The 144,179-nt window shown below is 30.9% G+C and overlaps 10 protein-coding genes and 1 long non-coding RNA gene across 29 annotated transcripts; 8 read left to right on the top strand and 3 right to left on the bottom strand.

The window, feature by feature from the left end:
• The first annotated feature begins 1,546 nt into the window (after nt 1-1,546).
• Nucleotides 1,547-7,521, top strand: LOC129315078 (serine carboxypeptidase-like 27). 8 transcript variants are annotated; one of them, XM_054958601.1, is made up of 10 exons: nt 1,567-2,337; nt 2,485-2,580; nt 2,720-2,812; nt 2,908-2,993; nt 3,109-3,369; nt 4,261-4,388; nt 4,480-4,575; nt 6,166-6,271; nt 6,755-6,861; nt 7,228-7,521. In XM_054958601.1, the coding sequence occupies exons 1-10, from the start codon at nt 1,965-1,967 to the stop codon at nt 7,298-7,300; spliced, it is 1,419 nt and encodes a 472-aa protein (XP_054814576.1). In that variant the 5' UTR covers nt 1,567-1,964; the 3' UTR covers nt 7,301-7,521. The 8 variants fall into 8 exon arrangements, 6 of the variants coding, with proteins under 6 accessions (XP_054814598.1, XP_054814621.1, XP_054814608.1 ...); XM_054958617.1 differs by having other exon boundaries at nt 1,569-2,337; nt 7,158-7,521; XR_008594379.1 differs by lacking the exon at nt 6,166-6,271 and having other exon boundaries at nt 1,562-2,337.
• Nucleotides 7,522-9,405: 1,884 nt separating this feature from the next.
• LOC129305713 (tetraspanin-6-like) lies at nt 9,406-13,530 on the top strand. Its single transcript, XM_054945726.1, is given in 4 exon segments — nt 9,406-10,094; nt 12,657-12,792; nt 12,795-12,978; nt 13,325-13,530. Coding segments are annotated over 4 exon segments (852 nt in total). The 5' UTR covers nt 9,406-9,602; the 3' UTR covers nt 13,365-13,530.
• A 12,809-nt stretch (nt 13,531-26,339) lies between these two features.
• On the top strand, nt 26,340-35,839 carry LOC129305151 (MLO-like protein 2). Its single transcript, XM_054945115.1, has 15 exons — nt 26,340-26,712; nt 26,832-26,889; nt 28,002-28,219; nt 28,696-28,812; nt 28,932-28,992; nt 30,983-31,071; nt 31,259-31,333; nt 31,451-31,545; nt 31,676-31,725; nt 31,995-32,035; nt 33,372-33,545; nt 33,864-33,899; nt 34,010-34,077; nt 34,176-34,236; nt 35,160-35,839. Exons 1-15 carry the CDS (start codon nt 26,587-26,589, stop codon nt 35,619-35,621), a joined length of 1,731 nt encoding a protein of 576 aa, XP_054801090.1. The 5' UTR covers nt 26,340-26,586; the 3' UTR covers nt 35,622-35,839.
• Nucleotides 35,840-37,797: 1,958 nt separating this feature from the next.
• LOC129287078 (MLO-like protein 12) lies at nt 37,798-52,865 on the top strand. The gene is made up of 15 exons (XM_054923237.1): nt 37,798-38,166; nt 38,272-38,329; nt 42,955-43,172; nt 44,270-44,386; nt 44,586-44,646; nt 45,445-45,533; nt 46,589-46,663; nt 46,754-46,848; nt 46,953-47,002; nt 47,362-47,402; nt 48,429-48,602; nt 48,712-48,747; nt 51,470-51,537; nt 51,656-51,716; nt 52,258-52,865. Exons 1-15 carry the CDS (start codon nt 38,035-38,037, stop codon nt 52,618-52,620), a joined length of 1,638 nt encoding a protein of 545 aa, XP_054779212.1. The 5' UTR covers nt 37,798-38,034; the 3' UTR covers nt 52,621-52,865.
• A 2,196-nt stretch (nt 52,866-55,061) lies between these two features.
• LOC129305160 (uncharacterized) lies at nt 55,062-58,257 on the top strand. Of its 2 annotated transcripts, XM_054945126.1 has the most exons (6): nt 55,062-55,412; nt 55,832-55,859; nt 56,729-56,959; nt 57,135-57,198; nt 57,279-57,338; nt 57,974-58,257. In XM_054945126.1, exons 1-6 carry the CDS (start codon nt 55,273-55,275, stop codon nt 58,027-58,029), a joined length of 579 nt encoding a protein of 192 aa, XP_054801101.1. In that variant the 5' UTR covers nt 55,062-55,272; the 3' UTR covers nt 58,030-58,257. The 2 variants fall into 2 exon arrangements, with proteins under 2 accessions (XP_054801101.1, XP_054801108.1); XM_054945133.1 differs by lacking the exon at nt 55,062-55,412 and having other exon boundaries at nt 55,846-55,959.
• A 1,595-nt stretch (nt 58,258-59,852) lies between these two features.
• On the bottom strand, nt 59,853-63,244 carry LOC129307029 (uncharacterized). The gene is made up of 3 exons (XR_008592299.1): nt 63,136-63,244; nt 62,645-62,729; nt 59,853-60,096 (listed from the first exon to the last, which is right to left on the bottom strand). It is a non-coding gene; the product is annotated as an uncharacterized LOC129307029 (long non-coding RNA).
• Nucleotides 63,245-67,761: 4,517 nt separating this feature from the next.
• On the bottom strand, nt 67,762-71,750 carry LOC129308057 (rhomboid-like protein 19). 2 transcript variants are annotated; one of them, XM_054949039.1, is made up of 8 exons: nt 71,590-71,750; nt 71,321-71,490; nt 70,055-70,115; nt 69,798-69,964; nt 69,328-69,433; nt 69,029-69,231; nt 68,710-68,847; nt 67,762-68,131 (listed from the first exon to the last, which is right to left on the bottom strand). In XM_054949039.1, the coding sequence occupies exons 1-8, from the start codon at nt 71,611-71,613 to the stop codon at nt 68,029-68,031; spliced, it is 972 nt and encodes a 323-aa protein (XP_054805014.1). In that variant the 5' UTR covers nt 71,614-71,750; the 3' UTR covers nt 67,762-68,028. The 2 variants fall into 2 exon arrangements, with proteins under 2 accessions (XP_054805014.1, XP_054805024.1); XM_054949049.1 differs by having other exon boundaries at nt 71,321-71,445.
• LOC129322077 (protein WHAT'S THIS FACTOR 1 homolog, chloroplastic) lies at nt 71,612-75,206 on the top strand. Its single transcript, XM_054968116.1, is given in 12 exon segments — nt 71,612-71,626; nt 72,665-72,794; nt 73,493-73,555; nt 73,898-73,969; nt 73,972-74,111; nt 74,113-74,383; nt 74,386-74,418; nt 74,421-74,477; nt 74,480-74,527; nt 74,530-74,688; nt 74,691-74,717; nt 74,720-75,206. Coding segments are annotated over 12 exon segments (1,389 nt in total). The 3' UTR covers nt 75,094-75,206.
• Nucleotides 75,207-75,460: 254 nt separating this feature from the next.
• Nucleotides 75,461-85,984, bottom strand: LOC129320238 (uncharacterized). Its single transcript, XM_054965579.1, is given in 22 exon segments — nt 75,461-76,114; nt 76,117-76,222; nt 76,677-76,757; nt 76,760-76,829; nt 77,805-77,875; nt 78,317-78,429; nt 78,624-78,717; nt 79,681-79,746; nt 79,855-80,017; nt 80,115-80,221; nt 82,136-82,267; nt 82,269-82,337; nt 82,856-82,875; nt 82,878-82,980; nt 83,066-83,170; nt 83,268-83,411; nt 84,104-84,158; nt 84,338-84,501; nt 85,165-85,340; nt 85,502-85,525; nt 85,528-85,722; nt 85,725-85,984. Coding segments are annotated over 22 exon segments (2,472 nt in total). The 5' UTR covers nt 85,819-85,984; the 3' UTR covers nt 75,461-75,794.
• Nucleotides 85,985-93,544: 7,560 nt separating this feature from the next.
• On the top strand, nt 93,545-95,320 carry LOC129291355 (chlorophyll a-b binding protein 6, chloroplastic). Its single transcript, XM_054928651.1, has 4 exons — nt 93,545-93,826; nt 94,025-94,127; nt 94,582-94,870; nt 94,974-95,320. The coding sequence occupies exons 1-4, from the start codon at nt 93,624-93,626 to the stop codon at nt 95,123-95,125; spliced, it is 747 nt and encodes a 248-aa protein (XP_054784626.1). The 5' UTR covers nt 93,545-93,623; the 3' UTR covers nt 95,126-95,320.
• Nucleotides 95,321-103,175: 7,855 nt separating this feature from the next.
• On the top strand, nt 103,176-111,149 carry LOC129312841 (pentatricopeptide repeat-containing protein At3g24000, mitochondrial-like). 10 transcript variants are annotated; one of them, XM_054955612.1, is made up of 4 exons: nt 103,191-103,319; nt 103,940-104,039; nt 104,204-107,285; nt 107,373-109,865. In XM_054955612.1, exon 3 carries the CDS (start codon nt 104,226-104,228, stop codon nt 107,154-107,156), a length of 2,931 nt encoding a protein of 976 aa, XP_054811587.1. In that variant the 5' UTR covers nt 103,191-103,319; nt 103,940-104,039; nt 104,204-104,225; the 3' UTR covers nt 107,157-107,285; nt 107,373-109,865. The 10 variants fall into 10 exon arrangements, with proteins under 10 accessions (XP_054811602.1, XP_054811587.1, XP_054811594.1 ...); XM_054955619.1 differs by lacking the exon at nt 103,191-103,319 and adding an exon at nt 103,476-103,710; XM_054955604.1 differs by lacking the exon at nt 103,191-103,319 and adding an exon at nt 103,476-103,855.
• The last annotated feature ends 33,030 nt before the right edge of the window (nt 111,150-144,179 follow it).

Raw genomic sequence — 144,179 nt, 5'->3', positions numbered from 1 at the left:
ACCCCACTCAAGTTTTTTTTTTTTTTGGGCTTAAGACCCAACTCAAGTTTGATGGCCACACTAGTCAACTGGTGGATCGGTATAGTCAAGAGTATTGAAGAAAGAAATCACATCTAATAATTAAAAAATATATTTAAAATATACAAAATTAGAAATATGAGTAATGACTTTAGATAGATTTGATGAAATAGATTATCCTCAAACACACTTATATAAAAACTTGATATAGAATCAAGAGTCGTTCAAAATGAGACAAAATAATGATATGAAAACAGAAATGAAGAAAATAAGGCAATGGCAGGAGGAAAAAAAATGAAAGATGAAAAGCTAAAAATACGAAATTAAAAAAAAAAGAAAGATATAGAGGGAATAAGTGAAATATTAGAGAAAGAAGCCCCAGTAATATATAAAGTCGGAATATGCATCACCAATTTGCTTAAATTATTTTACTAAAGCAGACAATTCTCTAGCAGGCTTGATGTAAAAAAAAAAAAAAAAATCTGACAAAGGGTTTTAGAAGGGTTGATCTTGACCAGATTGGATCAAGCAATGTCGTTTTAAGTTGAAAAAAAATAATACCAGCAGTTCTTTATCTTTGTGCTTTGACAAACCTGCTTTATTGGATTACGTGTGGTTTATATATTAATATTTTATTTACTTGTGATTTTTTATTTAATATTATTCTTTTCAGAATTATATATTAATATTTTTATATATTTTAATAACGATGATTGTGTTACTTTTAAATAGATAACTTACCCTTAAATTAGTGTGTCGACTGATTTGATGAGAAGTCTTTTCATTATTTCAAGCAATAGTTATTATTAATATGACTCACTTAGCACACACATTGTTTATTAATGGACCCATTACAAGGTGCTCACATCATTTATATAAAAACCATGTATGCGATCAAGTGGGTGTGGCAGATGATAATATTGTCTAGAAGAGCATAATATGAACAACTTGAAAAAAAAAAAAAAAACCACCTTCATGTGGTTTAGTTGATATTTGTTCATCAATTGTTAATTTTATTTATTTATAAATAAATTTTTATTAAATTTTGAATACAAAATTCAGCAAATATTTGTCATCATTTCTTCAAACAACCTCCGTTCTTGTATATTAGGTGTTTTTTAAAAGTACAATTTGATCTACTTTATAAATTATTAACTGATATGATTGTTTTGTTTTAAATTAAAATTTTTAAACTATTTTTAAAAAATAAGAGAAAGGGAGACAAAAAAATAATATTATGTGATTTCTCATTTTTTGTTTGAAGATTATATTTAAAATTTTACTTATTTTTATTTTTTATATTTTTATTATAATGATATTGAGGATGAGGTTGGCGGAAGTGCACTGTAATATGTAACATTGTGATAGTCCATGATGACCAAAAAACACTGTCACAATTGACTACGTTAGCCATAAAGATTGACCGCGAGGACTCGCCCCATGTGCTGCCAGCACCCATGCCCTTGCCCTTCAGAATTTCGAAGACACATTTCAAAGATTAGATCATAGTTGACGAGAAAATGCATGGCGTTGAATGGTTACCACTTGCTACTCATTTTATCTTTTCACGATCATCAGGATTGGGTATTAAATACGAACATTTTAATGCACGTCTCTGTCACTCTCTGTCTCTGCTTCCACATCTGTCTCTGTGTCTTTGCTTCCACACCCGTCTTATCATTTTGGTAAATGCACATAGTTTGGTTGATCTGCCATTTGCTTTGAATCTCTGGCACTAAAATTAAGATCCAGTCGGGGAAACCTGAGACTGTTTTGGCATTTACGTTTCTTGGAAGCATTTCCCGCGAATTCCCATGTGAATTACTCATCTCCCCTTATTTTCTATTTCTACCTGGTTTTCTTCAAGATTTTCCAAGCAAGCAGCCGAAAGGCTAGAAAACCCCGAAATTTTTGGTTACTCTTTCTGGGCTTTTTCTCATAGATTCATGGGTTATTCTCTATTATTTGTTCTCTTACTTTTATCAATTTTCATTAAACTTTGTTTAGCCATCTCTCTACCCCCTATCGAAGAACAAGAGAGAGATAAGATAACCCATTTACCAGGACAGCCAAAAAATGTAGGATTTGCTCAGTACTCTGGTTATGTGACTGTGAATGAGCAAGCAGGGAGAGCATTATTTTATTGGTTGATCGAGTCGCCTGCAAGTCGTGGACCCGAGTCCAGGCCACTTGTTTTATGGCTTAATGGTGGTCCTGGATGCTCATCCATTGCTTATGGTGCGACTGAAGAGATTGGCCCTTTTCGAATTAGTTCTGATGGGAAGTCACTTTACTTGAATCCTTATGCTTGGAACAATTGTAAGTGTAAATTCCCGCACTCTTTACTGTTGGCTTTAAGTTTTTCTGATTGAAATAAGATGTGGATGTACTCTTTTGAAATCCTTGCCCAGTGCTGAGCTTCTCCCTGCAATATATAATTAGTGCTTGTATGTTTGGGCATTGCAGTGGCAAATATACTTTTCCTTGAGTCTCCTGCTGGTGTGGGTTTTTCATATTCCAATGAAACATCAGATCTGTACACGGCGGGTGACCAGAGAACAGGTAGTTTTGTTGTAACATTTGTAAGAGTGACGCTTATGGAGGGTGAATAATTCGTGCGTGTTTTTCCTGTTTTGGTCAGTCCTAGGTATTATTTGACATATATTGTGAGATTTGTAATCTGGCTCTTTTGACTTTGCAGCTGAAGATGCTTATACATTTCTTGTTAACTGGTTTGAAAGATTTCCTCAATACAAGTATAGAGATTTTTACATTGCTGGAGAAAGTTATGCAGGTCCTTCTTCAATTCATATATCAGTTTTTTTTCCCTCCAAATGATTTTTTTCGTAGAATTAATTATCAAATATTTTGTTTTTACAATTCTGTCAGGTCACTATGTCCCTCAGTTGGCCCAACTTGTTTACCAAAAAAACAAGGGAGTCCAGAAGCCAACTATAAATTTAAAGGGATTTATGGTAAGATTGTGAGATACATGAAAACAGTGATAATTTTATGTTATCTTGTATTTATGGAGAGGCCGCTATTTTGTTTAATAATCATCTGATGAGTTTCAATTTTTACCTATTTAAGGTTGGAAACGCTGTTACTGATGATTACAATGATTATGTTGGCACGTTTGAGTACTGGTGGACCCATGGTTTGATTTCAGATTCCTCATATAAGATGCTGCAAATGGCCTGTAACTTTGGATCCTCCCAACATCCATCAATGCAGTGCAAGGAGGCTCTAAGAGATGCAGTTTTAGAGCAGGGAAACATTGACCCATATAGCATTTATACGCGGCCATGCAATGATACTGCTTCACTCAAGCACAGCTTGGGTGGTCGCTATGTAAGCTCTTCTATCAACTCATTCAGTTTTCTTGAAAACGCAGGATATGTCTACTTGTAAACCCTTACATGCTGTTGAACTTGTAGAGGGGGAATCAGAGATGTCCTATCTTACAAGCAGGAAAATAGCTTCTTACTTTTGTTTTTGCAATCAAGAAGTTTCTACAAATGAAACTCTCTAAATGAAACTTCCTCCAGAGTATTTTTTTGGTAGTCAGAAGGTTTTTGACTTTCTGCCTGTGGTGGAAGCTCTTGGAACTAAAACTAGTGGGGAATGTTATGGAAATTTGGGATTTCTATTAGAATCTTCAGTTTGCAGGAGTATTAAAGGTGAGGATGGTCTATGGTGGGGCTCTACACCTGAGAGACCCAACAGAAAACGTGCTACATATGTTGTATTTCCTAAATGTTGCAATGTATAGGTTTTCAATCCTAAATCCAAGCAAGCATTCTTCAATTCTTTTTAACTGTAGAGACATATGGACTTGGGATTTTAAAGTCGTTCTCCTTGGTTCTAATTATCCAGTCTTCAAATTTTGTTTATTCCTGTGATGCCATTCTCCTACCATAAATCTCTCCGTTTATCTATAAACTTCACTTGTGATTCTGAAGATAATATATCATAATTCCAGAACATGCCCTCACTTAGACAAAATCAGCCCTAACAAAGGGAAATAAAGGAACAGAATGAACAACGAAGTAATATTTTTAGAACAGATATCTTTTGCAGGAAGCAAGTTCGGAAATGTTCCACCTAGTCATGTAATTTTAATGCAACTGATTTGATCTATCCTTTAACATTCAAATTATTTGTAATGTAAAGATATGGCATTGACTATTCAAACGATTTATTTATCTTTTCTTAATGCTTGCCATTGACTTCTGAACCCAGCCATGGATGTCTCGAGCTTATGACCCTTGTACTGAGAGGTATTCAGCCTCGTACTTCAATCATCCTGAGGTTCAGAAGGCACTCCATGCCAATGTAACTAACATCCCATATTCATGGAAAACATGCAGGTTTACTAATACAAACTAATGTAAGATTTGAGATATCCCAAGAGATCAATTCTATTGGAATTTTGACTTTAGATTTTTTTTTTTTTAACAGTGGCATTGTTGGAGACAACTGGGCGGATTCTCCACTATCCATGCTTCCAATATATCAAGAACTCATTGGTGCTGGTCTAAAGATTTGGGTATACAGGTAAGCTTACCCGTGTTTTGTCAATTCTGTAACTCTAGTGCTACTGCTAATAATGGGTTTTGGAATTGCCTAACTTTAGTAGGAAATCATTCTAGTTTATAGACAAAAAAAAAATAAAAATAAAAATAAAAAACATTGTTAAAATATCTGACAGAGCTGGTCTAAGCTTACTGTTCCAGAGGACTTTAGCTTGTGTTCCATCGAACTCCCTCCGAAGATAGAAAGAATAAAAATGGGATGAATGGAAATAATCCTGCAGGGTTCTATGGACCATATGCCTAGTTTCTTTGTATTCCTATGGACTCAGGGCACGCTAAATCAATGTCCATAGGTGGTTATGAGGTTGCATTTGCCTAAAGCTACAATTGACCTGCCTAAGCCTATAAAGTCCTTACTGGAGTTTATAAATGCATTAGTAGCATCTGCAAGTTTGCAGACTAAAATGTGGAATTTGTCCAACACAGCCCCTAGTCTCATAATTATTTCTCTCGGATCAAGCATAGTGAGATTCAGGTGGACCTTAATTGGTCCGCCTTCTCCACACAAAGCTCTCCTATATTGTGCTTAGGAGACTTAGCTGATTAGCTGTTTCAATATTATCAGAACATTCTGAATATGTTTAGGCTTGCAATGTTCAACATTTAATTTAGCTTATTGGGCAACATTTTTTGTTGCATACCTTTTTATTCAGACCAGTCTTTGGGTTCCGGGATAGAAAACTAAATGACACAAGGTAGATATAGAACAATTCTAAAAGTTGATTGCCAAGTAGAACTTGTCTGCTCAATCTTCTATGTTTCATCAATCTAGGATCTTACTGATCTTGTCTACACCTTCAAGCTTGATTGAGAATATATGAATGACATGATCTATGAATTCCACCTAACCAGATGCAGTGAAATTATTCTAATCCTTCATGAGCATCTGTCTATTACATAGCTTTCTGATAAAAACTAGTTAGGTTTGTCCTGATGTTGGTGTTCTTTTTTTAATGAAAAATTTATATATGTGATGTTTTCTTTTCTTGAGGCCAATGATATGTGATTCTGAAGATCATTTACTTTGAATTCGTCAAAAACAAAAATGTTTCAGTTACTTCAGTCTAGGTTTTCTGTCAATATCGTTTCCAGCTACGCCTTCACTGGTTATTGACTTGCAATAAACACTTGGCCTCTTTGAATCCCTTTTCTCAAGTTCTGACCATTCAACAATTTGTCTTGTTTTACAACTGCACATCTTATATCTTATAATTGTCATCTTGTCTTATTTTTTGGATGAAGTGAAATATCTTTATTTCTGGACCATCTTTCCAAGTGTTACCAATCATTATCCCATTCAGGGTCATTGCCTTTATTTTATTTGTACATTATTCCTGTAATATTATCCATTTTGGTTTATCAAGAATTTTAGGGCAGTGCCGTAGTCTCCGACATTGCTCTTTTATGTGAAAAATGCAGATTATTTGTGTTTTTTTTTTTTGGCCGACAGATTATTTGTGTTGTTACCAATATATATTTGCTGTTTGAAACTGAAATATAGTATTTTCATAATTTTGGTTCAATTTATAACTGGGTTGATTCCTTATCGAAGTGGAGACACTGACTCCGTGGTTCCAGTAACTGCCACGCGATATTCTATTGACGCATTGAAACTTCCCACTATCACCAATTGGTACCCTTGGTATGACAATGGCAAGGTTGGTCCTCATTACTTACAGTATAATCATGTCAATTTGAGTCTTCCGGAGTGATAAAAAATAACTGTAGATAATAGATTGGGAGATAAAGAGAACAGAGATGAGTATAAAGAAAAAAAGTAAATCCCATGTATAGCCACACTCTTTTATTCACTGTCTTCGAGAATGAATTCTTGCATATTTGTAAAAAATTCTAATTTGCAACTCTATCCTTGTTTGCTTGCAGTTTTGGAAAAAAAGTAATTAAAAAATCTATTTATGATGCAATTGGGATAAAGTTTTATTATATGATATGATTCGAAAGTTTTATCTTCAAACTTAAACTCCCCTATGGATAAATAATTACTTCAAGTATTAACATGTATAAATAAATTGAACCTTGAGAACTTTCAGAAAATTTTGTTAGTTTCTAAAAGCTGGAAACCTGGAATCTAAAAAGGCCTTGTACTACTATCTGCTGAAATTTTCTAGTTTTTGGTGAAGGTTGGTGGATGGAGCCAAGTTTATGAAGGGCTTACGTTGGTTACAGTAACAGGAGCTGGACATGAAGTTCCACTTCATCGACCTCGCCAAGCATTCATTCTTTTCAGGTCATTCTTGGAGAACAAGCCCATGCCAAGTTAAACTGAACTGTGTTCATTTCAAGCTGATAGATTACAAACCTTCACAGTATACATCAATAAATTTCTTTCATATTCATTAGGAAAATAAGATTGAAATAACAATTTGGTCACAGCTTTATGAAACTTGTTTTAGTTTTTGAAAATTAGTGAGTATATAAGTTATTAATGCTTGAAAATAATAGGCTTGTCGTGTGCCACTCCTTTTGGGATTCTTGATCTGCTTGACAAAAGGACTAATTATCCGATGGGTTTATTATTTTCAGTTATTGACTTCTCTGTATTCATTGATTTGTGGAGGCTCTTAATAATTTATGGACCAAATTGTTAGTTCAGTCAAAAGCTCAAAATCATTCATATACATGGAGTGGGAAGCAACGCTATAAAGAACGCATTCCTCATGAGTTGACTGGAAGGTCAAGGAGTTTTATCCAAGGCACTTTTCCTTTGGTAAAAGGTGGCATGTGGCTGTATTTATTCTTTGTAATCATAAGATTATTCTCTCTGTGACTCTCTGTCCTCTTCATTGCAGTTGAGGAATGGGAACTTGAAATTTTTTTTTTCCTTTTTAAGTTTTGCAGATACACATTAAAAAAGAGAGTAATAAAAAGGTTGAAACTGTTCCTGAGATTTATTTCTTATCTTAATTCTCATTTATTTTATTGTTTTAAATCTCTTTTTGATTCTGCTATTTACATTCAATTCGTGAATGCAAAAGGTCTAGACTTTTTGAGAAGGATGAATAGTTTGCAGGTTCTAAATTTCCTGTCGTTAATTGTGCCACGAAAGATTACTGGCTTTCTGCTGCTATATCTTAGCTTGCATGATCACTGCTCTTATTCAAAACCATTCCCTCATCTTCTAAATTCACATGGCACATTATTGGGTTGTGAATGTGCACTTGTAAAATCTTTAAGCTTCCAGAAGACTTTTCGTGCATGGGTGAGATTTCTGAGAAAGAAATGTAGAATGATGATCCTGAAAGAAAGTTTGTTCTCAAATAACGAGAAGCTGCATTTGCTTGCCATTTCAAAACCTGAAAAGATTAAATTGCTGATATAATATATTTATGATGGACGTATTAATTTGTTTTTCTTTTAATATTATAATTTCTATTGTTCGTGGGTCTTTGTAGAAACTTGAAAAAGCATAACTGATGTAGCATTGACAGGATGCTAGCAATTTGTGCATTATTCTAGTCAGAATGGAATATTTTGCACAATCTCAAAAGCTGAATATATTGAACTTGTTGATGCAACAATATAGTATAGTGTAGAAAAAATGCCATGGAAAAAAAATTTAGTACTTACAACTACTTGGAGTTAGGTTTAATGAAAATGATTAATTCTTCATAATATATCGAATTAAAATTTAAATTTCTACCTAAAGAGTTGTCTATATTTAATGTATATTTGGAAATTGATTGCCTTTAAATCCGATAGGAAGACAATTGTGAAAATGAGACAAGTGTATGGGTATTAAAGCATTAATATTTGTGATGGACGATTAAGGAGGTTACTGTAGAATATTGACAAGCACTCTAAAATAGGAATTATGGTTTAGTGGATCCAGAGAGAACACTGGACGAATAAGAAGATATCAGAAGATAAGAAAGTAGCTCGCTAGGGCATCTTATATATTCAATATACACGCGCATAGTGTATACCCAATCCTGGTCCATAATATAAATATAAATCTTTGCTTCTTGACTAAGTTCCAAGGGGTCCATCACTCTAGAGAATCATCTTCTGCAATTACGATAAAGGTCATTAATTTTTTTTTTGGGTGAAAAGAAAGGTAATTAATTTACTTTTTTTTAAATTAATAGTAACAACTGCAAATAAAAGTCATACAGGAAAATGAAAAACAACAGATAAAGAGTTGCAATTATTTAAACTTTTCCACAATTGCTTCCAATTGCTTGTGCATTTTTCTAACCAATGACTTTTGAAGAGATTTAGTAGATGATTCAAATCAGTTTTGAGCATCAAAATCTCAGGATCTGAATTTCTTCCATCAAGAATACTTTTAATTGTCTTTGAATTATTGAAAGCAAGAATAATTTTAATTAATTTACTTATACTGATATCTCAATGCATGTTAGGTCCTTTTTATCTCATATTGTTTATATGTGTTTGTAACATGATAAATATACAATTATTGTACTGCACATTGATGTGATTATTACTTGTTTTTTGTAATTTATGCATTTTAAAAAAAATGAATTTCTATTCAAATGTAGAGGATTTTTGAGTTAGTTTTAATTTTCAAAAATACATAAAAAGGACATCCATGTCTTCTTCTCTTGTGCATCTAAGGTAGCTATAATTAAGGAGGGCCTCCAAGAATAAACAATTCCCTGATCATTGTATAATCTGGGATTAATTAAACTCCCGGTGATTATAATATTATAAATGGCATCTAAAAGGGCAATTTGGTCACTCTGAACACACCCACACACTTGTTTATTATAATATCATCCGGTACAAAAATTCTGAGTCGTTTTCACATGCTTGCTTTATCTAAAGTTTCAGATCACCACCCTATAATTATGCAGACAAAGAAAGCATGCCGATCATCAATATCAAAAGACAGACAGTAGACAAGAAAAGAGAAAACTCGAAATTCTCGAACCCAGACAGACCGCATATATACGATCAAAGCCCAGAAGCGTCGTCGTCGTCGTCGTCGTTTAGAGAAAGAAGAAGACGATGTATCGATTCAGCAACACGGTGATAGGGTTCCTAAACCTGTTCACTCTGCTAGCATCGATCCCCATAATAGGAGCAGGACTGTGGATGGCGAGGAGCAGTACAACGTGCGAGAACTTCTTACAGACACCACTTCTGGTCATAGGTTTCGTGGTTCTGGTGATATCTCTGGCGGGCTTCATCGGAGCATGCTTCCACGTGGCGTGCGCTCTGTGGCTGTACCTGGTGGTGATGCTGCTTCTGATAGTGACTCTGATTGGCCTGACGCTGTTCGGGTTCGCCGTGACGAGCCAGGGCGGCGGTGTGGAGGTTCCCGGCAGGGCCTATAAGGAGTTCCGGCTGGAGGGTTACTCGCCGTGGCTGAGGAACAGAATTAAGGACCCCAGGTATTGGAACACGATCAGAACATGTATTCTGGGTTCCAGGACTTGTGCTAAGCTTGCTTCTTGGACTCCTCTTGATTATATGCAGAGAGATATGTCTCCGATTCAGGTACGTTCATGTAAACACACACACATACACACACGTTATGATCTCATTCCTCCTCCTCCTCCTCTTCAATCACATCCATGGTTTTATTATTTCGTGAATCATACTGTGTTTGAGTGCTAGTCAAGTTTGTAACAAGTGGTTAATCAATTCAAATCTCGTCGGTGCATGTTGTGCAGTTTTATAGACTTGCTTGTTACTTTAATCAGATTCAGAGTACAGAGTAACAAAAATTAATTATGTTGAGCTAAATAATATATAATATATAGTCTGCTTTTCCAATTTTATTTTCTAGTAATAAAAGTAATATTTGGAGTGAAATTAGTGTTTATAGAGTGGGAGTCTGTGTTGTGTTTTATATGGAACATGAGATGGGAAGAATTGTATATGGCTGAGGATTTATAAATAGTATTCTTCATCCACTCTTAATTATAAAGTAAAGTTAACTAATTTCATGATGTTTTTTTAAAGTATGGTTGATATCTTAAGAAAATGTGACTTTTCAGTTTTACTCTTTATTAAAATTAATGATTATAATACATTGTTGTATAGAAATTAAAAGTATGTCGACAAAGTATTTCAATTAAAAGGGGCAAGATTATTGGAAAAAAAAATTTAACCACAATAATTTTACCTTATATTTAGGACTAATAAGTTTCAAATTTTTGTATAGGACTGGTGGAGAATATATATGCATATATAGATTTATATTTTTTTTATTAAATCACCTATGACTATAATTAATTCATAACTAGTCTCTATATTAGATTATGCTACCTGATCACAAATGAAGAAATAACGTTTTCTTTTTATTTAATCAAGAACATGACTTTGACGCATCTTCGTGCATGCTGAGTCATGATGACACTCTTTTTGATGTCTTTTAAAAAAAGCAGAGATATGATATGAATGCATATGCATATGTAACTCAACCTTGGTTCAATCCCTGAAGACCATATACACCAAAGAAGGCTAAAGGCAGAAAAGCATCTTTTATAATGAAATAGCGGATATTAGCCTATGAATTGCTGATCTAAAGTGACTTGGATTGTTTATAACTTTATCAAGATCAGTGGTAGAGTGTGTTTCTCATGGCTTATATATATCCATAATACACACACACACACATAGTATATGAGTTTGACCGCTTAAGAATGAAGCGACTAACATGCATATTTATCTATTTAAAACAGATAAGTTTGCATCTTCTCCAAAACTTGGATATGGTTTAAATGGACCACATAGCCTAATAAACTTTTAGAATTGTGTACTGTAGATGTAGATATTTTGTAGGGTGTGAAAAGGAAGAAACACAGAATATGGACAAGTGTGTGCTGAAAGAATCTGAATCTCTAACTCTATTGGGAAATTTTTACAGGACAAAAACATAAAAAAAAGGTTGATGCTCATTTTTTTTTTAAAGATTAGTCTTTTACTTCACAGTTTTGGCAATCTTGTTCCTGAAATTTGTTTGTAGTGCAACTAAATATATCTATCAAGTTTTTGTTATTTAATTACTAGTATATAATATAATTATCTTTAATAAAAAGATACATATATGTAATAAAAAATAATTTATAAATTTTAAAAAAAATTAATGATTTGGTCCTTATAGTTTTGACTTAATTGTAACTTAGTCCCTGAACTTTTACTCGTTATAACTCAGTCTCTGAAGTTTTGATTTGATGGTAAGAACTTTATTTTTTGTAATTTAGTCCCTGAAATTTCAATCTCTTAAATATTAGTTCCTATATTTTAAAAAATCAAAATTATAAAGATTAAAAATATTTTAAAATTTATTACTAATATTTTAAGTTATTAAATCCTTTTAATATTTATAAATATTATAAATATTAAAAGTTTAAAAACAATTAATCTTTATAATTTTATTTTTTTAAAATATAAAAACCACTATTTAAGAGGTTGAAACTTCAGAGATTAAATTGCAAGAGAAAAAAAATTTAAGGACTGATTTATAAGTGACTCAAAACTTCAAAAAGCGCGTTATAACAAGTCAAGGTTCAGGAATTAAATTATAACTAAATTAAAATTATAAGAATTAAATGATTAATTTTTTTAAATTTTAATTTAGCAAAACTCAGCCCCTTTATTAGCCTCTACACTTTCTCAGAATTACTAATCTCTGGGATTGTCATCAAGTAGACCAAAAAATTAAATGATTCGAATTTGACAATTGAGAGTTAAATCAAGGACGCAGCCTTTATTTTAGGAAATACTAATATCTGCGGCATAAATTTGAGTATTTTACAATTAAACCCTTGATATTTTAAATTGCATGTATCTTTGAATTTTAATGCCTGACACCCCTGCCCCCTTGGCTTCAAATATTTAGCCACCGACCCACGGCTCCTGACTTCACCAATGACTAGTGAGTACTGACTGCGTTGGCTGATCTTAAATAAAACATTATATTAACATGTTTAATATAATTTTTTTTAAAAAAAATAATGATCAATCTACTTTATAATATTGAATTTTTAAATATTTTAAGAATTATTAATTTTAAAAATAAAAAATCTTGCCTTGGTGATTGTGGGAGTGCAGTCAGGGTGCTGTAAGCCACCAACGGCATGTAACTACAACGAAGGGGAAGCAATGATGGAAAGCGAAGATGCAGACTGTTACAGGTGGAACAACTCGCCGAGTTTGCTGTGTTACGAGTGCGACTCGTGCAAGGCAGGGTGCTGGAGAGCATAAGGAGGGACTGGCACAAAGTGTCTGTGCTGAGCGTGGTCATGTTAGTGTTGCTCATCGGCATCTACTCTATCGGCTGCTGCGCCTTCCACAACACCCGACGTGCTCTCACCGATTACCCTTACGGCGAGAATCGCATGTCCAAAGTCAAACCCCGTTGGGACTATTACTGGTCCGTCTCTCTTCTCTCTCTCCTCATCCTCTTTTTATGCGCTTCAACGTTTATTTTTAATTTAATTTTAAAATATTTTTATTATTATATTATTAAAATAAAATTTTCTGAAAATTTTAAAAAAATTAATGCAAAGTATATTTAGATAATTATTTATAAAAATTATAATATTAAATTGAATCACTTAAATTATATATATACTGTTAAAATATTATAAAAAATTTTAAGATTAAATTAGATAGATATTACTTAAATTGATGATGAATTGATTTATTAAATTTTTTATTTTGATAGTAAGGGTATAAAAGCTGCTAACGAAAGCTTATATTGGTTGGGTTGGATGCAGGTGGAGATGGTGGCATGCCCGCAAAGAGCAGCTTTATTAGCACCAACCACACAAACACACCCACAGCCTCTTACCCTCTCTTCTCTCTCTTTCACTATTATCTTCTATGTAATTTTATCATCTACTTCTCTCTACCTTTCTCTTCTTTTTTAAGTACATTAACTTATGAGGGACTTGGAGTTTTTAATATATCTCCTTCTATATGATATGATTTGTAATTTCTCGCCTTTTCAATTTCATTTTTATTTTTTCTTTTGATTATTAATTTCTATATAAAATGTCACATATTTTGGTATATTGCAGTAAGAAAATGGTGCTTTTTTTTTTGCATTTTTAGATTTCTTAAAGATATCAAAATTATACAATCTTATAACATTTTTCTTTGAAATTTTAAAAAATACACTGTTTTTAATGATAAAAAAGAAAATACTAAATTAAATAGGTGAGATTTATAAATAACGTTAGAGGGAGATACCTTAGAGACTCTATACCCACTCTTGTACACAGAAACTTAATTTTAACTTTTTTTATATGCACCAGTTGCTTAGCTTTTAAAATCTGTGTGGATGGGAAGGATGAAGGAATAACGCATCTCCCAAATTGCTTTGCTTTATGGAATGAAAACCCAATACCACTCCACTATATTATTGCCTTTCATTTAACAAACACGAATCTTAGGCTTTAATGTTTTTAGAGGGTTTTAGCATTTTTTATTACGCACGTGTATTCTCATATTAAATGTAACTTTGTTTGGGATAGGTTGGATATTAAATATGGGTACATCTAATAAGATTAATGAATCAAATTTTGATTCATCAAGTTGTTAAAAATTCGTTTCTTCTACTAAATTCAATGCTTGTCATTAGAAGACTTTAATATCTGAGAAACAACGGGTAAGAATTTTTCATGAAATAAATATCATGGTTCTATCAATGAAAGTTGGGTTTAGTAGAAATTATTAGTCTATTACAATATGATAAATTAAAATTTAAATTTTTATTATAAAAAATATTCATATTTAATGTTTGATTGTATTTGAAGGGTAACATGTAAGCACTTGTATTTTGACTCTATCTGAATATCCTCAATTATCATACCTACAATCTATGATCCAAAATACAACACCTAATCACAAAAAGAACAATAGTGCAGGTAAGACAAAATATACACCCCCACGTTGGCAATCTCAAATTTAAATACATATAATAAATCAAGATAACGGAGGCCTAAAGTTAGGAATTAATATTCCCAAACCTTCGACACTTTCTCTTTATCCTGACTTAAGTTAGCTCATGTAAATATTAAAAAGAGAGGAATAAATATAATTACTTAATAATCAAAATTAATTTAACTTGTACACATGCAAGTCAATTAATTATAAGGATGTAAGTGACATAACAATAATTTTAGAAGTTTGTATTATTTCAAATATTATTCGTAGCCACGATACTAACAATCATGTGGTCGAGTATAATGACAAATTATATTTCACATTAGTAACAATCATGTGGATTAAACATCACATGATGCAAGAGGCACAATACTAATAACTATGTGCCCTTAAAAATGATATGTATAATCAACTCCATCTTTATAGTCTCCTGATACCTCCGATATGAAATCGTGGGCTATTTACTTTGAGGGGTTCGTTCATGTGATTCGATTATTCAAGTCTTCCATTTATGAGGAACTACTTGTCTAAGACTATTACACTCATTTATGGTTCATGATTTTCTCCAAATTGCATGCTATAGGGTGTCTTGCTCCTCAGCTAGCATCATCATTGAACAAGTAAAAATTAGTTAAGTTTAAGTTCCTTTTTAAACCATAGGACAACTCCTTATAGAATAAGTAAGACAATATATAAAAATGCAAGCCATCAAACTCTAAATGGCAGCATCATCATTAAACTCTCATCTCATATAATCAAGTAATGCCACACATACTTATAGCATATGCATTTACTCATCAAATTTTCAAGTATTGAATTCAAACATTTCTCAAGCCTCAAACTTTTTTCACGTTAAATTCTACACTTAGCGTCATGCACTTTTTGCAATCACATACACTGTTATTAATTTCATTCACATCACATCATTATAACTCTTTTCTCATGGTCATGCCCAAACAAGGCATCCATCAAAATTTGACATACAAGATCATTTTACTAATATTATTTGAACCATCAATTCATGCCACAATTACATTTTAGTACATGTTCAAAGTATACTCTTCTTTTTTTTTTAAAAAAAATAAGTTATAAATATCTATAACTAATTAACAAAACAATGCACAAATTAAATTTTTTTAGATTATCTCAAACTTTTGAGAGGTCAAAGGTTTATCCCTCAATAACAAACACTTCTAAAATTCTATCAAGCTCAAATGATGCCGAAAATAATTAATCTCCTTATTTATCTGTTTTTTCAACCTCCTTGCTGGTCTATATAAGCATTTCAACAATGCTTGAAGACTTCAATTTCAAAGAATTCAAATCCTAAAAGTCCCAAAAGGATCATAGGTGTTCAAGGTTCGAACTGTGAGGGAGAAAATTGAATGAAATGACCTCCAAACTAAGCCTGCATGTCTCAACAATCAACTGACTAAGGAAAATATGGAAACAATCAAAACACACTATTTTCTGTAATGTTGATGAATAATTCCAAGAGGCTTCATTTACTTGTTCAATCATGGAAGACTTCCAGATTCCTTCTTACTCTTTTTGAACTATTTATAGGACAGAAAGAAAAAAAATTAATTCTATTTATAAAATATTTATCAATTTTAATATTTCTCTTTATATTTTTATTTTTATTAAATACTGTGAATAAATATATTAATAATAAAATTTAAAAATATTTATTAGGAGTAAAAGTAAAAATTTATTAAATTTTAAAGTAAAATTAGTGAGATTTAAAATTTTTTTAATTTTAATAAAATATATTAAAATAATTTATAAATAAAATAAGAGGGAATATCTTTAAAGCCCCAATTGTCCAAATTCTTCCTTTGATTTCATTTCATAGCCAGCCAACCAAAAATTAAACTTCTTCAACGCAATAAATGCTTCCCACCTGCTCAGGGCATTAGATATGGACTCTGCTGTTTGTGAATGGATGTTTTGCTTATCTGAGAACTTATTTTTATAATGCACTTTACATTCTTTTTAAACAATTTATTTTTTAAATATATAAACATGATCTGAGTTTATAATTAAAAACATATTTTTTTATGTATTAATATGTTACATCTTAAAATAATAAATTAAAATAGAAATGTTTATACTGTTTAAATATAAGAATTTTTTTTAATTTTTTCATGAATAACAAGACTATTTTGAGTAATAATTATTTTATTTTTTTGACAATTTGAAAAAAATAAATTGAGTAAAAAAATAGGAACATGACAAATATTTAAATGGAAAATTCACAAATTAAAGTCTTCTTTTTTTAATACTACAGGATCAAATGTAAAACAACTAAGAAATATTTTGACATTAAAATGGGAGTATTAAATATGATTTACAGTAGTAATTAAATTTTAAACGTGATTAAGGCAATTATCAAGTAATTAAATTATTTGTAACGGAAAAGTGCATAGCTTCATACCTAAGAATTCGAATTATTGTTCGACAAAAAAAAAAAATCTGAATTATTGGTAGGGTTGACTGACAGCCAACTAGCACCCAATTGCCCAAAAGGATTTAGTGTCAATATTAATTGTATAAAGAGAGAGAAGACTAGTAGCCAAACTAGTGCCCAATAGCCCAATAGCATTCAGTGCAAAACCGCAAATATCAAGTGTATAAAGAGAGAGAAATGCTGCCCTTTTTCCTTGTTCTAATTTCATTGATTATTTTGACCTTGACAACTTACAGTGAGAAAAATTATACAAGCTGTTTTGTTCTTCTATGTGAATACTTGAATATATACCCATCTCCATATACTCAAAAGAATACAAGGGGTTAATAGTTAGTTGTCCTAGTAACAATATATCATTTTTTTTTTTACTTGGAAAAAGTTATGAATTTAAACCTAGCATTGACATAAGTATGTGCATGCGTTGGTGCATATATCTACCTTTTCTATGAAAAAGGACAAGGTTAGGGATATAATTTTTTTAAAAAAAATAAAGTATTTTATTTTAAAAATAAAAATATTTAATTAAAAATATGCCACCCCCAATTTTAATATATAAGTCATCTCTTTTGATGAAAAAAATTGATAGTTCTTTTTATAAGTAACGTTGCATAATAAAACTAACAAGAAAGTAACTCAACTAGTAAGAGTATGGCTAATTTAATCAGTGGTCTTAACTTCTTGAATTTAAGTCTTAGGTATGCAGCCATGTTAAATGCTCATTGGAAGAGCTTTGCCGCTAATATAATCCTACTTGACTCAACCCATGAATAATGGGTAATAGTATATAAAAAATTTTGTATAATAAAAAAAGTGGATCATTTATTATTATTTTTTATTTTACTTTTTTTCACTTTTAGAAAAAAAAGTTACTACATGAGATAAAAAAACATTTTTAAAGATCATACATTTAATAAGGATAAAAAAAATCTTTCTTTTCCTAACACTATCAATAATTTAATCACTTCTCATTGATTCTAGTAAGATAGTTGGAAGTGACTCACTTCTTCAGTTCAATATTATAAAACACTTTTAACCAAATTACATTCTCAATGAGTTAGTTAATTATCTTTAGAATTACACTCTTTTTATGTTTACCCTTATTTAATAGGCGTTTTGATCATAAAATCTTATCAATTACACCCCTTATGTAACATTCTTAAAAATTATCCACTAATAATCAACTTAATTATAGGTAATTAAGTAGGATTTATATGGTGTGTAGTCAAAGAGAACTAATAAATGTTTTTGGTTGTGTTTTCAGTCATTAATTTGGTCCTGAAGTGAAATTGGTCACTTAGGCATCAAAAGTCGAGAAAAACAAGGAGAGAAGCCTCTAGCCATATGCTATAGCGAGTTCAGCTTGTGTCATAGTGCATAGAGTCGAAAAAACTCAAACTAGCCTTCTCTATGCCACATGCCACAACGTGTGTGATGTGTGCTATGATACATGGCCCATTTTCTAAAGAAAAGAGACGTGAACAAACGTAAAAACAAAAAGAGGAAATAAGAGAAAATGAGATAGGTAGAAGAAGAGGGCATGGCTCTGCCAGGGTATGACATTGTGAAGGATTTGAGAAGGTTAAGTTCCCAATCACTAAGGTAAGCCTTTCCTATCTTTCTCCTTCCTCTCTATACTAGTTGAAGCTAAGGTTTGCAATGTAGAGTTAATTTTTAATCCATAGAGGTTATAAGTCCGAACTTATTAATTTAAATAAATTTAATGAGAGCTATTTAAGTTGTTAAAACCATTAATGAAGAGCTTTGTGCATTTGTGGTGGAGGTTGGCCACAAATGTTCAAAAATATCTAAAAATGTGGGATTTGAGGTGGTTGAAAGCCATTAATGGTGAGTTAAGTATTTAATGAAACTATTGTGAGCTAAATGGAGCTAATATACTCAATGGGTTAGCCTAAATGTAAGAAATAAGGGTTTTGGGTATTTTAGAAATGAAAATTAGTGTTAGAAGTGTATTTGGCAATGTTGATGAATTTCTTGATTAATTATAGATTAGTTGTTCGGGCACTATATTTGGTTGGGAAAGCAAGCTTCAAATCAAAATTATTGAGAGGTAAATCTTTGACTTCTCAAAGATCTAAGCTAATTGGGTAAAACTTACCTTGAGTTGTTGTTTGTTAATTGAGTTGCAATGCTAAAATGCATTTATTGCATGCCAAATTTATATGAAGTTTATTAATCTTACTTTGATTAAATGTGGAGTTGAAATTAAAAAGATGTGTAAACTTACAGTAACATGTTGAAAATGAGGAGTATATGGTATGCGATGTGATGAATGTATATTGGAAAGAAGTTGTGCTTCAGTAAAGTGGAAATTGTATGTGATGGTAATAATTGATGATGTGCCACATGTGTTAATTGATAAAATGATTTTAAAACAATAAGCTTATTATAATGTATTACAAGCATGTGTAAATGTGTGTGTGAGCATAAGACATTGCATGATTTTTTGTATGAGTTTGCCTAGGAAGAAGAGTAGATAAAATCCATATGGTACTTATGATCGCCTTCCAGTGCATGAAGTCTAGCCTTATCCCACTGTTTGTGGAAGGACTGTTCTATAATTTATCGAGAGACTTAAACCTAGCTATCTCCACCTGTTTGTCAAGGAGACTAACTTAGAATATACGACACCCCAGAGATTTGGGAATAAGGGAAACCTGTGGTCTAAGAGTGGGTACAGTGATCTTTGCTTGGATCACTCCTCACTATTAGTGAGTTTGGGTAATTTAGTCACACGGATGGAGCCTTGATTGATATTATAGCCTATGATTTTAGTCGGAAAAATAATGACAATATAAGGAGGAATTGATCATGCATATATTTATTTGACGTGTCACATGGTTATTAAGTTTATGGCAAGTTGTGATAATCAATTGTGCCATTGTCATATGGTTGTTTGTATTGTGGCAATATGCATCATTATTGTTGATCAAGTTGTTGTAACATGGTTGCTATATTGTGGCAACATGTCTCGTGATATGATTATGTGATATATGATAATAAGTTAAATTGTGAAAGTACAACTTGTGTTATATGAAATCTTAAATTTTTGAATATTCTACTCTCATTTATATGTTTTAAATCAATTGATATACAACTGTATATGATAGGCATACTGTAGTTATTAAGTAGTTGTACTGATCATTCTCTTTCAATATTTTACAGGCCTTAGTTTCGGTACGGAAATGAAAAAGGCTCCAGAGGCTTAGGAATTTAGGATTCCTAATGTAAAGCCTATTAGGTTCATTTATTTTGTGTAATAGTTAATATATTGCCAATTAAGATATATTTTGTATACACTTACACTTTACTATTATTTATTATTTCGGAATGTATTTTGGGCCTTAAAATGTGTATGTAAGTTTGAGTGTTAATAGGATTAAAATACCAATGTAAGTGTAAGAATATTGATTTGATCATAATTATAAAAAATTAATTGTCTTATACAATGCCAAAACATCTCCCTTTTGTTTTTGGTATTCAAGGGTTTAAAGAGTGAAAGTTTGTAATTGTTGAGTTTATGTGTATGTGTTGTGTTGTGTTGTACAAATAGTCATAAGTCCATTGAATGTGTTATGGGTATTAGTTGTCAATTCTATCTACCCTAGTTTTCAACTATCGATTATTCCTCATAAAAATTGCTACTTACATAAATTGTTTTGGGGAGCTTCTTATTAACAATTATGTTTCTTTGCTTAAGGAGATATATGCCCTTTCTCTTTCTTCTTTTGCAATCCTACCATACTCACTCATCTCTTCGTTAGACATATTCTTCCAGGCTTTCCTTGCACATTTGTTTGCCTCTACCATTCCCTTAAACATCCGTTTACTTTTCTTGTCCACTTAAAAATCCAATTTAAGCTTGTACAAACTATCCCCTTAGACTTTCCTTTGTCTAGTTCTTTCCCCTTCACCATTATTACTTCAATAAAAACTAACAGAACTTACTGCATTTGAAATAATAGAACAAATGTCACTAAGAAATTCAAACAACAATGAGATTATTTGAATAAATGGTGCAAAGTTAGCAACTTTCCGACGCAACACTCTAAGGTGGTCCTTCAATGCTGTCGTTAATGCATTGTGACACTCACTTAAATACTCCTTAACTTCATCGGCAATGACCACCACTTCCACTATCATCGACCAGAATGTAATGACCTTCTATGGATATGCAAACAATTACATGCCTGAGAAAAGCTTTGCATGTGTTTTTTTTCCAAATGTAATGAGGGCAAAATGGTCATCATGCACATCTAATTTAATGCTAGAGAAAGACCATGTTTTAGAAATTGTCCTAAGTCCTTATCAATAAATAAAATCCTAGTGACATTTTTTTGGGCAATTTTCTCTATTAAAAAAATATAAGATCTCTTGAGTCTTTTAAGGTATGATTAATATCATTTTTTAAAGGGAAAAACACTTATATACCCCTACTTTATATATTTAAGACAAGTGAATTTTTTATAATTATTTATTCTACAATAAATTCTTTTTATTAATACTATTAACACATTAAAATCATCATGTCTTGATTTAATTAGATAAAAATATATTAAGTATATAAGACTTAGTATATAAGTCTTGCTCTTTTTAAAAATACCCATAATTAAGGTGTAACATCACTCTTACTTAATTATAATAAAGTTCAAAATCTAAGGCAATCAATGGACTAATCTAATAGATTACTAAGTTTGTAATTTGTAGAAATGGGATCCCAAGTTTTTCATAATTTAAATTATTTAAATATCATTTAATAAAACTCAAATAACAGTAAAATTTTTTTTTTGAAAGTATAAGATGCCTCTTAGGAGTCAAAGGACTTAAAATTAGTTGAAAAATAACAAGTGATAAAAAACAGAGTGCTGCGACATATGCACCTGCATCGTAGCTGTCCTTCTCTGTGTTATACGCTACGGCATGTTGCACGTATCAGATAGCATTTTGCTATCAAATGACAGCAGCCTGGGTTGACTTTTACTCACCTTATTTTTTTTGTCCGACATTTGAATGAGGTGATCTAGGTGTCTACAAAAAGCTCTTTTCATAAACTAGCTAATGGCATAGATTTTACTTCTAAATTATTTCACACAAAGAAAATAAACACTCAAATATATTTTCATAACTCAAGAGTATCCAAAATCCCACATATGTGGTTTGGGAAGATTCTAGATATTAGGTGCACCAAATTATGCCATGCTCTATGCGCTGAAGTTATTAGAGCGATTGACCCAACAACTTTATCAATATTCATTAGAAATGTGAGGTTAGTGATAGATAAGATGTTAGTTGATATTTTAATGGGATTTGTAAGGTTTCCCTTATTAATCTTTGTTTAACTCCAAAATCAAGATAATCAAGAGATCAACTCCAAAAGGATTACCAAGTTTGTAAGTTTTACAAATTGAGGATCTCAAGTTTTTAAAATTTAAACACTTCAATATATCTTTGTAGGTCAAAAATCAAAGTTGAAGATATATGTAAAAGCGTGGGATCTTAAACAAATCAAAACATTTACAATAAAGTTGAAAACAAAAAATAGTGTAGTAAAAAATAGGTGCATCACGGCTTGTTTCACATGCACAACAACACATATGCCTCTGTGCTATACACCATGGTGTATTACACTTTTTTGATAACATTGTTGCTGTCATTTGATAACAATTGTGGTAGATTTCCAACGTGCCCAATTTTTCCGTCCGACATTCGGTTGAGGCGATTTAGGTGTCTACGGAGAGCTTTCTCTTAACTCTAACTAATGGCATTAATTTCATAATCAAATTATTTCCTAGTCAAAAATTAAAATTCATTTCTCAACTCACTTCTTTTCACAGTTTAAACACAACTTGAGTATCCCAATTTCATTCGAAATGCCAAAAGCCCAAAACACACCTAGACTACACTTAATATACTATAACAGAGTTGTACAATACACCACATCACAAGTCTAACACATTCAATACATTTCAATGTTCAACCCCTTAAACACAAAAATAGAAGGGAGAGCCTCAATAGCATAAATCATTCTTTAATAATCATCAATCACATGAAATACTCATCTCTCACTTGCATTAGTATTTTGGCCTTTATTTAAACTTCACAATTAATACATACACAACTTAGGGCCTAAAATATGCATTGTAACCATAACAAACACATAATGCAAGTAAGTGTGCATGTAAACTCCTAGTTAGCAATATTATCATTAATTATACATATATATTACTCAAAATAAAATAGGCTTGCAGTTTGAGGACCAAAATCCTAAGCCTCAGTCTATTTTCTTAAGTCTTGTCTTGATAAGTTAACTCCTGTAATATTGAAGAGAGAGTGATGAGTATAACTACTCAGTAACTAAGGTATATCTAATTTATACTAATGCATGTCAATCAATTTAAATGTAAGTAACAATCTATATATACTTATATCATTTTAGCATGTTTTAAAACACATATATGCATTTCACATTCATAATAGCATATATTCATGAGATAATGGCATGATAACTCAATTTCACATTGATATAAGGCTAATCACATGATTTTCATCACTAGGGTCCAATACAAACAACCATATGTCATTTTTTACAATATACATAATTATACTTCTCTTATATCCTCTTTATGCCTGTGACATGAAACTGTTGGCTATTTCATACTGGGATTGACCATGTGATGAGACTATCCTAATCATTCATGCATGAGAAGCTACCCAATCAAGATTGCTTAACTTACTTGTGGGTCATGGTTTATTCTAAATCTCATACTATAGAGTGTCATTCTTCCTAAACTGGCTGCCTCATCGAACAAGTGAAAATTAAAGTAGGTTCAAGTCCCTTATTACATAATGGGATAGTTCTTCATCGAACAAGTGGAACAATAATAATAGTAAATTCAAAAAAACTATTGAGCTCTAATGGTAGCCTTATCACATGAATTTTTAAACTCACTATTCCTCTTTATAGGTGAACTCCTACCTCTCATGATCATGCAATGTATAAAATGTAATATTCCTTGGCATGTAAATTACTCAATTTATAGGTATGCTCAATATTATCATTGTACTCATATCACACACGATTATCACATAACCGCATAACAACAAATCATTGAACTCCATATCATATCACTTCATTGTACTCCACATACAACAACATCTCATTGAACTTTGCTTATAAATATTCATTGAACTCCACAAACATTATTTCATTAACTCCACACAAATCATGTCATTATACTCTATAAACATTATTTCATTAAACTCTACACAAATCATGTCATAGAACTCCATAAAACATAATATTTGATTTTCAAATATTTTATGCCACACTTGCATTACAAATAATTTCACACAATTCAATCATAATGTATAAATTAATAGATCAATTAACACACAAAAGTATAAGAGAGATTTCTCCCAGTTACCTCAAACCTTTGAAAGGTTGTTCATCCCTTAATTACTCACTTCCAAAGCTTTCACAAAACTTGAATGGTGTCAATAGGTAATTAGTTTACAATAAATGATATCACAATTGTCAATATCCTTTTTTAGGATTATTTCCAACACCTACTCAACAATTGTAAATTTTTTCAACTCAATCTCCTCATATACAAGAGTACTCATAGAACTTATTAGCTTCCTCTAACTCACATTAACTTAAGTGAACTCCCAATTAGCTTTTAATGGCTTCACATTGCTCTAACCACATCATTTATGGTGGAATTTCAAGTATTTTTTACTCCCTAACTACTAAAACTCATAATGCCATAAATTTTAGGTTTAAATAACCTAAACAACTCTCATTAACTCTATTCAAGTTAATGAGTTTGGACCTATAGCCTTTATGGACCGAAAATTATCTCTCTCAAACAATCCTTAACTCCCAATATTAAGAAAATGCAAGAGAAAGATAGATTTAAGCTTAGAAAATTTACATCTAGTATTTAGAAGTTTCAAAATATTCCCAAAGCTTTTAAATTGTAAGCCATAGCAAAGATTTCCATGAGCTCCTTGTTTCCTCTTTTTGTTTCTCTCCTATTTTTTGTCTGTTTCGTGTTCTTATTTCTATAAAAATGTGAACATGCATCACAGCATGTGGTTGGTACAAATAATGCTTCCTCATTTTCTAGTAGCTCATGTGCTGTGGCATGCCATGCACATGTCACGACATATAGCACAGAGTCATTTCTTCTTGTTTTTCTTCATTTTCAAAGTTTAGGTAGCCCAACAAAAGCGGCAGGTGTACTTTGAATTAAACATGAAAGTTCTTAACTTCCCTTACTTGACAAGGATCCAATAACAAATAATTCAAATGAGGTTTTTATACAATCTAACCCTTTTGAATTCAGTATAGGTTCAATTTCATTTCTACACTCAATTACACATTCAATTATATAAACATGTGCAGACTTTTTTTTATTAAATTCAATTAATTGTTGAAATCTTTCATCATCTTTCAAGTCTACAACAATAGTTTCATCTAATTCCTGCAGTGTATATTTTAGTTTCAATCCTTTAAGTTCACACCCTAAATATGAACATATTTTTCTTCTTAACCTATCAATTGATATTAAAGTATTATTATTCTTCCATTTACTCTACCATCAACATATTACACCCTCCCTTTGTTAATAATAATATTTCCCTCATGTGAAAGAAACATAATATTTTTTTTTTCAGTTCCTTACTTATAAGAATGTTATATACATCTACAATTTTCAACGTGGAAGGGAAAAAGAAAATTATAACATTATTCTATCAAATTTTATATTAAGTATTACTAACTTCTGAAATGTGAGCCAATACACTTATGGAATGAGCAAGTGACAAAGCAAATACTTCGTTCAAACTCTTTCAACAATAATCTAAAACTCAAATAACCAAACTCCACTATCTCCAAACGAAAACAAAAAACCAAACAGTACCTTACCTTCGTCATTAAATACTCAATGACTTGATCTAACAAAGTCGTGAACTTGATTGTTGGATGCAAAGCTTCATCAAATAGAATCAAACGTGAGTTTGCAGATGATCACACGCTTGAGGAGAAGAGCTTCGCGTGCATTTTTTTTTTAATGTAATAAAGGCAAAATGAGCATCATGCAGTTTGATTTAATGTTAAAGGAGGACCATGTTTTAGAAATTATCTCAAGTTCTTATCAGCAAATAAAATCTTAGTGAGATATTTTGAATAATTTTTTTAATATGATACTCTAAAAAAATATTTTATAATATTAAATGGAGGGAGGATATAAAGATTAGGTTGAGTGTATTTTAATTTAAAAAAATATTTATTTATTTGGCTTGGGTAGGAGACTTCTTCCGTATTCATTAATTCATTACTGACCCAGACTTCGAATTGTCAATCTTCGTTCTCTCTCTCACTGTCATTCATTTTCCTCCTTTTATTTAAACACATAAACACATATAGATAAAGTCTCCCAAGCCCCCTTTCCTATCCGTTAAACCAATCATTTTCTCCTTCTCCTTCTCCTTCTCCTTCTTCATTTAGCTTCTCAAATTCTGAGTTGTGTGCGTAACATATATAAGTAGCTTGTAAGACAGTGTGTGAGCAAGCAGAGATCAGAACAGAGGCTTTGAAAAATGGATTCAGAAAAAGAGTACGAAAGAGAGTTGCAGGAAACAGCGACGTGGGCAGTGGCGGTGGTGTGCTTTGTGTTGCTGGCTATTTCAATCTTAATCGAACATATCATTCACGCTATTGGAAAAGTAATTATCAAGTTCCTTCACGATATGATCTGATCTGTGTAGTCATGATTATAGTATTGATCGAGTAAGTTCAAGTTCATTCATGTTCTGCAACTTATGAAGAATCTGTATACTTGCAGTGGTTAGAGAAGAAGAACAAGCATGCTCTTTATGAAGCCCTTGAAAAGGTCAAAGAAGGTACACTACAATACACCCTCGTCTCGTTAATTAACTAACTCCATCTCCTCTCTTGCTTCCTCTGTTTCTGGAGATCCAGGAAAAAATAAAAAAACTCTGTTCGAATCCTGTTCTGTTGAGTTGCAGCTGATATGAGATTAAATTAAATTTCCTATTATTCGTCCATTTGTTCCCCTCTCTCTTGTGTTCTTATATTCTTACACTCTAACTGTGGCGTGGTTTTAGATATGATATTTGAATATTGTATATCTAGGTAAGGCGCTGTTTGTTTTCAAGGATAACTTGTTCGGCGGATTTTCAAGGATAACTTGATTGGTTGATTACCTTTTTATTTTTAAAAAAATTGTAAATTTGATTTTGTTTTTGAGGGATTCGGTTATTTTTTTTTTTTGAAGAAAAAAACTCCATATGTTATTTTTAACCCGATGTATTTAATTATTTGACACAACACAAAAAATTAATCTTTCTTTTTTAAAATTATCTTATTTTTCGTGAATATTTTTCATTTAACACTATTCCCTCCTTTCTCTATTAATTAATCAGAAATACTCTTTTTAAGGAATGTCTTCAAAAAGTATATATTAATTATAGTTTAGACTTTACAAAATATCTTATTATAATAAAGTAATTGGGAGTACTTGAGTTGACAACATCGCCATTTACTATGCAGGGATCATTTAATATATGAGGTGGGCCCTCGTCAATATTGATGTATATATAACTCTTTACAAATTATTTTTATCAATCTTATTAATATTAATTAAAAAAATAAAGATGTGTAAATTTTAAATATATTTTTATATAAAAAATTTAAAAAATAATTTTTTATTTTTTTTATAAAAGAATAATTTTAAAAATATTTTTTAAATATTACTTAACAAATTATTTCATAATTTATAAATAAGATTAAATAAATATTTTAAAATGTGTTTTATAAATAAAATTAAAGGGAGCAGGGTTTTATAAATTTTATATTTTATATTAAATACGCAATGATGATATATAGGGACCGAAAACATATATTTTAGGTTCACAAGATTTTTTTTATATTTATTTATACCGTGTGGAATTAATAACTGTTGAAATTAAAATGTGGTGTTGAATGATGATAGAGCTGATGTTGCTGGGATTCATATCGTTTTTGCTAACGGTGCTGCAATATCCCATTTCGGGTCGTATGTGCATTTCAAGAGAAGTAGCCGACACGTGGAGGCCTTGTGCCGGCTCTTCTTATGACAGCAAGGGCAAATATGTCAAATCACTCAAATTCTCCTCCGATTCCACCCCTCGCCGTTCCCTCGCCGCTAAGGGTCCAAACGAATGCGGAAAGGCAATTCCCCTTGCCCTTTCCCCTTTAATTTTACTTCCTTCTCCCTCATTTCTACCACTAATAATAATAATAATAATAATTCATTTTTATTGATTTTCAAATTTACTCATTTCTTCGTAAAGTACTAATGCTCATAAAAAATCATGAGACACATACTATACTTGTATCATACTATCATTGTCCTTTCCCCCAAAAATGGTACAACCAGTGCTCAAAAATTAATGAGAAGCTTAATTTTTTATATCACTTTTAAAATAATTTTTCAAACTTCAAACTTTTTTCTTATTAAAAATACATGTATCTTTCATACCCATATCCAAAAATTTAAAAATATCTTATTCGATGTATTGTATAATGATACCAATGCTTATATATCTATATGCGTTATATCTCATTTTCATTTGATTTATGTTGCGTATGATATTTTATTTATTTATTATTAATTATGTTAGGTTTATATGAACATGTTTTTGCAGGGTAGAGTTGGATTTGTGTCTGCATACGCCATCCATCAGCTACACATTTTCATATTTGTGCTCGCAATATTTCACATTCTTCAGTGCATTATTACCTTGGCTTTTGGCAGATACAAGGTCCTTTAATTTTCCTTCCCCTTCTTTTTATTTTTTATTTTTTATTTTTTTTCCATATTTTTCATTTCCAAGTTCTTTAATTTGTTTGATTCATTGGATATAAAATATATTGTATGTAGATGAGAACTTGGAAGAAGTGGGAGGATGAGACCAAATCTTCTGATTATCAATTCCATAATGGTAAGCTTTCTATTTATCTAATATGTTTTATACTTCCTTCACTTTTATTTATAAATCACTTCTAACATATTTTATTAAAATAAAAAATATATTAAAACTCATTAATCTTGTTTAAAAATTTGATAAGGTTTTAATTTTATCTCTTTTAAATATAAATAGACACACCTTTTAATAACAAATTTTCTCTCACTAATATTTAATGAGAGATAAAAAGGAAAAACTCATGATAAAAAATTAGAAAATATAATTTTGGGTTCTTGTATTTTTTTAATGTTTTAAGTCTCTACACTTTTATTTTTAATTATTTTAGATCCCTCTATAAATAAAGTATAGGAACCTTGAAAGGACTTAAAATAATAAAAAATAAAAATACAGAGATCTAAAATACCAAATAAAAAGTGTAGGGATCAATAATAAAATACAAGGATCTAAAGTTTATTTTTTTAAAAAAAATTAATGACATGAGTTATAAATAAAATAAAAAAAATCTTTTTCTCCTTATTATCTTATACCCGAGACTGGATAAAATAATTTACAAACACAACACTTTATAATTAACATTTAAGAGGACACACACATGCGATGAGTTTCACACTATCTCTTAACCCAAAATTTAAAAATATCTTTTCTTTCATTAAAATATTCCCCCATTTTTATATATAGGGTATTTTTTAAAAATTTATTTTGTCTTCAAATATAAAGAATGTCATAATATTTTTAAGTATTTAAATAATTTTATTCTTGTCTTAAAAGAAAAAAAGAAATATTGACTGTGTACTTTATTCATTACCGTCATAATATTAATTGATATTATTAGTGACAAAATTAAAAAATTTCTAAAATTTAATAGAATTTTGATTAAATAATAACCTTTTATTAATATGTGTTGTGTGATTAGATTAAAAATATTTTATATATAAATATGGATAGAGTATTTCTTTTTTTTTAATACAGGAGAGAGTATTTTTTAGCCAACGAAGATATTTCATAAATTTTTCTTAGTTTAAAATAAAAAAAAAACTATACAAAATTTAATTGGGTCCCGCGATTGTTTAATGTGACACCTAACCCAAGAATACGGATTATTATCACAGTGGACACGTTAACTGCGAAAACGACCACATACCAAGTGGCCTAGTTGCAACTTGGAACGTTGTATGCATATTGGAGTCGCTTCCCTCCACCCAAGGAAACCTACTCTACCTCTCTACTGAGACAAAAAAAAAAAAAAAATCTAAATTGTTAATTGTTAATTTTTATTTTAAATTTATATTTTTAAAATAAAAATATATAAAAAATTTAATAAATATATTTATTAATTTCACAGTTCAAATTTAATATGAATGATCTAACTTTAATATTAAAAATTTAAATTAATTTTTAAATATATTTTAAAGAGTATATATATTTTGAATAGAATAGTAAACTTATTAAAAAATATTTAATATTAAATTTTAACCATTCATGTTAAATCTGAATTATTGAATTGATAAGTATATTTATTAAAATTTTTTATAATTTTTATATATTTTTTGTTTTAAAAATATAAATTTAAAATAAAAATTAAAAATATTTAATTTAGGCTATTCAAAATTTTTTTTTCTATCTAATGGAGACGTAAAGGAGGCATTTCTTAATGGAGGCAAACGACTTCGTACATATTGTCGCATTGCAGTCCCACACGCCACCAATTTGAGATTGACGTCAATTGAATTTGAAGCCATATGTATTGACTATATATGATTTCAATTTAATGGGGCCAGAACAAAAGTCAAACCCTCGTTTTCTATCGTGGAAGATATTTTTGTAAACATGAAATAAATAAAGCCATTATATGTATATTCTTGAAAATATAGAGGACACATATGTAATTATCCTTTTTAACTAAGTAATTTTATTTTTTGTTCTGTTATATCCTTAGATTTTTTTTTTTTGACCTATTAGGCTATTATATGATATATGTATGAGTAGTTCCATATATGTACTACAGATCCAGAGAGGTTCAGGTTTACTAGAGACACAACATTTGGACGAAGGCATTTGAACATATGGAGTCAATCATCAATTTCCTTATGGATTGTAAGTCAGCAATTAATTAAAAAAAAGTTTTTTTGGAATTTTAATTTAGACTCTGCCTTTATTATTATACTTGGCATATTTTTATTATATTCCTTGAAAATCTACTGGTTTGAAATTTGATGAGGCCATTAATTAGTAATAATAAAAATTAATTAATTGTGCATGTTGTGGTTATTTACATCATCAGGTAAGCTTCTTCAGGCAGTTCTATGGATCCGTGACCAAGGTTGATTACATGGCACTTAGGCACGGTTTTATCATGGTGATTAAGCTTTAATCTTGACTTAATTCGCATATCTGTCAAGATTACTGGACAATTATAGCGCAACACAGTAACCATACTTAGAACTATAACAAAGTTTTGTAATTATCTTTACAGGCACATTTGGCTCCGGGAAGTGAAGTAAGGTTCGATTTCCAGAAATACATCCAAAGGTCACTTGACGAAGACTTTAAGGTTGTCGTTGGAATAAGGTATTAATTTACGCAATCATTATATTATATATCCAACTCTTTGAATTAGTACAATTACTTTCAATATTCTTAGTTTACTCTCAGATGCAGTTAAGCCTGATAATCAAGCTTAAGCTTTTGGTATTTTCAGCCCAACCTTATGGATCTTTGCAGTCTTGGTCTTGTTGACAAACACTTACGGTAAGCTACATACTTTTCATATTTCAAGCTTCCAAACTAGATACGGTTGAGCTTTAAAATCACAGATACTTTAATTAACTTCCATTTAATTTTATATGTTTATGCCTCACAAACGTGTATTGAACGATTAATTATATTAAATTAATATGATACTAATCTAGATTTTGTTTTGTTTTTTTTTTTTTGGTGAAATCTGGATTTTGAATTAGATATAAGCTCATCTTTATTTTTATTCTACTGATCACCTTGTTGACTCTTTTGTTGGACAGGATGGTACCCTTATTATTGGATTCCGTTCATCCCATTAATCGTAAGCAATCGGCACTCCATTGTCTATACAATTTATTTTATTTTATAATTCCTTAAAAAGTCTTAGGTTAATCTATATATGAGACTTATAATGCCTCTGTTACTTGATACTTCCTTCTTTTAAATTATAGAATATTTTTTAGGGAGATGTATCGTACCAAAATATATGACACTTTGTCAAAAATAAAATTTCATAAATGATACTTTTTTAATAGTACCTTTTTTATATATTTTTTCTCATTAATATTTTTTTATAAATAAAGAATCAAATGAAAGACATTTTTTAAAAATTTTTATTTTTATTAATCAAGTGTATTTAATGAGTTTTATTAATTTGTGTAATTTTATTTAAAAATATCTTATATTGAAATGGAGAGAGTATAAACAATGAATGGGTGTAGGATAGAGTAATACTCATTTGATGTTATTTATAAATCATTTTCAATACTTGTTTATCAAAATTAAAAAAAAACTTCAAAACTTATTAATTTTTTAAAGATTTAATAAGTTTCCTACTTACATCTTTTAAGGAAATTTCATACTTTCCTACATGCATCAACAATTTAAAATAGGAATAAAAGGAGAAAATTGTAATAAACAATCAACGAGGTATTTATTCAAAAAAAAAATCACAAAACCCATCCTCCTATTATCTTATAAATAAGATCTCACGGAGTAAATGGATAGTTGAATGAATAATTATATATGAAGAGTATTTTTGTAAATATCACATTGAATATTTGTTGAAGTTGGAAATAAAGTTCTCCTCATTTTATTACTCCTTGATCCTAATTTATAAGACACTTTTATAGATATATCAAAATATAAGACATTTTGACCAAAATGATGTTTCATTAATTATTCTTGTCCCTCCTTATCATATCTCTTTCTCTATTTTGATGTTAAGGTTTTATTAAATAAAGAATATTTTTAGTAATTTATATATATATATATATATTTTAAAAAGACTGTAACCAATATCTAATGAATTTTATTAGGGAATACTTATACTAGGTGACAGGGAGTGTATATCAATCATAATATGAAAATTAAAGTTAACTTATCTAATTAAACTGGTAAACTGTATTAAACCAATGTCTTAACTGTCGATATAATAAAATGCTTTATTTATGACTAATTTGACAATGGTTTAACCATTTTTTTAATTATTAACCCTTGAATTAATATTTTGATTAGTTCAATAATCAATTTAGTTTTTAATATCTTGATATTAATAATGATTTAACTTGATGAGATTTTGATAATGATGATGTTATTGTTATAAGTTTGAATTGAAAGTGATAATGAAAGTTGGATATAAATATATGACATTGCAGATAATTTTAGTGGTGGGTGCAAAGCTGCAAACGATAATCACACAGATGGGTCTGAGGATTGCAGAGAGAGGTGATGTGGTGAAGGGGGCACCGGTGGTGGAGCCCGGCGACGAACTCTTCTGGTTCAATCGCCCTCGCTTCCTCCTCAATCTCATGCATTTCGTTCTCTTCCAGGTCACATTTACTGCACGTGGGATAATGATCATGAAACTTTTGGTCCTTCAATACTATTTTTAAATTATCTATTTGTTCTTCAAAACTTAATCTTTATCTATTAAATTCATGTAGTTTGAAGGAGAAATAACACCATTGAAACTAACTGTATATGATTATGTATTTTAGGGACTTACTTAATGGGGATCAAATTTTTAGGACCAGATCAATAATTGAGTAAATTTGAGGGACCAGAAAGTTTCATTTTCTATTTATATTATTACAATGAATACATTGAATTAATCTCACTATTATTACATGTTTATATATGTTGCGCAGAATGCATTTCAACTCGCGTTTTTTGCTTACACTACAGTAAGTAGTGTCTCTCCTCTCAATCATGAAGAATATAAGGAAAAGCAAAAGCTGTGAGATGAATTTCTATGTATCTTATCTGACTTAAATTTCCATGCAATCTGTTTCAGTATGCATTCGGCATAAGGTCTTGCTTCCACAGAGAAATTCAAAATATTGTGATTAGGCTTGCAACAGGGTCCGTAAAACCTTATTTTTCTTCTTCTCACAAAATCTATTTAGCAGCACATCCATTTGATCTCATCAGTTACGTGTTCTTGTTTGTTTTAATTGCAGGGTCATCATACAAGTTCTTTGCAGCTACGTGACTTTGCCTCTTTATGCTCTCGTCACCCAAGTAAGATAGCCTGCTTATATGCATATATCTCTGATTATGAAGCAATGCGGCACATAAGTTTTTATTTAATATAAATTAATCATTTAATCTTTATAGGTTTGACTTATTTAAAATATAGTCTTTGAACTTTGACTTGGTGCAATTCACTTTAATTTCTATTATTTTAACTCAGTTGGAACTTTTTTTTTAAAACTTTAACTCAATATATAACTTACTCCCTATAATTTTATCAATTTAAAATATTAGTTCCCAAGTTTCAAAAAAAATTAATCATTTTGTAATTTTATTTTCTAAAATATTGGGACTGATATTTTAAATAATTGAAATTGTAAATACTGAATTTTAATCAAGTCAAAATAATAGGAATTGTGTGGGCACCGAATCAAAGTTCAAGTAAATTTTAATGAGTTAATTTAAACTGTAAGGATTAAATAATGAGTTTTTTTTTAAAAAGCTAGTACAATATGATGTTTCTTTTTTACAACCGTTAATGTTGTGTAAAAAATAATCTCTCATTCTGAATTAACGATATACATATTTTGAAAAAAGCAACATTAATGCACCAGTTTTAACATTGTGTTACATACTTACATTTGCTCCATAATTTTCTTTAGTTAGATTCATTGAGTGAATTATAAAAGGAAAAAAATTTATATATTTAACCTTATATATTTAAGCTACTTATTTTTAATTAAATCATGATACATGTGAATTGTTTAAATATTATTCATTCTATAATAAATTTTTATTATTAATTATTAAAATTATATTAAAATTTACTTGTTTTGATTTGATTGCATTAAATATACAAGACTTTTTTTTTGGCCAAATACTTGGGATTATTAAAAAAAAAAACACTGGCACATTGCCAATTAAACCTCGTCCTTTTTATGGCGTGTTTGGCTGGTGGGAATGACATGCAGATGGGATCAACGATGAAACCCACAATCTTCAACGGGAGAGTAGCAGCAGCACTGAAGAGCTGGTACCACTCAGCAAGAAGACAGGTGAAAGACTACAACAAGAACTCGGAAACAAACACGCCCTTATCAAGTGCCCCGGCCACGCCCACCCACAGGATGTCACCAGTTCATCTTCTTCACAAGCACACGGGAGGACACAGTGACGCTGTCCCTACGTCTCCTACAGGATTCTTACCCTCCAACTACGACCATGAACAACGTTGGGACGTCGAAGAAGGTGCACCCTACCATACAGTGGATGGACGTGAGATCCAGATGATTCCTACCTCCACGGAATTGCCTCCAGCTGTGCCTGATCCTATAAGGACCCAACATGAGATTCAGCATAGTACTGAATTCTCGTTCAAGAACTCTCACAGGGCTAAAGATCAATTTCATCATCAGCATCATGGATCTTATTAGATGACTTCATTATTACTGGGTTTCGTGCACTCACACACACGCTCACACATATATAATCATCAAAGCCAAACAAATATGATGTATGCTCCAAGAATGGGCTGTTATAGCCTGTTACTTTCATTTTTACTCCTTTTTTTAAAAACAAATTGATGCGTTATGATTTTGTACAACTTTTGTTTTTTGGCACGAGGAAATGAAAGGGTAAAACAAAAAAAAGTTTAAAAGTACATATACTTTAGATTCATTAACTATATATGAACAAATTGCGTAATCCATACTTTCATCAACCGATCAACTACATTATCACATTTTTTTAAGAAAAATCATTTAGTCTCTAAAATTTTGATTCAATTATAATTCAATTTTAATCTTCAACACGATATAACTCAATTTTTATAATTTTAATTTGATCGTAACTTAATCACTGAATTTTAACTTGACACAACTTTATTGTATGGTCCCTATAAATTTAGCCATTAAAACATTAGTTACTATAAGTATTGAATTACAATTAAATTAAAAGTATAAGGATTGGTTAAATATTTTTTTTATTTTTAATACACGCATCAATTTTATTTCTTGAAGGAGCTACATTAACAAACCCTTTATCTCTCTGTGTTGCTATCTGAGCTTTTCATTGACCCAAACAGTGTAAATAAATAATTAGAAGATTAGGAAGAAGACCTCCGGTCTAGCTAGTGGAGATATTTGCATTTGTCGTATCGCAGGACGAAAGAGATCATGAGATAATTAATTAAAAAAGAAATAGAAAAGTATTTTATATATATATATATATATATAGTTGAAACAGTCAGAAGAACTCATTTAAGAGCTTCTATATTAATCAATAGTTACAGTGTAACTTCGAACATCTTCATGTTTTGTCTCGGACTATTTGTCCTCTTGAAGCTTCGGAAACATTTAGGGTCGGTGTGGCAATATCTATGTTACACAGTCTTAATTATGAAATATTCTATGCTTACTTTCAAAAACAGAGGAAAATTAGAAATAATAAGATGGGGTTTTAGTTATAAGTAAATTATTTAAAATAAGCATTATCGTATGGTCAAAGTATTTTTTGGTGGGATTTAGAAATGTCTGCTTATAGCAAAGATTAATTTCTCTTCGGATACATAAGGCAAGGCACAAACCTCCCAACTAGTATGCGAGTAGCCATTCGCTGCTTAAGCAGAACCCTTTGTGTGGAATTTCGGTACTGATTATTGAAATTAACAAGATTCAAGAAAAAATTAGTTATATTATTGAAACCGTTTAAAAATTGCGTTTCCATTTTCACATCTAATAAATATAATAAATTTTTTTAACATTTTTATCTCCTTATTGAAAATTGAGAAGGATGACATGTTTGGAAATGAAAAAAGTAATGCTAAACAAATTCTTAAAAATTGACTTATATTAAAAATCAAATAATTTTTCTAAAAAGTGTTCAATAATAGAAATAGGAGATAACGAATTACCTTTCATTATTGTATTCATAGAGTACTTCACTATTTTTTAAATTTATCTTCACTTTTTTGCTTTTGTTAATTGCTAAAAAAGATTATAAAAAATAATTTTTTTATCCTTATTAAGGGTAAAGAGGAAAGCTTATTTAATATATTTTAAGATTTTTTTATTCAATAAAATATGTTAAAAATAAATACTCCCTCCGTTTCTATTTATAAAAAAAATTATTACTTTTTACTTATTTTTATATGAATAAAATTACATATTTTAATAAGCATTTATTGTATATTTTTGAAATTGTCCTTCATAATTTACATTAATAAAAAATAAATAATATATATTTATGTTGATTAACATAGGCCATTTTAATTTAATTTTTTTTATTTTTAAAAAAATTATTATGATTAATTAACATTCTTAAATTATATAATACAGTTTTATATATATATATATATATATATAGAAACGGATGGAGTAACAAGTAAGACCTTATCAATACTTGACCTGATCAGTACGTGACCTCGTCAGGAAAGAGATCACGCGACACTCATCAGTCTGCATTAGTTAGTGCTCTTAATCAAACGACGATCGACGACGGACCATTTATTATTGTGTGGAATTTGTCAAACTCTTTGTTGGGGTCATGCTTATTGTTCTCTCTCGTTGGATATTTATTTTTAGGTGTCGGGAGAGATACAGACAGTAATGACCAAGCCTCTCTTGCTTGTTGTTTCTACACTACATGCCGGCCTAAAATAGTTTACTATATATTTGTTAACAACGATGATTCTATTATAGAACAACTTTGGGTTCACCGCCCTCGTTCTTCATTACTTAGCATCATCATCTTTAATTGGTTATGCCTTTATCTCTCTGCATATTCGTAGTTTCTGATAAGTAAGAAGAATCTGTGAGAGCAAAGATCAGAGATCGTAGTATCTCAGAAATGGCCGCCGGAGATAAAGAAGAACCTGAAAGAACGTTGCAGGAAACAGCGACGTGGGCTGTGGCGGTGGTGTGCTTTGTGTTGCTGGCGATTTCAATCTTCATCGAACATATCATTCACGCTATTGGAAAAGTAAGTTCTTAATTCATATTCATTAGCTTATAGTATATGATCTCTCTCGGATTATATTCCACAGTTATAAATATAGTTGATGATTCTGCAACTTTGGAATTTCAGTGGTTCAAGAAGAAGAATAAGATTGCTCTCTATGAAGCCCTTCAAAAGGTCAAAGGAGGTACTATCAACCCCAAACCTTGCTTTAATTCCCCTCTTTATTACCTCCTATTTAATTTGCGTTTAGATTTTAGATTTTGTAAGTGGTAGATTGTGATCATAATTTTTCTACCTTCTCCCGTCTTAACTCTTAAGTGTGGGATAAATTTTAAAGCTTTATAGATACTTTATCTAAAATTATAAAATATATTTTAAGAATTCAATATTTTAAAATATAAGACATTTTAATTTGATAAAGATAAAGTTTTAGTAATTATTTTTTTAATATTATCATTCACGTTATATTCATTCTTTTTAATAATAGAGTATTAAATAAAAAATATTTTTAAAATTTTATATTTTTTTAAAAAATAAAATTGCAAAATATATTTAATAAATTTTATTGATATATTTAATTTTATTTGGTATGTAAGAATAAAATTTTAAAGACCATTTTCAATTTATAAAATTGTAAGAATAAACACTAAAAATAAAATTTTAAAAAAATAAAATCATAAAATGTATTTAATGAGTTTTATTAATATATTTAATTTTATTTAAAAATATTTTATAATTTAAAATAAAAAATAATAGTTAATTATTTTTTTAATACTATTCTTCATTAGTTGCATTAAATTCATAGAAAATTTTAAATTTTCAGACACATTTTATCGTAATTATTAATTTTAGTGGAAACCAAAATTAAAAATTTAAATGTCTTTTACAAGTTTAAAAATATTAATTATCATTCTTTAAAACCGTGAAGTTAGTTCTCTTTTGACTTTTGAGGAAGATTACCTACTTGCACACAGATCAAGAAAGATGGAAGAAGTTGTAATAGTTTTTGAAACTGCCCTTGCTAAAAGTAAAAAACTATATTTAATTATTCATAATTCATGATATTTAATTATACATTAGAGTAAAATTTGAAAAGGAGAAAAAATTAACCTCTCCTTAAAAAATATTAGATATTATTTGAAATGTTAGACGTTAAAATAAAATGTCATCTTCTTGCATGCATTTCAATATTTCAAGTCTTCCACTCAAACTAATTTAGTTGGTAATTGAAGGTACTTCTTTAGGAGCATAAAATAATAACTTTTAAAACAAAACTTACTTTTCATGTTCACCTCTTAAATCTTTCTTAATGTTTTTTCTTGTCATGCAATGCATATAATTAATAAATAATACTATCATCAAGCCTATACATGAATCACATTTTATATGTAATTAATGGTCTATTTGATAAGGTTTTTTGCATGAAAAATGGATCATTAATTATTATTTTTTAATTTTACCGTTTAATATTTTTTTAGAAATAGAAGGAAAAGTTATATATAAAAGGAAAATTATCTTTTAAATATAATACATTTAATAAACGTATCTTGAATTTTTCTTTTCCAGACACAACTAATTATTTAACTATGTCACCTTCATTATAATGAGATACTCCTTCCATCTTTGTATATGAAATGCTTTTAATTAAATCATGCGTATTAATAAAAGTTTTGTATTTACTTAAAGACATATAAAATCATAAAATTTTTTCATTTTTACCCTTATTAATATCACAACTAATATCATGAAGGTGGGTAAAACTCAAAATTAATATCCCTTCCCCCTTCCCAAGATAATGAGAGGAAAATTATTTAATTACTTAAAATTATCATTGCACCCTTTATATTTAAAGACAAAATAAATTTATAAAAAATTTGATATAAATATATATATATTTATATAAGGACGGAGTAATTAATTAAAAGTAGTTTATTTATGGGACAGGAGAGACCAAGAGAGTACTGTAACATTGGACATGTTATTTATTTAATTTAAAATCATTATTTAACATATACAAATTTTTTATTTATTTATACTTTTGACTATAATTGTAATTTATAAATATTATTATGACATAATTGTAGTGTAGAATTTATTATAGTATATAGTTTATTTTTCTTTGGATGATGCATAGGCCAACAAATTATGAAAGAAAATAAGTTAATTATATTTTAATTTGTATTAGGTGAGAAATTTTAAAAAAATACTATTTATATTTTTTAATGTACATAATGTTTTAATGTATATTAAAAAGTTACTCTTATGATAAGGATAGCGTATTGCAAATTAAAAATGGTTGCTTAAATTTTTACACGAGACAACCAATAATAAATCAACGAATATTTCTTGAAAAAAAAATTCTTTAACTAATTATGGTAGGGACTTAATAAAAAGTATATTTTTTTCAATTTGATTCAAAATTTTCCCACATATTAGTAAAAAAAACAAATGTATCCCAAAAATAACACTCTTTAAAATAAAATGAATAATTATTTTTTATCTTTAATATATCTAGACAAAACAATTTTTAATGCAAAATAAATTATAATTTAAGTTTTAATTTATGTAAACTAATAAAATATATTATTTTGAGTATAAAAATAATTTTTTTTATTTTAATTTTTAAAATATTAAAATCTCCCATGCAACGCATGGGAAACAAATCTTGTTAGAGAAAAGGGCACGTACTACTACAACATTTTTGTTATCTAAGAACAATTCAAAAGTGTTGTTATAGGTTTGAAAAATATTGCCTAAAGTTATAGGCAACAGTTTTCAAGTGTTTCCAACTTGAGTGTTGCCTATTACTTTAGGCAACAGTTTTCTTACTTTTGGCCACAGTATTTGTAAAACTGTTGCCTAAAACTATGAGAATAAGCAATAATTTTTGGGAGACCTATTGCAACACTTTTCAAATATTGCTTGTCACATAAAATAGGCAACATTTAAGAATTATTGTGAAATAGTTAAATAGTCAAAATTTAATATTTTCTTCTTCTCTCAAGATTCAAACCCAGAACCTATTGAAAGGAATAGATGTCTTAAACCACTCTTCTAACTTGACTTTTTGATATTATAATGTAAAATATAATATATATATATACTTGTTAAATTAATTTTTAAATTTATCCAAATAATGAATTGAAAAATTAAGAGAATAAATAAATAAATTATTCAAAAAAATTATGAAAATAAATTAAAAATAATTGTTTATGTTTAAAAAAATAACAAGCAACAGTTTTAAAATGTTGCCATAAAGAGAAACTATAGGCAACATTTACATTTTTGTTGCCTATTTGAATAGGAAATATTTTTAAAATGTTGCCATAAAAGATCCTTTATTGGCAACAATTTTTGTATTGGCTATTCAAAAAAATTATTGTAACACTTGAAAACTGTTATGTATTCTATTTTAAGAAACAGTTTTTAAATATTGTCAAAACTATGTTACTTAAAGTATGAGAATAATAACAATATATGTAAAATGTTGTTAATGTTCATATTAGGTAATACTTTTAAAATTGTTGTAAATAAAATTGTTAGCCTAAAATAAAAATTGTTGTAGTGTACTATGAAGCGGGAGAGCAATTGACTATTCATACACATTTTTATTTCAACCGCGCAAGACTGTGATTTATGAATTAGTCTTATCCGCGTGTTGACTGAACTGAATCGGTCAGTTTCTTGTTGGAAATCCATTAATGTGACTCTTAATGATAAATTGCACTCCATCCGTTTTAATATATATAAAAAAATTATATCATATAATTTTAAAAATCAGTTAATTATAATAATTATGTCTAAAAATAAATAAAATATCATACATTAATCAATATAGTTATGCATTAATTATTTTTTATTAATGTAAATTATGAAAAATAATTTAATAAATATATAATAAATATTTATTGAAATGAGCAATTTTGCTTATAAAAATTAAAAGTGACAATTTCTTTAATAATAAAAAAATGTAGGGAGTGCTTGTTGCTTAATACTCCTTGAATTAAAGTAATTGATGATTTTTTTAATTTTACCCACTGTTTATCAGTTACTCCTTGGATTCATAAACAACAATTTATTATAGTTATTAATTATAATAAAAAGTAAAATTGAAAAGTGTTTACAATCTTAAGATTAAATCTAACATTCTTTAATAAGCATGTTGTTTACTTTATCTTATACACCTTGTGTATCAAAATGTAAGATAATTTTGAAAATATTTCATTATCCCAACATATATGTTAATTTCAGAAGAATAAAATTTTATTACTGATATACTTTTAATATTATCATTCAAGTGAAGAAATAATTAAAATGATATTTTAATGTACTCATTATGATTTTATTGACAAGTTACTTTCAGCATTTTCATTTGAACCAAGAAAAATTTTAAATCTCATTAATTTCGTCTAAAATTCAACAAGTTGACTCTTTACCCCCATTAAATATATCTATTTTAAAATAAAATATTCTAGCATTTAACAAGCTTTTCAACGTTTAATGGAGGTAAAATGGTAAAGATGAATATATCATTAAGATGCCTTATAAATAGAATTAAAATTAATATATTTTTTTTCTTTATAACTAGGATTGGAGGAGTAATAATTAAGTGTACAAGGATATTTTTAAAAATTTATAATTTTATTTTAAAATATAATTATTAAATTTTATTAATATGCATAATATTATTTTAAATTATTTTATAATTTAGGCCGGAGGAAGCATCAAGGCCGGATTAATATTTTACGATTAGTTTAATTTGGATGAGATTAATTAATTGTGGCGTAAAATGTGATATATATACTGTAGAGCTGATGTTGATGGGATTCCTATCGTTTTTGTTGACGATGCTGCAAAATCCAATATCGACGACGTGCATATCAAGGGAAGTGGCATCCACGTGGCGACCCTGCGCGTCTTCACAGTACAAGGGCAAGGCAAAAGAAGCCGGCCCCAATTCTAGGAAGCTGCTCGAATATTCTTCACGCCGTTTCCTAGCCGCTAAGGGATACGACATATGTGGAGAGGCAAGTCTCATCTCATTCTACGCGTCTCTATTTTCTAGTTAGCTTATCCAAATCAACAAAGAAAATTAAATTATTAATATTGTTTAAAATAAAATTTTTATTTAAAATTCATCCTTATTAAACGCATAATCTTTTAAAAGATTTTCCTTTTTCATTTGTATAGCTCCTATCTATGATATATGATATTTCTAGAAATTATGCTAAGTTTAAAATATAAGGTATTAAATAGTTTTTATAATTTTTAATTATATCTCTACTTCATATATTATTTCTCTTAAAAATGATTAATTTAAATTTCAATAATCATTATTAATAAACTTATATATAAAATATTTAATGAGATTATAATTAAAAAGATGCACCCCCTCTATTCAAAAATATAAGACATTTTTTAAGTAATTGAATGTTTAAAAATGTAAGGTATTTTTAAATCTTTTGAGATGTAATCATTATCTTTTTTTCAAAAGTGCCCCTATTAATAATGACTTTATATTTATTGTAGGGTGTTTAATAGGGATAAATATAAAAAAATAGGGTTAATTAAAAAGTAAGTAATTGCTTTATTAAGAGATGAGATTTGGTTAAAAATATTTTATATTTTTTAACAAGAAGAGTATAATTTTTTGAAAGGATAAAGGTACATCATCCCTAGCTATTTTATTTTGAGGGGGGGTTGATATTTTAAATACTTTTCATATTATTCCCTTTGTCCCATCTTATAAATTATTTTTGTAGATTTATTTTAGTGTCTCAAAATATAATATGTTTTGAAAAAAAATAAGATTTCATTAATTATGATTGTTAAAATATTAGCCCTCACTATTTTATTCCTTGAATGACTTTCTTCCCCCCACTTTCTCATACTAATGATGGGTGATTGAAAGTTTATAAAAAAAAAACTATAATTTACAAAATGAATTTCATTAATATGTGTAATCTTGTCACAAAAAACCTTATAAATTGGGACAGATAGACTACTATAATTAAATAGTACAGAAAGATGGGGGATTTTTGTTTTATTTTCAAGTTTTAAAGGTACATATATTAAGTAGTAATTCAGTTAATTATCTAATTTATATACAATTATACACGTGCAGGGTAAAGTGGCGTTTGTGTCTGCTTATGGGATTCATCAGCTGCATGTATTTATGTTTGTGCTGGCAGTGTTTCATATTCTGCAGTGCACTATGACGTTAGTTTTGGGAAGGACCAAGGTCGTCTTCTTCTTCTTCTTCTTTTTTAATTCCCTCTTTTCTTCCTATTTTAGAATTCATTATTCATTTGCTTTCTCTCACTTCGAACAATAATTTCTTTCCATTTCTATCCCCAAATCTCTCTCTCTCTCTCTCTCTCTCTCTGGAGGGGGAATATTCTATCTCCAAATCTTTGCTGACTCATATCATATGGTTGCAGATGAGAAAATGGAAGAAGTGGGAAAGTGAGACAAAGACATTAGAATATCAATTCTACAATGGTAAGACTCCAATTTCCCAAGGCTATACATACATACATACATATGATTCAGAGCATATATGTAAATATTATGATTTTTCCCCTCAATTGAGAATTGCACACACACATATTTGTTTGAAGGAAAAGTTATTATACATTATCAAGACACTAAATATCAAATTGGTCGAAACATTTCATTGAACACTCAAAATAATGGTTCAATGGTTTACAATTCTGTTAGCCAAATTAACTCGGTTTTCAGTAGTTTGTATATTACACTTTTTTTTTTTTAAGATGATGAAGTTAATAAAATAATTGATATATCTTCCATCTCAAATTATAAGATATTTTTTTAAAAATTTAACGTTTAAAATATAAGACACATTGATAAAATTTTTTTATTAATTATAATTTTTTAATATTATCCTTTTCATATATTCTCTTCCTTCAATATTTTTTCACCAATCAAGTACTAAATGAAATATATTTTTAAAAATTTATATTTTTATCTTAAAAACGTAAGGTTATAAAATATGTTTAATAAATTTTATTAATATATAAAATTTTATTTAAAAATATTTTATAATTTAAAATAGAAGAAGTATGTAATGTGACGTACGTTTAAATAATAAGTCATGCATTTAATAATATTTAAAGATGAAAGTGAAAGTTTATTTTTTTTTAAATAAAGTAAAATAAAAGAGAGACCGGCCGGCATGTTTGACCGGGGACTGCGGACCATAAATGGTTTTTTTTTTTTTTAATTGGATGATAGTAGATGTGAGAGTGAGTTAGACTTAAATGGAATATTAAATTGCAGATCCAGAGAGGTTCCGGTTTACAAGGGACACGACATTCGGACGAAAGCATTTGAACATATGGAGTCAATCATCAATTTCCCTATGGATTGTAAGTCAAAATTAGAAAGTCATCAAGTCCTTCTTTTTCAATTTCATCTTTTTACAACCATTCGAGCAATATTTAAAACTAAGGAAGTCAAAATTAGAGTTTTTTTTTTGAATTGTGATCAAGTCCCATAATAATAAATTAATAATAAAAAATATAATTTTAAATTTTTATATTTTACTCGTATTTTATTATTAATTTTTATATTTTTTTAATATTTTTAATTTCTGTACTTTTATTTTTATTTTTTAAATCCTCTAAAATTTTTATATTTTGTTTATTGAAGGACTTAAAATAATAAAAAATAAAAGTAAAAAATAAAAAATATGAAAAAAATATAGAAATTAATAATAAAATGTAAGTGAGGTATAGAAATTTAAAGTTATATTTTCACATTGATGATGGTTAGGTTATTAAGACAATTTTTTTAAAAATAAACTAAAAATATTGGCTTAGATGATAATAAATTCAAAGACTTTGTAATTTGGGAACAATCTTTACAATCCAGTTTTTTTAAAAAAAATTATGTTGGGAAGCTAATTGTTTTTTTTTCTTTTTTCTTCTTTTTGTGCCACTATTAATATATGGTAATATCTCTCAACTAACAGCCAAGAACTAATTACTTTTGAGGCCTAAATATCTACTTTTTTTTAAACTGAACTTTAACTCCCATTATATTGTCATAACTGATTAATTAATTTATGAAATTCAAATACTAATTTTCTCTTCCTATTCAATATTATAAGGCACTTTTAATTAACTTATATCCTCTAATGAACTAATTAATTATCTTTAAAATGATATATTCCTTTCATATTTATCTTTATTTAATAGGGTATCTCAATTTAAAAATCTCATTACAGCCCATAATTAGCAATATTTTGAAAAAAAAATATCAATTATATATTGAAAGACTCAAAATGCCTCATATTTTTAATATAAATATTAAAAAAAGCTTTATTATATTAAATAGAGGGAGTATGAATTAGTCTAAACCATTGATTTAATTGATTTGGAACTTAATTAACCAAGTCACTGGGTTGTGGTTATTGCATCAGGCAAGCTTGTTCAGGCAATTCTTTGGATCAGTTTCCAGGGCAGACTATTTGACACTGAGGCGTGGATTTATCATGGTGACCCTTCAGCATGTGCTAATCAAGCAAGTTAATCTGTGAACTTAAAACCTTGATTAAGACTAATCAAACTGTGTAATTATGCTTTAGGCTCATTTACCTCCGGGAAGCGAAGCAAGCTTTGATTTCCAAAAATACATCCAAAGATCACTTGATGAGGATTTCAAGGTTGTCGTGGGAATAAGGTAACACGAAACAAACATCATCCCAGTGCTTCTTTAATTTGCATAGTAATCTTTTCATTAATTTAGTCACAAATCCTTACTTAAGCTTTTGATCATGTTCGTAGCCCAATCATATGGTTCCTTGCCGTCTTATTATTCTTGACCAATACTCATGGTAACCATTTTTTATGGACTTAATTTCAATACTAATTTAACGATTCTTACCCCCCTTGTTGGTTGGAGTGGTATGGAGGGAAGGTGATGGCATGAGAGATTTTAATGAATTCCATTTTAAAAAAATGAATAAATAAGATTATAAGATTTCAATAAATAGCAGATATACTTAATTAAATTAAAAGAGTGAGAAAAATTAATTAAACTATTTTAACAAACTTCGTTCTATTTTTAATTTTAAATTGAATTCATCAGAACCTCTACCTCCCTCTCATTTCCTTCCAACCAAACAAGCCTTTATTATGGATGATACGCACGGTGTATAATCTCACAATGGCTTTGATTTAACTTGTTGGACAGGATGGAACTCTCAGTTTTGGCTTCCATTCATCCCATTAATTGTAAGCACGTGCTAATTAATTTCTCTTGTATTTGGAATAATCAAATTAGGAAAAATACAATAATAGACTCTATATTTTGATTGCATTTTGTTTTTAGCCTCTATAATGTTATTTCACTATCCTCAATCTTTCAATACGATCTACCTATGATGTTAGTCTCTCTAATTTTAAAAATGGACATAAGAATCATGACTTGGCATTGAGCCATTGATGGACTTAATTTTGCTGAAGTGTACTTAACTTTGTTAACCCCTTTGTCTTCCAATGATATTAAGACTTACAGACAAAGACAAGGACATTTGCTTTTGTTTCCCATATTCTGTTTAAACTAATATATATACTCCCTCCAAACTACAATATAGAATATTATCTAGAAGCCTTATTTAATTTAAAATATAAGATATTGAGTAACTTTTATATACTTATTTTTTAACTATATCTTTACTTCATTTATTACTTTTTTAAATAATGTATTGAAATTTTAATTATCATTATCAGAAAACTTCTATAAGGTATTTAATGAAGATAAAATTAAAAAATGTAAATTTTTTTAAGAAATTAAAGTTTTAACTAACATTTTTTAAAATTGTGAATAGTTACTAATGCCTTATATTGTAGACCGGAGGGAGTATTAAAGAATTTTTTGCCTTTACCTGATCAATTTATTTTCATACCAGAATATTTTTTTATGTTAGGAAAAGGATTAACATAATTAAGTACAAGTAAGAAATCAACCTTGTCAGTGTCATGTCATAATCTTTATGTGCATTTTTAAGATTATAAAAACTAATGCTGTTGACAGATCACGCTAAAAGAATTAGGAACAATAAAATAAAAATATGGGAACTAAAAACTAAAGGTAATCAAAATATAACATGTATTGTTATCAATCACATTAAAAGGATTGAGACCAATGAAATAAAAATATGGGGTTTAAAAACTAAACTTAATCAAAGTATAGGATGTATTGTTGTAATTATGATGTGGATATTTATATATTTAGATATATTTTTTTAAAAAATGTAGATAATATTATTGGTGGGAGCAAAGCTACAAATGATAATATCAAAGATGGGACTGAGGATCCAAGAAAGAGGGGCAGTATTGAAAGGAGCACCAGTGGTGGAGCCTGGTGATAATCTCTTCTGGTTCAACCGACCTCGCTTTCTTCTCAACTTGATTCATTTTGTCCTCTTTCAGGTCCGATCACTATATATAATATATTCGTTTAAAAACTAATTTCTTAAAATTTAAGACTCTTACTTTATCTAAATTCTCTGTGTTGTTGTATTTTGTTTTTCTGGTGTAGAATGCATTTCAGCTCGCATTTTTCGTTTGGTCAGCTGTAAGTATCTCATCTTGATCAAGCATTATTATATAGCTGGTAAAAAAAAAATTATTATTATATATTATTAGACAAATTTAATTTTTATTAAAAATTTAAATAACCTTAAATTAATTACATAATTTTTATATATCTAAATTTATATAATTAAGTTATGTATTTTAAATAATTTTTGTACATATAGAAGTTTCATAAAATATTAATAAATATGCAAATATTGTTTTAAATCTTTTTTTCTTTTTCTCAAAATATTAAATAAAATTTTATAAAATTTAAAAGTGTTTTTGTTTTTTGAAAATTACTCATTTATTAATAATTTTAAGGAAAAACATAGTTTTAAGTCTTTGCATTTTGCTCCCGTTTTGCTTTTAATCTATGTACTTTTCTTTGATCTTTTAGATTCCTACAATTTTATTTTTTATGTTTTGAATTCCTCTAAGGTCTTATATTTTTTTCATAGAGGGACATAAAATAATAAAAAATAAAAGCGTAAAAATTTAGAACACCAAAAAAAAATACAGGGATCAATAAAAAATGCAAGTAAAGTGTAAAGATCAAAAGTTATATTTTTTTTAGTCTTATACTTTAAAAATTAATATATCTAATAAATCAAACTTGATTAAAACATAAATAAGTTATAAAAATTTGATTTAAAATAAAAAACTATAAGAATTTATTGATTAATTTTCTCTACATTTTTTTTGGGATAATATTATAATGACTTCGACTTTTCATTGGGCTTTGCCAAGGCACGATGTTGGGTTGCCCAAAAATCACTACCCAAAAAAACAAAATGTACACACGACCATGACTATAATAGTAATTGTCAAGTTGAGTGCTCATTACTAGGCGGAAACTAGCAGCATGACAATGAAGACACGGCCCTTTCTATTTATCTTTACTAAAAAATTAATAATCTAATTTTATAATTTTAACTCAATTAAAATTTAGTTCTCAAATTTTAATTTGGTGCAACTGGATCCCCATAGTTCTAACTCAATAATTTTTTTTTAACTTTGATTTAATGTAACTCTATTATTATAGTTTTAACTACTTCAAATGCTAGTATCTACATTTTAAAATAATAATAATAATAATAATAATAATAATAATAATGAAAATAATAAAACACAAGAATAAAAGTTATTTTTTTAAATGTTAACAACCAATATTTAAATGGTTAATGTTGGAATTGGTTGTTTGAGATCAATCAAATTCGTACTCATTATTCAAATCACGGAAATGATTGCAACCATTCATAAACCTAAATATAAACTCATATCAATTCAGATGAATAGAACTGAATGTAGAAGTGTACCTGAATAGTTAAATCCGTAGTAGCAAATGTCACTAGATTCCATATATTATGAATCAAAAATACCGTAATTTTTCATATCATAAATATTGAAAACTTTCTTATAGTTCTCTAGAAGGGAGGGCCAAAAAACCTTTTTTTTTTATGCTCAACTTTGGGACTATGACCTCTATTTATAGATTTAAGTTTGTGATATATGTAATTTAGTCCTTCAATAAATTATAAATATCACTGCAGTCTCTACACTTTAATTTCATAACAGTCACACCCTTTAAACCTGAAAACTTTTTCAAGTATAATACTTCATTAGGTTAAATTATAATAATGGCTACACATTTTTAATATTTACATGTGTGGCCCTTTGATGTGAATTTTATTCCAACAGTTAATAAAACTATAAGGGTTAATTGAGCCAAAATTATAAATACTAAATTTTAACTAAATCAACATCGTGGGATCTCTAGCTCTATTAACGTCAACTTTATAATACAAGTCTTGATGTTGGGCCGACTAGTAACAAAGCATGTTTGGGCGCGCGTGTGTATTCGTGTATCTTGTAAATTGCAATTAGTTTGATAGAAGAGAGAAAGTAACTTTTATTCTTCAAATTTTTATTAATTTATCTTCTTGAATTTATTTTAATTGTCAATTTAATTCTTATTATTTAAAAAGAAGATAATAATGTTAACTTTTTTTACATAAATAACAAAATATTGATGATAACAATGTAGGTTAACAAAGAGAAGTATAATTATTTAGGTAAGAAAAAAGATTTCAAAATTTTAAAAACAAGGGAATAAAAAAACATTCATTAACAAACATTAAATTAATTTTAGGGTTAATTTATTGTCATTTAGCTATATATACATGTCAATTTATGTTTTAAAACTTAAAAAATTATTTTCATTCAGCAAAATGATAATATTGTCAATAGACTTTGTAATATTTTATTGTATTGTTGGGGTTTAAGTGCAATTCTCCCAATTAATTTTGATCTGTACATGCATATATATTTAGAACTCACAAATCATGAGTTTATGAAATTCTAATTGCAGGAAGGTAACTATGACTATGATAAAATAATAATCAAAACAAAACCTTTACAATATCACATAAACGCAATGAGAAAATGATTAGGCACTTAATCTTGTATAATATGCTTTTGTCTAATTAAATCAATATAAATTGATTTTGATATAATAATAATAATAATAATAATAATAATAATAATAATAAATGACAGTTTATTATGGAGTACATAATATATAAAAGATTCATATATTTTGATTTAATTAAAAACAAACATTTTAAATACAGAGTACAATACTAACTATATTTTTTGGCCCTGATGCAATATTAATTATGGGGCTTCTCATGAATTTGGGTTTGCCTTTCATTATGTTTCAGCTTGTGTTCGGCTTAAGGTCGTGCTTCCATAGAACCGATCCAGACATCGCGATTAAAATTACAACGGGGTAAAGTACATTAATTTCCTCTGCAAAATCTATAAAGAACAATTAATTAATCTAACTAGCTTTGTGATAATTAATTAATTAATTAATAAGCTTCTTGTTCTAATTTTTTGGTTTCCAGGATTCTCATACAAGTTCTATGCAGCTATGTGACTCTGCCTCTTTATGCTCTCGTTACACAGGTAATATGATCTACTAAGCCGTATACATGTGTTTTCAATTATTAATCATGTTTAAAATGCCAACTTGATTTAAAATAAAAATGAAACAAATCATATTAGTTGTTAATTGCCATATTTAAGTTGTCAATCAACTTGACCTTTTAGCATGGTCATGTCTACTAATAGGCCATTAAAACAACGGTTTTAGACTTTTAGGCCTCATAAAAAGATATTTCTATAAGGAATCTATTAATCTTTTTTCTTACATATTAATTATTAATCAATATTATAATCTTAATTGTATTATCAATATATGATATATTATTTTTTTTATTAGTACGATCTTATCAGCCATTTAGTGTCCAAATCTCAGCGTCTCAGCTAATGATAAGAGAAATTTTTATCTACTTTCCTTGAAGGCTGAGATTTGGGGCATTAGGGGTGTTTCCTTGAAAAAAAAAAAAGAAAAAAAAAATCCTTTTCAATAACACACTCGATTACATCCAGACAAGTTCAGTTTGGGGAATTATATGTGATGTGTTTGGTTGGTGGAATAATACAGATGGGATCGAGCATGAAACCGACAGTATTCAACAAGACAGTAGCAACAGCACTGAAGAAGTGGCACCAAACAGCCAGGAAAAACGTTAAAGACAGCAAGCATTCAAAGGCAAACACGCCCTTATCAAGCGCAGCTACAAGCCCTGTCCATGGGATGTCCCCAGTTCATCTTCTCCACAAGAACCCTGGCCGAAGTGACAGTGTCAGTGCCCCAACTTCTCCAACGCCACGTGGCCTCCAATATGACCGTTGGGACGTTGAAGCTGGGCCATCGTACCCTACAACGCAAGTCCATGGCATCCAAATGATGCCTCCTCAACATCATCATCATCATCACCATGACAAGCCTCTTGATCTTAGATGAGTCAATGATGAGCATGAGTCTCTCCATTTTTTTCACTCTCATTCTCTTTTTATTTTTCAAACATGATCATTCATTAAATCTATGATTAAAACAAATTCATTTAATAAAATGATATTAATGGTCATGATTAGAAAGTGAAGGGAAAAGGAGAGTGAAGAAATTGAGAAACCCTCTCCTGTCTAAGATTTGATTATGTGTGTAATATTAATGTAATATATTTTGTGAGTAATAATATGGTTGTTCTATGTGTTGTATTCATTTTAATGTTGGAGGTTTGTTTATGTTTTATTTTATTTATTGTTTATATTTTATCCTTTTTGAATTTAAAATAAATAACGCACTTTCTTCTTGTATTCCCTGTTTTTTTTTTTCGCAAGAATTTTTTTTCTTCAAATGGACAACTTTCTTATATATTGTGATTGTTTCATATTATAGCTATTAAAAAAAAAATAAAACAGAAGGCTGTAAGTAAGGCCAATAGTTCTGTTCATCTACTCTGGGGTCTTAATTATATAGAAAAGTTTAAAAGTCCTATTTGATTTTAAATATAAAATATGTAATAGTTAATTTTTCTCCAATACAGCCTCTTTTTAATTACACCAAGTTATACTTTTTTGATAAATTTTATTGTGATTATTAATTTTAGTTAAAGGCAAAATTGAGAGACAGACATTTTAAATAAATTTGAGGATGGTAGTTACCTTTTCTTAACTACTGTAAAGTTGATTAATTTTACTTTATAAACAGAATTAAAGGGATCAATAAAATATAAAATATCAACTCTAACAAGCTAATCCTCACATTTATTGGCTTAATTCATAACAACTAGACAGTTTTTGGTATGTTGCACGGGTTAAAATTAAAAAAATTAAAACAAATATCATCCATACAATTAATATTGACATATCTAATATGATTAAATTTTTTAGAGTTCTTCTATTCAATCATTTTTTTATATTTCATTTATACATATGTAGTCTTTGGCTAAATTTAAAATTTATTGCTAATATTTTAAATTATTAAACCTTTATAATCTTTATAAATATTATAAATATAAATATAAAACATCAAAAGGAAGAAAAGGATTTGTGCCTAAAATGCATAAGAAATTATTTGTGCCTAAAATGTATAAGAAAGCACATTCTTATCTTCCTCACCAAGAAGGAAGATATATATTTTTTCTTATGTATGTATGTATGGTCAAAGAATTGAGTATGTATTGTCCGTCGAATCATTTCCACCTTGTTTCTTCAATGTGAAAAGATGAAGAGTTGTTGCATTATCTTACTAGTGCTTAATCTATAGTAAAACATGCACAATTTGAAAGGTTCAAGATTACGAGATAAGGATTGATGATCTAAATCAAACTTAAACTTCTTGTTTGTTTTTTTTACAGATAATGTTTATGGATGATAGTTAATGAGAGTTGGTTGATATTAAATATAGTAAATTAAGAAAATACATGAAAAATAGGAAAAGAAATTAAATGTCATTGATCAAGAAAATTGAAAATGCATGAAAAAGTTTGCACCTGCAAAAGGATAGTTGGATGGAATTAATGCTAACAACCAAGAAAATTTAAAAATGAGACTGCTCTTGTATCAATGCTTTTGTGAAAGTAGACTAAAAATATAATAAAAAATAGAAAATTAGATTAAATTTCATTGATTAGAAAAATTGAAAAGACATGAGAAAGTATAGCGAATGAAGAAGGATAACTAAATGAAGTTAATGTTATTGATAAGGAAAACTTAAAAATGAGATTACTCTTGAATCAATGCTCCCATGAAAATAGACTAAAAATATATAAAAATAAGAAAATAAATTAAATTTCATTAATGAATTAAGAAAAATTTTCATATTAACATTAGTTTAAAATTTATTAACCAATGAGATTGGAGTCAATTTTTTGAACCAGTCAAATTGAAGCTATGAGATTTGAATTCTTCAGGAAGCATGTGAATAAACCCAACATCCTCTCATTGACATTGGTCGAAAAAAGGCACAAAACTCCTCCACCGTGATCGCACTACTCTCTACTATCAGCAACAAACCCATTTAGAATAATAGTTGATCAATACTTGATCAGGGCATATGAGACTGAGAGATGCAAAAATATTCTTATATTAGGAGAACATAAATTCTGTAACAGGACTTGAGAGCATGGAAAACATTATCAATTTCCTTCATTTTATAAAATTTGTAGATATATTATTTTACAAGATTTATAGATATATATTGATAATCGATGATGGTGATTGATATTGATATTATATTATCTAATAACGTAATTCCCAAACATTCCTAACAATACCCCTGGACAAATATGTAATTTGGGAGACGGTAATGAAATATTATTCTTTTTTAAATTTAAAGTTAGATAGATTAATAATTAATAATAATTTAAGGAATGAAAATGAAAAATGTCCATAAGAATGGAACGCTACGATCAGTCCCCACCAGGCCACCAGTCTGCTCTCCGCAATCTGAAACGAAAAGCCGAAAACCAATTCCCATCTTTCTAGTAGCAGCTCTGTCTCTCGCTCTCTCTCGTTCGCGCTTTCTGGAGACTGAATTGAATCTTGGCCTTGTATTGATCTTTCGTCATCATCTTGGACCTTGGTCGTCTTGATCTTGAATTCGATCGCTACCATGGAGGTCCCGTCCAACTCCATCCCCGACTATTCGTCGATCCCGCAGCAGCAGCATCGTCACCGTCACTCTTCTGCACATCCATCTAACCCACCGTCGGCTTCTCCTCACCCTGTAGACACAACCTCTGTTTCCCAGAGGTTAAATCAATCTCTTTTTTCTTTCATATTTTCCCTTTGATCCTCTGGAATGGCCGGAACTTGATCAAGTCTTTTAAAATTTATGCTTCTGATTCTAAAAAAAAAAAATATTTGGCTGATGATAGTAAAATCGCATGCTGTAATTCTCAATTTGTATGCTGTTCTATTGTTTCATGTTTCGCGTAAATTTAGTGTGACAATTGTATGGGGACTTGATTGAGGGATTGTTTTGCCTTCTTGACGTCGCACGAATTTTGAATTTTAAATAATGGTTTACTTTTGTCGTCACGTTTCACATTGGAAGATGATACCGGAACCTTTACTATTATTAACGTCTTCCCATTTTATAGTTTCTATAATGAGTTTTTTTTCTCGTTTTCCTTGGAGTGATGGTTTAATTCTCTTTCGTATGCTTGCAGACTGCAGAAGGAGTTAATGTCACTTATGGTAGGCTTATCTGTCTCTCTTTGCAGTTTGGCTCGAACTCGCTTGTTACTGCCATGATGTCTTCTCTAAATATGCTTTTCCCCGGGTTGCAGGGGTTCGGGTATTTTTATTTATTGAGATTTCTTCTGCCCTGATATTTCTGCCTCAATTTCATATCATTGGACACTTGTAGGTAGTGAAATTCATTGCATATCTGGATGCGAGTTACTCTGATTTTCACATTTTGCCCTCTTAAGGACAACGCTTTCAAAGAAATTCATTTATTTCTTGTGAGCTAACTATAGCAGACTAATTTTCTGATGGCTATTGATATATGCACGTCTGCTTGTTAGTTTACTGTGCGCTGATTGATGATAAGTTCTTGGAATGGTGTTTCAAATAATTATTACATGCTATTATGTACTGCTTCCTAGTACCTTTTTTTGTTTCAAATTTTAGCTTGTTTTCTTGAATACGGAAGTGACACTGCAATCATGACGTCTTAGAAGATGCCCTCGTTTTGAAGTTTCTTGCATGGTCTCAGCTTTACTGATAAGAAACGATATGCATTTTCACTTTGCAAGCATGCTGTCTACCTGGAAATGTTTTGACTCTTATAAGCTTTGAATTATGACTTATGAGTTCATTGCTGATAATCCCCCGGAATTTTTAAGTTGCAATTTTAATATAACATTGTATGTCGCTTGGATTTTTTTTTTTTTTTTTTATTTTTTGCATTTTGTCATAAGGTCTGCAACATTTAACCACAAATTGACCTAAAATCTTCTGTTGCGTGTGCTTGAATATTAAGAAGCTAAGGCTTAACAGTTGACTATCATGGATATGATTTGTCAAAAGGTGCTATTGTAAATAGTGACTTTTCTCTGCAGATGAATGGTGGAGATCTTGGAGTATCAGCTTTTCCTGATGGCGAGAGCATTTTTACATGGATTGGCACGATTGAAGGTGGAAAAGGAACTATATATGAGGGTTTATCTTATAAACTCTCCTTACGGTTTCCCCTGGACTATCCCTTTAAGCCACCACAAGTTAAGTTTGAGACCATGTGCTTTCATCCAAATGTTGACCAATTTGGCAACATTTGCCTGGACATTCTTCAGGTATTGACTAGCTTATGAAGGAAATTGAAAAAATTGAAGGCGCTGCCTGTTTATTGAAGGTTTTGGACCTTCCTTTTTTGTTGATATATCTTTTGTTGTGTCTTTGATGATTATTCAACTATGTACATTCTCCCAGCGCCAATTAAAAGTTAAAACCTTATTTGTCTTTTTGTAGGACAAATGGTCTTCAGCTTATGATTGCAGAACTATTCTTCTGTCGATTCAGAGTTTATTGGGAGGTCTGTTTGCGTTTTCCTATTCATGAATTTGCATTGGCGTTTCAACCATTGCTTGCCTGACCAATTTGCTTTTATAGCAGAGCCTAACCCAGAGAGTCCTTTAAACAGTTATGCTGCAGCGCTTTGGAACAATAAAGAAGGTTGATTGATTTTTTTTTTTTTTTTGTCAATTTGCCAGCCTCTGGCTATGTTGTTAACTTGTTATTATGCGCAGTGTTTGAAGATGGGTTCTTACAGCTTTCCTGTTTTGGTATTAATATTTTGAACACGGAGAGGAAACTAATATTGTGAAGTGTCTAAAGCAATGTTTGGTACATGGAATTTTTTTTTTTTTGAATTACAGCTGATCAAGAGCTAACAAAGCTTACAAAAATAATCAAGTAGGAGTACACTTAGCATCATCCACCACCTTCAGACAAAATTTGTTTAAAGCAATATTTGGTACGTGGAAAAATGTTTTTCATAAAGAAAATGAGAAAAGCACTTAGGAAGAAAATGAGATAGGTGCATTTCTCATTTCCTTTTTAGAAAATATTTTTTTACATGCCAAACATTGCTTGGGTGTTCTTGTACTTCTCGGAAGTGTTGCATCATGTTCAATGCAAATACTTGTTACGCAAACACTTTTACGCTTCATTGGGCTCTTTATTTACTTATTATAAATGTTGTCAAATTTCAAGTGAAAATAATGTTTCCTATGTTGAGCCATGTAAATTTTCTGATTATGGAAATTCGAATGTGGGATATATAATTTAATGTTTCATGCTCTTTGCAGACTACAGGAGAATGGTGCATAAACAATATTTTGCCGGAGAAACACTTGAAAGCTGATTGATGCAATTGGAGTCAGACAGGTCATTTAGCTTACACACGATAGTTGCAAAGCTCTGAAGTGAAATTCTTGAGCCCAGGCATTTGGCGTAGTTTACGTTGTGCTGATATATTTACCAGAGATTACAAGGATCAGAAGCGCTCTGATAAAAATGAATTGATATTTCTTTCTGTATAAAAATTGTAAAATTGTTTATGGCGAAAGGGGAAAGTAATTCTGATGTATAATTCTGGTGCACCATCTTTTTCTCCTTTAAGAGAGATGGTTAGTCTTTATCAAAGGAAAAGGGCAAAAAAAAGAAGATAGATGCTTAGTATATTTTTCGGTTAAAAGGCCCAATTGCTGTGGAATTTTTTTGTGAGAGGCACTCGGTATTTTAATTTTTTTTTTAAAGTAATGTTGTCTTAGAACTTAAAAAAAGATGCAATATTGCTTCGCTGTTAATTCTCAAAAAACCGTTAACAGTTAAATATTTTCATTTGACCGAAATATTAGCACGTGGCCTTCTTTCTGTCCACCCCTTGGACCCTTCGCCATGCTCAATTCTCTGCCAATCCTCTATGTCTCCCACGTTGTCTTAGAACTTAAACAAAGATGCAATATTGCTTCACTGTTAATTCTCAAAAAAAACGTTAACAGTTAAATATTTCCATTTGACCGAAATATTAGCACGTGGCCTTCTCTCTGTCCGCCCCTTGGACCCTTCGCCATACTCACTTCTCTGCCAATCCTCAATGTCTCCCACGTTGTCTTGGACAGAGACTTCCCTGGTGAGATCACACTCAACATGCCGGAGCTTCGTGACTTTATCCCATCATTTGTCGACGACTTTCGACATTTGGAAGTTCTTCAAGTATGGGAGAATGATTTCTTGTTCATCTTGCCAAAAATTTTGGGCGCGAGCGGGAAATTCAAGATGCTTGAGGTCACTGGTAATCATTTCACCGGGATGGTTTCGAAGGATTTGCATAATGGAGGAAGGTTAGAGATTTTCATTCTCATGAACAATTCTTTCTACGGTTTGATCCCCTTAAATCTCATCACTTCCCTGTACTACTTTGCTCCTAGCTGTTTCATCATCTTGTCAGTGCCATGGATCTTCGCGGAATACCTCTTGTTGAGGGAGACTTCTAGCTTTCATTTCGATTTTGTGATCTTTGGGTCCAATTCTGTGTGTGTTGCGTGCATTCGCATTGTCTTGACCATGAATGTGGCCAAAGTCTCTTGAATTCTAACTCTGAAGCTTTTAATTATTTTTCTCGTTTCTGTAATATATATATTTTTGGTTTTGTCTCTCTTTACAAGACTGGTATCCCAAACCAGCTCAAGAGAACTATGGTGGTATCGCAGCATAACACATTGGGGTTGGGGGGGGGGGAGCTTCTCATGGTAGCAGATGATGCAGGGTCGTGATGTCACGAAGAAGAGAAAAGAAGAGGTATTATTAGTGGGGAAGAGGGTGAATAAGAAGAACAGAGCACAAGAAAGATGATGGTTTGTAAAAGCTGTAATTGTAATGACGTCGGTCGTTCAACACCTTTGACTTCCTTAACTAATAATCCTTAACTTTAACGATTAACCATGGCTTGAATGTTTATTAATAATAATAGTAAATGTCAATTAAAGTATCTAATTACTGACACTAATTGTAACTCAATTTTAATACCAAATGAGGATCATAGAACACTTAATGCCCAAATAGCATTTATGCTTCATGCACAAAAGCAAGTTTCTCCCTTCACAAACATTCCCAATCACATATCATAAGGCTAAATAAAACATGCATGATTACTCATATTATAATTGATAAATAAACCACCCAAATATTGAACCAAAGTCATCACACATTTGTACCAGGGCCAAAACTTAAGGCCACTACCAAAAATGCCCAAGTCAACATTCAAGCTCATATGCAAATGAATTCACATATATAAAGTATGCGTAAATCTTAGCGTTGGCAAAACAAAAGTCCAATTACACATAAACCAAAATTAGAGACTTTACAAGTGAATCTTTAGTTCTTAAGTGTCGATGCGTCTCCCCCTCTCCTTTGGCCTTAACATCAGCTAGAAAAACATTAAATAATGAGAGTGAGATTAAGCAATCTTAGTAATCAAAAATATAATCAAAGTATATTAAAGTATAGCAATTATGATCAATCGGATAGTGTATAATACATAACTCAATCTATATAAACATTTGTATTCACATGTCAATGCCTCATGATTAATGCAACCATCTTGTATTCCTTCTTATATCATAACTGAACGCATGGGCTATTAACTCATATAGGACTAATCCATGTGATTGGATTAGCCCTTCTCTCCAATGGTAAGGGGTCGCTTGGCCAAAAGCTCTTACACTCACTCTCAAACTATGGGTTTTCCTTATTTAAATTTTAAGGTATCATAAGTGCTCGATGTAAAACATCCAATTTTTAAACACATACTTAGCACATACTTAAATCTTAAGGTAAAGTTACCATGATATTTATAATTAATTTAATAATAAGAGATGTTATGGAAAGAAAAGGATCAACCTTAGCTAGATAAAAATTCAAAAAGGCTAAGTAAGAAAAAACTTAAGAGATAGGATCCCATAAATCATTAAATTTTAAAATTGAGTTTAAAAGATCATTTAGCCATTATAAATTAGAGTAAAAAGGATTTGGGAAGCATGAAAAATAATTAGAGTTGAAAATAAGTCAAAATGAGATAAAAAAAGGGTCATTTTTATTTAACAGAGATACTTGGCTGCAGTCAGAGAACATTAAGCCGCAACCAATACTTTCAATTCTTTCTTGGCTGTGGCCAAATGGTCTTGGGAAGTCCTTCGACTGCAGCCAAAAAGCTATTAGCCGCGGCCAAAGATGTCATGACAGCAACCCAATCGTGACCTTTTAATGTGTATAACTTTTGACTCGGATCTTCGATTGAGTTGATTCAAGCACTCATATGTCAACAATTTTATAATCTAGCTAATGGTTATAGTTTCATGTCAATCTAACATCAGACAAAGAATTTGGACATATAGGACACACTTTCACATTTTTGCTTCTAAAATCATTAATCAAGTATCCAAATTTCAAACCATAAGCCATTAGTCAATACGATGGCTTGAACTACATTCAATAAGTCCTAATACACTTTTTTAAATAGTCACAAGCATAAAAAAACTCCTGATACAAAAATTGACTACCTAACCATCATAAAGCACATAATAATGAGTGAAAATGTAATTATTTGCATTCAAGCTAAATAATCACTCAAAATATGTAAAACTCATTTAACTAGTCAAAATATACTTTTTTAAATTATGTTGACACACTACCATAGTCATATTAGGGGTTTGGACCCTATTATGACTACGACAATATAAAAATGACTAAATTTAATGTTAAAGATTACAAATGTAAGTGGATTTTAAATAAACATAAGTTAATATGAAAGACCTTAGTTGAAAAATATTGTATTCAAATTACACATAAAAGATAAAATTAAAGATATTATAATTAATTACTCAGTTTCTAGCTTCATAGGCCTCCCCTTTACCCTTAACTTGATCATCGCCTGTAAATATTAAACTACAAGAATGAGATAAGCATCTCAGTATCCAAGTAATTTAATCAAGTATATTAAAGTATGGCAATCATAATAATTAAGTGTTTAATATTACATAAGGCAAACCAACATTATTCACAATACATTTTTATAATGTGTTTCGCATGATCAAATACAATCGCCTAATACCATTTCTTATATCGTCTGACCGAATTCATGGGCTATTATCTCATATAGGTCCAGCCTATGTGACTGGACTAGCCCCTCTCTAATTGTAAAGGGTCATTTGGCCAAAGGCTTCTACACTCACTCTTGGATCATGGATTTCTCCTACTTGAATTTTGAGGTATTATAAGTACCCAACCTATATTGTCCAATCCAAGACTGGTGATACTGAGTATCGTACCTGACCCATGCTACACTCATAGGTTATTGGCAATACTAAGAACATATAATAATGAAGTATGCCAACCACTGTACGCAAACTCAGTGGAGGCTACATCATGTAGATTTTCTATTATAATCCTTTTACAATGCTAGGGTGAATTCTCACCCATTATAATCATGTAAGTTCAATCCATAAATGTGAATATAAGCTCATACATATCATAGTAATTTATCATCCTTATAATCACTAGAACTTGCATTTTTATTACAGTTTACATCATGTTATAGTTTACAATGGCTTGTTATATAATTAACTCATAGCCAATTCAGGCCAACAACTCATATTTCAAATAACAAATAACATCTATATAAACATAATCATTAAGCATTTCATCACAAATATGCATGCTTACCACATCTCTTCCAACATCATCAATTACGACCACTCATCATGTTAACACATTCATCTTATAAGCAATATGGGCTTAACATCTATATAAATATAATTGCCAAACATTTCATAATGAGTCATGTTTCATATTTAAATAATAGTTGAAAATCAATATATTTATTTATAAGCTCATTTTGCTCATTTCAAGCTCTCCATAATAATGCTTAAAGTATAGATGTAGACATAATGATACACTATACTTAAATTCTTGGTTACCTCAACTCTTGGTTTACTAACGAAGAGTACCCATGAATATCAAATGAAGCCTCCAATAAGCTCATTAGCACCAATAATGATCAATCTACAATCAAATATATCAATAATCACTAATGACTAATTATCTTTAATTGACTCTAATCAAAGCCTAAACCAAAAATCCCATTATGGTCATCTACCCATAACCAAATCTATTTTTAGATTTCATTAGTTCACTTAGACTCCCATTAGTCTAATCAACATCTTTAATAACTCATAACTTCCTTAGCTTAACTAATTAACTCTAGAGTTTACTCCAAACCTTACTTTTAAATCCTAAAATATCAATGGCATCATAACATAAAGTTAGAAACTTAAATAAACACTCATTAATCCCATTGAAGTCAAAAACTTAGGCAAAGTCACAACCCATTTTCGGATTCCCAAAAAATTACCCAAAAACAGTGAAGAAAATGCACAAGAGAGAAAGAGAAGAGGTTATAAGTACTTACCCATGTAATGGGAAGCTCCAAATAGACTTAATTGGATGCCCACAACAAACCCTAGCAGAGCCTTCTTTGTTCACCTTCGAATTCTCACTCAACTCTCTAATTTTTTAAGCTGAAAAGCAAATTTGAAGCTTTAAAAATCAGGCTTTGGCTACGGCTAAAGATCAAAGTTTTAGATTCTGAACATTGTTCATCTAATTAGGCTTAAATGTGACCCAATATTAGTTAGGGTCCAATTTTAAGTCCTAATTAGGTCCTGATAGACCTATTAGATATCCGTACATTATCTATTAATCCGAATTAACTCTCAATTGTCCAATTTATCTTTAATTACCTAATTAACCTTAAGTTAAATTTTTCAAGATGTTACACTTGACCCATATTGTCCAGGCCAAGATTAGTGATATTAAGCATTTTGTTCAATCCATGCCACACCCATAGGTTATTAGTAATACTAAGCATATTAATACTAAAATATTCTAACCATTATGTGCAAACTCAATAGAAGCTAGACCATATGAATTTTATCAATATAATTGTCTATTACTTTAAGGTGAACTCCCACTAATTATGCTCATGCAAGTTCAACTCAACATATGTAATTTATCTCATCCATATCATAGGAGGTTAACATTCTCATTACCAGCAAAACTTTCATGTGATCATAACACATATAATCACCAGTTACTCAACAACAACATATTCATACTATCAACACATATAGTCAATCCAATTTCATCATGTAAACACATATCTAAAGCCAATCCAGGCCCACAATTTACATGTCATAAACATCAAGAGTTCCATCTCTACTGAGCATAAGTATTATTTAACAATCATGTATGTCACTCATGTCATGTCATTAATTCATAACAATCAAACACGGTTGTAGATATAATGATATACAATAATTAAATCCCTAATTACCTTCACTCTTGGGCTGCTATCCTAAGAGTTAAGTTTAGATTTCACAAGAGAGCTACTCCAAACATAAGCTACTAGCACATTTAGTCTGCAACCAAATTCACAAGACAGCATTAATGACTAATTGTCATTAATTAATTCTTAATCATGATTAAGCCCTAATCTCTCACTAAGCATAATTAAGCATATTTAGCCTGAAAACTAGTTTCTATTAGCTTATTTAACTCCTATTAGGCTTAATAATCAATACCATTAACTCTTATTAGCTTAAACTTAATTATTTATGATTAAGGTTAACTCTAAAACCCTCCTTACTGGCATTTAATGTTGCCATTAACCAAAACTTTGGTGTAAAAGTATTAAATAAGAATAATAAATTCCATTTATGCTCTAGGAATTGCTGGAACTCAAGCCTAGGTTTGGATATTACTACCAAAGCACCTAAAACTTGCCAATGTTCCAAGAAGAAGAGATGATATAGGATTAGGAAGCTTACCCAAACCCTTGAATACTTCAAAAGTGCTTCCAAGGTTTACATAATTGAAACCCTAATAGAGCCCTTTGATTTCTCTCAACCTAAACCCTCAAAAATCCCTTCAGCATTGAACTAAATGCATTATGTGATTTTAAAATTTCTATGATGTTCGTTGCAGCGAAATGCACTCTTCACTGCACTAAACAACCTAAAATAGGCATCTTCACTTAAGCCTCAATATTTGGGCCCAACTTGACCTAATAACCTTTCAAGCCCTATTCTAAACCTATTAGAGGGTCTAATAGGCCTAAATGGCGAATCAAATCTTGATAATAACTCCCAATTACTCTGATTAATTTATTTAATCACTTAATTAATCAATTTAACCTTGGGATTAGATCTTAGGATGTTACAGTAATTTACGGAAGGCGAGCTCGCTGTTTTTTCCTTGCAGGCATCTATGTTCACGCATGGTTTCCTTGCTTTGTTTTTGAAATTGATTTTGTAGAGGTTTTGGTTTTGCATTTTGTGAACTAACTTCATTGTGTAATCGAATTAGAGAAAGCTAAGAAAGAGGCCATAAGAAAAGCGTTGTGAGCTTCAAATCTCTTGATGGAACCTGTTAATGGTGGAGTTCAAAGAGTGCTATGTCATCTTGAAGAAGAACCAATTGAGGAGGAAGAATAGTTCAATGAGGGAGGGAAGGACATGTGTTAAATTAGTTTAAAAGCAAAAACATAAGTTAATGGTAGTGTAATATTGTAATTTTTTTTAAAGTTGAGATAATATTATTTTTTAAAAAAATTAGAATACCAAGTCCTCTTCAAATAGAAATTTCAATATATATATATATATTAATGAAGAAATACTTTGTATTAGTAATAGAGTTAAAAATTTGGATGGGACGGGCTTATTCGGGCTTGAATAAGCACTACTTGAATAGGCTCGCTTTTTTAAAAAGCTTGAATAGTCAAGCCTGACCTGAATTCCTTTGGGTTATGGGCGACTTGAATATCCAAATTTTATTTTTAAAATTATTTTTAATTAATTTTTTACTTTAAAATTAATTATTTTTATTTTATAAAAATATAAAATATATTTTTTTGAAACTTAAATGATATATGGGACTCCAATATATAGTATTTTAATATAGAATGACCTAAGACTTAAATAATTAATTAATATTTACTATATTTTATATATTTTTAAAAAATAAAATTTTTTATTCGGGTATTCAAGCTAAGCCCGAACTCGATTAGGCTTGACCCAAATTTTTTTTGACCTATTCAGGTAAGTTTGAATAAGCCTGAACATAAAAAAAAATATCTTTTTTTTTAAGTTCAGTCTTATGTTTTTTTTAGATAGGTTCAAACTAATTCATTAAATTTGACTTAAATTATTAGTTCTAATTAATAAGCACACCACAACTGATGAGATGTTGGAGCTCATGGGGCCCATTAGTAGAGCATGCCATAATTGCTGTAGGTAGGTTGCAAATTGTCACGGATGATATCTCCGTGACCGTGTAAAGACCAAGATAATGAACGATCCGCTGGTTAGCCTCGCACAATATGGGTAAAGGGGGCGACATTGGCATTGGGGGTGTTCTGCCTCAGTCTTCGGGCTGAGTGCACAACTGGTCGGGGGCTGGTGCCGCCTCCCTGATGAGCCCATGGCAGGGCGAAACTAGTGGGATTCGTATGTGGTAAGGCTTGTCCTGAGAATTATGGGGTCCTCAGGATGCCGCACGGGCGCCGTGTGCTGCGCCAGACTCTCAGCCCGTGACAGAGTGGTATCAGAGCAGGACGTACTTTACTGTCGTGTGCCTGTGGGGTCCCACGTTGGGACTGGTCGACCTCGGCACCGCTCCAGAATGGCCTTCGAGCAGGTGGGTCCAAACGTGGGGACTCGGGCGGGAAGGTTGGCCGTTGTCGACTCCACTCCTGTTGGCTCGCGGGTGCGAGTGGGTCCGAAGAGTGCAGGACTCGGGTGGCCACTCAGCAGTAAGCTGATGTGTTTGTGGCAGTACTGTACGTACGATCCTTGGACGGAGTCTTTCTCCCCTAGCACGAGGGCGTGCTAGATTAGGTGTGGGAGAATGTCACGGATGATATCTCCGTGACCGTGTAAAGACCAAGATAATGAACGATCCGCTGGTTAGCCTCGACCAATATGGGTAAAGGGGGCGACATTGGCATTGGGGGTGTTCTGCCTCAGTCTTCGGGCTGAGTGCACAACTGGTCGGGGGCTGGTGCCGCCTCCCTGATGAGCCCATGGCAGGGCGAAACTAGTGGGATCCGTATGTGGTAAGGCTTGTCCTGAGGATTATGGGGTCCTCCAGGATGCCGCACGGGCGCCGTGTGCTGCGCCAGACTCTCAGCCCGTGACAAAATGCTCTGAAAGGCCCATCTTATTTAAACATGAAATAAAGGATCGAAAAAAAGAAAATAAAAAAGGTGGATAAAGTCAGAGTAGCTTAGGCCCTACTTCTTCAATCAATCAACAATAATAACATTTTCATCTTACAAGATCAATCATATGAATCATATGACATATTATGCTTTGCTATGCTTGAAACTAATTCTTTCAATAACCCATTAAACTAAAGCATATCAATTAATAACTTTTTAAATATCTGTTTTTGTCTCCTTTTACTTCTCTTCACAAGGTTAAAGACTATTTGTTCATAGCTAAATTGTTTGCATATGACTAAACCATTTTAAACGATTTTTTTTTAGTCATTTTTCATCAATAAATGGCATATCAACTTGTTTTCTAATATGATCATTATGTATCTTTTTTTTTTTAAAATAACCACACATCCATCTCAATATTCTTATTTCCTATATTACTCTTCTAATTATATTTTAATTAATTAGTTAGTTAGTTAATTAATTAATTAATTATATTATACGATTCTTTAAGACAAGACTCATAGTCATAGGATCAGTTTCAGATTTGGAGGCTAAAGTTTGGTCTAGGCTAATAAAGGCTGGCTTAAAAAAGGTCGACAAAGTCGGAATATATAAGGCTATTCCCTAACAGAGTCTACATGAATTGCAAGACATTGTTATTACTATAACCCAAACTAATTCTTCCAATAAACCACTAATTAAGACATCTCAATTAATGACTTCCTTAAATGTCCTACTTGCGAAAAGTCTAAATGTCACATCGATTTGGTTTTTCACTTTTTTGGCAAGGATTCTATATGGGCTAACGCAAGAGTGTGCGGCTTGGGCAAATTAACAATTCCTAGTAAATATACACAATGAAGGGGTTTTTGTCAGTGTAAATGAACTACATTTTTTAAAAACAGAACAAAAGAATTGGATTAAAAGGAAAATTAGTTACATTTATTTTAAAGTTCCAAGGACCTGATCTCAATTTTGTAAAGCTTCTTCCTATTCAAAAATACATTCCACATGGCACGACATCAAATTGTTCCACGAGTTTTCCGCAACACCAACAATCTGCAAAATCTGAAGAGATCAGAATCATACATTTTCAGCACCAACTGTTCGCAACTCTCCTGCACTCTGAGAAGCAGCCAACATCTTTGCAGCCAACCTTTCTTCCAGAGCTCTTGCACCTCTCTCTCTGCAACAAGAAAATCAGTCCCAGTGGTACAGCTTTTATTTTGTCACAACAGACCACAGATTAAATCAACGGTCTTTAATCAGAAACAAACTGTCACTTGGAATCAAGTTTGATCAGCTAGATTTAGTTGCCCACTATTTGTCAGAAAATGAGGTTGCCGACTCTTCAAACCAAAGCAAAAGGTGTGTTCTATTTTCATGGTGGGAAGTAGAAGTATCAAGAAACGAAGGACAGGTTTTGTTTTAATTCTCTTTATTCTTAATTATTCATTGAGCATTACAAATGTTATATGGCAGCTAAAAAATTGTATATAAAAATTTTCTTCTGTGGTAAAATGACACGAGAAGTAACAAAGGAAAAAAAAATCTCCTTTCTTTTCTTTTTAGCTTAAGTTACCAGCAAGCAAGTCAATCCTACAGGAAAAAAAATAAAAGTAAAGCGCAAAAGAAAAAGGATAGACCTAAACTCTATTATCTAGTCACCTGATAGCTACCTTATGAAATCATTTCAGTAGGAATGTCCATCTGAGAATGGATTGATACATTCAATTAATATTAAAGTATAGAATGTGACATTACCGTCTCCGAGATGCTTCAGAGGGGTCAGAACCAGGCAAGGGTTCACCCCCTAGAGTGGGACCTTGCGCATTATTAGAGGCATCATATCTTCCACAGAGCATTCGATGAAATATTGATGCAATAGGGTCTATGATTGGTCTGCAAGAAGGATAAAAAAACGAAAAGGAAAAAAGTACTTAGAGCGTGAAAAGTCAGAAGTCCTGGCATATAATCATATATCACAGTATTTGGGCTTAAGGCCTTTTTGTTTTGATTTGTACTTTCCTCCATTTTACACCAAAAAAATCATATATAATAGTATATCAAAACTTTAACTTACCTCAAAAATTCTGGGAAAAATGTGGAGAAAGCAAAATCATCACTTGGGTCACCCTTGAGTTTTGTTTCTACTCGCCTCTGCCAGTATCTAAGGTAAATCCAACTCATGTATGTCCCAAATATTACAGTGGGAAGACATGATACTGCCTCTAGTATCCAGAAGCTCAAAGCAATGGAAAGCAGTATAGCAATAGATGGTAACCACTGAAAAAGGTTTAAAGTGGTGACATTCAGGGTACAGGAAAGACTTGATCCTTCTGAAAAGTAACAAATTTGAGAAAAGAGGGAAGTGTATTAGACCTTCACTTTTATCTTGAGGAGAGGTAGCTCTTGATCTGGCATCATTTGCTTGACGCCAACCAAGAAGCCAGAAATAACTCCATGAAATCCGGAAAATGGCATATACCTAGAACAATATGAAAGAGTGAAAATCAAAAGTTGCAGTTCAAAAAAGTGCAAAATGTCAAAAAGAATCATATTGTAAGAAGCAAAGAAGTTACGCAGTAAGCAAATTGACTATCCAGGTTTAACATGATTAGCACATCTTTTTAAGCTTAAAAGCATTGCACTAGCAAATTTTCTCATATACTGAAAAAAGAAAGGGCGCAAGTGATCCAGCTTGAAAAGGGCCTTTATTTACCACCGCATGACAAAATGTAGCACCAATTTCAACGTGCTGAAAGACCTAACAACTAATTGAAGAAGTCTAACGAATTTACAGGGAGTGCAAAACACATTATCTCAGATGGATATGGATTTCATATACTTACAGGTAAATTTCTTGCCTCGTAATATAGTACAAGGCAATAGCAGTGATGAAGATACACACAGAAGTCAGAAAGTTAGCCACAAAGATGAACTTCAAAAATTCCCTAGAACCCCATACAGGTTCAAGCAGCTTTCCAATGAAAAGGAGGCCAACGGTGCTGACAATTACCTATAAAAATGAATTGTCACAGCTTTGAGGTGTACAATTCATGCAGTCCATAAGCATAATTTGAAGTAACCATAAGTGCATAAAACATACCCCATAAATGGATTGTTCAATATAACCAGCTGAAACGAGGTTCCAGGCAAAAGGGATTGTTCTGCGAAATGAATTGAACAGGAAAAGAATTGAGTCATCCAACCAACAAATGAAAACTTTCAACAATTGCAACCTCGTCAAACTTTGGACAAATGATCAACAACCGTAGTTGCCAACTAAAACAAACCATGTCTTAAACCACATCTGCATAAAACGTTATTAAGTACAAGCAAGCAAATAGAACTTAAAAGCATCACTAAGCACAAAAAAACAAAGCTTTTCAAGGAAAAAAGAAGATCTCAATTCATGAAGAGTGAAGAATAATTATAATGATGACTACAATTTTAAGTTTATCCTACTATAATTGTCTCATGTTCTTATTAGTACAATTTATAACAGACGAAGTTAGGCATTATAAAAAATAAATAAATAAATAGAAGAAGTAGACAATATTAACTTCTTTTATCACATCATCATTAGAAGACAACAATCGACTGAAACACTTTCAGTCAAGCATCATGTTGTACAGCAATCCAGTTTGAAACAACAAAAATGTCTGAACCTTCTAAAGCATAAAAGTACATCTATCTCACCATAGTCATACGTTTTCCTTGGACACACACAAAAAAATAAAAAAAAGGAGGGAAAAAGAGTCTATCGAGCAGCCCTTTGCCTTCTTCTAGAAGGAGAAATAATTCAATTTCAGCCAGAAAATTTAAGCAAAAGTTTCCTTCCAGTAGAAAGGATTGAGATTGTCCACGGAAGAAATGGCAGTCCAAACAGATAGGATAACAAAACTTGGCCAAGGAAAATTAAGCAAAATGACCACGTTCACCATGGAATTTTAGGATAATACTGGTAGAGTTTAAGTGTTTAAAGCAAGTTAGATTGCACTGATTTCAATTCTAAAGAAAAACTACTCATTCCAAAGTCCACTCTCCGCCAAACCGATAGTAATGACAACGCAATCAAAATATTATTCAACACCACAAACTTAGATGCCACCACAACGTAACTCAGAAAGTTGATTTCGATCATTCAATAGGTAATAAAGAAAACTGATCGCATAGATTAGATGCAAATTACAGTTCAATGTGCAAATCAAAGCTATTAAGCTGTTGATCCAAGACAGAAATTTCAAGCAACGCCATCACCAGTTTCCAACAACTCGGTTTATTGCTTTCGATAGTCCTTCACTGGTCATCACTCAGACACCGAAACTCAATACCACAAAATTTGAGCAGCAGGCACTAGATCAAACCATACCTGGCGGGAATAAGGGCCAGGTAAGTAACAGCAGAAGGGAAAATCTGAATCACAATGTGGCCACCCACCAGTACCACCGCTAGGCCTTTGCACAAACGAGTAAACCCAGAAAAAAGGCTCGTGCCCTGCCAATAATCAGTCAGAGTGAGAAAAATCGCGAATCGAACCGCCTAATAACAATTAAACGAAAGAAATGGAATTCCAAGATCAGAATCGAAAGAGTTCAAGAATGAAAATCCGGGAGAGAGAAAAAAAGATCCGTATCGTACCCCTGAGAGAGCGGGAGTGCTCATGGCGGGTGAGAATGTGAGCTGGGATTCACGTTAGTTGCTGAGATAGTAGGGTACAGAAAATGAAGATCAGAGAGCCTTGGTGAAGCGGAAGATAGAAGTAACGTCCATTGACGTGAGCTCGGGTTTGTCACATGATTCATTTAGCGTTTCAAGTCGGTCTCGGGATCGACGATCTATCTAGCGCGTTTTGAATGCCTAACGATTGTCGATTGTTACTGTCCATCATGCGCGCCTAATGTACGCTAATCTTGACCGTTGAATCTGTAACCTGAGCGTCATTAATAAATAACGACGTCGTTTCTGTGGATGCATCTTGCCCGTTGAAATTCCCAACTAATCACCGCCTTCCATTGTAAGTAGGGAAAGTTACATTTAAAGATCCCTGATAACATAATTTACATTTTTTCTTGGCCAGAATAACATTATTTACATTTGAAGACCTTAAAATTTCAAAATTTTAGATAAAATTCATGTCTTTGGATAGAATTGAAATTTTTTGAGTTAATTTTTCTGTAACACTAATTTTTTACATTTTTAATAGTCAATTCTTCTATTTTTTAATAATTATCTTAAATATTTTTAATATTCATTTTCTGTATTTTTAATACTGAAAATAATAATTTTAGTATTAAAAATAGTCAAAATAAAAATATAAAATATGAGTATTAAACATATTTAAAATAATTATTAAAAATTGAAGAAATAAATATTGAAAATGTTAAAAATAAGTATTTAAAATATGGAATACAAGTACTACAAAAATATTGAAAATATAAAGGATGAGTATTTAAAAATTCAGTTAAGAAAATTTTAATCCCAACCAAAACCATATTCCCTTTCTAAAATTTTAGATTGCTTAATTATAATTAATATTTTTCAAAGGTTTTAGATATCATTCTTCCCAATAAGTAAAAAAACGTAAAATAACAGCTTCTCCCTCGGACCGAAGGCGTTTTGTTTTTCGAAGCTTCCACTTACAAGAGAGGAATGAAGCTGTGAAGCTTCTTCCGTTCTTCTGTCCCGTCGCTGGTGTTTGTTTGGTTTGGCGTAGGTCAAGTTCGTGTTCCATTCTACCTCACCGAATCACTCACCTTCTTCCTTCACTGCTTCAGCATTGTGGTGGTGTTTATGTGCCAGCTTCAATTCTTCCTTTCTCTTCCCTGTAGCGTCGGTGTGGGTTGGTATGTGTAATCTTCTTCCTCCTACCTCTTGATTCTTGCATTGGGTAGTTATGAAGTGGGGTTAAAGGGAAATTGGAGTAAAATTTAATTGAATTATGGAGGCTAAAGAGTGCATTTTGGGAGGTATTTTCTTAATTGTATTTTCTGGTTGTTGAGTGAAGGTGGGAAGAATTTAAATTCTGATTTCAGGACTCTTTTAACTTAAATCTTGTTATGAGATGAAATTTAAAAGTCTTGTAACTTCAAAATGATGATGGAAAGATGTTTGACTAGAAATTTCAAGGATTAAATTTACTTGTTTTGTGTTAGCTATGGGGATGCATATCGAGTGTTTGAGGAAATGCTTGGAAAAAAAAAAAAAAAAAGCAATGCATTGTGTTGGGAAGATGAACATATAGGGGATACTATTGGATAATTAGGAGTTACAAAATTCCTATGTTGAAACCGGAAAATATTACATGTTCGAACATGTATATTCAATTTTACATGATTATATGTATATATTGTTGAGGAGCAGAGCTCCATTTTGCTGTTTTGATCTTTTGGGTTGTCATCGAAATTTTGGGAAGTTTAACTTATGGAGAAGACTTTGCTTAAATTTCGTCAATGAGTGTAATATTTTGTATATAAGAACTAATGCTCTTGTGTGTGTGTGTGTCTATCTATATGAATGTTTATAATTTTTTATATGTTTTCAGGCTTTAGGAATGAGGGTTATTCCATATTCCAGCTGGTCACACCTACTAGTTTATGGCGTGACAGTAGAGAACGAACACTATTCCATTAGTCTCAATACGCGCATTACAATGACCCTTATTTCCTTTTATAAATACTAACCAACTAACTACCTTAACTACCCGTTAACCTCTTAATTAACTCCTATTTATCTGTAAAGACAAAGTCCAAATTAAGGTTACAAAGGTCCAAGATAAAAAAACATCTAACGTCAAAATCAAATCCCCAATCCCTTACCACTGCCAATCTCTGTATCTCATTCTCTTCCTTGGACCCTAATCTTGACCTGGTTAAGCCCTGTCTGCCGGGCTTTATCTCTCCATTTTCCACCTCCTCTCCTCTCGCCACTAAACCCCCAAAAAGTTAAGAAGAAGCACAAGAAGAAAGAAAGCCCTCGAACAAGCTTGTCCAAACTGAGGCCAATCGTACACCTCACTTTGAACAATCGTTGAACGTGATATCCAGTTCAAATTTCTCATCAAGTCTAAACAATTCCTATCCAAGCAACCTGAACACGTGCTACGCCTTGACGATGCTGGCAAGCTCTACCATGAGTTAGGGTTTCCCCGTGGTCGGAAGGTTTTCCCGCTCAATCCAGCGCCATCCTGTAATTTTTGAAACTTATAGGCACACTGATGGGAAAAGGTGGTTTGGCTTCACAGAGTTTATGGAGGAGTTGCTTTCAGAAGAGCAATCGATCATGGACACCATGGAGACGGACCGAGTAGATAAAGTTCGCAAATTGCTGATGATGTCTGCCAATAAGCGGATTCCTTTAAGTAAGATTCATCATTGCAGGATGCTATTTGGGATTCCAGATGACTTCAGAGACCGGGTTGTGAAGTACCCGAATTATTCAGGATAGTGGTGGAGGGTGATGGGAAGAGAATACTGAATTGGTCAATTGGGACCCTTCGTTGGCTGTGAGTGCACTTGAGAAGGAGTTCATGATGATGAGGATAGGGCTAAGAAGGCATTTAAGTTTCCTGTGAAATATGGAAGGATTTGGATTTGGACATGGATGATAAAAGGAAGCTCAATTTGTTGAATACACTTCCATTAGTAATCCCTTATTCAGAGGGGTCTAAATTGGATGTATGGACCCTGGAGGCAGAGAAGTACAGGGTAGGGGTGATACATGAGTTCTTGAGCTTGACATTGGAAAGAGGGCTTCGATTCATCACATTGTGGTTTTAAGGAGGAGTTTTGTTTAACTAAGCACACTTACCATATGCTTCTGAGGCAACCCAAAACGTTTTATTTGGCAGGACAAGAGATGAACTGGGTTGTGTTCTTAAAGGATGCTTATGACGAAAAATGGTGCTTTGATTAGAAGGATCCGCAGGTGATCTTCAATGAGAAGCTTTACAAGTATGCTCAGATGCAGGAAATTGATCCCAAATCTGATTTTGGGGCCAAAAACACCATACTTGGCTCTCTAAATAGTTATAATAATGAAAATAACGTTAGGATGGCAAGATGGTCTCCTACATTTTTAATGGCAATTGATTTCAATTTTATCAATTGGCACAAGAGTGGCTTCTTGAGTGATTACCCAAAATAGGGGGGAATTGTCAGATTTTTTAGCTTTAAGTGATGACTTTTTAGGTTTCAGTCTTCATACTTTCTTTTGTGTCTCAAAATTCTCTTTTTATTCCTACTTTCACTGCATAATTTTTACAATGATACACTAAACTACTAAGTCCAAAACAAATTAATACATATTCACATAATCATAGCTATTCAATGATTGAAAAGACAGAACTGTCAAATTTCAATAGAAGGAAACATTGACCCAATTTTTAATTTAATTTAGCCGAGTTTAGAGATTTTATTCCACAAAGAGTCGAGTCTTAATAATTAAAATAATTGACTCATTTTAAGCTACGGGAAATGATTGACAAGTACTAAAGCCTATACCACATACCATATTAATAATCAAAAGGCCTCCTTGCTATGGATTTACAAATTTACATGAAACTGTACATAATTATAAAGCACGTAGCTCAGGACTGCAGCAAAATCAATGCAGCCCTTCTCCATATTTGAAAGCTACAGTATCTAACCAGAACATTGCATATCAAGACTTTTGGATTTTTTTTTTTTTTGAAGTGTTTAATTGTATCGTCTATGTAACTATTTCACCTGCCTGACATCAAAATGGCGATACTGCATTACCAGCGAATCAATAAACCTCCATCTTGTATCTATCGCAAAAGAAAATGATTTCTTTCAATGGAGAAACCCAGAAATTTGATGACAATATCATGCCCCGACTGCATATCTTTTTGGAGCATCAAAAATTGGCTGCAAGTAAGCTTCAGAGAGACACGCTAGAACCCGATGGCAAGCCATAGCAGAAGATGTAACGATGACAATAATGCAAGCCCAGCAAAACCTCAGCATCAATATGGGATCTCTACTTGCAGATTTTAGTGCCTTAGAGAATATTACTCTAAGTCGCGGATCTCTAAAGATGGAAATATAATCATATGCAGGCAAGGGTGATCTAGCAGGTAAACCTGATTCTATGTTGCCAGGTCCATTTGCCTGGGAATACCGAGACACTGTGATTCCTTGTCCAATAATTTAATTACTCTTTGGCACATTATGTCAGCTATGATCTCACAAAGATGTTGGCGAAATGGCTTTGCCTCCTTGGATACCATTGCTTTGATTAATGAAGCTCCATCCTGTTCATTCAATGAAAAGTGAGTTTCTTACCCAGTGAGAGAGGATTATATAAGCCATGTAAAAACACCCATCAAACACAAATATACCGTCTGCATGCTCCATTTGGCTTTCCATTAAGAATATACTAAATTACCCAAACTTATCATGCAAGATAGTAGAATAAGAAGAGTCATCAAAAGCTGACGCTTTATCCAATTTAGATTTGACGATAAGTTAAATCCCTCAATTTAGAGCCAAAAAATAACAAGCGATAAGAATTTCCATCCTCTTCAAACTAGCACGTAGCATGCGCTGTATCAAACAAACGTAGCAAGTAATCATATGAACATTACCAATCTATGATAAACCAATTGAACATTGAAATGTTAATAAACCAGAATATAATCCCCAATAAGAACCGTGACAAATATTTAAGCGCACAAAAAATGTGATAAATAGCTCATAGCAACTCACAGCAGTCATAAGAAGTCTCCTGAGCACAACACCATCTTTGGATGGTAAAAGCCTCAAGACCAAGTTTGCAATATCAAATACACACCACCAGCTTTATTTGGTAAATGATCAGGGGAAGTCTCATTTTTTGATGCCACTGATTGCAAGGCTTTCCTGATCCAAAAACAAAAGCATCAGAATCAAGAAATGCTCTATCTATCAAATAATTGGAGCATTCTAAAACAGCCCTCCATGAGTCCATTAATTAGATGAGGAAGGCTGAACCTTAAGGGGGGAAAGGTATGAATGGTTCTTGGACACCTTGAGAATGTGGCAAATACAAAACACATTGAGATCATGCACTAAGATTTCAGATTAGACCAAGTGAGGAAGGAAGAGCATACTTGAGTTGGGTGGAATAAGTCTCCACTAATAGACCTCCTATCATTTGTTGTAAGGGAATGAAATCTTGATTCCAAAAATATTAAATGTCACAAATCTTATATCTCAAGAAATTTGACCTTAAACCAATGGTCACGTGGCCTACTTATCACCAATAAAAGAGGGAAAAAACACGTTACAGATTGAGGGAACAATCTAATTTGAGGAAACCAAAAATAGAGCTTCACATGCTAACTACCACGTGTTGGCAATTTAGTTTCAGATTGAATCGTGGCAGTACTATGACATACATCTAAGAAGGTTTCTCCACAACTTAATTTTTTATTGGAGATCCCGATAGCATACACTAAAGGTTTATTCCTTTGAAAGTCAAGTCAGATGTGTTCAAATTTCATACCAACACTAGCTTCCATCCATAGCAATAGCCCAAGATACAAGCTGTCAAAATCCCCAAAGGATACACTAATAGCACAAAATTTAAATTAAAGAAAAACACTAATTAGATAATAAGGTCAATTATGTATAGAATATGAATAACCCATCCCAAATTCAACCCATTTAGTAATTTACACATTTAGCACAAAACTTAAGGAAAAAGGATCACTATATGGATATCGTTATCACATTGTAGTTCACAACAAAATTGAAACATAAAAGTTAAGTACTACGAATAAAAGGGGGGGGAATCAACTGCCTCCTAAAGAACAGAATCCGCAACATAATGATTGCATTTAACTCTCAACATACCTGGTTGCACCTACCCTCAAGAATAAGGAAAGCCTTTGCCATCGGAACTCTTTCTTCCTGTTTAGTAGCACCTGAACAGGAGATATTAAAGTTATAGAGAGAGAGATATATATCAAATAGAAATTTAAAAATAAGTATTCAGTGATCTTAGTATTTTGACAAATATTAAGCAAAAACTGCACTGAATACAAACAACAGTAGCCTACGCAACATAAACCCTTGAAATGCTGTTGAATAAAAAATTTGAATGAAGCATAGCCTGCCAACTCTTAACAGTTAAGATTATCAATTTCTGAAACATCAAGATGGAATATTTACCCTGATTCATGCAAAGATGCGGTTGAACCAAGATTCATATATCAAAAGAATATATAAAAATTTGAATTCTCGATTTTATTTATTGAAAAGGCTCAGGGTTTATTCTCTGGACATAGAAACTACAAAGGAATGATAAAATTTTACAGTAGAGCAGATTGATGGAACAGAATGCATGTTTATGGGACTTCTTATACCGAATGCAATATATTCCTTGATGCTACTGAGTTTTCTGTGAGGAGTTTCCGAACAACAAAAGGATATGCAGCTTCAAAGGTCTTAAAGTTTGGGTCCGCAGCTATAGCCAAACCTGAAATTTTCAAAAGCAAAATTCAAGTTGACAAAAAGAAAATGTAACAAGAATTTTGATAATGCAATAAAACATTTTATATTACTAGATGTTTATACATGCATCATGCAATGAACTACTTATAGGCATCAGCATGATGACAGATGAGTAACCTAGAGTCACGTATAAAGGATCTTCAGTTCTTCACACATTACCTTCCAATGAAGCTAGGGAACGCAAGACAAGTGTATAATATGGTGGCATACGGAAATGATACTTGAATGCTACAGACCAGATCTTTCCTAGAACCTTGAGGAAAATTTATTCAAGATATCAGTGACCGATGAGAGAAAGAGCTATGGGATACTCAACTAAACGATCAAAGCTAATTTGCTTAAATATGGATTATTCGACAAATATAGAAAATAAATATGCAGTAGGCAGCTCTAACGTTGGTTTTATTATCATGAAATAAAGCTTGGTGTTAATATTAACAATGGCATGTGGTAGATGATAGAATCGATTTGTACAATTTCAATAAAAGTAGGAACCACAGTGCTAACATCAATTACAAGCTTCCACTTGAAAAATAAAATCCTTCAATAAAAATAGTTTATGGATTTTCTACTGATAAACAAATGACATCTTTGAGAACCTAGTTTCATTGACTGAGATGGTAACTAACAAAACTCAGATGCTCATTTTACATCCAATTCTTTGAGTTTTCATTTTCTATCATTATTTCATATTTCTAATCCAAGATTCCACAAATTATGCATTGATACGTCAAAGAGCAACCAAGCTACAGTTACTATAATTCATTAAACAAAACAAATTGGGAAAAAAAATCAGAAACATCTTTCATCAAAGAAGCACGATTGTATTTAATTTTTTTTATTAAAAAAGGTACTCAACAAAAGAGACAAACAAATCAGGAAATCAGATTATCTATCACAAGATTATGTTTAATTACTTTAAGATGGGATCAACAAATTCCAACGTTTATAAACCTAGAGTGGAAACCCCTTATTATTCACTAGTATGTTAAATCCACATTGCACATTCTTTTTCCTTTCTGGCCTGAAAACAAACTCCACTTCTACTTAGCACATTCTTATAGCACCATGGTATGAGCACTTAATTCTATTAAGAACTTTATAAAAAACACAAATTTGCCTCAATTAAAACCTATCCACACTCTCAGACGGTAGTTCACAATGTCATCTGAAAGACACGAGTGCATTTACTATCTTTTTTTAAAAATTATCTCACCCTGCTGAACTTCACATCAGGTATCCCATCTTTGAACTCCACTTCCCCCAGGGCCTGTTCTAATTCCTGAAATTTTATAGTACATCTGAAAAGTTAGTTCTATGAAAATCAGCTTCAAAATTAAAAAAATATGCAATGGTATGATGACTATGTCCTGAGACGTAGATATTATACCAAGGTTACAAGTCGGATATTTGTCCCAGACCTCACAACATCCATATCAGTCAGAGCACAAACTAAGGATGCCCAGTCACCATTTACTATATGAACTATCGAAGCAAGCATAGCAAGCTGATGCTTTTTTTCCATCTGACAAAGCAAACCAAAATCCAGAAACCTACCACAAAAAATAAATAGAAAGAAAGCAATAAATAGTTAAAATTTGTGAAATAAAACAAGAATTTACTTTGACTGAAAAGGGAGGGGGCAAATACCCTATTTGTCCCGAGGAAGTGTAACGCAAGTTTCCTGGATGTGGATCAGCATGCAATAATCCTGTTTCAAGAAGTTGCACCAATGTTGCCTCAACACCTTTGTTGACCTGAAGGAATTGGGTAATATAAGTCAGTATTCATCGAAAGAAAGAAAGAAAGAAACTAACTGCTCTGTCATCATAATGAAGAACTAAGACGCCAAAACAGGGCATAGTTTTTTGGCATAATCAGTAATTTGTGGGTAACAAATAATTCAATTGAATAATATGGGATTCAAGTAGTAATACAATCTTTTGATGGCCCGGGGGGGGCTAGTACAATCTTAGAGAATATTAAGCTTATCTTCACTACTTCAATTCAGAAGAACCCATCTTTGTTTTGTTATTGACACTCTCTAGGATCACAATGCCAGATGCTATAATCATAACTCAAATGAGAAGATAAATAAGATGGGATTTCCAACTCAATAACAAATCTTTCTTTTTATAGACAACTCAATAAAAAATCTCTGTAACACTCCCCCTCACGTAGGAGCATATGACAATATATCATAAGCTCCAAGCTTACATCCAAATGTATTTTGTCCAAAGAAAGATTTTGTGAATGAATCAGCTAGCTGAAGTTCAGAATTGGTATACATTGTCTTGGTCAATTTGTACAACAATTTCTCCCTGACAAAGTGAGTCAAATCAACCTCCATATATGCATTGAAGAACTAAGACGCCAAAACAGGGCATAGTTTTTGCCTAATCAGTAATTTGTGGGTAACAAAACATTCAATTGAATAATATGGGATTCAAGTAGTAATACAATCTTTTGATGGCCCGGGGGTGGGGCTAGTACAATCTTAGAGAATATTAAGCTTATCTTCACTACTTCAATTCAGAAGAACCCATCTTTTTTTGTTATTGACACTCTCTAGGATCACAATGCCAGATGCTATAATCATAACTCAAATGAGAAGATAAATAAGATGGGATTTCCAACTCAATAACAAATCTCTCTTTTTATAGACAACTCAATAAAAAATCTCTGTAACACTCCCCCTCACGTAGGAGCATATGACAATATATCATAAGCTCCAAGCTTACATCCAAATGTATTTGTCCAAAGAAAGATTTTGTGAATGAATCAGCTAGCTGAAGTTCAGAATGGTTTATACATGTCTTGGTCAATTTGTACAACAATTTCTCCCTGACAAAGTGAGTCAAATCAACCTCCATATATGCATTGCTGCTGATTCATAGAACGCTGGATTTGAAGCAATAAGAGTTGTTGATTTGTAGAAAGAAAGAGAGGATATGGACAGTATGAAAAGATGGGCTCATGCTGTATCGTATTTATCTTATGAAAACCAACTATGAAACAGATAAATTAGCATTGTGGGAGTAATGGGTACAAATCTCGGGTTACTGTCTACACTTCATTCCAACACTCATGATGCAAAGCTAAGGGACTGAAGGGAGAAATTTCATGTTTTAAACCATTGTGCTCTCCTTTATTTGTTATACTATTGAAAATAAAAGAGTATGGCAATCAAACTAACTCCTAAAAATAATAAGATAACTTGCAACTCAACAAAATTAATAAAGATAAATATGATAGAACTTCTAACTCAGCAATCACCCTCCTTAAGAAACATAAACTACTGATCATAAATATAACCAAGCATTCAATATCTATAAGGGTTTTTGGGACAAAGACCTGTAAATTTACCATGTTTCTTCCAAAATCAATTCACACCCTTTGATCTCACTAATACATTATATAGGCGTTACTGCAACCCTCCCGAGTAACCATTCTGTTCCCTTTGCAATACCTACACGCTCATTCTCTCTCTTCCTACTAAGGTAATGTGGTGGTAATTTATATTACTGCTCACTCAGCATACTACCAATATTAAAAACCTAATAAAAATTGTAATGAAAAAAAACCTGATAATACAGAAAACACATAATAAAATATTACCATGCACAGTTTTACACCCATGTAAAAGACATTATTCATTTGTGTTTACATACCAGATCAAGAAGACGCCTTTTTGCCTCAACTTTCTGCCTCTCCCAATGTACAGAGACATTTCCAACAGAGTTTCCAGTAGATATGGAGAGCAAATCTGTTGGACTTTCACCAACCATCCACTCCATAGTGAGAAACCCGTGTTCGACTTAGATGTTTAAACACTTTTGGCATGCTCATAAAAGCAAAGGGAGAGTGAACTTCCTGATTGTAGAAATAACAAGTCAGTTGAGAGAAAAAGTTATAATGAAGGTTCATTAGAGCCAATTCAACCGCAAAGCTTTAACAGTTAGGTGTTGACCAGGAATTTATGTTACTAACACACCCTTTCAAACAAAAAACTGAGGCTTGAACTTTGAATAAAGGACTGATCAGATGATACTAATCTTCAGATTTCTATGTGGCAAAACTGCATTGAAGAATAAAAAAATATAAAAAGTTATTCAGAAGCTACTGTTGATCAGATTTAGATTTTTCAATTCTAAATTGGTCAATAGCATATGAATGATTCCAAATTTCCAATGCAAAATATCTTAGTAGGATCTGATTCTTGTTAAGTTCTGAAACTATATTTCAAATTCAATCGCCCAGAAAAAAAATAGTGTAATTGGACATAAAGATTTTGCTAGTGATCTAAAAGATCCATTTCTTGAACTCATCATCAGTGTATGTTGTTGTTAATATGATTGAACTCCAACTGATACAATATTAATATTAATTACCTGAAACTTTGAAGCATTGCAGCCTCTAAAGTGTAATCTAATTCGCCAACAAAACCTTTCCCAAGCTCATCAGCATATAAGCGAGGATCACTCTTTCTCTTCGCAAACTTTTGCACCAGTCCTAGCTGAAATAGTTACACCCAGTCACTTGAGAAATTTAATCCTGAACAAAATAGCACAGATATGAAGGTAATAGAGATTAATACAAACCCCAAGGCGAAGGATGAAGATATCCCGCACCACCACATGATGCAAATTTGGACGCTGAACTTTTACGGCAACATTAATTTCATCAATAGTACGGGCAAAGTAAACCTAGGAAATGTAAATGTAGTCAAATAGAAAAAATGTAAACATAATGCTACTTATGTTTAATCAAGCATGGAACTCCTATGACAAAGTATGGAATTACCTGACCAAATGATGCAGCAGCTACAGGTTCCTCGGAAATGTAGCTGAAGAATGACTCCACAGGGGAACCTAATTCTTCCTCAATAATCCTCATAGCATCAGTCCTGGGAAAAGGAGGGATTTGTTCATGAAGCCCAGACAATGCCTGCAAGATGAACTCAATGGGAATATGGAACTAAAAAGTCAAACCATATGCAACATATGATAAACTATTATAGAAAAGGTGGTCCACGAAATTTCGTAGTTCAAAAGCTGTTGAATAGCTTGTAGCACATGAGCACCATGTTAAAGGATGAGCATGGAATCCAAATCACAGAAACTACAAAAAGCCTGGCCATGCATATTAGCATGTAGCTGGTAAAGTATTCGTTTAAAAGACACCGCATAATCCAAAGGGTAAGGTATTTAACAGTAAATTGTTATCACCTAACATGCAGCATCACTACCCATACCAAATTAATAATATTTCTAAAAGCTTGATAAATGATAGAGCACAATGGCGTCTTGCAATCCATGTAGCCGACCCCACCTAGTGGGATAAAGGCTTGTTGTTGTTGTTGTTGTTGTTGTACTTTTTCCAATCAAATAATAACAAGTTTGATTTTAAAATTCAAAAAAGTTCAAAATGTTGAAAGCAACAGTTAGTTACAGAATAAAATAGGAATAAAAAAAAAATACACATGTCCTAATTTAATTGAGGGGGAAAAACTAGCTTACACATATAAGATTAAGTACCTAAGCTTTTCCAATTGTAAATCCGAAATTAGCATGTTTATCACAAGAGGGAAACAGCCAAAAATGAAGAAACAGCGACCGGTAAATACTATTCAACCTAACCTTAGACATCTCAACACCAATGATATCTGGCCTTGTGGAAAGGGACTGACCAACTGCATCAGCAAGCAAATTATTGTAACAAGGATATTGGTAATCTTAAAACTAAAGAAATTAAAAGGCCCGACAGTTATAGGCCATGAAAAGACTTCAGGAACCATAATAATGACATAACAATAGATAAACAAAAGATCATTTAAAATTTACCGTCAGCCTTCAAAGAGTAGATTTATTACCTTTAATAAGGTGGGGCCAAGGCTAAGCATTGTTTCTTTTAACACTATCCCAAAATTATATTGAGATGTTGTACCGTCAACATCCTCTTCTGGATTTGGTTTGATAAATGTTGTGACTCCTGAAGTTCGAATTCTGATCACAGCAGAGGCAAAGGCAGAAAATATCTTCCAAGGCAAAAATATTGCAAAATTAACCAAAATGTACTTCAAGGATGAGTCAAACAAGCTTATCTTGATACAAATTTTAAACCTAACGAATGAAATATTGATTTCAATAAAAAAATAAAGAACAAAATATTGAATCACAAGCTATTTTCAGCAATTATCAAAAGTATATTGGGACAATTCCTGTATTGCAATATCATCATATACGGTTATATCTTTAGCTTGTCTCTCTGACCAACATATGATAACAATCTTGTAAAGTAAAATACAGAAACCTCCATCAGTAAAAGGGAACCCTTGAATAAATGAGTAATGACTTTCAAGTTTTACACAGATTCAGATAACACTAAAATGAAAAGTCATGCAACAGCACTTTAGTTATAACCATTAAATAAAGAAAGAAATGACAGCTTTTTGCAGCAGAGATGTTAAACCTACAATCTAGAGACATAATCCCCGGGCTAGCACACAGTATACCTTGCAATTGATCCTCATACAAATACGTAAAATCAATTATAAGCACGATTTCATCCGTTCTATAGATACCACTGTATTGCATGAGTCTTTAAATGAGCAGGCTGAATAGGTCCTAACTATTAATCATGCGAAAGGTCGATTGAAGAATTCAACATGGGTATTTATAAAATTTGTTCAATTAACTACCTCAAGAAGGCGGAGTGCCACCACATGTGGCCTGCAGCTGAAATACGTAGCAACATCCTGTGGATCATAGACTTCAGGAAGTGGTTTAGACCAAATCTTAGATAAATAGTAGAAGTAACTTGCATAAGCTTCCAATGCTTTGAGATCAGCCATGAGCAAATCCACTCCAGACAGTTCTGGAAGGCAATAAAAAAGCATATCTATGTCACATTACCATTCAGGCATTCACTTGAATGGAAAAAGAGGTATACAATAATGCCCAGTTCACGTAACCGACTGAAACTTCAAATTAAGTGTATGTGACTAATAGAACATCCAAGAAAACCTTGAAGTCTACCTGGGTACCAATGCTGAGGCCAAAAGGAGAGGAAAATGGGGGAGCCTGAGGGTCCTCGAGATTGCGAAGCCATATAAAGTCATCGATTTTCCTCGAAACCATCGGAATCCGGAAGGTCTCGTTTGCCCACTCAACACTTTTGCTAATTCCCTTCTTTATGAACTCCACGTCCTTACGAATCGCCTGAGTGAAGTGGCTGAAATTCCCAGCACTCGCTTCTTGTTTTGCTGGCCTCTTGACGACGCCGTTCCGGTGGCCCGCACCGAGCGCAGCGCGGAGATGGGACCTGACCACGGTGATGCAACCGCCGTGGCCATTGGACAAAGAGACAGAAACAGAACTTTCTGAATGCAAACTGATACCAGCTGATAGTTTAAGGATGAAGAAAAAATAATAATTTAAGAATTTGATTGCAATGTAAAAGCTAATGTTTGATGATGTAGTGCACAAAAGAAATTCATGTGACAGTAATTAATGTGAATGGTAATGTGAGAATGTTGAGGGGATGACGAGAGAGAGAGAAGAGATGTAGTGGTCGTGGGGGTGGCCATGTCAGTTGGGTAAAAGAAAGGGGAGAATGTCATAAAAGGCCCTAAAAAACACATATCTACATGTAGGGCCCCAAGAAATATGAAATTATCCTGCAAAATCAAAGGGCGTTTCATTAATTAAAATTTTTGCTGAAATATAAAAAATGACCTTGCCTGATCTTTTTCACAAAAAAGTAATATCACGAGCAACCAGAGCCACCACACCAGCTACCGAAGCTCCGTCGCTATAAGGGAGGACATCGCCATCAGTAGCAATACCCACATGATGGCTAGAGTTCCAACAATCAAATCAGGTCAAGGGGACAAGGGCTTAAGAAATGATTTGAATCCTTGACCCTTTCATATTGCAAAATATAGTTCACCATTAAACTATCAAAACCATTTAATAATGCATTACAAAATATAATATAGGGTGTTAGTGAGAGAGAGAAAGAGAGTGTGTGTGTTTTATAGCTTTTTGTTTTCAAGCATTAACATGAACTGGTATTAATCATGATTGTATTATTGTTCATATTCAATATTAACATATTATTAATATTATGTTAAATTATACATATGCGTGTGTTATAAATTTATTTTTCAAGCAGTTTCTTTGATTGTAATTAATCATTGACATATTGTTATTTATGTCAGAATAATTACTTATAAATACTTGAACATGATTTATTTATATATAAAAAAGTTTTCAATTTTTAAAACCTAACTTTTGGTTTTTTTAAAGGATTTGTTCGTTCAACATTAAACTTTTTGGTTCATTCAATGTTTACAAGTAGTTTGCTATCAATGTTGAATGAACAAGCCTTTAAAAACTAAAACCTTGGGTTTTAAATATATTTATATACATGTTATAAATATTTTTTCAAGCATTGTTATGGGTTGTGGTTAATTATGAACATATTATTATTCATGTCAGAATAATCACTTATACATGTTATAAATATTTATAACATTAATATTATTTAGCATAATATTGATAACATATCAATATTGAAAGAAAAAGTTGTGAAGAAAATTGAACAAGCTGGATTTAAAAAATTAACAACTTTTTCATGTATAAACAAGTCATGTTTACATATTTATAAGTAATTATTTAAATATGAACAATAATATATTCATGATTAATAGCAACTCATATTAATGCTTGAAAACAAAAAATATATAATATATATATATATATATATTTTATAATATATTATTAGTTAGCTTTGGTAATTCAATGGTGAATTATTTTTTGCAACACCAAGGTCAAGGTTGAACTCCTTAAATTCCTCAAGCCCCTTTAAAAATATAAGTTTGTAAAGTGTTATTACTGAACTTCATTAATGTGTATAATCTTGTCTCAAGTTATCTTATAATTTAAAATAGAGAGAATATCACTTTACTCAATTCCCTTGACCAATTTTGACTGGCTTTTATTATTATTATTTACAAGTCTTTTATGCACTAGTTAAGTTGCTTCTTTTAAGGAGAAACACAATTCACCTAAATTGTTCCAAACATATTTATTTTAACATGGTAAATCATCATAATTAATCAAATATACTTCCTTTGATCTCAATCTAAAAAAAAAAAAGTTACCTATTCTTGTTTATTTAGGAATCTGCTGTGAATGTGAACAACTCATTATTCTATATATCTGTAATTGTGCTTCATAATTTGATTTGGTAGAGGGGAAATGATGGAACATTATCATAGATAATTCTTTATTAGAGTTTGAAGGATAGATACCTACTTGGAAGACTCCTGCATGACCGGCGGCATTGGAAGTGATAAGAAATGCACTTGTCACAACATAAGTGAAGCTTGGTCCATTTTAGGCTTGGAAGTTTAAAAAGAAAAGGAAAACAATTTGTCTCATTTCTATCGTGGAAGGTGGAAATATTGTAAACGAATTGAAATAGGAAAATCTTAGAGACCATGGTTTCTTCGGAGCATGTGTCAAAATGTCTATATAATGGGCTGTGAATCTAGGACCTTGTAAAAAAAACTGAATGATGAGATGAATGATGGCTGCTTAAATATGAAGTCTCAAGGCTGAGTTTACATGAATCTAAGTACTTTTAAGAGAGTTGTTTCCAATTAAACCCAACAAAACTCAAGACTCAGTTACGCACACATATATAAAAGGCTAAGTAATATTAGCTCTTTGAAGATTTTTCTTCCAAAAAAAAAAACTCCTAAAAAAATTCATTCTTCAAGAAGACACTGTTGACTCAATTGTTTTTGGACGTGTTTGAATTTCAATTAGATATAATTAATTATAAAAAAAAACTTTCACATCTCACTCATATATGTAAGATTAACCTTACTAATCCATAATTAACTCCAAAATCAAAGTAATCATGGGACTAATCTAAATAAATTATCAAGTTTGTAAAATTCACATCAATGAGATTTCAAGTTTTCAGAATTTAAAATACTATAAAATCATTTCATAAACTAAAATAAGAGCAAAACATATATACGAGAGCATGTATATCATAGAAAGTAAGATAACATCAAATTAGGGTCAAAATAGTAAAAATTAATTATGGCACAATTATGTTATAGTATAAAATTTTATGACACGACATAAACTGCAGAATCCAAGCTGTTATGGCAAATTTCCTGGCCAAACTTTCGATATGCACCAAATCTCCATCCAACGTCCAATTGAGGTGATCTAGGTGTATATAAAAAAGTTTTTTCGAACTCTAGCTAATGACACTAGTTTTACATTCAAATCATTTTTCAATCAAAAGTTGGGCACAAAAAAGAAACTCACTATTTTATGCTTTTAAAACATAACTAAGGTGTCTAAAACTAAATCTAAGTGTCAAGAGCTCATACCAATCCCTAGACCATACTCAATGAACTACAACGAACTCGTGTAATACACTACAACATTCAAACAATACCTATATCACATTTTCACTGTTTAACTCCTTGATCATAAAAACATTAGGGGGAGCCAAAACATATAACTCCACATCTAAATTAATATGATTCACAAATATACTCATTCTTTACTTGCATAAGTATTTTGGCCTTATTCAAATATTTTAACTAAAAGGATACCACATGCATTAGGGCCCAAAATATACATTTCAATACTCAATATTCAATGATGCAAATATAACAAAATATAAACATCTTAATTAGCAATATTATGATAATTACACATTAATCAAAAGTAATTGAGACATTACAGTAGAAAATTTGATTCCTAAACCTCACATTCCTTTCTCTTATCCCGACTAGAGCTAGCACCTATAAAATATTAAATAGAGGGGTGAGTATAATCATTTAGTAATTAATGTCAGTCTAGCTTATATAATTTCATATTAATTAATTATAGATGCAAATGGCAATTAAATAACTTCACAAGCATCACACACACATATTACAATTATAGCCTCAATTACAAAACTAACAACCATGTGACTAAGCATTAATGCATATTGTCACATTTATTCAAAAATGCATATATTGGGGACACAATAATAACAACTATACGCCCCCTAATGAAAACACGCTAGACCACAATAATAATAACCATGTGATTGATCTAAATGCATTATCAATGTCAACCTTATACCTTCCTGTTACCTCCGACATGAAACCAGTGACTATGTCCATAACATAGACTGACTCAGCCTTTCACTTATGAAGAGTTATCGGGCCAAAATTAACTCGCTTACTTGTGTATCATGGTTTTTTCCTAATACTAACAACCATGGGGTGTCGTACCCAGGTAGCCTCTTCATAAACTGATAAAGATTAGTTAGGTTTGAGTCTCTCATAGAACAAGTGAGACAGTCCCAAATCAACCATGGGACAAAAACTACCTCTCAATTCTAATGGTTGGTACCAAGGCAAGCTTTCGATTCCAACGGTAAGCCGCCAGTATCATGTAGGTTTACCAATCTACTCTTTTCTTAAGCGAACTTCCATCAACGATCATGCTATACACAAGTTACACATATTATGCAATCTAGTTAACAATTCATCTCATATGAATTCACAAATCCTCACTCATATGCTCATCACATTTCACATGTCAATTACCACATTTTCATCAATTTTCACAATGACATGCCGTCAAACATAATCATTAATCTCATACGTATCATGCATAAGGTTCTTCATTTTTTCAAAACGATTTCACACATGTAGAACATGCATATTATTTACAACTATTCAACATAACTTTCAAAAATACAAAATTTACATCAAAGAGTTCAAAATATCAATCATATTTTCAAAACAATAATTTAATTAGTAAGTAATTAATATCCAACTATACAAACTAGGTTTTCCTCGGTTACGTCAAACTTTTGAGGGGTCAAATGTTATCCCTTAATCACAACTTGCTTTTCAAGCTAAATTTAAGCTCATCGGTGCTTCGTGATGTTAGTCTACAATTATATTAACACCCATCACTAATAATTATTAAAATCACCACTTTCAACATCCAATTCTATATTTTAATAACCAAATTTCTTAACTATAAGATCAATCTCATATTTAATGAGTTCCTTAACTCTCATTAATTTCATTTAGCTCTTAACAACTTAAATAATCACTAATATATCATCTAATAACCTAAAATCATCATTAATGTTACAACTTACTCAATTCCAACTCTCAAATTTCAACTCTTTCATCACCCAAAACTCTCAAGTTATAAGTTTAATCACCACATTAGGTTTATTAACTCTCATTAGCTTCAACTAACATTAACAAAATCTTTAATCAACATCAATGGTAGCTATTCACCTTAACCACTACCATTTACGGCACTTTAAAGTATAATTTCGTCCATAATTGAGAGCCCACTCTCATAAATGCATAAAACTACTGTATCTAGGTTTAGATAACTCAAACAACTCATATTAGTCCCATTTAAACTAATAGATTAGGACCCATAGCCCTAGGTTTGAAAATCATCATCTCTCAACCTAAAATCTCATTCCAAAATGTGTAGAGAGAAAAAGAAAAGATGAGGAAGACATACTTAGATGAAATCATCACCTTTAAAATTTTTAAAAGTTGATGTCCTAATAGAAAAATCACTCTCTTTGTCGCCCGCCCTCTGTTTTATTGTTTTTTCTTTGTTTTCGCATTCTTAAAAAGACAAGTTCTAGAAATTATGTTGTAGCGTAAATTTATATGTTGTAACATAATGCACAGTGTATTAAAAATTCAACTTTTCTTTACAATTTGAGGCCGAAAAACCTAATTCACTTTCAAATGTAATCCAAAAGCTAAAACCAAACTCAATAGCAATCTCTAACTATTTTCAAATTTATTTATATTTAAATTTATAAATTTATCTTTCATTAGCTTAATTAATTAAGAAAATTTTTTTTGAGATATTACACACGAGCCTTATTGATTAAATTGATCGGGTGTAATAGTGTTTATTATGTAGTCATTATTTCGTTTGCTAGTATGTAAGAGATATTTAAGAAATTATTACAAAACATAAAATTTATAATAAATAATGCTAACTATAAACAATAAATCACACAACTCATCTCACCCACTGGATAAAGATAGTGTATGCATCTATGCTGTCTCCTCACCAGCTTCAATGCGGTCTACACTGGGAGCTCATGTTTGAAACCAATGCAAGCGGATGTGTGTCTCCAGTGTTTTTGTTTTAGCCTTCAGTTTTAATTTCGTTTTCACTAATTCAGTTTTGGATATTTTTGAAACTATTTGTCCTTTAATAAAAAAAGATAAAGATAGTCCAAATTCTTAAAAAAAAAGGTTGTAGAGAAAAATAATAATAAAGGGTGAGATGGCACTGATTTGTTTTGTTTTGTTTTTTTTTTCCAAAGAAAAGATATGCGTAAGAACGGAGACGAGAGATGTAGGTCTAAAGTTAGCATGAATTATTTTTGTTAAAAAATACAAATAATATGTTAAACATGTTAGGTGAAACATACTAAATTTTCCATTTTTTGGCTAAAGGAATACTATATTTTCCGTGGTTAAAGCATGAGTAATTAAATATCATAATTTTCAAAGAACAATATTCAACATCTTGAACTAACAAGGATCGAGTAGCCTCGTGGTGTTGAAGGAGAAAATGCATCCCCTCGTTTTAGGGGGAAAATTTTTGAATTCAGTATATTTGTTTTAATATTTTGCATTTATATCTTTCAAATTTTGAATTATCTACCCTCAAATTTTATTATTTTGCACAATTGCTTTTAATTTTAAGATTTTGCATCTCTCACCTAAGGGTACTTGCTTCATTATTAGATATAACAAAATGAATTAATCTTTTATAATATAATGAATTAATATTTAAATTTCTGCCATAAAAGATATGCTAATTAATACTAAATCATTTCTTAAATATGATTGTCTCTAATAAAAAAACACATGCGCCTAATAAAAAATATTCCTTCCATCCTAATTTATAAAATATTTTTAAAATAAATTTAATATTTTAAAATGTAAGATATTTTGATAAAAATAATATTTTATTAATGATATTTTTTTAATATTATCTTTATTATGATTTTTTTAAATACTATTTCATAAATAAAATATTAAATAAAAGACATGTTTGAAAATTTATATTTTTATTTTTTAAAAAATAAAATTATAAAAATATATAATTTTATTTAAAAATATTTTATAAATTAAAATGGAGTTACATCAAGTTATGCTAATCATTAGTGCTATATAGGTTACCCGATTAGCCTGGTCCTAACTCGGGCTTGACCCAGCCCAACTTTTCCAAACCTAGAAATATTTAATTACTTTTAAAACTTAATTAGTCTATATAATTTTTATATATTATATTGTTTTTATGTTTATTATGGATATTTTTTTTGTGATTTTAATTTTTTTAATATTTTAAATATTTGAAATTGATTTTTTATTATAACATTGGTTTCATAAAAACTCATTTTAAACAATTATAATTATAATTTTTATTGATTAATAAAATTATTTTTAAAATAAATTTTAAACATCAAGCTAAAACTCAACCTAAACTTTTTAAGAAGTCTGATGTCCAAACATGTCAGCCTGGGATCAGGATGATTGAACCTGGCTCGAACCGGCCAAATACTCCCCTTAGCTCCTACTAATCATGATGTATGATGTAATAACATCTTTAATTGCTTTCCACGATGTCGTTGCTGCATTAAAAAAAAAAAACGAAGATTTTAAAACCAGGGTCCGTTTAGTTTGACAATGCACAGATATCTTCAGGAAAAAAATACTAGTATTAGTATATCACAAAAAATGGGAGTGGAATAGAAGACAAGCTAGTTGATTTTTTTGGATGAGCCATAAATCCTTGACCACACAAAAAAAAACCCCTTATTATATCCACAGGGTATCCCACGTGGACAACCAAGCTGGGATGGCCATATTCCACGTGGACCAATGGCAAGCGAGTAGCTAGTAGCATCACCCAATAAGAATCCACATTTGGATTTGCCTATATCCCCCTCCCTGCCTCATATAGTTTCGCTCTCCCCTTCGTCGCCTTCATTCTCAGCTCTCAACTCTTGCTCTCTCTCTCTCTCTCTCTCTCTCTCTATCTCCGCGCAGTCTGAGAATCAATGGCTTCCAACACATTGATGAGCTATGGCATTGCCACTGCCTCCGCCTTCCCTTCCGTGCTTTCTTCCTCCAAATCCAAATTCGCCGCCTCAATCCCTCTCCCCGGGGGTGCCTCCGCTGCCTCGTCTTCTCGCTTCACCATGACCGCTGACTGGATGCCCGGCCAGCCCCGACCTCCTTACCTCGACGGTTCAGCTCCTGGGTACGCTCTTATAGTCCGTTTCTTCTTCAAGATACATATTAAAGAATTTTCAGTTCATATCATTTGGATCGAATGTTCCAATGGACGCTGATCATATGAAGCTGAGAGATTTAGCGTAGTTTTTAGCTCATCGATATGCTGACTACTGGTGGATTTGATTTGGATTACGAGAAGTATTTGTGTTTGGTTGTGTTTCAGTGACTTCGGATTCGACCCTCTTCGTCTAGGGGAAGTGCCGGAGAATCTTGAGAGATACAAGGAATCTGAGCTCATCCACTGCAGATGGGCCATGCTTGCTGTGGTAAGTTTTCATCTATTATTATTTGCTATATTCATCGTATAAAAATAGTAAGGTAGTGAAAACAGCACTGAAACTAGTCAAAACATTGGTTCAAGATTTAATGACCGGCTAGCCATAAACATAATATTTCATTGAACTGGTAAAATATTAGTTTAATAGTTTAGTTCAATTGACTAGTAGTGTGTTTGGATCTCTATTGTAAAAAAAAATTGATTAAATAGAGTTTTAAAATAATTGATCATCAGATAAAGCTTCAAATGACTTCCCCCATAAAAGAGTTTCAGAGCTTAAATGAAATTCATGAAAAAATGGGGTGTTTGAGAAGTTTTTTCCCAAACCAAACACACCCTAAATTGACTTGGTTTTTAATACCATATGAAAAAATTGGAACAATTATTAGATGGATGAGTATAATCATACTTGAGATATGAATGATTTGGTTATGATTTTGCAGCCAGGGATATTGATACCAGAGGCATTGGGGTTAGGGAACTGGGTAGAAGCTCAGAGATGGGCAGCAGTTCCTGGTGGCCAAGCCACTTACCTAGGGAACCCTGTTCCATGGGGCACCCTACCCACTATTTTGGTGATTGAGTTCCTGTCTATAGCCTTCGTGGAGCACCAACGCAGCATGGAGAAAGACCCCGAGAAGAAGAAGTACCCTGGTGGTGCCTTTGACCCTCTTGGATACTCCAAGGACCCTGTCAAGTTCCAAGAATACAAAGTCAAGGAAATCAAAAATGGTAGGTTAAAGATTTAAAATTTTGAATTAAGATGTGGTGTCGATTTCAACCAACCCAATTACATTTGCTGTGAATTTTATATTGGGTGTCTGATGTGTGACAGGGCGTCTGGCACTGTTGGCATTTGTGGGGATATGTGTGCAGCAATCAGCATACCCAGGAACAGGGCCTTTGGAGAACTTGGCGACTCACTTGGCTGATCCATGGCACAAAAACATTGGGGATATTATCATTCCCAGATCTCTTCTGCCTTGAGAATTCAAAATCTTTTTGCTGTGTATCAGAGCAGCATTGTAATGTTGCTCGCAAATCAATATATGTTTCGTTGTGCTAGCTGTGATTAACCTTAGAATTGCTGTGTTTCAAAACTCTCATACTTGTATGTATGTAGTGCCTTTTGCTTGCCGTGTGGTAAACCATACTTCCAAGTCTACCAGACAGTTTGCTCCACGTTCAATTCTTGTTAGTCCATTCAAATTGGACGATTTTAACAACATCGTTGGGTATTGCTACTTTTGAAGTGCGTTTTCCTTCGTCAAACGCTATTAGTGTTTTTTTTTTTTAAAAAAGAGAAATATATCTTTAAAAAAAAAAGAAAAAGGGGCTTTTTTTTTAAGAAAAAAAACTTTTTGACCTTATAAACAAAACATGCTCAATGAAGTTTAGTGAGTATAGAAATTATAAGAAGTGATGTGCTTTTTTAATTAAATATGAAAATAAGTGTTGGCTGTATGGACGCAAAAGGTAAGTTGCTTGAGTTGTGTTTAGAAGGACACTATCCTTCAGAACTATTCCGACATATTAGGATGACAAACCGGTAGTTCCTAAAGGCTCGGTTACACTCATAAAGCAGTATAATATCTCAATTACAAACATGAATAGTTGGCCTGTTTCGTGTACGTGAGTCTACTTCTCCTCCAAGCCCATTTGACTAGCCTACTTAATTTCTTAGTATTCATATATTAGGAGAGTTTTTCATTTAGATAATATGAGACTTTTGATATACATACTTTTGACACACATACTACAATAAATACCTGTGAGTGTGTTTGCTCATTTGTTTTTTGTATTTTTTCCCAATCATATACAATTGTTGTAATAATATGGAGTTGGTGTGCATTCGTTTTGAGTAGATCTTGCCATTAGAAAGGATTATTTGAAATATTAAAATGGCATAAGGTCTACCCGGCAATATTGATAATTGAGAAGTACATAAAGTGGAAGCTTGCCCTTCTAAGAACACCATATAAATAGTAAATACCATATGAATGAAAAAAATAAATAAATTTATGTGCATTGTGTAATGACCCATAAAATGATGTATTATTCTGGCAAAAAAATAAACAAATAAAATGATGTATTATTGATTAGAAAAGGGGTTTCAGGTGCAAATTTTACTTTCCTTAAACATAATGAAATTACCGTAACGCCACTTAAAAGAGCAGAGAGAATTAGAATTAAAGATGTACACATCAGGACTTTCCTGCGCTCTACCTCTTCCATTTTTCTTTCGGTGAAGACTTCTATAGCTGAGGGAGGAGCTCTTCCTTCGTCCTTCCTTTCCTTCTCTCTTGCCGTTCACCGGCGTGTGCACGTGTGGGTCGCCGTTCGTTTGCCAGTGCCTGGGTTCCGTCAAAGTTCGCAGCTGCGTTTTCCTTCTCTGTTTTTGGCGTCATCGGTTCTTCTTTCTCCACCCCTGCTTGTGTGGTCGTCGTTCTGGTTCCAATGAGAGATTTATCCATCCTCTTCTACTCTGTTATATCGTAAGCAAGCTAGAATCTCTTTCTCTTTTATGGTTTTCCTGTGCATGTGGTTAAGGGGTTTCGGTTCCTTCTTTTTTGTTCTGTTCACTGTGATGTTTGGGAGTGAGGGATTTAAGTTTCCCTTCCTTTGTGCAACTGGGTGTTAGAGGCAAAGAAAAATTGGGGGATTTCTCTTATTGATGCATTGGGGAGGAGACACTTGAATAGGTATTCTTATAGTGCTTTCTGTTGAATGCTACAAGAAGTGTAAGGGAGTTTGGATGCTGTTTATTTGTGATTTTAAGATGAATTTTGGGAAGAAGATAAATTGAAGGAAATTTAAGAGACTAAGGTGCTGCTTGGGAAGTATATGTTTGGTAGTTTATGAATTAAGATGCTTGTTTTATATTTTATTACTATTATGTTTTGATGTTAAGCAGAAATATAATGCAGCCTCTAAATGCTTGATATTTAATTTGAATGAGTAGTTGAGTATAGCATCGTAAATCATGATCACCTTTTAATTTGTATGCATCGGAAACCATGACATTCTGAATTTCTGCATATTGGTTAGGATTCTTTTAAATGTGAAATAAAAAGAGGATTTAAATCAATTAAAGCTGCCAACTTACAAGATCTCCTTCCTTGAGACTAATTTTTTTTTTTTTTCACAAGACTGAAACCATCACTTACACACACACGCACCCACACCCAATATCTTTGCTAGATGTTGACATTACAAATAACATGTATAAATTGAGGGTTAACACTGTTCTGGCTGGAATACTTAACAGAAGCGGTGGGGAAAGGACTAAGAGATTATTATCATTATTATTTTTCTTGATGTTCATGGTCTTAGGGATAAGAAGGGAACAAAGAACAATAATGATCTAGTTTTGTATTGTTTTGAGATACAGTTCATCCTGTTATGTTTTTTTGGCATTTCTGCTCGCTGATAAAAATTATCACTAATCACTTTGTATGAGATGAAAAGTAAATAAATAAAGAAATCACTAACACTGATAGCTCAGTGTGTTTGATGACGTTGAAACCAAATACCTTAATTTCTCCATGAATCATCGCTGTGTGCATTGTGATGGTTGACCTGTTTCTTTATAGAAAGTGGGCAGTTTATTTGATGTTTCTTCCCTTGCTAAGCTTTCAGATTCCTTAGTTTGAGAACGTTCGATAGACAAAAATAATGTGCACTTCTCGGAGTTAGAATCATTCTTTTTGGTTGGTGAAATGGTGGATTATCTGTGTTTCACTTTGGGGTCAGCATGAAACAACCAAAACAATCTTATTGCTGATTTCATGGAAATGTGTGACAAGACTTTGATATAGAACTCTATGCCTAGAGATAAGTGACCATGATGACCTTGGATTCTGAAAATTGCTTGTAGATAGCGATTTATCATTTCCAAAGCTTTTTATTATATTACCTAAAAGCAGTCTCCGAAGAATATGTTGTCTCTGCTGAAATTTCTAGCTATTAATTTTATCAGCTTTCTTGATTTGAGCTTAACGAAGTGACTGGTGCAATGTGTCGGTGAAATATTTATGTATAGACGAGGATATGCTTTGATTGAAAATATGATTTTAAATTGTGTTGTGTTTATTATTATATTATGAGTTTTAAACTATGTTGATTTACTTACACTTATTTATAAGTCATGATTCTTCATTGTTTTAAAGAACCTTATCGTACTAAAAGATTCTTTAACAAGTGTTTGGATATAGATTTGAAAGTGAAATTCAGCAAAGTAATTGCCAAATATTTGAAATTGAGATTTTTGTGAGTATTTTGATGATAATCAGGATCTTTTTATTACCAAAAGAAATTTTTACTAGCATATATGAGCCAGTGGAAGAAAGTCTGAAAAATGGCTAATGAATGTTGTTTAGATTTTTTAAAGATAAAAGGTTAATGCACTGAACGACTGATTTCTGATGTACCTGTGAATATTTGTGGAGGAATCTGACACTCATACCTATTTTTTGTGAGACCGATGCTTACGCTTGTTTTTATAGCTTCAAGTTATACTAGTGCTTACCCTCGTAGATTATATGTCCACACTTGTTATTCGTAGCTTTCGAGCTGTGTCTTTTATTCATGGCATACGCTGCACCTAATTGATGACTTTTCCACATGGGCTCCGTGCCCATGACAAATATCTCATGCTATGTAGATTTCTCTAAAAGAACTTGTTTTTTAAAAAATGTTTTTCTTCTTTAAATTTTTATTTTTGAAAAGAAATTCTTGTTCTGGATGTTGGGATAAGTTGATCCCATGATTACTATTTGTTATTCTAATGAGTTTGAAAGTATGTTTCACACACTTGCTGATAACATTATTTTTGCATTTTTATATTGCGAGTATTGTACGGCAAACATTTTTCCATGTCCATGATTATGTAGTTGATGTGCTTTGGATAATTTAAATTATTGAGGTATTATCTTCACATCTTGAGAAAATAAACATGATTCGGTATGCATACACACATATTTTTATGCTTATTGTAAACATTTTAGTAATGAGCGTTATTATGAAACATCATTTTGTTATTTGTATATTGAATATTAGGAACATTCAATCCCTTCGTTTGCATTATAAAATGGATCCTTTACTCGTTGGATATTAGTATTTATTACTATGATAAATTTGAATTGTTGCCTTGTTGTGCTCGATAGTTGTTCCAAAGAACACACAAGATATCCAACTCTTTACTTTTATTATTTATAAATTGAGGAGGTGGCTCTCATATTCTGTTTGAATGGGTTGATTAATCGTTTTAAATATTTCTTTAATGATCTTACCGCTGAAGGAGATTTACCGAAAATTTTTACCAAAAACAAAAAATGATTGAGTATTATAATGTCATTTGCTGTTAACTTTTTAAAACAAGTTTGGAAAAATATATATTGATTAGGCTTACAAGACAAGGTTAACTTTATATTTCGTGTTGGTCATACTCAGTACTGTCATGGGCATGACACATTTAATATTTTCATTATTTTTCATTCCTATTTCATTTTAAGGCTATGTTTGATACATTTGAAGAAATCAAGGGAATGGAATGGAAATGAGAATGAGATCGGTAATAGTAATGAGAATGAGAATAAGCTTTGAAAATATGTTTAGCATGTCATGCGAATACGTGAATAATTTAATAGCGGTGGAGGGTGAGGTCCTTTGGTTTTGTCTCCCTGTCGTCAGGCTTTGACTTCTCCCCACTATCGACGAGCAAGCGAGTAGACCCATTCGCAATGAACTGCTAATGGCTCCTAATCACTATCGAGAGAGAGGCAGGGCTATGGGCAAAATAGAAATTTGAAAAATATTATGGGGACCAGTTGGTTAGAAAAATTCATTGGCAAGAATGGATCTCCATTCCTACGGTCCATTGACAAATTGGGGATTACTTTAAATTAAATGAGATAATGAGGCATTCCATTGGAATACCCATTTCCATGCGCCAAACATTTGAAATGAGCTCTCCTTCGCCTATTCTTATTCCATCAGCTCCTATTCCCTTGGACGAAAGATGAAGAGGTTGGTTGAAATTGGATTTTGAGAACAATTTTTTTTTTGTAAAATAAAAAAATAAAAATAATTGTTTGGTAAGGTATTTTTAAGTAGAATGTTTAATGTTATAAAAAAGAGTAAAATGCTCCTTTTTTTTTTCTATTTTACCTTAATTTATATATATCTCTTATTTTTAAATCTTATATGAATATCCCTACATATAAATAGTTACAAAACATTTGGGTGGAAGTTGGTTAAATCCTTATCAGGTGGCTTACAATCCCGCTTGGTTGGAGCTTGACTTGTTTATAAATAGGTTAAGCATAAAACCTATTTAGAGGCTTATATGTCTAAACAAGTTAAATTGAATTTTTAAAGCCTAACTTATAAGCGAGAAGGCCTGGCTTGTTTTACTTATATTATATTTAAATTTATATATCTAATATATTTATTTATTATATTGTATTTAAATTTTATCTTGCAATTACTTTTTTATGCTAGGGTAATTAATTTCATTTTCTTCTCCTATCCTAAAATTTAATTTTTGTAATTTTGTGGCATACATGATGTAACTCTTTAAAATATGTTTTATTTAGATTTATTATAGGTTTTATTCATTTTAATTATATGTAGGTTTTAAATCTTTAAGCCTATTAAAAAAGGTTTAATAGGTTTGAAGTTTACTTAAAGACTTTGATGTCTAAATTCAAAAGCTGAAGGCTAACATAAAAGTAGGCATTAGAAAAGGTTTCAAACTAACCCAAGTTAATAGTAAGCTTAGGCTTGAGCCTATAAAAAACCCAACATACAAATTCAGATTTAGAATTAAGCTTGAGGTTTATGTTATGAGTTTAGGTTTATTTGGCATAGCTTAGCTAATATATCCTCACCCTTACAAAATATAAACATTTTTTTTTATTTTTAAGATTTTATTTTATCCACTTAGTTGTTAATTGATCATTAAGTTACATATGTTAGCTTAAAATACCCTTGTTCAAAATATAAATGTCATCTAAAAATCATTCAAATTATAAAAAAATTAATGCATATTTTTTTACTTTTTATTTATTTATATTTTAAGTTTTTTAGTTATATAAACCTGTTTATTTAGCAACATTTCTAAAATTTAAATATATAAATTGGTCAAAATAAAATTTCATGCAAATAAAAAGCTTAATGAAATATCAATTTAGTACAATAAATTACTTGTAATTTATACTTATTTTTTAAAATTTTGTTAATTTTGACATACTTTTAAACTATTTATTTAAATATCAACGTAATTATTTAAAATTGGCATAGTAAATAATTAGCTTATGAAAGTAAAATAATAATTATAAAAAATTTAATGGAATTATAAATAGAATTATTTTAAAAAATTTAATAAAATATTTTTAATGATATTAACTATTAAAATAATATATAAATTTTGAAAATAGAGGGAAGATTTCCGTAATTTAAGTACACTAGAATAAAAATCACAGTATTTTTTTTAAAAAAAGATATTTTGAGATTTTTATCCTGCAGAACGACGAGAGAAGTGGAGACCAACATATTTTTTGTAATAGCAAATTCGTAAATAATACCAACAATGTCCTCAGCCCCATCGGCCGCTCTTCGCGTGCAACGTGAAACAGGGTGCTCTTGAACCGAATTTGGTTTGGATGCACGTTACAGTAATAAGATTTAGACTATTTAAATTTTTAATTTAAATGGTTTAAATTTGATTTATTATTATATATTATATTTTTTAAAATAAAAATTTATAAGAATTATAAAATAATTTTAATAATTTTTTTATTTTTATATGATTTAAATTTAATTTGGAGGGTTCAATTTAATATTAAATTTTTTATAAATAAATGTATATTGACTATCTAGATGTACTCTGCACATTCTAGATTAAAAAGGAACAAATCTTTTCTTCTCCCCTCCAAGCGAGATATCAACTCCTACTTCGCCAAGAAAAGGCACTACTAAAGTCAGGAATAAGGGCCGAGTCTGAACGGTCAGATTTAAAAGTCCTATTTAAATAAAAGTTTATTTTTTGAAAATAATTTTTTTTTAAGTAACCGAACTTGAGGGTTTGTCCTTAATAAACCTTGTAAAATAAGGCTCAGGCAACATTTCAAGTTTTATTATATTATTATTAATTTATTTTTGGTGGAACATACCTTTGAAATCAAGGATCTACTAACTTAGAAATCAAGGATCTACTAACTTAAAGCCTTGATCCATGCAATATATTATTATTAATTTTAAATTTATTTTAAAATTAATTTAATATAATTTAATAAATTATTAGTGTACGATATAAAATTTATGATTTTTTTATTTTTTTATAATTATTATGTTTGTGTTTTTATAAAAAAAATGAACTGTTTTTTTAATCAAAATTTGAATTTTATTACTAGATTATTAAATATTTATTATTTAATTTTTAAAAGATTATGAAGATTTTAATTTTTTTAATTTTAAAATATTTTAATTAATTTATAATGCTTTATTTTATTTTAATTTTTTTAAATTTTTTTAAAATGGGGATTGTGAGTTCAGTTTTAAGCCCTTCAAATAAAGGTTGGGTCTTAAAAAAAGAGTAAAAAATAAAAAATTGGACTTAATGGCTCAAATTTTTATGGGCCAAGCTCGCTCATTTTGTAGCTCTAGGCATTATTATTATGAATAAAAATAAGAACTTAATAACTCGCTAGCTTTCGAATTTTTCTCTGCTCGATCCGCTTTTTTAGAAATGGAAAAGCTTACTTCTCCTATTGATGAGAATTCATACTAGGGTCCAAAAAGCAAGGTAAGAAGATAGTTTATTTTTTTAATTTAGATGATGTAAAATATATATGAATGATCAATATATATTAATTTATAAAAATTTTAATATTAAATTAAATTTTTTAAATTAAATTTAAATCATATTAAAAATAAAAAAGTTATTAAAATAATTTTATAATTTTTATAAATTTTTATTTTAAAAACTATAATATATAATAATGAATTAAATCTGAACCATTCATATCATCTCATCACAGGCACGTTGTGGCTCATCACCCAAACCGGGTCCTGAACCCGAGCCCCTCCTGAACCAGCGTGCCTCTTCGCCCATTCGTCTTCCTTCATTCTTCACTGTGCTTCACGAACCAGCTGCTTGTGAGTCTGCTTCGTGAACCAGGTGCGTTCTTTCTATTTCCTTTGGGTTCTTCGTTCTGCTCTGGTTCGTTCTTTGATTTCGAAGAAGACCATGACGGAGTACAAATAGTTAAATACTGAAACTCAATGACGACCCAAGCTTGATTACAATTTTCTTTTCTACTCTGGTCAAAATTTAGAATATTTTGGCAAAAATGTGGGTGCGTGAGTGTTAGATATTAAATTAAATCAATTACTTAAAAAAAGCAAAAATAGGAATACAGATAAAAATGCGAGTCACCTACCTTCTTCCTTTCATGTTCCCTCACCAATGGCTGCTCATTTCTTTCGAACACCGTCTTTTTCCCGCGAAATTCTTAACTCCACCCCTACTTTCATGCTTCCCTAGGGAAATTTTGAGAAAACAGAGAAAGGTGCTGACTTTTATTAAATGTGCAAATCGGTTTGTCGTTCTTGCCGTTGAGCACCTGCTGGCTGCTGCACCGAAACAACATAGCAGTGGATACTCCGACTTCTATACCTGGCTTACAAGATTTAGCCGCTTGCGTTTATGTTTATGTGCTCTTTTATTTATATCAATTCGCTCTTTATTATATTTTTATCTAAATGGGAATCGTTTAATATTATATTTTTTATCTCTAGGTTTAGCTGCCCCCCGAAGGTTTATTATCTGATGACTCTGGCCCTCCTTAATCCTTCTTCACTCTTTTGTCTACCTTTCACTGATTGACTTACTTTGAAGGTGAAGAATAAGTTCTTTTCAGTGTTTGAACTCTTGTGTATCTCATATTTATGGCGTTCAGATTCCCCTTTTGGATTAAAACTTTGTTTCCTTTTTCACTGTATAATATTGTTAGTTGTTTCCTTTTTCACTGTATATAATATTGTTAGTTGTTTCTGGTGCAGCTCATTAAAATTGAATGATTTGATGGAGTATCCAGCTGTTGCTTCTGAAATGCCGAGCCTACCCTGTGTTCAACATCCCAGCAGGATTTTCAATAATTCCAAGTATATTAACGTTTCGGTTTGTGTTAAATCCTTTTGTAGTGTTGCGCTGGGCACAAGTAATCCAGCCTTTGTAGATAGGCCAAACGTAACTTGTCAAGCCTGGGCTGAAAGGTCACGGGCAATGCCCAGAAGAATTCCTGGTTTTAATAGAACCAATTCAGAGTCTCACAGGGACAATGCAGAAGAGGAGTCTGTAAATGTGAATAGCAAGGAGAGGATTAAACAGTATTCGGCATGGCTGCATTCTTGTGCTTTCACAGAATCTTTGGATGAGGGAAGGGCAGTACACGGGCATCAGATAAGGGAAGGGGTTGACCCAGATTCTCACTTCTGGGTTTCACTCATTAACATGTATGCAAAATGTGGTCATCCGGCTTATGCACGACAGGTGCTAGCTAAAATGCCTGAGCAAGATGTTGTATCTTGGACCACAGTAATCAATGGTTTTGTAGCTCAGGGCAATGCTAGGGAAGGTATAAATTTGTTCTGTGAGATGCGTAGGGAAGGTATAAGTCCCAATGAGTTCACATTGGCCACTTGTTTGAGAGCCTGTTCTATGTGCTTGAACATAGATTTTGGGAAACAGGTTAAAGCAGATGTAACTAAGATTGGCTTATTATCCGATTCATTTATTGGGTCTGCACTAATTGACCTTTATGCTAAATGTGGTGAAATAGGCCTTGCTGATAAGATGTTCTTTTGCATGCCTGAGCAGAACGAAGTTTTATGGAACGTGTTGCTTAGTCGCCATGCTCAATCAGGAGATGGCAAAGAAGTTCTTGGATTGTTTGGCAAAATGCTAAAATCAGATGTGAAGTTCAGCAAGTACACGTTATCCAGTGTTCTCAAGGGTTGTGAGAATTCAGGAGACTTGAGAAATGGCCAGATTCTGCATTGTTTGGCCATCAAGAGTGGTTTTGAATTCGATGATTTCTTGGCATGCAATCTTATAGATATGTACTCTAGGTGTTTGCTGGTAGGTGATGCACTAAAACTTTTCTCTATGATCAAAGATCATGATGTAGTGTCCTGGAGTACTATGATCTCTTGCCTTGATCAGCAAGGGCATCACAGTGAAGCGACTAAGCTGTTTAACTTGATGAGGCATAGGGATGTTCAGCCAAATCAATTTACCTTTGCAAGTGTTGTTAGTGCTTCCACTGAACTAGGCAACTTGCATATTGGAGAAAGTTTCCATGCTTGTATTCTGAAATATGGGTTTGAATCTGATATCTCAGTAAGTAACGCCCTCATCAGGATGTACATGAAAAATGGCTCTGTGCATGACGGTGCTCGTGTATTTGAGGCTATGACAGGACCAGATCTTATCTCTTGGAATTCTTTGTTGTCTGGATTTCATGACTATAATTGTTGTGAATCAGGGCCTAGAACTTTTTATCAGATGCTTGTAGAAGGTTTTAGACCCAATATGTACTCATTCATCAGTGTTTTAAGATCTTGCTCTAGCCACTTAGATTTAGGCTTTGGCAAGCAGGTTCATGCTCAGGTTTTGAAAGACAACCTTAATGGTAATGACTATGTTGGGACAGCTCTTTTGGACATGTATGCCAAATGTGGGTGTATGGAAGAATCGTGTGTGGTTTTTAATAGGTTGGTTAGTCGAAATGTCTTTACATGGACAGTAATTATCACTGGTTTTGTCCAGAATGACCAAGCAGAGAAGGCTATTGAATGCTTCAATGTAATGCAGAGAGAAGGAGTAAAGCCCAATGAGTTCACTCTTGCTGGTTGCATAAGTGGATGCTCCCAAATAACTGCCACTGAAGGTGGAAGGCAGCTTCACTCAATGGTAATTAAGAGCGGACATCTGCCTGATCTGTTTGTTTCCAGTGCCCTTGTTGACATGTATGCAAAATGCGGGCGCATTCAAGATGCTGAGATTATATTCAAGGGCTTGATTAGATACGATACAGCATTGTGGAACGCTATGATATGTGGGTTTTCTCTGCATGGTCAGGGAGAAAAGGCCCTTGATACCTTTGAAGAAATGAAAGATAACAACTACTTACCTGATGAAGTTACCTTTATAGGTATCCTTTCTGCATGCAGTCACATTGGTCTTGTTGAAAAGGGGAAGCAGTACTTCGATTCCATCAGCAGTTTCTATGCAATAAGTCCAACAGATGAGCATTATGCTTGTATGGTTGATATTCTCAGCCGTGCTGGAAGATTTGATGAGGTTGAGAGCTTTATTGAGGAGATGAATTTGACATCTAATGCCTTAGTCTGGGAGACCATTCTGGGTGCATGCGCAAAACATGGAAACATTAAACTTGGTAAACGGGCATCAAAGAAGATCTTTGAGCTTGAACCAAAGACAGACTCAAATTACATATTACTTTCTAACATTTTTGCTGGCAAGGGAGAGTGGGCAGAAGTCAAAAAAGTGAGGGCGTTGATGTCCGGCCAAGGTGTGAAAAAGGAACCTGGATGTAGCTGGGTAGAGATCAATAATCAAGTACATGTCTTTGTGTGTGATGGAGTGCATCCAAATATACTGGAAATTCATTCAAAACTGGAAGAGCTTGATAAAAAACTCAGATCAATGGGTTATGTCCCACAAATAGAACATGTGCTTCATAACGTTCCTGACGAAGAGAAAAAGGTTTATCTCATTTATCATAGTGAAAAATTGGCTCTTGCATTTGCACTTTTGAGCACTACGCCTATGAAACAGATCCGGATTTTTAAAAACCTCCGCATCTGTGGTGACTGCCATAATTATATGAAACTTGTCTCTGACATTACTAATAGAGAAATAGTTGTACGTGATGTTAAACGGTTCCATCATTTCAAGGGTGGATATTGTTCTTGTCAGGACTATTGGTGATTTGGTTCCAGGAACAAGTCCACCAAATTCACATTTAAGTACCTCCCTATACCTCAGAGAATCACATATATAACTCCCCTATTTCATTTAGGTTGAGAAGTTATCCATGAAGCTTGAACCTCTTGGAAGGTACTGACCACTGAGATTAATTTACAGTTTTACATATCATGCATATGAACTTACAGTTGTCTTTCCTTCTTTCTCTATTTCTTTCAGGGACATACACAGCTATGCAAGCATTTAAGCACCCAAATGGAGAGAAGTGCTTTAACCTAATCCCATGCTCAGGTATCTTAGTTTTTTCAATGTAATACACAAAAATTAATAAAATAAAATACAGTCTTTGATAGTTAAAATGTCTTACGAAAATATAATCGAAGTAAAGAAAAGTGAATTACGCTGAGAATTCAGCATGCTTGATTAAAGTCAGTTTCAAAATTGCGGAAACAATTGATATAGCTTAGTTTGACTTGATCTTTAATTTTCCTACTTTTTTGTAAGGCTGTATATTTCCATGTGAGGTCCCTATTTGAACACAATGGCAAGAGTGTACTGTATCTTTGGAAAAAAAAGGTGCTTTACGGTAATTATAATGATCTCTTTTCCAGTATTGTATACATTGGAGGTTACATGCCTCTTTGCAAACTATTAGTTTGCTGTTTGTAGACAAATGGATATATAATTTGTGAAAGTATTGTCTAGATTTAGATGGAAATACTGTGGTAATTAGGCTTTCATATATGAACTCTTCCATGCGTGTCTGAGTTCAATAATTGCAACTTGATATGTCAATGCTCTTTTATTGTGTCCTACGTGTGGATGATACTGGCTGGATTATTTGATGTGTATGTGACTTATTTCATTCATATTATGTAATGGAGAGGCGATTGTTCAAAATGAGGGGTGATATTATCTTAAATTATTCTTTTAACATATGCCACGAAATTTGATTGATATATTGCTTCTACGATATTCTTTTTTATTTCTAACCACATATATAGGGAAACTTGTACATTAATTCCTGACTCAGATGTTAAGAGGTGTGAAAGATTTTGGAAAGTCTTTTTGGTTAAGACTTAAGAGAAGTTATTTCTATTGAACTCCGTTAAGAGGGAGTAAGGAGTTAATGCAAGTCTTTAAGAGTTCCTTGTACTGCATGCAAAATAAAGGGTATGTTTTTGTACGGTCATAGCATGGGGTATAGGTAGAGGTTGAAAGGTTAGTTTAATAATGTCACATTGTCATTGAGTCCAATAATATATTTCAATGAGTTCCTTCCTTTCATCCCTAACTTTTTCTCTCTGAATATTGTCAGCAACAACGAAGCACAACTTACATCCATCGCAGGTTGATTGTTGGATTCCTAAGATAATTTTTGTTTTTTAATTTATGAAATCTCCAATACATCAAAATTCTTGATTTGAGAAACCGCAAGAAGGAAAGAAAACCGGAGCTTTGTTATGAACTACTACGAATGGGTTTTGTTTTATTTAGTTTCCTGCACAGACCTACACGTAACATGAACAAGATGTTCTAGGACAAATAATGGCAAGTTGAAACTGCAATTTAATAGATCCAAACAGACCCCTTGTTGAGATATGGAGTGGTGGATTACTTGAAAGATTCTAGGTGTTGGAGGGTAGTATTGCACATCTAGTGCAAGTGCATGCTTTGGGTCTGGAAAAATATTATTTAGATACTCCTTCCATTGCCCCAGTAAAAGGTTATGCTCAGATGAACCACTGTCTGTTCCCATTTTGTACCAATAAAATTTCCATGGTAATTTGGTCTCTTTACAGTTGCCCCGTCCAACCTGTCCTGTGAAAAAGCTGATAGCTTCTGTGAAATGGCAGCAGTTAAACTAAAGAGTGTAAATTTTTCTGTGAAAAAGCTTCCTTTCTCTTAGTGTCCCCCCACCCCACCTTTGTGTTTTACTTACCATGTTTTTCTATAATACTAATAATCATTGCTGACAAGTCTGCACAGAATAACTATATTGATCCATCAGTTATCAGAGTGTGCTGCGTGTCCGTCAGGAAGAGTACTTGAAAATGGATCATGGATCGCAAGAATGCCTCCGGTTGCTGGAAGATGCGTCTCTTATCCATTTGGCTTCATTGTGATGAAGTTCTTTAAATTTCAGGGGTGCGTCTTCCTTAACAATGGTGGATCCATGCCAAAATTGTCCTAGCTTGAAGTAATTAAGACTTGAGATAGAACTTAGAGCTAGTTCAACCTGACTCCGCTGAGGTTTTAGTGGTGTTCAATGTAAAACCAAACACGTGCAAGCTCAAGCATTGGAGGAAGCTGCCACAGTCAAAGTAGAGATTATGTTCAGTTGTCAAGTACCAAGTCAAATGGAAATAGCAAGTAAAGCAGGAGGATGCCCCGGACGAATCCTTTCTAAACATGCAAACATAGTCATCTCTCCTCTCCATGTTGAGAGATGGCTAACTTGCATTCTGGTTTGTCTCCTTGGGCTTGTGCCTTTGTGGGTGAACAGAGGGAGTTGCAAAACAGTAAAACTGGAAGCTCAAGTGTTCCGCTATCCCTGCTGCATAAAATTAATGACATCCAAAAAAAAAAATTGTTACAAGGAATTAAAGTAGTTAGCTTATTGAAACAGGAATTAAACTATTCGTAAGTGGTGTATGGTGTGGTTCATTCATCCCTGCCTATACATGAAATCCACTAATTACAAATTCTTTTATACGGCACAAACTTTATTCACTTTTTACACCCACATTCACATTAGACCTTTTTTGGGTATTGTGTTACAAATATTACTTATGAATATGTTTTAAAAGTGTAGTTTTAATCTTTTAATTTTATATAAAATGTTAGCTTGGATTTTTAATTTTATAAAATATTTTTTTAGTTTACTATTCCTAATATTTTGTCTCAAATGATGATTTTTTTTTTGTATCAATTGTTATGTTAAAAAATTAAAGTCACCTTGGCTATTAGAATAGAATGGATTGAAAAAATTAAAGTAAAAATAAATTAAATCATCTTTCATTTATGATAAGCATGATAAAAATTTATTAATATATGATGTAATTGTGGGAATTATTGTTGCTTTTAAAAATTTCATAAATCATGATTTCAACTTTATAAATTAAATTATTTCTCCTTTTTATGAATATGTTTGCATATCCTCGTTAATTATTTTTTTTACCTTTATTTTTTAATCAATTTCATTTTATTTTCTTTTAGTAAACAAACGTGATCTAAATTTAATATGTTGACATCAGATATTGTTTTATTAACATTTAAAAGTTCAATATAACTAAAAGGACATTTTTTAAAATTAAAAAATTAAAATAAAATTTTGTGTAAAGTTAAAATATCAAATGTTTATTTTGCCACTTTTTTTATATATATATATATATAAGTTTAGGTGAATTGGGTCTCAAGGGTTTACAAAAATTAACGTATGCTTCTCGATTCAAAAAATACTTATAAAAATATTTATAGATCGTTTATCAACAAAGTCATCACATTGAATTTGAACTCACAATTGTCCGAGTCTGAGTTATGGATTAATTTCTTACCAACAGAATCAGCCTTCATTGCATAGATTTTGCCAGTTGGAACGAGAGTGAAACTATAAGGCTGTCTGGACAGTTTTTAGTTTAGGTTTTAGTTTGAGCTTCCATGTGGGCTTATGCTATTTGGGGCCATTGATTAGTTGGTATATAACAGACTCTTTTTCTGAAAACATTTTCAGGTGGTGGATTATCCTGGGCCAGGCTTTGTCGTTCACAAAAATCATGGAATCTTATGATATACTTGAGATAATTGGTTAGGCAAGTTGCATCAGAGCTTGGCAAATATCCATTGTTTGTTAGTGTGCCAAGGACGACTCAAAGGCAGATTGGCTTCTAAAAGATAATCTTAGTCGTACTGATTACGACAATCTTGTCTACCAATAGTGATTACAGATGGGTTATGTTTTTAAATGTGGATTTGGCTTTGGAATTTCACTTTTCTTCCACTACAAAATTATGATCTTAGTTTTAATTAGAGTTGGGTTAGGTTTAGGAAAGTCATGGTAGAAAGTGACCCCTCGAGCTTGTCTTGACCCGTCCATGATTCTTTTTCAAGCCTTCTTCCCTTTTAAATTAATAATTAGGGAAAATAATTTTTAAAGACAGTCTAAAAACATTAATTGCAGCTAAAGACCTTAAATTATGAAATTTCAGGGGAAGAAAACTGTGCTTCTTAGTTGGGATTAAAATTTTTTTAATTGAATTTTTAAATACTCATATTTTATATTTTTAATAGTTATTTTTAGCATTTTCATTATTAAGTTTTTTATTTTTTTTCAGTAGTCATATTAGATTTTTTAAATACTAGTCATCTTCCATGGTTTTATTAATAAAAAGAATTAAAGGGAATGTTTCAATGCTGAAAACATCTAAGATGATTACTGAAAAATTAAAAAAAAAAATTGAGTCTTGAAAGTGCTTAAGATGAATACTGAAGTTGTGGGAAGATGAGTGCTGAAAAATTAACTTAGAAAAAGTTCAATCCCAATTAAAAACTATGGTCCTTTTTGAAAATTTTAAAATTTTAGGATTCTTAATTGTAATTAATGTTTTTAGAGGTCCTTAAATATCATTCTCCTTATTAATTGATCTCTAATATGTAGGCCATATTATATGAACTGTAAAAGCTTTGCTTGTTACGCTTGAGGTGGTTTGGGCTGTATAATGGAGTAGGATGAAAAACAAAATGAAATTTATAAAGTGATTGTGAAAAATGCTATTGGTATGTTTGAATAATAAGAAAGAATGGCAATTGCATTCACCATTAAATTAAATAATAATACAAATATAATAAACATTAAATTTTACGTATCTTTTCGTACGATGAAAAAGGAAAAATCTTTTCCTTTCCTTGCCCTAAAATACCCTCTGAATATTTCTGCTAATCATGTTGCTAATTTTGAGTATCTCGCGGGTGTATGTACGTTGTATTTGGATTGTTCTCATATTTTGATGTTTCAGGTACCTGTGCCTCCTTAGGTTTTGTGTTGTGCTTCTTTGTTTGTTTGGATTTTAGGTCCTCTTTTCTCGACAAGAACATGACAAAATATGCTTCGCCATCTCCATTATTATGATCATTAGAAGTATATCTTTTCAAGTTTAAATTGAAGTACCGCTTAATTTTTTTCTAATGTGACAACCTAATCACCTACCCACAAAGTTTAATGAATTAATAAGCTGTATTATACATGGTTTAACAACAATGCATCTTCTATATATTTTATATTTAATACATATTCATATAAATTACTAAAAGCAAAACGTTAGGAGAGGTACATATTACTCCCTCCAGTCCTATTATACGGTGTTTTGCGAACACAAAAAGTAATCCTTACCATGAAGCGTTAATAAAAATACTGGAATAATCTTCCCATTTTACCCTTAGTTTGATCAAGTATTGGACAGATAACTAGATGAGCTATCACTTTCCTCTTCATTTTTGATGAGGGTATAGTTGAAAGATTGAAATAAAAAGTAAAACAAAAAATAATATAATAACTTTTTTAAAACACGAGAAAGATATTTTAGGCATCTTATAAATAGGATGAAGGGAAATATATATATACATATATAAGTTTTTCGTTGTGTGTTAAAAGGTATTTCCTCTATTTTTATATATAAGAAAAAATCATATCACACAATTTCAGAAAATCAATTAACTATAATAATTAGGTTTGAAAAAAAAAAACGAAAATACCTTGTGCTGATAAACATAGGTGTGCAGTAATTGTTTCTTAAATTGTTAGGGGTAATTTAAAAAATTTGTAATAAATGTTCATTGAGATATATTCCCTCCGTTCAAAAATATAAAACATTTTTTGAAGAGTTAGATGTTAAAAAATATAAGACACTTTTAGTCTTTTGAGATATAATTATTGCCTTTTTTTCTAAAAGTGCGCTATTGATAATGACTTTATATTTATTATAAGGTATTTAATAGAGATAAATATGAAAAGATAAGGTTAGTTTGAAAGTAGGTAACTACTTTATTGAAAGATGAGATTTGATTAAAAATGCCTTACATTTTGAATGTAAAGAGTATGATTTTGCTTATAAATAAATAAATAATGGCAGTTTCTCTGGCAAATAAAAACTGAGGGGTACATGAAATCATTAGAGTTGTAACAGCAAAATCAGGAGTGCTTCTTGTTCTTGTATTATACAAGTGAAGTTGATAGTTAAATGCGTAGTATAAGAAGAAGGAGAAGGAAGCACAGAGTATAATGAGGTGAAAGTTAGATACAAAGAGAAAGAAACAAAAAGCGATTGGGAAGGGCCAGGAAGAGAACACGTGACAGGAATTTACTAGAGGGGGAATGCGCATGACAAAGAGGGTTAGGGTTTTTGATGATACAGAGAAAAAGACAGACAGACAGACATCATCAGATGAATATGAAGAACACAGACTCAGCCAAACCAAAAGAACAATTTGGGTTTCTCCTCAAAAGGGGAGCAAGCTCAGTACAACAATCTCACCAACACCACACAAGCTAGCGTGTTTTCTTTCTGTTAAATCCAAGAATCACCACTAAACCACATTATATATACATATATATATAGCTTCATGCTTGTTCATCATATTATACGTATATATATGTCTGTGCCTGTATGAGAGAGAGTGAGAGAGGCACATGCAGGTGCAGAGCAGAGGCAATAACCTCATCACCAATGGCTGCGTGCTGGAGGGAGCTTGCGTGCTGTTCGAGGAAGCAGAGAGAGAATAAAAAGCTTTTACAAAATAGTAATAATATTAATAAAGATGAACCAAACCCTACCTCTCTAGCTGATAGTATACCTTTGTGTTTTTTGGTAACTGGGTTCTTTCGTTTTCCAAGTGTTTCTTTTTCTGCCAAAGTTTCCCAGCTATACATTTCAAAACCTCTCACTTTTTATTTACTGATTATTATACATATATAGATGCAAGTTGCCTCATCATGAAGCTTGGAAAATTCGATACACTATGCTCATACTCATAAACAGTATTTTGATGTTATAAATTTATAACTAAATTCAGATTAAAAAAATAGATTTGTTCTTAAACATATGAATATACAAAGATTATAGATGTATAATTGATGTTACGTCTAATATTTTTTAATAAAAGGGCAAGCTTAAAGCTAATTTTTTTTATTGATTGTTATACGTAGGGAGATACATTGCTTAGGACTTATAAATGTTTTGGTATATTATAAATTTATGCACAATCATAAAAATATACATAAATATATAATTGATTGTGTTATTAAAAAGGAGCAAACCATCTTAGAAAGGTAGGGGAGAGAACGATTGGGCGATGAAGAGTAGATGTCATATATGAACTCCAAAACATTAATATGCTTGAGTTCATGGATCATTCTATTTTATTATATATTACTTATTAGGCCTAAATTTGTTTAATATAGAACTTCTCATATCAAGTTAAATCTACTTATACTTATACATCTTAATAATTTTCATCTCAAGTGAGTTTATAAGCTCCTCATATTGGAAATGCCATGAACATTTGCAATCAATGCCAACCCTACTTTTGGACTTATCAAATAGTGCAGCACACAAGTCCCTATGACTTTCAGCTAAAGCCAATTCCATTTTGAGTTTTTAACATGTGCAAAATTACAAGATTTTAACATTGTCTTTTTTATACAAGTTCTAAGCAAAACCATGCTCTGATACTACTAATACCGATTCCCCAAATCTAACCCTAAACCTAGCGCAAGGCCACCCGCCATCTCATATTCCAACTCCAATATGCAACTTTCCCACCCTCAAAAATCCAATAGGATATCTTCATCTTGCTCCACAAAAGACCGTTACACCAAGGACCATGATTGAGGCCTTCTTGTCCACATGTCACCTCTTTGTGCTGACCGAATACTCCAACTAACCCAAAATCGCAGCTACAATTTTAATGACAAGATAATAGAGTGGGTGCTACGCCAATCTAAGCCATCTATCACTACTACCACCAGCACCACAACGGTCCCCACAACAACGATGCTATACCATCCTCAGCAGCCTTTATTTCTTTCTGAATCCTCTTGTTTCTGAGCAGTCATTTCTCTATTTCTAACATATGAGAATTATAAACCTTCTTATTAGACTATTAATCTATCATTTTCACTGACAAATTTTTAATTATATGTTGGTGGTAACAAACTTCCTCAAGCTACTTTTGTTAAACAGTTTGTTATATATATGTATATATATTCTCAATACATTGTTACGTTTCTTTGGAAAAATGAATTGATAGAAAGAGAAACTTTTTGTATCATTTACCAACTATATCTGTTATTTGTTTAATTTCCTCTTGGCTGAATTTTCTAGTACAATCAACACTTGCAAGAAAAGTAGTTTTCCTAACATTTTTTTAACTCAAATTAAAAGACTCAATCCTAACTAATACATTCTTGAGAAAAAGAAAGTTGTTTAATAATATTATGCATTCTATTTAAGATATTTCATCATATAAAGCATGTATGTGTGAGAGAAATTCATGTTTTATTCATGAGATAGCTCCCTTAAATTTTGCTGAAAGAAATGAAAATTGGTGGGTTAGCTGTATAGGGAAATATCAAAACTGTATACCAAATATACTCCTTTCATCCCTATGTATAAGTTGTTTTTAATCAAATCACACAAACTAATAAAAGCTACTTATCTAATTAAAAGCATAGTACCATTTCAATTTTGCACTTAATTATTACAAAAAAAAAATGAATCTTTTTTTCAAAGCAAATTGATTAGAGTACTTATCTTTTTCTCTTTCTAATTTAATAAGGGTATATTGGTCTATTGATTTAAAACATGCTAGCAATGTCTTATATTTATGGATAAAAAAAGTTTAAAAAAATTTCTTATATATTGGGATAGAGGGAGAGTGTGTGTGTGTAATTAAATATCATAAATTAAAATTTTAACCATAAAATAGCCACAAGAACCTAAGTTTAAATCCTACTACATATAAGAGCTTCACTGGTAGATAATTTTAGTGTTTTTTGAGCTTTGGAACACGCACACTAATTTTAATAAACCTTTAATTTAAGACCTAATTTATCTAAACTTTACTTAACCAAAAAAAAAATGACTTTAAAATACCATATGGGTCATGAGCTTTCATACACCCAAATGGGAAATGGCGGTAAATATATAAGAGGAATAATATTATGATTATGAGATTCAGTATTGGTAAAGCTTACGGTACGATTGAGATATTATTCTAGTAGGCTAGCTTTTCTTTTCTTTTTTAAAGAAAAATTAGATTTGTGTGATTCAGAATTATTTGCTTGCTTTAAGGCACAAATTTTTACTTAATTAATTAACTTGTTTTGAAAGTACATTTTGTGTGTTTTGAGGCTAAATAACTCAAAGGTCCTTTTTTAATTACCTTAATAACTCTGAGCTCCTTTTAAACCTTATTAGTATTGGCATGAATTTTTTGAATTTGTTAGAATATTGAGCCTAAAAGACAAGCTTATAACAGATATTAATGTTATATGACTCAAAAACCAGATTTTGAACGTCAACATATATTTATACGAAACATCTTTTAGTCTTACAATAAAATTGCAAAACATTTCTCTAATTGTAGACAGATATCTAGCCTTCAATTTGATCCAACTAATTAATCAGCTCATATGATTAGGTTTTTTACTCAATTTAATCTGATTCAATAACACTAATATTGGATAACTGTATAAAAAATCCAATTTTATTTTTAAAAAATTGAATCTATCATCCAATTGATGAAAATCAGTTAGTTTAGTCAATTGTAATTTAATTAATACATTTATATAAAATATCACACACACGCATATAAACAAGTAGTAAAAGAAAGTTTTTTTTTGAGCTGTCACAAATAATTTTTTTATAAATTTTAACTGATATAAAACCGAACTAAAATCCAAGTCATGATCCGTTCATTATTAGTTGAACATTGGTTGGTTTGGTGTGCATTTGATAATATTGTTAAAAGGTGCTCCTCCGCAAAATATTATAAATCATTTTTTAACATATCGTCTTAAAAAATAAGTTTTTTTAAAATATTTTTAATTAAGAGTGTGATTAATAAAATTTCTAACTAAAATACCATATTAAATTATTGACCAGAGAGATTAATTATTGGTAAATACTCACTCTTTCTATTACAAGGCATCTTCAAACTATCTAGTCAGAACCAATGAATAGTAATTAAATTATTAATTTTATTTAAAAATAAAATAAACTTTCAATATTACTCCTTTTTTAAAAAAAGGATTTTTAAAATTTGATTACATTCTCACTCGTAATTAATGAATTTAAATTAGAATAATATTAAAAAATATAATTGGTACCTCCATCAAATACGTTATATTAAAAATTAAATTTTTTTTAAAAAAAAACTCCATATAATAAAGATCTAAAGAGTACATGACTAATTATATTCAAACACAAAAGGGAGAGAGGGGGGGCGTGATTTGAGAGTGCAATAAACGAAGAGAATTTCTGACAAAGGATTCCCACACTAGTTGCTTCCAAAACTCTACACGATAAATATGTAAAGATTCACACACACACACACATTACCATTTTTAATGTGTTCTCTCTTGCTTCATAATCCTTTTTGTCATGTTCTTTATTCCAGGTAACACCCCACCCACCCCTTCTTCATTTTGCAGCTTTTTCCCACTACGCCAAATCAATCCCTTCATCTTTCCTTATTCTTTAATCATTTAATACTTTCTTCTATTTCATAATTAATTATTCTTTTTATTGTCTATGATTTTATGAAAACATTTTCTATACTTTTTAACATTAATTTGTGCTATATCAATCACATGCTAAAGTTGAAGATGTTTAATAATAAAACACAAAGGATCGATAAAAGTTCTAATCACTGTCTCCAAAATTGTTTGTCTTCTGGTGAAGGCATATCCTTAATTTTCTGTCATTACCTTATAATTAAATTCAGAATTTTAAGTTCCTAAGTAAGTAATTGGAAGAAGATCTATTTTGTTTCTAAATGTGCCTAATATATGGATCTATTTTTCATTGATGTATCGTCTAATGAATTGATACCTGATCGTGCATAACTCAACATTTCTATTAAAGTGTTCATGAGGTGGTGCCTTTCAAAATGATAGATTAATTTTACATTTGGTCTGACTGATTCAAAATGTATATTTTTTATTTTGAAATAGATAACAAACAAATAATAATCTGCCATATATGCGTTTAAATGAAATTTAAAAATAATTCACGTAAGACATACGTTCACCAAATTAAATACACACGCACGCTTAAAGACGAGCCCTAATTAAATTTAAATATGTTTGTGGTTTAATAACATTGAATTGTCATGTATTTTTAATTCTTTAAAAGTATTAAAAATCAAACCAGTCATTGAATTAATTAAGATGCTAGTTCAAGAGTTGATTCAAAATTAAAGTAGAACCATGATCAGACTTGATCAATCATGACACTAATCCAATAGTTTATTAGTTCATTTGATCAAGTTGATTTGATTTTTAATACTAAGTTTTTCCACTTATATAACTACAAGCCTTAATACATACAATATTATTACTTACCCTCCTTTCTCTCTCCCCCTCCACACGCAAATACATATTACGTATGCGTTTGTCTTGTTGTTCCTCCTCCTTATTGTCTCCAGGGCCTCGCTCTGCAACAAGGACATATGTTGTCCGTGGAATTTAACTTTCGTGATGTTGTTAGCTGCATGTATATGTTTGTCTGCCAACATTGTTTCTACTTTTTATCCCACGTTAGTGTATCTACCTTCTCAATTTTACTAATGAGGGGTTTTCAGCTTGTATTCATCTTGATTGACCCAATATCGTCTCGATTATATCAGGATGGGTCTCGTCCTAACCTAAAAAACAATCAAAACAAGCGTTTGTGGGATGAGATAGGAAAAAAGCTTGGGACGAGATGAGATACAGGATTACCATCGAGATATCACGTCCATTCCCGAATATTATATATACAATTTTTTATTTTAAAAATATACATTGAATATATTAAATATATTAATATAATTTATACTTATACTAATTATATCAATTATAATTTTGATACTTGCAATTTGTATATAAAACTAAAGTTTTTTATATTGTTTATTTTAATGATATAGAGTAAATAGGGTGATATATTTCTTTATAATGTATTAATTATATTAACATAATTTATTTTTATATCTATCTATTAAATAATTTTTATTTATATCATATTTTTTATTTTATTTTAGAAGAGTAATTAGTTTAGCACGTCTCAACTAAAATAGAAGAATAATAATTTGATGTTATAATTGGCCTGCCTGTTGTTACTGCTCTATAGCCTAGAGATTACTTGTAATTATTATCATAATGTATGATTGTGATTAATGTGATTCAATAATTAACTTTAAATTATTGTGATTTATGTACTTATATTATTTTCATTTTAAACTTAATAAATTATATAATTTAAAATTTTAATAAATTTTATTATCCAAATTTTTCTCTAATATTATTCGATTTATTAGGACGACAGGATGCCTAAATCTCATCTCAGTCTTATCTGAATTCCTAACAGGACAGGACAAGATTAGGACACTTGACGACTTTTGGGACAAAATAGGATACAAGACGGGCGTGTCCTGATCCCAATCCTGTCCCGTAAATATCCCCACTGCTAATTAATAATACACACACTCTTATTACTTGGGACACAAGCCACCTGCATTACATTCAATATTATTCATTCATTCATTTATCATATAAATTTGTGCAAGGCTATTGCTAGCTAGCTAGAAGGTCATAATAAAAATTTAACTGTCAGTGTGTCAACGTACTTCCTCTTGTCTTAATGGCAAAATTTTAAAATTTTACTTGATCATGAATATAAGACAAAGGTATATATATATATATATATATATAATGGTTAATTTTTTTCTAATGTTACTCTTCTTTAATACACTAAAATATAGTAATTCATTGGCACACTTTATTACTGTCATTAATTTTAGTAAAGAAAAAAATTGGGAAGTTAGATAATTTTTTACATGTATAAGGATATTAGCTACTATTTCTTTAAAACTCTTAACTTAACTTTGGCCAGTAATAAAATTCGAAGGAAAATATTCCCTTTATCCCAGTTTATATGACATATTTTTGCAAAATTATACACACCAATAAATTTTATTAAATATACTTTATAATTTTATTTTTTCAAAACATAAATATAAATTTTTAAAAATACATTTTATTCAATATAACATTATTTGCAAAACATGAGAGAGAGAGATAAGGAGAGAAGAGTAATATTAAAATAAGTATAATTAATAAAATTTTATTTTTATTAAAATATTTTATATTTTAAGACACTAAATTTTTTTAAAAATATTTTATAAACTAGAACAGGGAGTATATTATATTAACCCTGCCCTGCCCTTCAGAGTTCCTGTACACCAACCCATTCAAACATTGTCTAGGGCTAGCTCCACTGCGCTTTGTAACCTAATATATATTATATCCATGGAATTGAATATATATATATATATATATATAATATTAAATAAATGTTAGGCCAGTTGGTGGTTGATCAATGTGATGTAAGAATCGAAACGTGCAAGCAGGTATGTCACTTTTCTGAAGTCAGATTTTGTAAGGGTATATCATGCAAATATATTAATATATTCATTAGAACATGGCTTCATATATATGTTCTTTCTTTTCTAAATAAATTTAAACACAACTTTTTTTGGGTTCAATGAACTGGATTGTCGTATTGTATATGTAGTGTTTGTTTCCCTAACAACAATATATAATTATATATGATACGAGAGATCCATGCTTGGGATTTTATTGTATTTTTGTCAGTTGTAATTTATTAATTAAATAGGTGTGATCATTTAATAGAAAATTAAAGTAAACCTTATATTTCTGGTGATTTTACCCTAACAAGTTGGCCATGAAGCATTTCAATTTTTCTTACTTTTTTAGTATCGTATGTGTAAAGGCATCCATCTAATTGTTAATTTGTAAAGATATATTTAAAACATAATTAATTAATTATGGTCCAATGGCACTGCAATACAATTTGTGGGATCCTCCAATATTAACTTTATACACACACATACACACTATCATGTTATTGTAATTAATTTTTTGTTCCTTTCTCCAAGGGTCAATAACATTATTACCCCCAAAGCCTTTGAATCTATTCAAAAGTTAAAAAAAAAAAAGTTACAGCTGTATGGCAGTGTAAAAAAACGTATACCAGTAAATTCATCAAGTTTCTTAAAGCAAAAATCTTATGATTGTAAATTATTTTGTAATTAAATGAAAAGAGTTCTTAAAAAATAGGAAGAGTGATAGTTAAGTTCAAAAAAAAAAATTAATAATAGTTTGACCCCAGCTAAAATTTTCTAAAAACTTAGCTGTAAAGATCGATTCTAATAATTATGAATAAAATATTAATTTTTAAATGTGATTTTGGTTTATAAATAAATTTTTTATCTTTTCATTGTTTGAATTAATATGTAGAATTTTTTTCAAAAAAAAATTATCCATGACTTTACTGTCATTAATATTTTTCCTTTTAAAACTTTACAGTCATATTACCCACAGTAAATTGTATTAAAAAAGGGGGAAAAAAATAATGGCTTCACAGGGGGATGATTCTAAATGTTTCGAGGTGGTACGAGTGGGGACGTTTGTTGATCACTTTTGTGGTCGATGGCCATCGAACATGGTGGGGACAGAGCAAAATAACTGAGCAAGCACTAAGCCCCGTAAAGTTGTTTTTTTTTTAAATAATTATTATTCCTTATTCTCTCTCTCTCTTATTTTTTTACGATAATGTTTATTTATCATGATAGATTATTGAGTAAAGTAAACAAAATGAAGTTAAATTAATAATTAAAAAAAAAAAGCAGGTCCTACGATGAAATGACATCAACTATATGTCTGGTTTATGCGTTGGCGCTGTAACTTTAGACCAATCGATCATTTCACTTGATCATGCCTTCCTCACGTTTCATGTTTCACATACTACTTCAAATATTCCTACTTCCTAACATAATATTCCAAAACTTGAATTCACCGGAGACTCGGTCTTTAAAAATTAAAAAAAAATAGTAATAATAAAAATAATAATAAAATCTTTGGTGAGATTAAAAAATTTCACAAATGGATTAAATATTTAAATTTTAAATGTAACTTTTAAATAATAATTTATTTTTATTTATAATTTATCTAAATTGTTATTTACAGGCTAGAGTATATATTTAGTCCTTTAACTTTATATAAAATTTTATTTTAATCCCTTAACTTTAGTAAATGATTTTTTTAGTTCTTTAACCCTAACATCTTTAGTCTTATCCCAATAAATTTTTATATTAAATTTTTAAATATTGAAAAAATATTCTGAAATGTTAATATATTAGTTTAATTTTTTTAAAATAATAATGATTGACACAAAAAATAATCATTTAAAACTAATAATATTAAATTTAAAGGATTAAAAATATACTTTATAAAAATTAAAAAATCAAATTAAATATTTATATAAAGTTTAAGAATTAAAAGTATGTTTTAGTCAATATTTATAACTCACTTTTTTGCGAAATTACAGGCATGATTGCCAGTAATTCAATCCTTTACCTGCCTGTCATTCTCCATGAATTCAGTCATCTCTGTTAACTATTCTTCTTTTAATTATTTTTTGACTATTGATTTGTTTGTTTTAATACTTTTATTTTTTTTCTCTTACATGTATTTCATCAGAAGCAATCATGTTTGAAACACACTTAAATATTAAATATAGATACTTCTTTTAACAAAAATTTGAATATTAATTCGTCAAGTTATAAGAGATTAGTCTCTTTCACTAAAATCAACCCTGTTAATTTTAATACTTTCATTTTAATATGGAGTTTTAATGAGTATGATGAATATGAAAAATCTACACCTAATTAGTAATATTTTTGGTAAAGCATAAGAAGTAGGCTTTGTTGATGATAAATATTATCTAAAAAGTATTTTCTAAAAAAGAAATGTGAAATGTATCTAGGAAAAAATGTGAGGCCGATACATTTCTCATTTCTTTTTTAAGAATACTTTTTTACCAACCAAACATTACATAATGCTAAGGGAAAACCTTTAATCCCTAATCAAATTGCTACATATATAAGGATTAAAACTCAAATTTACTTAAGTGATAAGAGCCTAATACTCATGTATGCCAATTTTAGTTATTGTTAAAACAATTTGATGAAGAGGGCAAAATAACAAGCGTACATGTATGTGTACGTACAATTGCATGGAGAAGTTCGTACGTAAAGGGTACGAGAAATGTTTAAATTTAAACCACATAGAGTATTTCCTCTAATTTAAAATATAATCATTTTATTTTAATTAATCTTAATTTAAAATATAAGTAATTTAGTATTAACAAAAAAATTCACATTTTATCCTTCATACTCCCTCTGGTCCTATTTACAAAACAAAGAGAGAATATTTTTTTTGTCTTATTTATAAGTTATATCATTGAATTTTCGTTACGAATTTCCCTGTTTGACATCCATTGAATGTTTAAAAGAGAAAATGTGTTGCTAATATATGTATATTTAATGAGGATAAAGTTAAGAAATTATTAAATTTCTAGACATAGTTAATGAATTTTAAAGTTTTCCTTGGTTATTGTAACATATAGGAAAATTAAGCTTGATTTGTTAACCTAATGAGTGTGATTAACGAGTTAATGAGGTGTGTGGCCAAAAGGGCCTAATTAATGTAATTTATTATAATTTTAGCCTTAAAAATTGATCCGGATCGATGGCAGGCCACTCGAGCATGGCAAGACGGAGAAAAAGTGAAAGAATACCCTTTGTGCCACATGTTGTGGCATATGGTCAACTCACCACGATGCATAGAGGCAAATTCAAAGACAACGGGCCTTTATGTGCCATGCTCCACAGTGCACAATTAAAAATCTGATAAATCAGTTCACGTCTTGTGCAAGAAAATAAAGAAGAGAAAGGAGAAAATACGAAGAGCACGACCAATGCTCTGCTAAGGCACATTGTTGGATCACATTGGTGATAGTTTAAAGCTTTCAAACACCTAAGGTAGGTAAACTATACTCTTATCTTCCTTTCTCTCCTATTTTTATGAAGGTTTAAGTTAGGGTTTAAGTTGGAAAGTTGATTTTCAGTCCATAGGAGTTATGGGTCTGATTCCATTAATTAAAATGCATATAATGGAAGTTATTTGTGATAGATAAACCCTACATTGATGAAGTTATGTATGGTTAGTTGAGTGGAGCATTTAATGTCTAAAAAATTGTAATTATTATGGTTATTGGGAGTGTTTAAGGCTAATTAATAATGGTTTAATGACTCAATGATAGTAAATTGAGTCAACAAAGCCTAATGAATCCATTAGATATGGATGGATACAGATTTATGAGATTGGTAGAGTAGAGAAAATGTGAAATTAATGTTGGTTAGTCCCTAAGAGTAGGATTTTGACGAGATTCTTAGTTATGATTTTAGTGTGAATCATTCTGGCACCATTCAAGTTTGTGTGAAGCTTTGAAAGTTGGTATTTAAAGAGATAAACCTTTGATCTTTTAAAGGTTCGAGGTAATCAGGAAAAACTGAAATTTATATAGTTGAATATTAATTAGTTATTTGTTGAAAATGGATTGATTTGAGATATGCTTTATATTTTTAGACCCTTGATGCAATTTTGGCAAATGTTGAACTTGAGAAGTGAAATGAATTTGAAAAGGAAACCCTTATGCATGCTATCTATGAATGTGTGTTGTTTTTTATTTATGTCATGTTGTGAAAATTTGCTAAATGTGATGCGGCATGTAGAGTAATGTGGAATACATGAGTATGAGTATGTGATTTAATGGGACATGAATTAGTAAGTGGATGTATAAACATGTGAATTGTGCATAGCATGATTATTAGCAAGAGTTTGCATAGGGAGTGGGGTAGTTGGTTAAATTCACATGGTACTGACAATGATCGTTGAAATTAAGAACTTGCCTTGGCACTGATCGTTAGAATTGAGAGGTAGTTTGTGTCCCATGGTTGATTCAGGTCCGTCCCGCTTATTCTATGAGAGCCTCAAACGTAACTAATCTCCATTAGTTTATGAGAAAGCTAGATTAGGAGTATTACACCCTATGGTTGTTAGTATTGGGAAAAACTAAATTACATAAGTGAGCAAGTTAACCCTGGCCTAGTAGCTCCTTACAAGTGAAAGGTTAGATTAGTCTGTGAAGGACGTAACCACATGATAGCCACCAATTTCATGTCGAAGGTAACAAGAGAGTATAAGGTTGACACTTGATCATGTATATAAATTCAGTCACATGATTGTTATTATTATGCTTTAGTAAGTGTTAGGGGTGCATAATTGGTATTATTGCAACCCTTGATGTGCATTGACATTTTGTGAATATGAATATGTGCCTTAGGCCTGATCACATAATTGTTAGTATTATAAACCATTGCCAAGTCCTTTATATGTATTGTGTTTGTGCATATTTGCTTATTTGCATCTGTTTACAATTGATATGCAACTATATAGATTAGGTAAGACTTGGTTACTAAATGATTGTACTTACCTCTCAATTCTTAACATTTTAGAGATTAGCTCATCGGATCCAGCTCAGGGAAAACATTTTGAGGCATAGGATTAGGGTAAAAATCCTACTTTCATACCTCTTTACTCTATTTTTGGTGTTAATGTTGTATAATTGCTAACTAGGATCACATGTCATTATTTTATATTATTATAATATATAACTTGTGTATTTTGTGCCTCGGATTAGTGACTTTTGGTTGTAAACCCGTAAATAAGGCCAAAATATTTGTGCATGTAAGAACACATATATTTTGAATGATTTGAAATGAAAATAATGGTTTTATGCATGAATTTTGTAACACCCTCAAATTTACAAACCGATTTTTCGTAAATTATTAATTCAACAAATTATTTTTTTTTTCATTGAACCCTTATCATACCCTTATCATGGTAGAAAAATTTCTACCATGATACATCCAAGACAATATACCACAGGTCTTAAAATATCTCAAAAAGCAATTAGAACTATGAGGGACAGACATGATCCTCATAGCATGTTATTCAAATTAGGTCATGAATCAAAAGGGACAGACATAATCCTCTTGGACATATAAATGCATTTAATAAAAAGAATTAGAGTTTACATGCTCCATAGACAAGATATGTCCTAAGTTGGCACAAGATACATTATATAATCTAAAATAAGAGGCAACGTAAAAAAATAGTGTCTCATACACCATAATTACACCTCTGGTGCTTTCTCGGCCGGATTCGCTCCTGTAAAAATATTAACCACAGGGAATGAGACTTAAAAGTCCCAGTAACCAAAAATTAATATGTAATGATGCATGCGGATGTAACTAATCATGCGATTGCTAAATGGGCACACAAAACATTTAACCGAACAATATTTTCAAACAAACCGAACAAGTATTTAATTGCATGACTGCACCTTATATCCTCCTTTCACCATGCTCGGACGCCAAATCACCCGGCCAAAGGTGAGTTGGACCAAGCGACACGCCACTCATTGGGTCCAATGAGGGCTTACCACGTGGTAATAATTAACCGAACAGAAATTCCCATTAACACCATACATTAAAATACCCTGACAAGTCATGCATCATTCAAATATCCAAACAGGAATATATCCGAATAATAATATCTCATCATGATAAACAAAGATAAATTTTTAACCCACTTGACAATAATTTCAAACAAGTATATACAGTATTTATTTTAATAATTCATAATTTTTCCAAACAACAAAACAACACATAACCATTCACAAACACACTCATCACAACACATTAATAATGGTTACCTTGTGTCTTGAATAACAAGTTCCCCTTCACAACTCCTTTTTCACCACTATCTTTGTCAATATAATCTACATAATTATTTCACAATACTATATATTAATTTTACATTAAAATAAATAACTCTAATTTAAAGAATTAAAAAGTCTTATATCTATAATCCATATTAATACTAATTTAAGATTTATGCCTCATTTAACTTCCTAAATTATTTTTCTAAAATTCTCGTACCCTAATAAACTATTTTTTTTATCCTCAAATCACTTCTAGTATCACAATTTCATCTTTCTATATTCTAAAAATTCGTCCAAAAATAAATTAAAAATTTTAAAATTATCCTGAAGCCTCAAATCACCTTTCTATAACCTAAAAAATACCTATTTATACTTAAATAAATATTTAATACTCATAGGTTTATCCCTACATCTCAGATTCCACATAAATTCAACCATATAGATCTAGATTTTAACTTAAAAATTCTTAAACATGAGTTTCAACCTCAAGAAAATATTCTATAATATTTATTATATTCCTAAGAGTTTTAACCTATATTTTTAATCCATCATATCATCAGATTAACTATCCTATAGAAAAAAAATCCTAATCAGAATATTTACTCTATCCTATAAAATAATCATATCACTAGAAAGCTAATGTTATTTAGAAAATAACTATAAAATTAATTTTGTAATTAAATAAATTTTTAAATGCTAATCTAAACAGGAAAGTTAGAACATACCTGAAGAAAAAGAAAATAATCTCCTCTTGCGAGAAAAACGCCGAGCAACGTGAAAGGAAGAGAGAAAAATAATATAAAAATGGGATTGTAGTTCCAAAATTATATTAAAAAAATACTATAGGTTCAAATTTAATTATTCAAACCTTTGGGCCAAAAATTGCAATTTCCTCTAAATTGTATCTTAGCCTCTCATGCTTCCTAATGCACACACCCCCTCCTTTTTATACATGAAGGCACCTCTTCTCTTCCCTCATCTAACCAATGTGGGACTTAGAAACAACAACCTTCCACCCCCCTTTTTTTGTTCCTTTACCTTCTCTTTTTTTTTACACACAATAAAAAATTATTTATGTATTATATCTTAACTAAATATTACTTATGTGATTTTAAATTTAAATTTTTAAATTTATAATTAAATACCTAACCATAATATCATTTCTAAATAACCTCAAATAATATAAATTCCTATTATTATCATTTTTTTTCTCAAAATCTAAATTCCACAATTTCTTTATTATATAAAAATCAGGATGTTACAAATTTCCTCCTTCTTGTATTTGTGAAATTTGGAGTTGAATGGTGATTTTGATAAATATATATTTTTGACTGTGTATGGTGCGTTGCATGAATCCACTAGATCCATTGAGTATGGTCAGAGAGTCGGTGTAGGCTTTTGGCATTTGTGGTTGAGTTAGAACACCAAAGTTGTGTGTTTCATGTGAAATGTGGTAAAAATAAGTTTTAGTGTCTAACTTTTTGTAGAAAATGAATTTAAGTGTCAAATTTGTGCCGTTAGCTAGAGTTAGGAGAAAGCTTCATGTAGACACTAAAATCACTTCAGTTAGACATTAGATGAAGATTTAAGATGTATCAAAAGTTTGCTCTCTGTGCTATAATTTTGACAGCTAATATCAATCAAATTCATGTAATGCGCCCTAGCGCATGGCACAAAAAAGGCTGAGCCGCGATGCATATGTCATATGCCACGGCACATGTCATATTTTCTGTACAAAACACTGTTTTGAGTTTTGAAACTCTGTTTTGAGTTTTGAAACTCATTGTTTTAGGTTCCATTTGAGTTTCAAGCTTCTGCATTGTTTTTAGAACTATGATTTGAGCATTTCAAATGTTTGTTTGAGATTGAAGAAATTGAGTTTTGGGATCCCATTATAAATAATTGCAAATTCTTCTCTTTTATATAATTTTACAATCCTTTGAGAGTTAATCTCTTGATTATCATCTTTATGGAGTTAAAATGTGATTAAGTAAGGAAGACCTTAAAATTATGGTGAAATATGTTGAAAGTATCTTATAAATAAAATCAAAGTAATATTTATTAACCTAGATGTATGTGAATTTACCTAGATTTTAGTAAATTTAAAATTAAGGATAAAAAAAGAAATCAATAAATATATTCTTGAGAATAAATGTTTTTTTATAACTCGTAGGCATTCTCATCCCAAACATCACTTTGTAAATGTGGGAAAGCAATTTTAAAAGGAATTCAAACCTTAGTTCATCATTTTATAAGAGATTAGTCATTTCTACTAGACCCAACCCCTGTTGGTTGAGAACAAAGATGTTATTATATGCAGAATATTGTTAAAATATGCTTATATTTTAAATCAGAAGGAGTATTAAATAAGGGGGTTTACTTAATAATTAAATCAGAGAATTTAGGAACTATTATATTTTTCGCTCGTTATTATCGCGACATTCCTTTCAAATGTGTCCAATGGTAATAATCTTATAACCACTTCTAAAATGCAACGAAATATTAGTTTATTCCTAACATTTTAATTCTGGAAAACCGTCACAAGTTTTTTTCATCATATAATGATGTAAAACATTGCATATATACTTTCATCTTTCTTCCTCTATGATATTTAAGCCTTAATTTTGTGCCAAACCACACACAGATTTCAGATTTTATTTTATTTTGAAAAAAACAATTATCATCGTTGTGAGCGACTTTTGTGTATATGTAGTGTCTTTAAAGTTCTACCGAATAAAAGTTTGTTTTTGATATATACAGTATTATTATATAGTTAGTACTGTAAGTTAAATAAAAATTAATCTGGTGCAGGGCGGGATGTTGAAATTTATGAAATGTTATTCGTCTCAAATTTTATTGCTTTAAATTTTTACTTGAAAATTATTTACTCACTGAAAATTTATATAGTTGATAGAACACTTAACTAAAGTAGTTCCTTTCCACGCTAATAACACTTTAGATGGTGATATAAATGCGTGGAAGCCATATTTCAAAAGCTCTTTAAATATATTCTAGCAGATACTTTACTTTTAATTTTTCTAATGTAAGTGTACTTAAATAAGCTAAGACATTTTTATTTTTTTTGGCTAAACCTCTTTACATTTTTGACATACACAGGCACGTCTATGTATATCGACACACATGAAAAGGAAATGGAATTGGAGAAGATTGTAAATTCAACAACACTCTTATATATATTATAATATATGCAAGAGGTTTGAAACTTTGAAAGCATTTAAAGGAAGAACAAGGGCGTAAAAAGAAAAATTAAAATAATATTTTCCAGATACAAGACACACAGAATGTGAAAAGATTTCTGATTTGAAGGTGGAAAGAGGGTCCACTAACCGCATTAATTAAAAGCTAAAATAAATTAATCTATCTTTTCACTCTCAATCACAAGCAGTAATTAGCCATACCATCATTATAATTTGACAGGGAGAAAGGGAAGAAGGGAATAATATTATATTTTATTTACAACTTCTGTAATTTTTGAAAATATGTATATAGTCCTTCTCCCTCCCGCCCACAATTTTTCTTTTTTTCAATTATTGGGGAAGACATAGATATATTTACTCCTTCTGATTTTTACTACTATTTTGGTAAAGATAATAATGGCATCGTTAATAAATTTTTCTTTTTCATTTTTGTTTTGTTGCTCTCAACATGCATAAATATTCTTACCATGAAGAAATTAAATAAGTACGACCAGGATATAAAATAAATTATTTATATATATGATAGAATTAAACATGTTAAGATATTCAACGTTAATATTGTGCACACGTATGAAAGGACCAACCGTGGTTGAAGCCACAAGAACTTATTTAAAACTCAAACATTGCGCTAACCATGATTGTAGGAAAGATTTAGTGTTTGTGACATATTCAATATGAAGAGCTTATAAACTCACATTTGATGGAGGGGATTATTTGGATGTCTAAGTGGACTTAAATCAAAATGGGAATGTCAATATTAAATAAAATTAAACTTAATAATTGATACATAATAAAAAGAAAAGACTTGAAAATTTGAATTTTAAAGTTTTAAGTTAAGATATAATTTTATTTTATTATTCTTATTTATTTATTCTCATTTGATCTCCCGTTTTGAGTATTTGCTTCCTATTTTTAGCAAAGTAATATTTGAACGAGAAGAACGTGTGTCATGTTTTATTTTTTTTAATTCATTAACCTCCTTTGTTGATTTTGAAAATTCGGCACTCCTTTAATTTCTTTACTTTTCTACATTCCGTTTTCTTTAATTTAACTTATAAAAACTCCTTTAAATTTTCCAAAATACGTACTACGTAGTACGTACATCGTACTGGAAAAATCGAATTGATTAATGAAAATTATCATCAAATAATTTAATGTATTGATTGAACTGTTGAATTAATGACTTTAGAAGACTTGCAAGGTCAAACACGTCTCAGCCATAAAGTAGGCCTAAACTTTCTTTAATTATTCCTTACCTCCCGCTAAACAAAAAGGAATAATCCACACAGCAATTTTGTTTGTTTTCTTCCAAATTTCAAACCCACGCTTTTCATATATTAACCCTATTAATTGAAACTGTCATGGCTTTGAATTTGAAAGTGATTTCTTGTCACAGCCAAAAAATCTTAATTATATTACAGTTGAAGACAGCAAGTATATACAAAGACACGCAGAGAAGAAAAGGAAAGAAGATATATGTGTATACACATACGTTGGTAGTTTGGGATTCTCAATCTAATGTCATATATACAATATTGTCACATCCTAATGTTCTTTAATTTTTCAAATATTTCTTTTTTCTTTCCGTTTTATTATTTACCTTTCCTTTCTGTATTCGGAGAGCCAGATTAACCTTCCGAACCAAACAAAATCACATGAAATTTTGAACTTGGTCCAAGACTAATTTGAATATTTATATAGACACTACAAATATTACTATCACTCAATTTCAGTTGGGAAAGAGAAGAAATAAACAACAAAGATTGATAACACTGTCTTACTTCAAAATGCAAGATTCGTGAAATTATAAGTTCTTTCATATTTTCTTATACACTATTTAGTAAGTCATTTTTTTTTTGGGTAATTAAGCATAAGAAGTAGTTTTGACAACAATATAAAATATCTCTCTCAAGATACTGGGAATAATAAGTAGATCTCTCTCAATTAAATTACTACATATGAAAGAGTTGATCAAATTTAAACCTCTAATCATGTGTTTAAATGATGAGATTTGCTGTTGCTCAAGTTAACTTTAATTAGTTAGTAAGCCCAATTCTTTTTTTTATTTAATTTCATCACTCGCTATTCTAAAAAGCTTGGAATTATTACCACTTCCTACTCAAATTAATATGAATTCATTTAACAATATGAATACCTCATAGATGTTAAAAGCCTAATTTTATATTATCTGAAACTTTCCACGTTAGCTCAATTTTATTTTCCACCATAATTATTTAACAATATCCATGTTAATTATTTTATAGATTTTGAAAAATGACTTATAAATAAAAATATAAAAAGTTTAACTAGAGAGTCTTATACATAGAAACTGATAGAGTAGTATTATTTACCATTTACACTTGCAATTGTATATTCCAAGAGCCAAATTAAACATATTCAAAAATAAACAAGATCACATGAATCTTGAACTGAGTCCAAGACTCCTCATTTGAATATTTTTAATTAATTATATATATGAATGAGATCGAGCATCATAACTTACAGCTGTGAAAAAGTGATACATATGTATATAAAATCGTAAAGAATAAGGTTGAAAACGGAAGATGAAGCTGGCATACCTGTTGATTTCGTTTTCAACCCTAAAATTCTATTGGTGGCCAAATTATGACAGCCAGAGATTCTCTCAAAGACGTCGACCATTCGTAGATCAATCAAACAAGGTGTCTTTGGCTACATAGCCTTGTACGAATCAGCCTGCATGTATCATCTCATTTGATATATATATATATATATATATATGAATAATTGAATTAAATATAAATAAGGCACATGAGAGTACTGGATGGTTTATATATATATATATAGGACTTTGAAAATAGTGTGCGACGTTGGAAATCCACAGAATCAAACAAAGAGAAAAAGATGGGGTTCGGCAGAGAGAAAGAGAAAAAAGAGAGAGATTTCCATCAAGTAGGTTAAACGATAGCAGCAAGAGCCATGAATGATACACACACACACACTGGCCACAACTAAATTAGGTTACATCAATTCAATGTCATATAGATTCATGTATTCCCAGTTTTTTCCACATAAATCTAAGAGCTTTTTATTCATTTATATTATACAATTCCCTCTTATTTTCTATTTAGTTTTTTTAAATGTCCTGCGCTTTTTCAAATTATTTTACTCTTTGCATAGAAGGGTATGTATGTTTATTTTCTATACGTCAATCTAACTGAATTACATCTGGGTATTGTTAGGTTGATTTAGGAATAATTCTTTTGAAAATTTTTTATCATGTTTAAGCAATTGTAACCCGTTACTTCAACAACAAGAAGATTATATAAGTAAAAAAAAAATTATTGGTCAATTATTTAAAATTAAAAGGACAATTTTTCCAAAAAAAAAAATTGTAGTTAACGGACACAACCACCTTCTTGTTTTTAAAAAAAAATATACAAGCCTTTTTAGAATAAAAACTTACTAAAATTGTATTTTAAAAATGGGAGTGATGCTTCCGCTTTACCATTGTTTCTTAAATTTTAAAACAGGCTGTTTTACATCGACAATGTATAGTTACAGCTTGAATTATAAACATAAAGATGATTTTATAAATGTTGTATAATTTTTTTATGGGAAAAGGAGATTACTTTACTTGAATTAGAAATATATAAAAGAGGATATATGAAAAATATATCAATAAAATATTAGAGTGGAGTAGCTTGCAAATGCTTAAAATAAACCAAATTTCTAACATCTATAGTTAATTTTGTGTATTGCTTAGCTCAAATTCAATAAAAAATATTTAAATAACTATAAAGATTGTTGGTTAAAAAACTATAAAGATTATTACACTTTGGCAAGCAAGATATGCATCTATCAAGGGCACAGATTTGATCATAAGGAGTAATTAAAAAAAATATAAAATTTATGAGGAGTTATGCTATTACAAGCCACATTTAAATTAAGTTTAAATATAAAAAATAAATTTGACCATCAAATTAAACAACTTTTAAACTTATTATAGGGGACGATATATCTAGTCCCGTTCAATAAAATTGATTCTGTCTTTAAAGTTAATTAGCGGGAAAAAGAAGAAGAATTGAAATATCAATCAAAATTAGAAACAAATTTAAAAAGGCACGTTACACTCCTCACCACATATTTAGTCAATAAAAGCAAAAAAACAAGGGGCCAAACATATTTTTCTTTTTGTTAGAAATAAAGCAAAATCTTGCTTTCTGCACTATACGCTGCCACACACACATATATAATAACAATATTATTATTAAATAATAATAATTGGTTTTGCTTTTTTGCTTTTGCAACTTTGATTGTTGTTCCTCCTGTCACCACTAGTTATTTAGGCTCATAGGTCTAACATGGTTGAGATTTTATTTTAATTTTTAAATAATAATAATAATAATTTTGTTCTGTTTTATTTTTATACTTCCATGATTTTCCCCGTATTCTAAGCAGATTGATATGATTGCGCTCATGGGGTTGAATGTTCTACTTTTGCAGAACAAAAGTCAGTCAAAGTTATTATTTGTCAAAAATTGTGGAATGTGTGTAATCTTTTTAAAACTATTTATTTAACTACATGATTTGAAATGAAATCATTATGCAAACTGACTTTTTTCTATGCTTTTTATATATTTCCAATTTTATATATTTAATATTATTAATTAATGCTTGGAAGAAAATAATTATTTGGTACCCAACACATAAAAAGTTTAAGTGAAATGTACTCAGTTCCTTTGAATAAAGCAGCTGAAAAATTCAACGAGGACAAATTTCATAATCAATTTGCACATCACACATCATAAAGCCCATCCTGTCTCTCCCGTCAATTCATCTATCTTTTCTTTTTCTCACTTTTTCTCCACTTAAATTAAATTATGACCACAATTATTTTCCGGTGCTCAGATTTATCTGTTCAGACTCATTATTTCATTTGTTAAAAAAAAAAAAACTCTCAGAGTTCAGACTAAGTAAAATCAGTTAATGTATATCAAGATTTGAAAGATGAGCAGTTCAACTATCTTTTTTTTTCCCAAGGTTAAATGATCTTAAGCCCGAACAACTTCACTTCTTAAGACATTTTTTCGTAAAATTATACTCTATTTGATATAAAATATAAATATTTACCTTTAATTAATTTTTGTTCAAAATATAAATAACTTAATATATGTAAAAAAAAATTTCTCCATTTCACTCCATGTATTTGTTAACTTAGATATTTGTGTACATGCATCTCTCACTCATTGTGAAGTGTATTGGTAATTAGGATTAAAAATAAGAGAAAAAAGTAATATATAATTTTATGGGAATATGGATTTTACTAGTGTGTGATTTTTTTTAAATGCTTATATATTGGACAAAAGAGAGTAAATACTAATAAAATTCATTAAAAATAATTTATAATCTTAATTTTTTACAAATTTTCAAGAATAAGAGAGAGGGGGAAAGGAAATTTATTTAGAAAGTGAAATATAACAAGGGACAATATTAAACTAATGATCATCAATGAATTTTTTTTTCAAAACGGGTTATATTTTAGAACAATAAATCACTTTCAAAAATTCCTTACAAAATGGGACCGATGGAGTATTAAAAATTGGATCAATTTGACTGGTTGAATTTGTGAATCATTGAACTAGTATCTTAATCAATTTAATAAAATATTTTATTTATGATTAATTCAACAACAGTTCTACTATAATTTTGATTATTTAAACAAGTACTTTAACTTGTTTAATATGGCCGTCTCAATTTTTAGTATCTCTTATTACGATTATAGCTAATTAATAGCTATGTAGCTATGTAAGTATGGGCTATATATCCGAATGGACAGAAATGGAAGAAGGCAATGGAATTGGGTGAGCAGTGGGTAAGTGATTATTCTAAAATCTAAACAGAGAAAGAATGGTGCGAAGCTGCGTCCCTGAGACACAGTGGGAGAATAATCATCAGTTGGTAATAAAATATGATTACGTGAAAAGAATTAAAAGAAGAGAGATATATTATTGTATGGAAATATTTTCTTTTTCTTGCTTTATTTCTCTCTCTCTCTCTCTCTTCTTATCTTTTCTCCTTTTAGCTTTTTTTTTTTTTAATACAAAGAAAGTTGATAGGGGTGAGGAGGAATCCATATGTGTTCCAAGCACTTCCAGACAAAAATGAAGTTCAGAGAATAGAAAAGCACACTCACCTTTGCGACCCAGAAAAGGAGATTTCAAACGCACAACACACCATGAGAGCCTTAGCTTAGGAAATTGCGTGGTTAGTAGTCCAACCACAACTTTAATTAATTAATTACCTAAACATGATTATTCATTAATGTTAAAGTTTTTATATTATACACAGAAATATATATAAAATATTATATAAAAACAAGGTACTAAAAAAATTAAATTCGTTGAATCAGTCAATAGTAATTTATAGAAAAATGAATAAAACTCGAGTTAAGAAATTGATTGTACTGTATGGCGTATCTCTTTCCTGTGTGTTTCTCTATATTTAGAGAGGTTGGGTGCAACTGGAACCCCACATGTTATGTTGCTCCGATTTGCGAGTGAAAGGGAAGAGAGTGAGGTATTAGAGAGAGTCTTAAGGATCCTCTTTTCTACGTTTATACATGTTGTAGCTTACTGGGTTTGCTCGTTTAATTTTATTGGAATTTATGAGTGAGTAGGGTTTTGTTTTTGTGGGGCTTTTTTGATGATGATGATGACCTACCTAGCTATGGCTTCCCCAATCTCTCTCAGATCTCTCTTGCTCCCCCACCTCATCATCCATATATACCTCTCCTCCGATTCTCCCCCTTCACTCTTCCCTCTCCACCATCTCTCTCTCTCTCTCTCTCTCTCTCTCTCTTAGATCTCTCTAACTTCTCCTTCTCCTTCTCCATCTTCTTCTGATCTTCTCGGGTGATCTGATGATGATGAAGGTGGTAGAGAGAGATATGTATATGTTAGTTAACATCTAGCTATAGGTTTCTTTCATGGTCTTCGTCAAACTCCTCCTCCTACCTCATCAGCACCCATCGTGTTATTCTTGATTCTTATTTTCTCCGAGAGATTATTCTTATTTCTCTGGAACAAAACAACATGAACTTGCATCTCATAAGGTTATTATGCTGTTCTTTTAGCAGCACCCTGTAATTAACATGTCCCAGCCGTAGCTTTCATTTCGTCTTCTGTCGCATTCCTTCTTCATCGAGAGGAAGATTAGGCAGCTTTAATTTCGTGTCGGCGCAAGATAATTAGATTACACAAACACAGACACAGAGAAAAGGCACACACACATGCATGTGAGATTATGAGTATGTGCCTGGCTCCCTGTATGCCATTTGCAGAGCCCACCGGAGAATCGATGGCCTCCGTGGATGGCGTATGAGGAGCCAAGCATATTCCATGTACATACATGGATAAGATAATATATAATATAAAGATCGAATTTCCATATTTAGGTGTATTGGTGTTTGTTTCTGTTATTTTTCATTATGATTTTATTAATTAATCATATGTTGAGAGATTCTAATTAATACTAATTACTATGGAGGTCATAAGGGTAATATACACATACATAGGGTTAGGTCTTGTTATAATTCCAACCACAAAGCAAGCACGGCATTGTCATTTTCAAAGTCACAGCGATCTGCTTCCTCAGGACTGAGCATAAAGGTACATGTTTATCCTTCTTTCTCTTCGTTTTCAAAAAAACCCATCGTTTTTTAGGGTTTTTTCTTAATGGGCTTAAATTTGTTGGAGAAGAAGATGGTGAATTGAAGCTGCATAAATACTACCTAGCTAGTATCAGACATCAGCATGTAACTTGCAGATAAGAACATCAACTTGTGGGGAATATATATATATATATCTCATTCACATCTTGCTATTTGCTTATTCCATGAGATAATAATCATTTGGCTACTCTTGAAACGAGGAATGTCATGGGAAAACCCACAAGAATTAGCTTGAAATATTTGTGCCTGACAATTATATGTATATACATCATGGAAGTTACAAAATTAATTAATTAAATTTAATTTCTTACTGCACATTTTCATGTCGCGACCATTCGTGTCTCTTGAAACTCTGAAGTGATAACAACGTCACTTTTCTAAGGGGCAACTAAATGATAGATCGAAAGAGGAATTTTAATGATTTTTTTAATCCTTTTCGATTATTCGTATAATGACTTTTGCAAATGTGAAACGTTTTGTGGTTATTTCTCTTGGCCATATATACATGTGTAATGAAAAACTATCATTTTAATGCCATTTTGGCGCGAATAATAATTATTCTATATGGGTTAATCAGTCATCTAACCGATCTCAGTTTTATTATTTTGAAGTAGAACTTTCATTTGATCTTTCCTATTAATCATTTAATCTGTGCTCGCTCTCAGAAATCGGTGGCCACTTTATCTCCTGGGCTACATACACGACTACATAATACTATGGATTATGGATTGTAAGTATAATTAAGTTGTTTAATCCAGATTCCTTTAGGAAACTTGAATGTACGTGATATATTTACTACACTGAAACATGTTTTCTGGGTGCATGTCTACATGTCCGATTGTTAAACAATGTATGTGTTAATTAAGGAAAACCTATAAATCAGAGAGAAACAAATTAAGTGTTAAGCATCAATAAGTGTATATGTTACTCGTGAGTAAGAGAATCCCACTTTACAACACTCTGCTATCTCTTTCGATAGACTTCAATTTAGAAATGGGTTCATGAAATCCTGAAAACGATATTAACAGTACTATATATATATATATATATATACTCCCTCTTTAAAAAATAAGGTATTTTTAACTGAATTTTATAACAAGTAGTTACTCACTTTTTAATTATTCCTATCTTTTCATATTTATCCCCATTAAATATCCTATAATAAATATAAACTTATTATCAGGTGCTTTTGAAAAAAAAAATAATGATTACATCTTAAAAAATTAAAAATATTTTATATTTTTTAATATTTAACTTTTTAAAAAATATCTTATATTTTTTAAACAGATAGAGTATATATATATGTATATCTCCATGTGTGGCTCATGAGGGAAGTAATCCATAGGGTAGAAGTTAAGTTAAACGGAATGTAGATGAACATATATTTATGAGAAGAGATCGAAATAGGAGTAGGAAAAGTACCAGAAAAGAAATCACAAGAGATATATGAATCTGTTGCTGCTTCCCAGATTGGCACATTGTAATGATATGTTCCCATAACTGGTATGAAAATGAACCAAGGAAGGACCAGCTTCACGACCAGACCCAGAGAGAGAGAGAGAGAGGGACCGTAACAAGCTTAGGCTTATCTGGGAAGTGTAGAGTAGGGCATGGTCCTATAACGACAAGCACGTTGTACGTAGTATAAGCTATGTAACGTAGTATAGCAGTAGTATAGCTAGCTAGCTCTTCTTTCTGCTCATCATCCGCATTATTATTATATATCATCATCGCATAAGTTCCATTCTAATACCAACAAGTTATTCAGAGTTCAAACATCAAGATCAATGCTAGTATTATCTAAAGTGAGCTTAGCGGGTTTCAATATCTCATCTTTGATTCATATTAATTGATTAGCAGTTTGAGTATCTCTTTAAGGGTAGTCTTCCCATAAAAAATTAATTGCTACAGTATATTCCGGACTCAAATTCAAAATCTAATCAATTGTTTAGCATACCAGTTGATTCAAGTCTCCGGTGATCAAGATCTATATATCATACATATTGTATAGAGAGAGAAGGATTGATGAAACTTTTAAGAGATGGAGGAGTCTGAAAAAGAAGATGTCAGGAACAGGAATACTAGTGAATAGTGAGAGGATGTGTTGAGTGTGCGCGTGTGTGTGATTATGGGAAAAGAAAAGGGGCATACTCGTAGCAGTGAAGGAGAAGGGAAAGAAGAGTTTGGGAGCATTCATCATTATAGCTAATGGGGAATCTCTCTCTCTCTCTCTCTCTCTCTCTCTCTCTCTCTCTCTCTCTCTCTCACACAACAACACGAGAGAGGGGGAGAGAGCAAAGGGAAGGTGGACCACTCTATGAGTTTGTCTCTATAGAGAGCTAGCTAGCTTTCGATGGGGTTGCAGGGAATATGGTATACGGTCAAAGCGGGTCAAAAGAATACAAAAGGACATTATTAGTCAGGTCACTACGGGGACCACAACCTAAGATCTCATCAGCTCTTTCTCTCCCCCATTACCAGAAAAAAATAAAAATAAAGGAGAAAATTACGTCCTTCCTAACCTCTTTCTCTCTGGTTATCATTCTTCTGAGTTGTTTCTGAAACACAACACACTTTATATAAGTTTTCGAGTCTTGTTTTATAATATAGGAGTACTTCTGCGGTGCTAAAAAGTTGTGGCCTGATAGCTACAACTGACTTTTGTTTCGTTTTGTTTCCCTGTGAGACGTGAGTGGTGCTATGCTAGTTTAGCCGACCAAGTCCAAGACACTGTTAATGCTCAATTAATGAACAAAGATTTGGGACAACATACTTTTATAATAAATGAAACCTCAACCTTTCATAAATGGGATTGGATCTGGAAGAAGAAATTAATATCTCACAGTATGATAAATCAGAGTGCGAATACTTGTTAAAAGATTAAGTATTCATATTTAATATTCAATATACTCACTTTATTTTTATATATAAAACATTTTTTCAAACCTTTTTTATTTTTAAATATAAAATATTTTTAGTATATCTTTTAATGAACAGACCATTATATCTCATTAAATTAAAAAAATATAAGTATTTTCATTAATTTACTTTAAAAAAATATTTATTTTTTATTTACAATAATTAAGATAAAATTGAAATATTACTATAATTTTAATTAGATAATTAACTTTTATTAGTTTGTATAATTAGTTAAAAACATTTGATATATGGTAATGGAAAAGGTACCTCCAAAAGGATTATTTTCAATAAAAAAAATATTCTATTCGTTTTATTCGTTTTAAATTATAGGACATTTTTTAAAAAGATTCACTATGACATTTTGATAAAAATAAGATTTTATTAATGATTTTTTTTAATATTATTTTTTTTATATATTCTCTTTCTTCAATTATCTTTTATTAATTGAGTATTAAATGAACAGTATTTTTAAAATTTTATATTTTTTATTTGAAAATGTAAAGTTGTAAAGTGCAATTAATGAGTTTATTGATATATAAGATTTTATCTAAAAGTATTTTATAATTTAGAACAGAGGGGGTACTTGTAAAAAAAAATCCACCACTCATTGCATACATGTTCCTCCTGTTGGTTTAGGGGTTTTAAAAGTTATTATTTCTAACATATCTAATCAAAATTTTAAAAAATAAAATTCATTAATTTTAAAAAAAATTAATAAATTTTTAACTTTACTCATATTTAATATACATATTTTAATACTGTAATGTTTCTTTCCTAGATTTAAGGAGAGGTAGAAGAATAAACATGTGATAAAAAATCAACAACTTATCTTGTAAATAGGATGAAAAAATTTTTCTATTTACTTCTATCTTATAAATATGATTAGAGAAAGTATTATTAGTTACTTAAAAAACTTTTTTATTAATTTCTTGGATAAATTTCTCCTTGGTAAACAAAAAATGTTGTCTAATTAATTTTTCTTGTCCATCATAACTTTTTTATTAGCTTTTTCTCCTGAATTAACTCTAACATTATTTCTTCAAGTAAGTTGAAATAATAAAAACGAGCTATAATTTTTTTACAAAAAATTCATTATTGCACATTTGTCAGTATGATTATCACTACAAGTACTGAACAAAAAACGCTATTTTACCATTTTCATATGCATATTTTAGTATAAAATCCTTATTTGTCATTATTTAGGAAGCCAGGTTGGCTGTATTTAGATTAAAATAGACAAATTTATTAAGACTCTAATTTGGGATGAGATGATGAGAAATGGGTTATGCATTGCTACACAAGATTGATCAGCTCTGGTAGACTTATGGCCAACTTTTGAAATTGAGAAAAACTAAATAAACCAACTCCATCCACATATATACATATATTAAATGAAGTTGCTAGAAAGATTATGAATAAACCAAAACTTTAAGTTGCTAGCCTTTGTGAAATATGCTTGCCTGAACAAAATTTGAAAAAAAAAAAATCTCTTGAAAGACCTAGAGACAGCTCTTGCCAGAGTTTGGAAAATGAAGTGAAGAAACAAACATTCTGGGGAAGAAGAAGAAGAAGATGATGATGATGATGATGATGATGATGGCAACAAGTTATATAGAAGAGTGTAGAGAAAGGTAAAGTGAAAGAGAAGTAGTAAATAGTGGTCGTATGATGTAAGTGCTCTCAGAATTTGCTAGGCCCAGCTTGTTTGTACTCTCTCTTCAATCTCTCTGTGAAAAGTAGATTCTGTACTATTCCTCTCCCCCCACCCAAAAAAAAAAATATTCTTTTATATATATATATGTACATGTATATATGTCTCGTATATATGCTAGCTTCTCTTTGTTGCATATAATTCTCAAGTCCTGATCTTTTCAATCTTTCTGGTTCCTTTCTTTCCCTTCTGGTGAAACCCTTAAAATCTCTGTGAATATATACATGTGAGAATAAGTTGATCACATCACATTTTTCAGTTTACATGTATTTGTTGTACATGTTGTGTGGGTGATGTTCAGGTCACTCAAAATTGTCCAATACACTTTTGAGATTCTGGCATTCTGCAGTACTGGGAATTTAACTTTGTTGTATGTTCTCATGTCTCCAATAGTATAGTTTAGGGCCGTCCGACACTAAGAAATTAATGAATGGCCTTAGGACTAAAAAAAAAAAAAGTTCAATTACACCTCCTATAACCAGTTATTATTTTACCTGTCAAGAAATAATGTTAATTATATATTTTTATCTAGAATTTATTGTTTGCATATGTTATATACAATCAATCATTAAAAAAGTGATATTGAGATAGATAAATAATACTTCATCCAGTCTATATTATGAGGCACTTTTAACTACTTTAATGAAATCAAAAAATAACAGTTAACTTATTTAGTATATCTTAAAATGAAACAGTTTTCAACTTTACTTTTATTAAAAATAAGAAGAGAATGTAAAAGAATCCTTCTATTAACTTTACTCCTATTAACTCATGTATGCTATATTAAAAATCAAAGAATTCTTTTAGAGTGTGTCCTATAATAAGGTTGGGAGGGAGTAATATATCATGCCTCTTAAATAATTTTGTCTTAAACCCTAAAACTCTGTTGCATGGCCCTATTGCATGTAGTTATTTGTATATATAGTATCACGATATGATACTCCTTTTAATTTCATTTGTAAGACAAAGAGATAATAATTTTTTTAAATTCTATCTAAGGCTTGTCTTTGACTTTAATTTTCATCATAAGTTTCCTCTTTCACTCTCAATAAGTGTTGGTAAAAGAAAGTGATTATAATTAATAAGGAAAAATTTAAAAATTTATTACATTTTTATATCAAATTAATGAATTTTAAGATTTTTTTGGGTTCCTTGAATTAGTAATTTAAGACTGGTGCATAGTAATTAAAAAATAGTTGAGTAATTTTTCAATATTAATATATTACTGTTCAGTTGAATTAATATAGTAAGCCCGTTTTAAACGTCGCTTGTAATTTAATTAATCTTTGCTTTTAACCCATATAAATTCTCTCCGGCAAACTAATGTCCTGATAATTAATTATTTTTTTAGATACAATTCTTCTTGAGAAAATTAGCAAATTCGAGTAACTCAAAGTAAAAAAGGGATCTTTTTTTTCAAAAAAAAAAAAGGCAGCATGTGTATGTATATTTTTATTGATTGAGTTCATATGAATTTATTTTAATTAAATGTGATTTTTA

This window comes from Prosopis cineraria, unplaced genomic scaffold (genome assembly GCF_029017545.1).
Source record: "Prosopis cineraria cultivar Desert tree isolate PC_DT_omini unplaced genomic scaffold, ASM2901754v1 PC1, whole genome shotgun sequence".
Lineage (NCBI taxonomy): Eukaryota > Viridiplantae > Streptophyta > Magnoliopsida > Fabales > Fabaceae > Prosopis > Prosopis cineraria.
The sequence above is the reverse complement of the archived record's forward strand: the minus strand, read 5'-3'. Positions and strand labels throughout refer to the sequence as shown.

Bases quoted from the DNA above. Each gene is read 5' to 3' on its own strand.
- LOC129315078 (XM_054958601.1), top strand. From the start codon at position 1,965: ATGGGTTATTCTCTATTATTTGTTCTCTTACTTTTATCAATTTTCATT. The intron at 2,994-3,108 runs GTAAGATTGTGA...TACCTATTTAAG, and splicing joins TAAATTTAAAGGGATTTATG to GTTGGAAACGCTGTTACTGA. The intron at 6,862-7,227 runs GTCATTCTTGGA...TTGTTAGTTCAG, and splicing joins CAAGCATTCATTCTTTTCAG to TCAAAAGCTCAAAATCATTC.
- LOC129305160 (XM_054945126.1), top strand. From the start codon at position 55,273: ATGGAGGTCCCGTCCAACTCCATCCCCGACTATTCGTCGATCCCGCAG. The intron at 57,199-57,278 runs GTCTGTTTGCGT...CTTTTATAGCAG, and splicing joins GATTCAGAGTTTATTGGGAG to AGCCTAACCCAGAGAGTCCT. The intron at 57,339-57,973 runs GTTGATTGATTT...TGCTCTTTGCAG, and splicing joins GCTTTGGAACAATAAAGAAG to ACTACAGGAGAATGGTGCAT.
- LOC129308057 (XM_054949039.1), bottom strand. From the start codon at position 71,613: ATGAGCACTCCCGCTCTCTCAGGG. The intron at 69,232-69,327 runs GTCTAATACACT...AACCTTTTTCAG, and splicing joins TCCTCAAGATAAAAGTGAAG to TGGTTACCATCTATTGCTAT. The intron at 68,132-68,709 runs GTAATGTCACAT...TTCTTGTTGCAG, and splicing joins TCTGAAGCATCTCGGAGACG to AGAGAGAGGTGCAAGAGCTC.
- LOC129287078 (XM_054923237.1), top strand. From the start codon at position 38,035: ATGGCCGCCGGAGATAAAGAAGAACCTGAAAGAACGTTGCAGGAAACA. The intron at 47,003-47,361 runs GTAACCATTTTT...CTTGTTGGACAG, and splicing joins ATTCTTGACCAATACTCATG to GATGGAACTCTCAGTTTTGG. The intron at 48,603-48,711 runs GTCCGATCACTA...TTTCTGGTGTAG, and splicing joins TTCATTTTGTCCTCTTTCAG to AATGCATTTCAGCTCGCATT.
- LOC129305151 (XM_054945115.1), top strand. From the start codon at position 26,587: ATGGATTCAGAAAAAGAGTACGAAAGAGAGTTGCAGGAAACAGCGACG. The intron at 26,713-26,831 runs GTAATTATCAAG...GTATACTTGCAG, and splicing joins TCATTCACGCTATTGGAAAA to TGGTTAGAGAAGAAGAACAA. The intron at 34,237-35,159 runs GTAAGATAGCCT...AATGACATGCAG, and splicing joins TTTATGCTCTCGTCACCCAA to ATGGGATCAACGATGAAACC.
- LOC129312841 (XM_054955664.1), top strand. From the start codon at position 104,226: ATGGAGTATCCAGCTGTTGCTTCTGAAATGCCGAGCCTACCCTGTGTT.
- LOC129291355 (XM_054928651.1), top strand. From the start codon at position 93,624: ATGGCTTCCAACACATTGATGAGCTATGGCATTGCCACTGCCTCCGCC. The intron at 94,128-94,581 runs GTAAGTTTTCAT...ATGATTTTGCAG, and splicing joins GATGGGCCATGCTTGCTGTG to CCAGGGATATTGATACCAGA. The intron at 94,871-94,973 runs GTAGGTTAAAGA...GATGTGTGACAG, and splicing joins AGTCAAGGAAATCAAAAATG to GGCGTCTGGCACTGTTGGCA.